The 124,184-nt window shown below is 35.2% G+C and overlaps 8 protein-coding genes and 4 long non-coding RNA genes across 21 annotated transcripts; 5 read left to right on the top strand and 7 right to left on the bottom strand.

Moving 5' to 3' along the window:
* Positions 1 to 3,001: 3,001 nt before the first annotated feature.
* On the top strand, positions 3,002 to 7,391 carry LOC123714359 (uncharacterized protein PF11_0213-like). The gene is made up of 4 exons (XM_045668589.1): positions 3,002 to 5,421; positions 5,662 to 5,901; positions 5,969 to 6,535; positions 6,819 to 7,391. Exons 1-4 carry the CDS (start codon positions 3,042 to 3,044, stop codon positions 7,031 to 7,033), a joined length of 3,402 nt encoding a protein of 1,133 aa, XP_045524545.1. The 5' UTR covers positions 3,002 to 3,041; the 3' UTR covers positions 7,034 to 7,391.
* Positions 7,392 to 27,922: 20,531 nt separating this feature from the next.
* On the bottom strand, positions 27,923 to 28,657 carry LOC123714386. Its single transcript, XM_045668623.1, has one exon. The coding sequence runs from the start codon at positions 28,655 to 28,657 to the stop codon at positions 27,923 to 27,925; it is 735 nt and encodes a 244-aa protein (XP_045524579.1).
* An 8,349-nt stretch (positions 28,658 to 37,006) lies between these two features.
* LOC123714628 (transmembrane protein 234 homolog) lies at positions 37,007 to 41,735 on the bottom strand. Of its 2 annotated transcripts, none has more exons than XM_045668981.1 (4): positions 39,965 to 40,843; positions 39,177 to 39,319; positions 38,597 to 38,759; positions 37,007 to 37,391 (listed from the first exon to the last, which is right to left on the bottom strand). In XM_045668981.1, the coding sequence occupies exons 1-4, from the start codon at positions 40,776 to 40,778 to the stop codon at positions 37,327 to 37,329; spliced, it is 1,185 nt and encodes a 394-aa protein (XP_045524937.1). In that variant the 5' UTR covers positions 40,779 to 40,843; the 3' UTR covers positions 37,007 to 37,326. The 2 variants fall into 2 exon arrangements, with proteins under 2 accessions (XP_045524937.1, XP_045524938.1); XM_045668982.1 differs by lacking the exon at positions 39,965 to 40,843 and adding an exon at positions 40,850 to 41,735 and having other exon boundaries at positions 37,015 to 37,391.
* Positions 41,736 to 41,767: 32 nt separating this feature from the next.
* LOC123714629 lies at positions 41,768 to 45,262 on the top strand. 2 transcript variants are annotated; one of them, XR_006754335.1, is made up of 3 exons: positions 41,780 to 42,328; positions 43,275 to 43,456; positions 44,580 to 45,262. It is a non-coding gene; the product is annotated as an uncharacterized LOC123714629 (long non-coding RNA). The 2 variants fall into 2 exon arrangements; XR_006754334.1 differs by lacking the exon at positions 44,580 to 45,262 and having other exon boundaries at positions 41,768 to 42,328; positions 43,275 to 43,612.
* LOC123714630 lies at positions 42,230 to 43,006 on the bottom strand. The gene is made up of 2 exons (XR_006754336.1): positions 42,578 to 43,006; positions 42,230 to 42,502 (listed from the first exon to the last, which is right to left on the bottom strand). It is a non-coding gene; the product is annotated as an uncharacterized LOC123714630 (long non-coding RNA).
* A 3,449-nt stretch (positions 45,263 to 48,711) lies between the features above and the next one.
* Positions 48,712 to 51,495, bottom strand: LOC123714627 (NF-X1-type zinc finger protein NFXL1). Its single transcript, XM_045668980.1, has one exon. It carries the CDS (start codon positions 51,276 to 51,278, stop codon positions 48,795 to 48,797), a length of 2,484 nt encoding a protein of 827 aa, XP_045524936.1. The 5' UTR covers positions 51,279 to 51,495; the 3' UTR covers positions 48,712 to 48,794.
* Positions 51,496 to 55,486: 3,991 nt separating this feature from the next.
* LOC123714726 (three-prime repair exonuclease 1-like) lies at positions 55,487 to 57,074 on the bottom strand. Of its 2 annotated transcripts, none has more exons than XM_045669157.1 (2): positions 56,688 to 57,074; positions 55,487 to 56,466 (listed from the first exon to the last, which is right to left on the bottom strand). In XM_045669157.1, the coding sequence occupies exon 2, from the start codon at positions 56,449 to 56,451 to the stop codon at positions 55,600 to 55,602; it is 852 nt and encodes a 283-aa protein (XP_045525113.1). In that variant the 5' UTR covers positions 56,452 to 56,466; positions 56,688 to 57,074; the 3' UTR covers positions 55,487 to 55,599. The 2 variants fall into 2 exon arrangements, with proteins under 2 accessions (XP_045525113.1, XP_045525114.1); XM_045669158.1 differs by having other exon boundaries at positions 56,770 to 57,074.
* A 754-nt stretch (positions 57,075 to 57,828) lies between these two features.
* LOC123714725 lies at positions 57,829 to 100,798 on the bottom strand. Of its 2 annotated transcripts, none has more exons than XM_045669155.1 (11): positions 100,591 to 100,798; positions 86,789 to 86,859; positions 86,289 to 86,523; positions 73,340 to 76,083; positions 73,130 to 73,263; positions 72,591 to 72,743; positions 72,363 to 72,519; positions 62,829 to 62,966; positions 61,739 to 62,298; positions 60,393 to 60,496; positions 57,829 to 59,481 (listed from the first exon to the last, which is right to left on the bottom strand). In XM_045669155.1, the coding sequence occupies exons 3-11, from the start codon at positions 86,455 to 86,457 to the stop codon at positions 58,946 to 58,948; spliced, it is 4,695 nt and encodes a 1,564-aa protein (XP_045525111.1). In that variant the 5' UTR covers positions 86,458 to 86,523; positions 86,789 to 86,859; positions 100,591 to 100,798; the 3' UTR covers positions 57,829 to 58,945. The 2 variants fall into 2 exon arrangements, with proteins under 2 accessions (XP_045525111.1, XP_045525112.1); XM_045669156.1 differs by having other exon boundaries at positions 100,643 to 100,798.
* LOC123714727 lies at positions 80,563 to 81,442 on the top strand. Its single transcript, XR_006754352.1, has 3 exons — positions 80,563 to 80,762; positions 80,842 to 81,005; positions 81,086 to 81,442. It is a non-coding gene; the product is annotated as an uncharacterized LOC123714727 (long non-coding RNA).
* A 1,638-nt stretch (positions 100,799 to 102,436) lies between the features above and the next one.
* On the top strand, positions 102,437 to 117,380 carry LOC123713961 (protein EFR3 homolog cmp44E). 6 transcript variants are annotated; one of them, XM_045667878.1, is made up of 20 exons: positions 102,437 to 102,889; positions 107,210 to 107,414; positions 107,886 to 108,036; positions 108,335 to 108,487; positions 110,044 to 110,142; positions 111,052 to 111,209; positions 111,660 to 111,738; positions 111,952 to 112,090; positions 112,265 to 112,335; positions 112,574 to 112,762; positions 112,847 to 113,019; positions 113,277 to 113,380; positions 113,866 to 113,986; positions 114,054 to 114,189; positions 114,436 to 114,549; positions 114,765 to 114,885; positions 115,068 to 115,159; positions 115,908 to 116,069; positions 116,292 to 116,439; positions 116,509 to 117,380. In XM_045667878.1, the coding sequence occupies exons 1-19, from the start codon at positions 102,805 to 102,807 to the stop codon at positions 116,436 to 116,438; spliced, it is 2,499 nt and encodes an 832-aa protein (XP_045523834.1). In that variant the 5' UTR covers positions 102,437 to 102,804; the 3' UTR covers position 116,439; positions 116,509 to 117,380. The 6 variants fall into 6 exon arrangements, with proteins under 6 accessions (XP_045523834.1, XP_045523833.1, XP_045523838.1 ...); XM_045667877.1 differs by having other exon boundaries at positions 112,562 to 112,762; XM_045667881.1 differs by lacking the exon at positions 102,437 to 102,889 and adding an exon at positions 103,638 to 103,771 and having other exon boundaries at positions 112,562 to 112,762.
* Positions 103,785 to 105,369, top strand: LOC123713962 (cyclin-L1). Its single transcript, XM_045667883.1, has one exon. It carries the CDS (start codon positions 104,047 to 104,049, stop codon positions 105,292 to 105,294), a length of 1,248 nt encoding a protein of 415 aa, XP_045523839.1. The 5' UTR covers positions 103,785 to 104,046; the 3' UTR covers positions 105,295 to 105,369.
* Positions 117,381 to 117,666: 286 nt separating the features above from the next.
* LOC123713964 lies at positions 117,667 to 119,038 on the bottom strand. The gene is made up of 3 exons (XR_006754251.1): positions 118,876 to 119,038; positions 118,597 to 118,716; positions 117,667 to 118,505 (listed from the first exon to the last, which is right to left on the bottom strand). It is a non-coding gene; the product is annotated as an uncharacterized LOC123713964 (long non-coding RNA).
* Between the last annotated feature and the right edge of the window lie 5,146 nt (positions 119,039 to 124,184).

Below are 124,184 nucleotides of genomic sequence, written 5' to 3'. Positions count from 1 at the left end.
AAAAAAACTTTAATTGAATAATTTTAGCGAGTTATTTGGCAACGACATTGGTGTCGTAACAGCGAAATACTTAATATCGATAAGAGATAATAATTGTAATTTTGTTTAGCCATAATTTTTCAAATAGCTTATGTACATTTAAAAGAACAAAAGCCGAATCATATTGACAAGCAGTGATGTATGGCCAAGTATTTCTGATTTCCCTAAACTAAATAGCCTTGGGTTAGTGACCAAATTCTAACGGAAGCAGTATAATGTTCACGCCTCAGGGGCGTAGTACAATAGTATACGATATGTTCATATTAAAAATATTGTGAATTGCTCACTTACCATCCACGAAAAGACAATTTTACTTTCGCTATAAATCCTATAATCAATGATAAGGGAAACTGCATAACTTCTTAGATAGTGACACCTGCTTTTAACTGTAAGATGAAGTGTTAGTGTGGTAGCGCTATCTAGTGGCGAGTGACGATAACTTCGTTTTGCGTCATCTAGCATTCTCGAATGCAGAGCTTATTGATTAAACCCTAATAAACTACTCACATAATCATCGACAATTTTTATTATTCTTTTTACTGATTAGATACCAGTTAATAGGAACATTTCACAAAAAAATTGATAATATTACTTTTTATTTGCCTTATCAAATCAATAAATACTCTTTAAAGATTCTGTCAATTACGTGACTTTCAAACGTTGATCAAAATAATAACAAAATCAATTAAAAATTGAAACATACCATATACTTTATATTGTTTTGCGTTCTAATATAGAAAAATGCATCCACATGGCAAAGCCAATACCAGCTGATTTCGATCTTCGGCATTTATCTAGAGACGTAAAACCAGAAGACAACTTCTTGGACAAAACACTTAATAATTTTAGTAAAGGCAATGGTAAGGACTTGGTTTTAGGAACCATAGGTGGGTGGATAACGGGAGTTGGAATCATAAAAGTTGGCAAAACAGCTGCCGTAGGCCTCGGTGGAAGTATATTGCTACTCCATTTTGCTACGGAATTAGGATATTTGTGTGTAAACTGGGACAAAGTAAGGGAAGCTATGAGTTATAGTCAAGAGTTGATGGATGCTGTTCTGCGGTTCGTGAGGAAAAATAGCTGTTTCTCTGTCGGATTCGTTGGCGGTTTCTTCTTTGGCGTAGGATCAACGTGAGGTGGTATCAATAAATTATGAATTGATGGACTTTTTAATTGTATTGCTACATACTTGATTATCTATATGTCGCTGTAATGTTCAACCTTGACGTTAAGTACTTATAACAAATACTATTTATTGGAAGTGCGCGATCTTAACAAGATGCACGTATCTACAAGCCTTCAGTACCTAACTTTACATTTTTCATATAACGCAAAAACTACTACCGCCTTAAACTAGTATATATGTCTCAATGAACCATATTCTACCGTCGTCGAAGTCACGAGCAGCACCTGCTACATGATACTTTATTAAAATAACATATACTAAAAGTCTGGTAAAGCTAGGCAAATGATATAGTCAAGTCAATAATGGGGCAAAACGACGCTGCAAGGCAAATGACCATCATCCTGTAATAGAAAGCTATTTCTAATAAAACAAAACCGATTTCTAGTATGATCCCTACCTTCGTTTGTTCTATGAAACGGGAATGTAATAAGCGAGGTCTGGTACCCTCTACCACAAAGAAGTCATGTTAAATTGGTAACTGATTCCACAACTTCATACAGCCTGGTGCATAAACGAAGTATCTACTGTAGATAGTATAAAGTTAAAAGACATTTTGTTTTACTACTTAAAATGACGATAAAAAATTTGACCATGCACATAGTAGTAGCTATTTATAATGTGCTAATTGATTAATCAATGTTATCCTATCTATAATCATATTGACTATCTACGAAGATCCTCGACAAATTAAAAAATACTTTTAGAAACTTGATAACATCAAATAATTAAGATTATATCTAAGTTATTTGATATACCTAAAGCATATATGATCATTATCTGTTGCAATAACGATCCGACTTAAGTGTCGAGTTGTGCCGAATGATCCCAAGGTTGCGACATCAGCTCTACAGATATTAAGAGACCTACATAGAAATTGCATACAAAAACGTTTTGCCGCAATTGCCTTTGGAAGTTACAGAGCACGGCGCAAAACTTGTTTGTTGTCGTGGTTTACTTACACCAGTATATACTAGACCAAATATATTACACTACTACTATATAATAAGATCAAACTTCATTAAAGTTCCTTAATTTAGCCAACTATGCTGCGCTATATGAAAATAAAGATAACACACCGTCATTATCTGTTCATCCGGACATAAAACCACTTCTGAAGGCAAGAAAATGTAGTAGTAGGTAGGAATCAAAGGATATTTATTTAAGGTAGATTTGACAATTGGCTTCTATAATAACAATTTTAATTAGTATATCTATAATTCAAAATAGAATGTATTTGCCAACGTTTTCTACTAGACAAACGGTTAGAAACGTTCGTTGATTAGTCTCTTAAAAACATAACATTTTTGTAGCGAACCAGTCCCGTAGACGATTTAAAGAGAAAATACTGTCACAGAGTAGACAAAATGATAGTTTTCTTTTAAAGCAGATACGCTTGTATGTTTAGTTTGCTTCAGTAACTTATCGTTTATTGAGTTGCAATCCTATTCCTTTTATTATTGATGAAACGAAAATTATTAGTGTAGGTTTAAGAACAAACTTAGCTTGTATATTACAAATGCATATAATTAGGACTAAAGTAGCTTAGTCCTTCCCCCATTGTGCAGGAAGATTACCTACTGGCATTTCGTGTCTTCAACTAAAGTAAATGTGGATATATATGGTTTTAACTGTAAGCTAAAGGGATAATAGTTTTGTATTTTAATGTCAGCGTTCATACACAAAGCAAAAGAATTAAATTATGGGAATAAAACCAAAACCCCAATAAATAAAGCAGTAAATGAACCAAGACAAATGAAATAAAAATCTGCCTTAATTTCCGGTTACAGCTAGACCCAGTAAACCCGTCCAGCCTGTGATGCCCACAACAGACGACAGAGCGCAACAGACAGCAGACTCCATGCCAAATGTATCTGCGCCATCTCTACCACCAATGTTATCAACAGTACAATCTGTACCATCCACTATTCCCATAGCTACTATCCAGCCAATGCCTAAATCTTCAGAACCACTGAAACCACCGGATGACACAACATCATTTCCTGAAAAACCAACCTTTGTACCACCCAAATCAATATCCCAGTCACCGAAGATATCACCATCATCAATTCCTAACCCGAGTCCAAGTGCGACCACAACCAAACCAGTACAATTAGGCTATGCCAACTATGGTTGCTACATGTATTCAGTGCCGGTGTATTCGGCATTTCAACCCGTTTCATATCCAGTTCTTGTTCAGCCAAACAATAATAATAAACCAGTAACTGATCAACCAACAGCGACAGAAGTTGTTTATCCCCAAACGAGAGACGGTACACTTTCAGCGGAAGGGAAAGTGGAAGAAAAGTTTCCAGAAACAATTCCTGGCGAAACAAAATCTCAAACTGACTTTGAAGAAAATTTTACTCCAAAAGTAATACCTGCAAAGATAGAAACAAAGATTCCTGAAGGTATTAAAAGTAAAATAGATAGTGTTAATGACAATTTAAATAGTCCTGGTCCAATTTCATCTCCGATGTTTAAAGATCCAAATAAAAAGCCCACATCAGAAAGGTTTAGTCTAAAAACCAGCATCCCAATCAGTAAGATAGATATGAAGTGTGTAACCAATACTTCTGACAGTTTGCAATCTTCTCAACTAAAGAAACCTTTCAACCCAGCTTTCCATAACTCAAAAGTAGAGGCACCAAAAATCGAAATACAAAGTAACGTGCTAATAAACGAAAAAAAGTTAAAAGATGTTCCAGGTTCGACTAATAGTATAAGTACCCTGATAACAGCCGCTGAAGTAATAAATCAGGCTGAAACTCAGTTTCGCAAGCCTGATGTGAAAACAGACGAGGAACAAAATAAAGATGTATGCAAAACAAGTATGCTACCTCCCAATATAATACCATCACGCACAATATTTAATCCGATAAATTTAGACTCAATAACTCCTAAATTTACATCACCATCGCAAGAGAGAACAAACGATCAAAAATCAAACCAACTTTTACTGATACAAAATAAAAATTCTTCAAATCAGAAAATGCTACTTGCCATTCAACAACAATCCCCTCAGTTGCCACTTCAAAGATCTGGAGTCGACCAAAAAAACTTACAAACTCCTTCACGACAATCTAGCCAAGCAAAAAAATGTAAAGAAGAATTGGATAATGAAAATGAAACATCGTCCAAAGTAGTTTCCTTGAAAAGGATGCACCAAGACGACTGTGATGAGAATGATTTTGAAAATCTAATAACGGAAAATCAAATTTATGGGAATAAGATAGTCGTGAAGGAGAAGTCGCAAGGAACCTTACAGGAGCAAGAAATTAAAAACAAAAACAAAGTAGACAAAGCGGTTCTACCAACTTCGAAAAACATAGTATTACAATCTAATTTTGTATATTTAAGCAATGTTCAGTTTCCGGCAAATGTTATGATGATTAAAAATAACAAAGTAAATAATGAGACCATAAAACCCTCAGTTAACGAAATTAAACCTAATGCAGATATAAGTAAAATTAATAACAATATCGAATCTGTGGATAATACTTCAATTACTAAGACGACGCAGGAAAATAAAGAGATTCCAATTCTTAGAAATAACAACTTAAATCAAAAATTACCAAGTAAAAACAGTAACACTGATATAGTCATACCAAATTCAAAAGTTATAATGAATCCACAAATAGTTTATCAAGTCCCAATGATAATAGAAAGAGATAATCAATTAAATCAAAACATAATCGGGCGAGATGGAACCAAATTTGTAGAAAGCAAAAACGAGGCCCAAAAAATTGAAAAGAACAGACCCAATGATAAAGTTTTCATAGCTTGTCAAATGGATTCTAAATTACAACCAAAACTATTAATAACGAATATAAGAGCTAAGTTAAATGCAACAGAAGAAGTAAGCTCACTCGATCTCTATGAAAAAAGAAAAAGATTGAGGAGATTAAAGCATTTAACTAACCGCGATAGTAAAGAACCTAAAAAAAATCTTATACCATCAGAAGAAGTTGAAAACCACATTATAACACCTGAAAAAATTATAGATGAAATCTCTAACGAATTTTATAACAAGAAATCAGATAGAGATGATATAGAAAGTGGGAGTGAGTATGAAGATGACAATATTATCAATTATGAAAACATTATTAAGGATTTCAGTTCAATAACCAAGAACAATTGTCACGATAAAAAACTATTTCTCGAAAATTTCCGATTAACAACGTTTCAAGATTACAAAGGTGAGGTAATTTTTAATAGTTTTGAAAAATACTTCTTTTTCTTGATAAGTTTAAATTTAGTTAAAATATCAATCAGCCTTTTGTGCCTGACACATGTTGTCAATTTTTGAGTAAGGTATAGCAGTTTTCTCACGTTCTATTCCTTCGAGGCCAACACCTCTTATCAAATCAGATATTTGTCACATTAAAAACTTAGGTATACTAATTAACATTTTAATGATTTCTGTCTTGTAATTTTAGAACGAGAAATGGATCGACAGGAGAGGTCTATTAAAAAAGATGCGATTGCGTCGGCATATATAACTGCCGGTCGAATAGACTGCCTTACGGCAGAAAATAATTGTTACGAGCGCAAAAGGGAGGAATCAAATGACCATACAGTCCCTAAATTTTTAGAAGAATCCGGTGTGATTCAACAAAGAAAACAAACTTTTCTATCGCGACTGAAGCTTACTCCAGTTACTAAAAAAACGAGAGACGGTACGACGCAAACATTACATCAGTATAAAAGGCTAGATTTGAGACTCTAATATTTATTTGATTTCAGGTTATGAGAAAATATGGCAAGAAGTTTTAAAAGAAAGAAAACGTCGGGAAAAGCCATCAGAAAATTCCCAAACGAAACAACGAAGACTTGAAGGTGATAATCTTAATTTAGGCACAAGCGACCAATTAAAACTTCTCCATGAAATAAAAAATCAAGTCAACGAAAACAATAATTTAATTAAAAAAAGGCTAGACTTTCACACCGAAACCGGCGACAGCATCAAAATATTGGCTGAGAAGAATTTCTCTGAACTGAATCGACTGTCCAAAATGGCCGATATAAGTGTGAAGATTTTTAGTCGACAAGATACAAGGAAACGTGATTTAACACCAGGCTTTGACAGTGAAAATATCCAAGTAACTAAACCGGTAGCCAATTATACACCAATCAAGGTACCAAATATATATAAAACTCGTGTCTCTGAAACCATAACTAACACGGAGGAAACAAAACCGCAAGAGATGATGGACGATGGAGAAAAATTCAGGGACGCCAGTTGTCAAGTCTCAAACAACTACTGGCCCGGCGTGGAAACTTTTATTAAAAGCTATAAAGAGTATGACGCAGGTAAATAAAAACATTTCGCATTACTTTCCTATTCTCTCTATTGCAAGCTTCATCAAAATAGGTTTAGAACTTTAACGTAGAGATGATGCGCAGTTAATTAAGAATAAACCGATTTTTATCATTTTCCCATTTTACATTACATTTATTCGGACATATCGTAAATCCTAAATGTCTGAAAATACTCATCTAAGCCAAAATGTTACTGATCATAAAATTACCATCGAGCATGACATTGTAACCCTTCCGCTAAAACTTAATTGAATATTGCAAATCCTAATAATAGCTCGCAAGAAAGAAATATTGGATCTCAATCGTAACAACACAACACTTCGTGTCGGGAGTGCGTACGTGACTAGGAACGCGTCCCGAGACTCCGACAGAGCCAAGGCTCTAGTCGCTGAAAGGAAACATTTGGCAAAAGAGGAGACCGCTGTAAGGAAGTCCATAAAGAAATTGTACAGCGCTTTAGAAACTATAAGAAGTCACATTAAATCTTAATCGCAGTAAGAATTGTAATTGCGTTGATTCATAATTTAGGCTTTTACCAAAGAGTTGAGACAGTTATACTTAAAATACCTATTACCAATATAGATTGTTAATATACACTAGCAAGTGGAAAAAAAAATCATATCAACTCATGGGCATCAGCTAAATATTGAGTATATTAAACTGATACCTTTTTAAGTTTACAATACTGTTATGATAACAAGTGTAATAAGAGGAAAAAAGGAATGCTATCCATATTTCAATACAAATTGTCATAAATAATATAAGAAATATAGAACTTATTAAAGTATATTTTTGCAAAGTAGAACTAACGCGATGTAAGAATAATTTTATTTATTATTTTTAAATATTTCGTACTTTATAAAAATATATATAAATCTAAGTTTTTATGTTGACTTTCTTATATTTTGCGATCTAGCAATTGTTTTATTTTTTATTAATTCTTGTTATTGAAACAAATGTCAGTGTTTATGTTAATTTTACATTTAAATATTGATTATGAAAAATTGTATTATCCTATAAAAGTAAAGATGTAAACAGTTTAGATAAAAGTAGTTAAACTACTCAAAGTAAGGATATATAATTGATCAAGGAACAGCAATATTAGAAGAAAAGGAATTATCTTTTTAAGATTGTATGGTATTATCATGATTGTTATATTTGCGATTTGATCATTTCAATATAATTATGGAAAATATCAAAACTGCTGATAGTTTTTTTTTTATTTCCATTGTGATTTCCTCGTGTTATTTATTCACCTTTAACAAACATTTATTATTTGTATAAAATACTTTTCATGTAAATTACTACTATAGAAATTAAAAACTTTGTCATACAAATTGTGTATTACTTATATCTTAATTAGTCACCAAACCCCGAGTTTCATTATCCTAGTAAAAACTACGAATCGTATTTTTTTCTATGGGCAGCTGATTAAAGATATTGTATCATTAAAACAAAACTTCTACAGCGTCGTATACTTTGGTTACTTTCAATATCGGAAACAAGATATACTTTCACCTTAATATAGTACAGAATTAACAGTAGTAGGGATTCCCGGCGACTGCCTCACATCAAAGTTCCCCAAAAACGTAAAAATCATGGTTGGCCAAACCTAAAAAAAAAAAAAATTGTACTCTACCCCCACTAAACAGGCCGTGTGGAGTCGAATGCACTCACTCCTCACTCTAACCGTTCCAGAGATAGCTTTCCCAAAACCCTTGCTAATTACTTACTAATCACCACCTTATCAGCTACGAATGCATCGTTATCTACTTTCCTACATTCACTAACCCGATCTATGGCTCTAAAAGAAAAATAGAATAAACTATGTCTAACCTAACCTAACCTACGGGTCTAAGCAAACAACAATAAATATACCTAACCTACATTAACACCATTATCTATAATAAAATTAGATGTAAGGGTTACATATTTAAATAAAACATTTTTATTCCAGGTCTTATTCTTTTATTTATATGTCCATTATATTTCTATACAAATTTACTAGCACCGTATCATTGTTCTCTGAGTCACACGTAAAATTTCTAAGGAAGTCTTCTAATCTCATCCCCCTGAACTTGTAATATATGTATACCAAACAGTACTCTCCGCACACCGCCGATAGGTAATCCTGAACCGTAAGGCTATTGTATCTCCACATGCAACAATTCCTCCCTAAAAATCCTTCTATTGCTTCAATAGGTTTACGTCCAAACGAATCAAAGTATTCCCCAACTCTTTCAACGTTTATATGAATAGCCACCCAATGAGACCCCGGCTGTGAATCAGGGTCAAGATTGCATATGATAAGTGCTGGCACCTGAGCATACATCGGCAATCGATTTGAAGGATATATGTTGCTCTGGAGGCTGGGATGTATTCTACGAAGACTCCTTTGCACTTCTAGTGTGTTCATACTTTAATATGCGTTTACTCCCCTACTCTTTCACTCTTTTACTGACTACATTTATTACTATCAATTCATATTTGTACCAATGTATTTAAACACACATAATATGATCTCAACATAAGTAATGAGTCTCTTTGTAAAAAAAAAGTAATGAAGGTAAATAAAAACCATGTCATATTCGATTACATTATATTTTATTATTCTTAATATCATAATAATTACATAAGTGATTGCTTAACTACTATAATCCACACATACATTTCTGTTCTTATCTATTTCTATAATATTTGAAAACTCTGCGTAAACTACACAGTTAATTGTTTCAGTCAATGCGCTCTCGAATCTTACTTCCATTCTTACACTACCATGGCGTACAAGATTCCACTGCACATTAGAGTTAGCCGACAAGTCAGGTGTTAAATCAAAAGCTAGTAAACAGTACCCATTTGAATATTGCTCCTTCGATATTCCATTACCTTCGTTAAGAAAATGTATACCGGTGCCTGAGTACAGGGTGTGGTATGCGCTAGTAAATACATCGTTTAGAAATGATGGTTGTAACGCTTTTGAAGGTATCTGTTGACCATCTATATATAGGCTAAATGAGCAAATACCAAAATTTTCAGAGGATTTTTACCATAACTACCGTTGAATGCTGTATTATTCACAAAACCTATAATACATCTCTTAGGAACCTGTCCTAAAAATATATTGTCCAGTGTTTTACCCTGCACACCAGATGGCATGGTCAGGACTTTCACTTCACCTCTTGTTATAGGATATTTAGCCGTAGTAGTGGCAAGAACCTTTTGATGAGCTATTAGTATTGATGGATTAATTTTTGCTCTGCGTATTATTAAAGTTGCATCTGTTATACAGACTTTGTACTTATTATCTGCATTCTGTGACATGAGGTTAAATGTTTCTCTCGATCTAACTAATTTTATAGATAATTCGATCCCGTTAATGAGGAATTTATTTTGATTGAATATATCCCCATGTAAATGCCCAACCATTTCAACATCCTTACCATCCTTTGAAAGTTGTTGTCTTTTGTAAAAGCCCTTGTTTGCCTCATTAGTTTCATTAATTTTACCAGCTGTATCCTCGTACCACAAACCACATGTCAAATGTGATTGTTTGGCGGATGATGAATAATTTAATAGAGTTTCTATGAAAGCACGATATGCATAAGTATTATTTGGGGGTGACACAAGTTTTTGGTTTAGGTAAACATCCAATTGGTTAAATAAAGAATGTAACCAATTATTGACTGGTGCCACTACATTAGCTGCATGCTGCTGCAACTGCAGAACCGTCTTGATTTTTAATTTGAGCCTTGAGATGGAGTAGTGTATGCGAAAGGTCTTTGTAATCATCTCCTGTACCAGGTACTTGGAATTCGATGGGTCCATCATCACTTAATGAAGAAATTGGTTTGTAATGTATCCAGTGTCCATATTCGATACTTTTTTGTGTGGAAGGAAGAGCAAACAGATCCAATTCAGATTTAACGCACTCACATGAATGATTATGATTAAATGACATTATGATTAGTTTGAAAATATATCCTTGGAAATATTAATATTTTTGTTCCTTGTTTTCTTTGAAGCGCCTTTCACTTTGAGGGGTGAAACTCGAATGAGCTCATTACAATATTTTCGTCTCTGTGTTAATAACACCCGATCCAGTCATAAGTTTATCAATTTTGGTATCAACTTTGCGTTTAAGGTTAGAACTAGCCTCTTTCAATCGATTTTTAATTGATTTGTAGGTGATTAGTACGTGTCGTAATGAAACAGTGATGTGTCCTGACAAGGACAGTTGTAAACGTTATCGTCATGAAACAATAATTTGTTCTGAAAAGAACAGTTGATTGCGTCATCGTTAGACCACGATATCGAACTGTTCTGAGAAGAACACGTTCGTACGCTTCGACGGTTGCGCGCAGAAAAGGACAACTTTTTGCCGCGCCTCGATTTTATCGTCTACGCACCCTTCGCATCTTGGTACCACATGTTACCACTAGTGGCCAGTGTAGGATAACTTTTGTATATAAATCTACAGTTTTTAAAAATTAAACACATTCCACATTCCATCTTCACCTCTTCTCAACGAATTATTAGGAAGTTTTATTTTAACCAAATAAGGACCAATCAACCTAAACCAAAACTCCCTAAAGTGGTGACCCCGAGAAGAACACCAAAAAATTGAAGTTGTCGAACACAGAAAATTCCGGTGCAGAGCGTCAAGTTTCATCACAACCGTCGAGCCAAGAAGTCTCCGGTAATTCACTGTCGCTCTGTGTGCCACCATTCTGGCGCGACCAGCCGCTCCTCTGGTTCTGCAGTTTTGAAGCAGCAACCGCCGATCTAAAACGAAGCCAGGCCCAACTCGCCCAGATGGTCATCGCACAGCTTGGAAAGCAAGATATCCAAAACATCGCTGATCTCATTTGCTCGCCGCCGGAAGCAGATTACTACAACGCCATTAAAGACCGTTTAATATCATCATTATACAAAGAATCTAACAGCGCACAAACGAAGAAGCTACTGTCGCAAGTTGAGCTTGGAGACCAGAAACCCAGCCAGCTGATGAGGCAAATGAAGCAGCTTAACAAGGACAAATTTCCCGAGAGCACCATCAAAATGATGTGGCTCGAGCATCTGCCGCCACACATTCGTTCCGTGCTAGCCGTCAGCGAAGCGTTTAAAATCAAAACGACGCTTGACGACCTGACCTTGCTCGCGGACAAAATGATGGAAGTCCACACGCCGTCGCAACACATCGCTGCCGTCGCAACGCCTTACGTACCTGTAGCATTGCCACCACCTCCAGAACAACCAACCATCGACACCCTCATCGGTGAAATAAGAAGGTTGTGTTTGGAAGTTGCCGAGCTACGAGCACAACCGCGCGACAACTACCGCAACAGTCGTTCTCGCCACCATTTACAATGACGCTCCCGGAACGCATCAACAAAGCGCAACGAAAACCGACGAGAGTCACAGATGGAAGATCGAAGCCGGAAAAAATCTCCAATGCCGTACTGCTATTACCATCATCGCTATGGTATGGACGCGAAGAAATGCGCACCACCATGCAGTTTCAAGCCCATAAACCAGTTAGTTTTCCAAAAGTAACGCTGGCCGCGGCGGGAACCGGCGTTACCGAATCATCACACCGCCTTTTCGTTACCGACAGGGTAACGAAACTTACCTTTTTGGTCGACACAGGAGCCAATATCTCCGTGCTACCAAAGACAAAAGGCTCACGTGAAAAACCACTGCCATTTCAACTCTACGCCGCCAACAACACGGTCATTCCAACATACGGAGAGAAGTCACTCCAACTTGATCTTAACCTACGAAGACCATGTACATGGAAATTCGTCGTAGCAGATGTGTCTAAGGCAATCCTGGGAGCAGATTTCTTGCAGTACCACCACCTCATTGTCGACGTAAAAAACCGAAGATTGATCGACGGGAAAACAAAGCTGGTAACAAACGCTCAACTCAGTACTGCAGACATACCTACAATTCGTAGTATAGACATTGAGCAAAATTACCACAGCATTCTAGCAGATTTCCCAGGCACAACCAGAATCACTTCAATGAAGCTTAGTCCCAAACATTCCGTTGAACACTTCATTGAAACAAATGGACCGCCCCTTCACTGCAAGCCACGCCCCATTGCACCGCATCGTTACCAAATGGTCAGGAAGGAATTTTAAAACATGATCGATCAAGGGTTATGTAGACCAAGCAAAAGCCCTTGGGCATCACCTCTTCACGTCGTGCCAAAGAACAATGGAGACCTACGCGTGTGTGGCGATTACCGAAGACTCAACGCCATAACCAAACCCGATCGGTATCCCATACCACGCATACGTGATTTCACATACCAACTCGCAGGGAAGAAAATTTTCTCCACACTCGACCTCAATCGATCAACTCCTCTATGCATCTTATATTGCTGACATACCCTATGCTATATCCTCGTCATCATTTCTTCCCATGCATCAACAACCTTACATTCCCATCAAATCAGTCTTTCTCCTAACTCTAATACGAGCGGACGTGCTAATATTCTATTTTCTATTTTCTTTGTAAATTGTAATCTGTGTTAATATACTTATGTGGAAATTATTATAATCTTTTTTTAAAAAGATCCCAAGAGATTTCCGCGTAACAAATTGGTGGCAGCGAAAAGGGATTTTTATAAATCTCGCTACCCTCCGAGTGGAAGTATCCGCGAAAAGCCAAATTTCTGAGATTTGAGTTCGAAAGTGTAGGGTTCACTGTGACGGGTCTTGTAGTGCTGTACCCAAAAGTGTGAAAGTGTTTTCAAGTGCAGTGCTTTGTGAAAAACGGCTAATTGCCAAAATATGTTTAGAATTGTAACATACTATACCACTGTGTTCCTGAGCCTGTAAGTGATTTAATTGTAATAAAATAAACTATATTACTGCTATCTGTCTCGAGTCGCGTCGAAAGGAAGTTCCAGTCTCGCCGTTGTTTATAATAAGATAAAACTGTATTAGTTACATCAAAACAACGGACTCTAATTGAGAATTTAATTTTTTTTTTAAAAACACTGCTACTTATCTTATTGTATACTATTTAAATTTCGTTAAAATGTCCACAAAAAAAGATGTCGAATTAAGGTCTGAAAGTAGTATGTCTGAAAAACTAGAGACAAGTGTGTTATTGAAGTTTATAAAACCTTTTGATGGATCCCGTGACAAGTTATGTTCATTTATAAACAACTGCGATAATGCTTTTAAGTTAGCTTCGCAAAGTCAAAAGCCTCTTTTATTAAATTATATACTATGCCAACTCGAAAACAAAGCCGAAACCGCCGCATCCATTAAAGACTTTGAAAGCTGGGAACAATTGAGTCAATTCCTACAATCCCAGTTTGGAGAGCGCAAACATTACGCACATTTATTGTTAGATCTACAAGATAGCCAACAACTTCCTAATGAATCTGTTAGCCAGTACCTTGAGAGTAGAATCTAGCCTCTATAAATTATTAACTGAAATCACACTAGCTAATAAGAAAAAAGTGGAGCTGTCTGGCAAAATATCCGCTATGGAAGAATTGGCGTTACACTGTTTCATAATGGGCCTTACCCCTAGAATCTCTAACTTTGTTAGGATGAAAAACCCACAAAGCCTTAATGAGGCCATTAACCAGGCAATTTCAGAGGAAAAAATGCAAATGTTACTAGAAACCAAAGCCTCTCAGACCAATAAACAAAATCCTAAACCCTATCCTGTGCGGGAAGGACGCCCTATACATAATTTGAACAAACAGCCGGCTCCCATATGTCGGTACTGTAAGTTTCCGGGACACGTAATCGAAAATTGCAAAAACGCGAATATAATAATAATCGCAGTCGTAATAACATCAACCGTGCTAGCGCCAGTAGTAGCAACAACAACTTCCAACGCCCCGCAACAAGTCGTACAACTCAATATCCTCACCAGAATAGGGTTCATCACCTGGCAGATGATGAAGGGCAAGACGAGACAGACGGTCATTTAAACGAATAAGGGACTCACAGCGGTGCCCTGTGAAACCCAAAGTCTTAAAACAAAATCGGTCTTGGCATAATCACGGCACCCACCATTCCTCTGTATCCACTGCATCTAGAGCCAAGCCTTATGCACTTGTTGTATCCTCCGTATCCCTTCGCGGAACGGGAACCACTGAATCGTTTCTAAATAAGAAATCCGCCGTATCCACTGTATCCTCTGTATCCACTGTATCCTCTGTATCCCCTCACGGAAAGGGAACCACCGAATCGTTTCTAAGTAAGAAACCCGCTGTATCCTCTGTATCCTCTGCAACGAATTCTTCCACTGTGTCTAATGAATCTCGAACTAGTAAAGTTCCAAAGCCAAAAGGGAAAAATCCTTCTGTGTCCTCCGCGTCCAACATGTCTGCTAAACATGTTACATTTAATACTAATATTCTGAAACCTACTAAATCCTCATGTGCAAAATCTGTTGACCAAATCCAAAATAAGAAACATACTCCGAGTCCTTGTCCTACTCCAATAATACCTTCAAAAGTAGGGTCACCTATAACGGAAAGAGATTATCCAGTCTATGACGTAACCACAAATTCACAGAAAAGATACTTACCTCATGTTAGTCTCAATACCCAAGTCAATCCACAACCGCTTATATTTCTCGTCGATACAGGTTCTTGCGTAAGTTTGATAAAAAAAAACTCGATCACGTCCATGCCAATTCTTGTAGGTGATATAATCCAACTCAAGGGAATAAATTCTAACAACGAAACCGTACCTACTTTAGGCCACTTTCAACTTCAATTATTTGTAGGCATTGACACAAACATCGCTTATCGATTTCATGTTGTAGAAGAAATAGATTTAGGTTATGACGGGATAATAGGTACCGATTTTCTCAATGACTTAGACGGCATTATAGATTACAATTCCGATATCCTAAAAGTCCGGAACTTCACTATCAAAATTGATTACAGTCGTCCAGTGTATAAGATATTTCCCCGTAGTGAGACAATAATCGAATGCACTGTCTCTAACCCGGAACAGAAAGTTGGAATAATCCTAGATCAACACCTTTCAGATTCTCTTTTAATAGCATTGTTTCTGTAAAGAATAATAATCGAGTTAATATATCTGTGGTAAATACATCAGAAGAGCTAATAACGTTAGATTCTGACATCAAAGTTAAAATTCAACCCCTCCATGCCAGTTCCTTCCGGGTAGATCCTAATATTACCTCTGCTAAATCATCAATTTCCCGTAGGAAAGAAGTACTGAACCGATTAAGAACTGACCATTTAAATGATGAAGAGAAAAACTACTTAACCGATATTTGTTCACAATACTTCGACATCTTTCATTTACCAGGTGACAAATTGACAACCACTGACCTCCTTAAGCACGAAATCAATACACACCCCGCTGAGCCAATAAATGTGAAATCTTACCGCTTCCCGGAGATCCATAAAAAAGAAGTGGACAAACAGATTTCTAAGATGCTCTCTCAAGACATCATCAAACCGTCAACTTCACCCTGGTTTTTCCCAATTCCCAATTTGGATCGTACCCAAGAAATTAGACTCTTCAGGGGAGACAAAATGGCGCATTGTAATAGACTATCGCAAACTCAATGACATAACGGTAGGTGAAAGTTACCCAATCCCACAAATAAATGAGATATTAGATCAGCTAGGACGGAGTAAATACTTCACTACCCTTGACCTTTGTTCTGGTTTTCACCAAATATCCATTACAGAAAAAGATACTCCTAAAACAGCTTTCACTGTCCCTCAAGGCCACTTTGAATTCAAACGTATGCCATTCGGGCTAAAGAATGCCTCTGCAACTTTCCAACGGCTTATGAATACTGCGTTAGCAGGATTACAGGGTATTCATTGTTATGTCTATTTAGACGATATCGTTATTTATTCCCACGACCTCAATTCCCACTGTGACAAACTGTCTAAGATCTTTCATAAATTACGTGAACATAATTTGAAACTACAACCGGATAAGTGCGAATTTCTACGTAGGGAGGTCGGATATTTGGGCCATGTAATCAGTGAAAACGGGGTTAGTCCTAACCCTGAAAAGGTAAAAGCTGTTTCCAAATTCCCGATACCGAAGTGTCCTAAGGATGTGAAATCATTTCTAGGACTTGTCTCATATTATCGCCGATTCATTCCAAATTTCTCAAAAATTGCTAAACCATTAACTACTCTGCTGAAGAAAGATGTTTTATTCTATTGGTCAATAGAACAACAAACAGCCTTTGATGATTTAAAAAACAAATTAATTTCCGCTCCTATCCTGATTTACCCAGACTTCACGAACCCATTTGTGCTAAAATGTGACGCGACGAATTATGCTATATCAGCAATACTATCCCAAGGCGAAATAGGTAAAGATCAACCTATTGCCTTTTTCTCTAGAACATTGAATAAAGCAGAGGTAAATTATTCAACAACGGAAAAGGAATGCCTTGCCGGAAGGAATGGTATTCGGAACAAAAACTTTTAGACCATATTTATACGGACACAGATTTACTATCGTCACCGACCATAGACCTCTGAAATGGCTTTTTAATTGCAAAGACCCTGGCTCCCGGTTAGTCAGATGGCGACTGAAGTTAGAAGAATTTGATTATAAAATCGAGTACAAGAAGGGTAAAATAAATAGCAACGCTGACGCACTCTCTCGATTCCCAGTAAACCCGATACAAAGTCCTAATCATGACCACATTCCTTCCACTACAGGACAAAGTCAGCCTTCCAGTCCAATTACCCTTGAGGATCTTGGCGAAATACCTCTAATACCCATTGACTCTGACAGCTTACCATCCGTAGACCTTCTTGATAATGAAGACCCATTAACTGACCTCTTGAACCCTGAAGATTCACCTCAAAATGACGATCCTCTAAATCCACAAACTACTCAGAATCCCGAAGAAATCCCATCTTCACCCATTCCTGCGTCATTCGCTCTCAATAACGAAAGTTATTCCAACTTTTTGAAAACAATATCTAATAAATCGTTTAGTAGTAATGCTAAAATACAAGAATATAATGACAACATTCTCAAAACTAGTTGTAAACATATTATTATACCCACCTCAATAGACCTCGATGAATCGAATCCATATATTGAACAAATTTTGAGTGAAATCCAAGATCCCTCTGAAATTCTACAAAGGGAGAGAACACTATATACTTGTCTTTCTTTTGAACTTAACGGAAAATATATCTACTTTCTTTTTACTAAAGTCTACCATTTTGATAGCTGTACTTACGAGGAAATCTTTAAAAGCCTTCTATATACTAGGTCTATACTATCCCTTTCAACTACATCTTCCATAGATCACGACATTCAAGTAGCCTATACCGACTTTCGTAATAGCTTTGATAAACACACCTGGTCCAGAATTTACAATATGTTCTCCTATATTTTTACAAATACCAACATAGAAATTAAGATATACCACGACCGCCTCATATACCCGTAGCGGGTCATCTTGGTACTGCACGCATGTTGAATAGAATAAAAGAAAAATATTATTGGAAAAACATGCGTTCAGATGTGGAAACCTATATAAAGAATTGTTCACTGTGTCAAAGTAATAAAGCCCTTAGACAGACGAATCGTGCACCCATGCAAATAACGACTACTTCTACAAGACCTTCTGAGCGTATTGGTATGGATCTAGTTGGCCCTCTGCCCGAGGCCGGTCTTCAATCTCTCAAATACATCCTTACCATGCAAGACGACCTTACCAAATTCTCTTTCGCGTATCCCATTGCTAACGCCACTTCTGAAGACACATTCGAATGCCTTGTCCATTTTATATCACTATTCGGTATACCTAGGATGATTTTGACGGATCAAGGCACCAACTTCACTGCAGAATTATTTAAGAAAACATGCGAATTCCTTAAAATAAAACAAATTTGGTCTTCACCTTATCACCCACAAACTCAAGGTGCTCTAGAAAGGAGTCATTCAACACTCAAAGAATATTTAAAATCCTATGTTAATGATAATCACACAACTTGGCATAAATATGTTTTTACTGCCATGCTATCATATAACACGTCTGTCCACGCATCTACTAACTTTACTCCCTATGAACTCCTCTTCGGCCATAAGGCTTATATCCCTGACTCCGTCTATGAACAACCACCCGATGTAACTTACCCTGAATATATAAGATTCCTTCATCATAGACTTAAATTATCTAGGAAAAGGGCAACCGAAAACATCATTAGATCTAAGGAAAGGTCTAAAGGTTATTACGATAACCATTCACGGCCAGTTAAATATCAAGTAGGCGACTACGTTTACCTTAAGAACCACGTGCGCCTACGAAAGGCTCTGTCACCCTTATGGAAGGGACCATACAAAGTAGTAAAGATTAATGGACGAAATAGTCTCACCTTGCTTATAAACCGACGCCATGATACTCATCATTACGACGAGGTTAAGCTCGCATCTAGGTCTAGTTCACCAGATCAGTAAACACTAAATCTAATTATTAACTCCTTAAATTATTATAAGCCCTTAACTCAATAAGCCTCTGATAAGTTAGTCTAATATCTTCTATTCCTCTTTCAGCAATTCCTCCATGACTCAACAATTCATCGAACAGATGGTTAATAGCCCCGGAATTTACTTCGATCCTATAGTCTCCCTGAATCAAATTGATAGTTATTTAAGTGTCGTAGTCCCTATAGATGTCTCATATATAAAACCTCACTTAATAAATTTACAACGTAGTATAAGTTATTCTAAATGAATTTGTGAAGAAAGTTTAGTGTTTAATCCTTTAGAATGTAAAAATCTATTTCAGCCTGTAATAATTCAATATGAGGATATGACTCGCTATAGCGAAGCTATACCAAATCTTGCCTCACATCACTCAACGAAAAGGAGTGCCTTAGTAGGTGTCATAGGTACTATCTCTAAGAAGTTATTCGGCACTATGGACGAAGAAGATGCCATACGCTATGATGGCGCAGTTAGAGAAATTCAATCAGATGAAAAGAAAATAGCTTCGTTTGTAAAGGAAAATATTATAGTTAAGACATCAGCCTTAAAGACATTCAATAAATCGATTAATATCGTAGAATCAAATCAACGCGAAATTTCAGATGCACTAAGTGCTCTCCGTACGGCCGTCGAAAATATTACGATTGAATCTCGTGAATTAAAAATTCACTCTCGTGTCCTAGAACTGGTATCAATGATAGGAAATAATCTCTTGACTATATCTTTCAAAATACAAGATCTGGTGGAATCAATTATGTTTAGTAAATCCAACGCACTACATCCCGGAATATTAACTCCTAAAGAACTCTATACAGAGTTGATCAATAATTATTGTTTTATTCCACCAACTAAAAAACTTCCAACCCTACTCAGTCTTGAAAATATTCATACTATCTTAAATATCTCTACAATATCGGGATACATGACAAAGAACGAGTTAGTTTTTGTCCTTCATATTCCATTACTGAATCCCATCGATTTCCTACTATATCATAACTTACCATATCCAACACCGCATAATGTGGAAAACCCTACCTCTTATTCTACTATTATACCATCCTCTAAGTACATTGGCCTGAGTAATGATAAATCTCTTTATTGTAGAGTAGATGAACTCCAAAAGTGTAAAATAATCAATAGAAATACTTATATCTGCGATGACGTCATATCACGCTCTTCTTCCATAACTCCTATCTGCGAAACAGATATAATTACTAAAGCACTTACCTCTATTCCCGAAACGTGTAAAACGAAATTCTTCCATGGTCATTTTGAAATTTGGCAACCCTTACAACAGAATAGATGGTTATTTGTATTGTCTGAAAAAGCTAAATTAAGCGTAATATACAATTTCACACAAACTGTAGAATTAGAAATAAGTGGAAGTAGAATTTTACACTTAACTGCTGGTAGTGTTGCATACTGTAAAGACTCCAAACTCATAGCAAAGGATTATCCAGTTATTATACTTAAGCCCTTAGAAATAAGACTAGCCATACTAAATGACTCTTGTTGTAATATAGATAGTTATTCAAATATAAGTACTCAATTACCCACTGTTCATCTGAAGAATGTCTTCAAAGATTTAGATAAGTTAGTAAATAAGCCAAATATTGTCCTATATGAAAACTCTTATAATATAATTTTAATTGTTGTGGTAATCTTAATTTTAAGTTACATTATATTTAAAATATGCAAATGTACTAGTGTTTACAGGAGATTCCCATTTAAGCAAAAGAATGCATCCGCTCTAGATCCTGTCTCTAATTCCGTTCCAGATGATGTTGAAAGACGAAGTCCTGCTCCCCCATCACTTCGCATAAGCAAAAATTAAATACCTTTTTCTAACTCTCGTAAACTATCCCCTTCAGGGTATAAGTTTACTCTTAGTCGGGGGGTTGTTACAACTCCTCTATGCATCTTATATTGCTGACATACCCTGTGCTATATCCTCGTCATCATTTCTTCCCATGCATCAACAACCTTACATTCCCATCAAATCAGTCTTTCTCCTAACTCTAATACGAGCGGACGTGCTAATATTCTATTTTCTATTTTCTTTGTAAATTGTAATCTGTGTTAATATACTTATGTGGAAATTATTATAATCTTTTTTAAAAAAGATCCCAAGAGATTTCCGCGTAACAGTACCAACAACTGCCAGTCAGCGAGCAAGATGTGGAGAAAACCGCCATCATCACACCTTTTGGTCTTTTCGAGTTTCCGCGCATGTGTCCTGGTCTAAAGAACGCCGGACAGACTTTCCAACGCTTTATTCACGAAGTACTGCGCGAACTCAACTTCGTATTCCCTTTCGTTGATGATCTACTCATAGCATCAATCGACGAGGAAGAGCACCGAAAACATCTACGCATCGTATTACAGCGACTAGAAGAATACGGCATCACCATCAACCCATCAAAATGTGTTTTCGGCCAGCCAACTGTGAAATTCCTCGGTCACCAAGTCACAGCGGAAGGAATACAGCCACCCCAAGAGAAGGTACAAGCTATTACAGATTTTCCAAAACCACAAACCGTAGAAGAACTACGACGTTTTCTCGGTATGATAAACTTTTACCGTGAAAATATCAAAGATGCCGCCACCATACAAGCGCCGTTAAATACCTACCTGCACAACGTCAAGAAGCGTGACAAAACTAAGATCGATTAGACCACTGAATCAACGCAAGCTTATGAAGCATGTAAAGAGAGCATAAAAAACGCCGCTTTACTTGCTCATCCGTCTCACCAGGCGACACTTGCTATATTCAGCGACGCTAGCGACAAAACAGCTGGTGCCGCACTCAATCAATTTATCAACAACTCATGGCAACCACTCGGCTATTTCTCGAAGAAATTCACCGACGCACAGACTCGCTACAGTACCTACGATCGAGAGCTACTCGCCATCTACATGGCTGTCAAACATTTCCGCAAAATGTTCGAGGGACGAGAAATAATAATATTCACCGACCACAAGCCGCTAACTTTCGCTTACACAAAAACAAATACAAACAGCGAATCACCGAGACGCACCCGACAGCTACTTTATATCAGCGAATTTACCACTGATATACGACACGTCAGTGGATCTCAAAATACAGCCGCACATGCATTATCACGTGTCGAAGCAATCACCTGTCCATCGCCAATCGACTACAATTTACTTGAAGAAGCTCAAGAACGCGATAGCGATACCATTAAAGCACTCACTCTACAGAGCAACTTATGTTTCAAGAAAGTCAACTTGCCCGTCTCAAACATCAAATTACACTGCGAAACTTCAACCTCACAGTTACGTCGGTATTCTTCTGGTAGGTACGGATACCTACCAGAAGAATACCCACGTACCGCATTCAACGCAGTACATAACGTTAGCCACCCTGGAATCAAGACTACGAGAAAATTAATTACGCAACGTTACTTTTGGCCCTCAATGAACGCAGACGTCGGCAAGTGGGCAAAAGTATGCCTACAGTGTCAGCGCGCCAAAATACAACGCCACACATCAAGTCGATTATCAATTTTTTCACCAACCGAACGATTCGAACACGTTCACATCGATATCGTTGGTCCGCTACCTACCGCGGCCAGCGGTCATCGATACCTCGTGACAATGATCGACAGAGCAACAAGATGGCCCGAAGCATACCCACTATGCGAAATAGCAGCTGAAGACGTCGCCAAAGCGGTATACGAAGGTTGGATTTCCCGTTTCGGTTGTCCTGTAACAATAACAACGGACCAAGGACGCCAATTTGAAAGCAGAGTATTTGCATCTCTTTCTCGCTTACTCGGGATCGAAAAAACGCGTACAACTTCATACCACGCACAGTGTAACGGTATCATCGAACGATGGCACCGTGTCCTTAAAGCCGCATTAAAAGCAAGACTACAGACCGCAAGAAGCTGGATCAACGAGCTACCAACCGTCCTACTCGCATTACGCGCCGCTATGCGAAGTGACACAGGCGTAAGCGCCGCCCAACTTACCTACGGATGCAACATACGCTTACCCGGTGATTTCTTATCAACGACCCACAATGACGTCATCATGGACTCTGGCTACATCGATCAGCTGCGCGACGCAATACGTAACTTGCAACCAATGCCGAGTCAACCACACAGCAACACAAAACCCATATTCGTACACCGCGACCTGCAATCATGTGAATACGTATTCGTACGCATAGACGCCGTAAAGAAGCCATTACAAGCACCTTACGACGGACCCTATCGCGTGCTGAAACGAGACAGCAAGATATTCACGCTGCAGTTACCTAACCGTGAAATGAATATCTCTATCGACAGACTCAAACCTACCTACACTATCGCCGAGCAAGATGTGCCTACTGATACAACTGGTACTCGTGACCTGCAACAAGCAAATCACATTAAGTGCGAGCGAACTACATGAACCATCAAATAGCCTGAAACATCAAAATGACAACACCCTGAAACATCAAGATGACAACAACCTGAAACAACAAGACACTGGGAACACCTCAATACCTACAAGAACAACTCGCCGAGGCCGCGTTATACGCCTGCCGGTACGCTTCGCTAGAGGGGGAATCCTGTAGGTGATTAGTACGTGTCGTCATGAAACAATAATTTGTTCTGAAAAGAACAGTTAATTGCGTTACCGTTAGGACAACTTTTTGCCGCGCCTCGATTTTATTGTCTACGCACCCTTCGCATCTTGGTACCACATGTTTACCACTAGTGGCCAGGTAGGATAATTTTTGTATATAAATCTACAGTTTTTAAAAATTAAACACATTCCACATTCCATCTTCACCTCTTCTCAACGAATTATTAGGAAGTTTTATTTTAACCAAACTAAACCAAACAATCTAAACCCAAAACTACCTAAAAAACCTCAGTTGGTGATTCTTGAATCAATGTTTTATCTTTACTATTAAGGTCAGATATATATTTGATTCTTTTCAGATTACCAATGTATGTTAGCGGTGTATTTATATCATTTAAAAACTTGGCGAATATTTCCCAACCGATTGGATCGGATCTCTTCGAGGGTCGTAAGATGTCATTCACTAAATCTATAATATTACTCCCTGGTATCTCTTGTCCACTAATGAAAACTGTTCCAATTTTATTCCATTGCAATTGATCTGTTTTATTTACTATTGTATCCATCAATAATTCACCCCTCCTCATATAAGTTTTAGGAATTAATTTTAATATTTCTTTTGGTTGTAACCCATATGCGATGTCTTCACCCGTTGGGGGTTGTTAAACATTTAGCATATTTTCATTTTCACTAGTAGTTATATTATTGATGTTACGGTTTTCGTTAGTATTATCATTTATTACCTTTTAGGGAGTTTTTACTTTAGGTTGTTTGGTTTAGTTTGGTTAAAATAAAACTTCCTAATAATTCGTTGAGAAGAGGTGAAGATGGAATGTGGAATGTGTTTAATTTTTAAAAACTGTAGATTTATATACAAAAATTATCCTACCTGGCCACTAGTGGTAAACATGTGGTACCAAGATGCGAAGGGTGCGTAGACAATAAAATCGAGGCGCGGCAAAAAGTTGTCCTAACGGTAACGCAATTAACTGTTCTTTTCAGAACAAATTATTGTTTCATGACGACACGTACTAATCACCTACAGGATTCCCCCTCTAGCGAAGCGTACCGGCAGGCGTATAACGCGGCCTCGGCGAGTTGTTCTTGTAGGTATTGAGGTGTTCCCAGTGTCTTGTTGTTTCAGGTTGTTGTCATCTTGATGTTTCAGGGTGTTGTCATTTTGATGTTTCAGGCTATTTGATGGTTCATGTAGTTCGCTCGCACTTAATGTGATTTGCTTGTTGCAGGTCACGAGTACCAGTTGTATCAGTAGGCACATCTTGCTCGGCGATAGTGTAGGTAGGTTTGAGTCTGTCGATAGAGATATTTATTTCACGGTTAGGTAACTGCAGCGTGAATATCTTGCTGTCTCGTTTCAGCACGCGATAGGGTCCGTCGTAAGGTGCTTGTAATGGCTTCTTTACGGCGTCTATGCGTACGAATACGTATTCACATGATTGCAGGTCGCGGTGTACGAATATGGGTTTTGTGTTGCTGTGTGGTTGACTCGGCATTGGTTGCAAGTTACGTATTGCGTCGCGCAGCTGATCGATGTAGCCAGAGTGCATGATGACGTCATTGTGGGTCGTTGATAAGAAATCACCGGGTAAGCGTATGTTGCATCCGTAGGTAAGTTGGGCGGCGCTTACGCCTGTGTCACTTCGCATAGCGGCGCGTAATGCGAGTAGGACGGTTGGTAGCTCGTTGATCCTGCTTCTTGCGGTCTGTAGTCTTGCTTTTAATGCGGCTTTAAGGACACGGTGCCATCGTTCGATGATACCGTTACACTGTGCGTGGTATGAAGTTGTACGCGTTTTTTCGATCCCGAGTAAGCGAGAAAGAGATGCAAATACTCTGCTTTCAAATTGGCGTCCTTGGTCCGTTGTTATTGTTACAGGACAACCGAAACGGGAAATCCAACCTTCGTATACCGCTTTCGCGACGTCTTCAGCTGCTATTTCGCATAGTGGGTATGCTTCGGGCCATCTTGTTGCTCTGTCGATCATTGTCACGAGGTATCGATGACCGCTGGCCGCGGTAGGTAGCGGACCAACGATATCGATGTGAACGTGTTCGAATCGTTCGGTTGGTGAAAAAATTGATAATCGACTTGATGTGTGGCGTTGTATTTTGGCGCGCTGACACTGTAGGCATACTTTTGCCCACTTGCCGACGTCTGCGTTCATTGAGGGCCAAAAGTAACGTTGCGTAATTAATTTTCTCGTAGTCTTGATTCCAGGGTGGCTAACGTTATGTACTGCGTTGAATGCGGTACGTGGGTATTCTTCTGGTAGGTATCCGTACCTACCAGAAGAATACCGACGTAACTGTGAGGTTGAAGTTTCGCAGTGTAATTTGATGTTTGAGACGGGCAAGTTGACTTTCTTGAAACATAAGTTGCTCTGTAGAGTGAGTGCTTTAATGGTATCGCTATCGCGTTCTTGAGCTTCTTCAAGTAAATTGTAGTCGATTGGCGATGGACAGGTGATTGCTTCGACACGTGATAATGCATGTGCGGCTGTATTTTGAGATCCACTGACGTGTCGTATATCAGTGGTAAATTCGCTGATATAAAGTAGCTGTCGGGTGCGTCTCGGTGATTCGCTGTTTGTATTTGTTTTTGTGTAAGCGAAAGTTAGCGGCTTGTGGTCGGTGAATATTATTATTTCTCGTCCCTCGAACATTTTGCGGAAATGTTTGACAGCCATGTAGATGGCGAGTAGCTCTCGATCGTAGGTACTGTAGCGAGTCTGTGCGTCGGTGAATTTCTTCGAGAAATAGCCGAGTGGTTGCCATGAGTTGTTGATAAATTGATTGAGTGCGGCACCAGCTGTTTTGTCGCTAGCGTCGCTGAATATAGCAAGTGTCGCCTGGTGAGACGGATGAGCAAGTAAAGCGGCGTTTTTTATGCTCTCTTTACATGCTTCATAAGCTTGCGTTGATTCAGTGGTCTAATCGATCTTAGTTTTGTCACGCTTCTTGACGTTGTGCAGGTAGGTATTTAACGGCGCTTGTATGGTGGCGGCATCTTTGATATTTTCACGGTAAAAGTTTATCATACCGAGAAAACGTCGTAGTTCTTCTACGGTTTGTGGTTTTGGAAAATCTGTAATAGCTTGTACCTTCTCTTGGGGTGGCTGTATTCCTTCCGCTGTGACTTGGTGACCGAGGAATTTCACAGTTGGCTGGCCGAAAACACATTTTGATGGGTTGATGGTGATGCCGTATTCTTCTAGTCGCTGTAATACGATGCGTAGATGTTTTCGGTGCTCTTCCTCGTCGATTGATGCTATGAGTAGATCATCAACGAAAGGGAATACGAAGTTGAGTTCGCGCAGTACTTCGTGAATAAAGCGTTGGAAAGTCTGTCCGGCGTTCTTTAGACCAGGACACATGCGCGGAAACTCGAAAAGACCAAAAGGTGTGATGATAGCGGTTTTCTCCACATCTTGCTCGCTGACTGGCAGTTGTTGGTACGCGCGATTGAGGTCGAGTGTGGAGAAAATTTTCTTCCCTGCGAGTTGGTATGTGAAATCACGTATGCGTGGTATGGGATACTGATCGGGCTTGGTTATGGCGTTGAGTCTTCGGTAATCGCCACACACGCGTAGGTCTCCATTCTTCTTTGGCACGACGTGAAGAGGTGATGCCCAAGGGCTTTTGCTTGGTCTGCATAACCCTTGATCGATCATGTTTTGGAATTCTTTCCTGACCATTTCATAACGATGCGGTGCAATGGGGCGTGGCTTGCAGTGAAGGGGCGGTCCATTTGTTTCAATGAAGTGTTCAACGGAATGTTTGGGACTAAGCTTCATTGAAGTGAGTCTGGTTGTGCCCGGGAAATCTGCTAGAATGCTGTGGTAATTTTGCTCAATGTCAATACTACGAACTGTAGGTATGTCTGCAGTACTGAGTTGAGCGTTTGTTACCAGTTTTGTTTTCCCGTCGATCAGTCTTCTGTTTTTTACGTCGACAATGAGGTGGTGGTACTGCAAGAAATCTGCTCCCAGGATTGCCTTAGACACATCTGCTACGACGAATTTCCATGTGTATGGTCTTCGGAGGTTAAGATCGAGTTGGAGTGACTTCTCTCCGTATGTTGGAATGACCGTGTTGTTGGCGGCGTAGAGTTGAAATGGCAGTGGTTTTTCGCGTGAGCCTTTTGCCTTTGGTAGCACGGAGATATTGGCTCCTGTGTCGACCAAAAAGGTAAGTTTCGTTACCCTGTCGGTAACGAAAAGGCGGTGTGATGATTCGGTAACGCCGGTTCCCGCCGCGGCCAGCGTTACTTTTAGTTTTCCGACTGATTTATGGGCTTGAAACTGCATGGTCGTGTGCATTTCTTCGCGTCCATACCGTAGCAATGATGGTAATAGCAGTACGGCATTGGAGATTTTTTCCGGCTTCGATCTTCCATCTGCGACTCTCGTCGGTTTTCGTTGCGCTTTGTTGATGCGTTCCGCGAGCGTGATTGTGAATGGTAGCGAGAACGACTGTTGCGGTAGTTGTCGCGCGGTTGTACTCGTAGCTCGGCAACTTCCAAAGACAATCTTCTTATTTCACCGATGAGGGTGTCGATGGTTGGTTGTTGTTCTGGAGTTGGTGGCGATGCTACAGGTGTGAAAGGCGTCGCGACGGCAGCGATGTATTGCGACGGCGTGTGGACTTCCATCATTTTGTCCGCGAGCAAGGTCAGGTCGTCAAGCGTCGTTTTGATTTTAAACGCTTCGCTGACGGCTAGCACGGAACGAATGTGTGGCGGCAGATGCTCGAGCCACATCATTTTGATGGTGCTCTCGGGAAATTTGTCCTTGTTAAGCTGCTTCATTTGCCTCATCAGCTGGCTGGGTTTCTGGTCTCCAAGCTCAACTTGCGACAGTAGCTTCTTCGTTTGTGCGCTGTTAGATTCTTCGTATAGCGATATTAAACGGTCTTTAATGGTGTTGTAGTAATCTGCTTCCGGCGGCGAGCAAATGAGATCAGCGATGTTTTGGATATCTTGCTTTTCAAGCTGTGCGATGACCATCTGGGCGAGCTGGGCCTGGCTTCGTTTTAGATCGGTTGCTGCTTCGAAACTGCAGAACCAGAGGAGCGGCTGGTCGCGCCAGAATGGTGGGATACGGAGCGACAGTGAGATACCGGAGACTTCTTGGCTCGACGGATGTGATGAAACTTGACGCTCTGCACCGGAATTTTCTGTGTTCGTCATCTTCAATTTTCTTGGTGTTCTTCTCGGGGTCACCACTTTAGGGTGTTTTTACTTTAGGTTGTTTGGTTTAGTTTGGTTAAAATAAAACTTCCTAATAATTCGTTGAGAAGAGGTGAAGATGGAATGTGGAATGTGTTTAATTTTTAAAAACTGTAGATTTATATACAAAAATTATCCTACCTGGCCACTAGTGGTAAACATGTGGTACCAAGATGCGAAGGGTGCGTAGACAATAAAATCGAGGCGCGGCAAAAAGTTGTCCTAACGGTAACGCAATTAACTGTTCAGAACAAATTATTGTTTCATGACGACACGTACTAATCACCTACAACCTTTTCAGTTATTGTTATTTCTTGAGGTTGACGTTCTTCCATGGAGTAATGTAAGTATCTTTGTAAAATTTGTAGATAAAGCGCCCATTTTTCGCGATCATTCAATTCAATTTACTTGATATAATTTTTTCCATTTCTAAATCCAATCTACTTTGCGGTGTTGCTTTATTTTCATTGTGATGTTTCAGTTTATCAATAAAGTCTTGCTCAACAAGAAGCATTTTTTTGTGTTCATTATGATTTATTAAAACAACTTACAAGGGTGCTTAGAATTGTACCCAAAATTATTGGAAGAAAGGACCCTCCTTTTTGTATTAATATATTTTTCCTGTATTCAAAACGTTTTCCTTTACTGATCAGATTACGTAAGAGATTTTTAACTTTTTTTAATTTTGTTTTTGTATTCTCTTTTAAAGGTTCTTTTCCTTGTCAAACATTGTGAATACATTCACATAGACAGTTAATTTCTTGATTATTACAAGACTTCAATAATATCCTACGATGTTTGGGTTTTAATTTATGTAAAGCTGATAACAATTCCTTATGCGTTGTTATTCGTTGATACATGGCTCATTACTGACTTAGAGTGGCTGTTTACAAAGATACTTATACCTTTTCATAGGAACATATATTGTACAAAAATTACTAGATTCAAATATTTTAGATTTTATGCGGCGAGCATCATCAGTATTTTGTTTCAAATCAATCATTAAATAACCATAAGCTTCTTTAGTAGCATCGGTATATGAATCTTCAATAAACTTGGTATCTTCCGGTGAAACTTGTCTAGCTCGAAATCGTATTTGTGTTTTGTCACGGGGATTTTTAAAATAAATAATATAACTTGAATTAAGTGAAATGTCGCGCTGCCCTCTTTTTGATGAAATAAGTTTTGGCTTATGTAAAAAACACTCAAATTTCTATGGTGACTACCTTTTGTAAATATATCTACAACTCGACCATCAGATTCCCTCATTAAGTCATCTATTATAATCAAATGTGGATTTTTACCATCAAACATATGCAATTCCGGTAGTCCTTGGTGGTAATTTACTCCGGGTATATTATATAGCGGCTGCATTTCATCATAATACCATGTTATTTCTAAAAAAATCTCATTACATATACTACTTTTATGCTTAATGAAATTTACAACAAAGTTAGATTTTCCACACCCACTAGGTCCTGCTACGATGGCAGCAAAGGGATGAATAAAATGAATCATTATTTTGACTTATGTCTTCTTCAGGGAAAGGAATAAAACTAAGTTGATATTTTAAAAACAATTTATTTATATGAAATATACAAAAAATGTAAGTGTTATATGACAATATTAATGTACACGTTTATAGATTATACATGTACAAAACAAATGTATTTTACATAAAAATTTACAATTTGTTATATTTACAATAATGATTAACTTAATTACATACTATTGATTTGGTAATGACCTATAGGTAACGTATCGATTTTGTTTCGTAAAATGTACCGCTTAGTGTCATTAAGATATAAACACACCTTATTTATTTCCTGTGTAAAAATTGTATGTTTTAATGATCTAAACCTATACATTTTACAATGCTGTACGTTTTTATTAAACAAACACGACTTATAATTATCCAACGTTAATTTTTTAGTGACACATTTGTTAACACCCTTCGCCTTAGTAATAATTTTATCATCTACCTGTAATGCATACATTTTTGATCGCAAACCCACAAATTCTGTAAAGATTTTACCACAATTTTCATCTTTAAAATAACCTAATTTTTTCTTAATTACTTGAGGAAAATTAAAAACATTGTTTGGATCATCATCTGATGTATCGAAATGTGTACAAATGTCTGGCTTTATATCATTATAAAAGTTACTAGTAAATATTTGATAAATGAGACTGTCAGTATCTGTATACAGTAGTTTCAGATTTGAAGTAAATTTCTCTTTCATGTAATTATAGTGGAAATCATACATCAGCGTTTTAGATATATCTAATATACAAAATCCGAGATAAATATGTTTATTATAAATTAATTTCATTTTGTTTAATTGAATTGCAACAAGACTATCAGAAAATATTGAAACACTGTGAAAATGTGGTTGAGCAATTAGATCCCCAGCTCCCAATACTCTGCCCCTATTTTCCCAGTGGGTTAACAGTTTAACGTTAACTCGTTTCTCAATATTTTCCATAGTCTTACCAAAAACAGCGTTGTTCATGAGTTTATAGAAATCTTTATCAAAATCGGAATTAGCTCGAGTTCTTAATTGTGTATTAAGGTCTATATATTTCTTTAACCATGGACTCTGCTTAAATTTTAATATTCTATAAACTTTTAATAATATTAAACCCATTTTCAAACATTGAATTAAATTTCGATAGTGAATAATATACTGGATTTATTTTTTAAGTTTGGAATCAATCTAATTTCCTTAGCGTCCCCAACTGGTATATTTTCTGGACAAAGAGGTAAATCTGAATGTTTATCATGTAAATCCACCGGATACTCCAGATCTACTTCTAAGATAAAACCTATATCCGATGAAAAACTAACATTAAACTCTGTATCAACACTAACCCACTCAAAACCACCTGTAGGTAGATATTGTGACATTGCCCAACCATATAGATTATTGGCATCGAAATACATTAAGAATGACTCTTTATCTTTCGCATTATAGTCAGATATGTAAACATTATTTGCTTTTGCATAGCGAGTGCTACATTGCGAAACACAATCACGAATTCCTGATTTAATAAAAGCAATCATATCTATATCAGAAAGTAATTCAATTTCTGTTTTAGTATGTTTTAACATAGCATCCCAACTTAATCCAGGTGCTGTATAGTAATGAGCCGGGTCTAAATCGTACGTTTTAATGCAAACACACCTAAAATTTTCAAAAATATATGCTAACAATAAAACATCAGTTTTTAAATAAAGATTTGAATAATCCAACATATTTTTACAATTGAAATGATTCCAAACATCTTTGGCATGGTTGTAATCTTCATTAGAAATAATGGAATCTGTAAGAGTACTGTAAAAGTGTGGAAGATCTGGAAGTTGATTGTAGTTTAAAGTATCAAAATCTTTAATGAATTCATATGGAAATACACCTTTTTTAGTCAGCCGTTTAAAGTCTTATGAATTGGGAAAGCATTTTGATAATTCATTAAAATTATTCTTTGTTAAATTTTTTGCTAAAGTATCTAAGCTGCTGGGTAAAAATTTTAGGGAATCCACAAAACGTAAAGTTACAGTTGTTAAGTTAAAGTTGATTTTAAGAACCTTTCAAAATGATATGTATTTTTCTTTATTTTGTGGGAGAACTTCTACCTGACCTTCATCCAAGTTTAAGGCATGTACGATAAAATGTGCATCATAATGACTTAAATCGGTAAGGTACTCTAAATTTTTCTGAACAAACTTTATGTATGACCCCAACAAATTCCCCAGTAAACCAATCGTAGTAAATCATTGAATTCCCACACAAAATTTTATCACAAATATAACAATGATTAGATTTGCTAACTATGTCTTGCTGTATTGGTGATATTTCATTAGCAACTTTTTGGAAACCAATTTTTTTAACAATTGTTGTCAAATTATCTTTCAGTGTTTCCATAAATTTTAAAGTACAGTGTTCACCAGTATATGGTACATATTTAGACAATTTATCATCGTATGAGAATTTAATGTAGTATCCAAAACTATACACATTATGTTTTTGTACATTTATTGTATGTGATTTTGAAGGATCGTTTGAACATGATGCTAAGGGACTTAAAAAAGCCTCAAAATCCGCATATATAACAAAAGGTAACATCAATTTACGTTGAAATTTATCAAAACTTAATTTACATTCAGAAACAATATCACCCCACCAATTTCTTTTATTTTTATCTATGCTTGGTATTTGTGTACAAATATGTCTGCAATCATTTATTTGATGGTTATTTAAACGTTCAGATGTTGAAAAATATTGTAAACAAAAGTCACATAGATATATAGCTTCCTTGGATTTCGAAACTTGACTACTTATTAATCGTGACATATTTTTTATATAACAATAATGACCGATTTTACCCTGTGTCAATATAGTAAATTTATATGAGTCTGCATTTTATTCTTTGTAAAATACAATGGCCCAACAATACAATGTTTTTTTCTTTGTTCATTATATTCTAACCCAAAAACATTAATGCTTATATTATTAAGACTTTCAATTTTGTGTATATCGTTTAATTTAACTAGAAATTTAATATTACCGAACTTTAATTTATGACTGAATTTGGTGTATGATGATACTCTATCCGAATTCTTATGAATTGGAAATAAAGCAGATAACAGTTCCCACTTAAAACATGCGTCATCAGTGTTTTTAACATTGATCACAGCTTTTTTTATTTTTATATCATGTGGTAACTCAATAAAGGATTTTCCTCTTAAAGGGTTAAATTGATTTAAGTTCATATCCAAATGTAAAAATTTTTTCAGACTCCACCCACTATCCTTTCTCTCGAATGAATTTATATAGTTTATTAGAGATTTCGTGAGAGTTGTATAAAATATATTTAAATCATCACCAATACAAACAATAAAATTCATTGATTGGAAATCAAAAGTGTTGTTAATGTTTTTTGTCTCCTGAACAAAGTCACCATATAAAATGAAATTTATTTTTAAAATTGTATGATCTTCTATAGATTTATTTATTATTGTAAATATTGTATCTTTGACTGATGCAAGAAATAACTCTGGTGTCTCAAACTGTAAACAATTTTGATTTTCTGAAGTTACTCTATAGGTTATTATTCTATTACAGAACACAGTCTCAATTATCTTAACATTTGGTTTTATTGAATGTTGTATTTTATTTACATTATTTGTGCATTGCTCCTTAGATGATTAGCGAAATATTTTTTGGAACCATTTCTATTACAAATACAGCAAAATTTCATGTTAAAATTATTACCTTCATTCGATGTTGATTGCTCTTGTGAAGACCATGAAAGATGCATGTTCGATCCAGATTTTATTCTTTTGATGTCAGCAGAGTTAATATCAACAGCTGCTTTCCTTTTGGTTCCACGACCCATTTGATCAACCCTATCGAATACAAATTTTATTATATTTAACTGTTAGAAATGCGAAATAAAAAAATCAAAAAAATAATCATATTATATATATAATATGATTATTAAATATACTCACAGTTTCCCATCGAATTCATCACATAGCACCATCATTCTTTGATCATAAAATGGGTGATTTAAATCATTTCTTTCTATTTCATCACAAACGTTGAAAAGTTCAATTGTATCAATGGATAAGCTTTCAAATTCATGATCCATTTCATCAAAAAAAACACTAACACATTCTTGAGACATTGTATATATGTATTCGTTTCACAACTGTTTTTTGCCTCACACTTTTAACCTTAATGCGCAACGGTCTTCAACAAAAAGCACAATGATTGACTTTGTACAATGTAACATAGTATTTATACTAGTGTAAAACTGAAACATTGCTTAATTATATAAACATATGGTATTAAAATCTGAAGCATGAAGAAACTAAATGAAACTAATTTTTAAAACTGTAACGTTTTACACTATCTTCCTCGGATATCCCCTTTGTTATGTTGTATACAATATCCTTTATCTGAACATCAATGTTGGAATCGTTTTTCATGTAATATTTAACACGAATATCTGCATTTTTCCAATGTGCCACTGGGATTTCTTTCAACTTTTTTAAACTATATAATTCCATTTTCACAAGTATGTCAGCGTCCATTCCATCATCTTTATCAGTCGATATATATGATATGCTTCCCTCCTTCCCTGCACGGCCAACACTTGAAGAAAGTTTAGTTTTTTTCTTCTTCCGGTCAGGTTCTTGAAGAAAAAAGTCATCTAAACGATTGGTCTTCTTATTTTTATTTTCTGTTATGTTTAAAACCTCTTCTTCATCATCAGATAAATTATAATAATTATATGGTCTGAAACATTTTTCCACATCCATCAGGTTGTATGAAGACTGAAATATAACATAAACAAATCAAAATGCGTTTCAAAAAATAAATAGGAATTATTAAAGAATTTACTGAAACCAAATTTAAAAAATATAAATAACTTACCTCCATTGTTGTTTATTACTTCAAACTTTCAACCACTTCACTTTTGTCGAACTTAGAGCACAATACTAAATCTTTCTACAAGTATCGGGTTATGTAGACTGGTAATGGATATCATTATCTAGTTACGATATTCAACTCGACTGCATGTTTGAACAAGTATCCATACCTATCAGTAAAATGTGGATAATAAATACAAAGGGCACTCTAAATACCCTTTGCAATCTTAATAGTCATTGCATTTTTAAAATATTTTTGAAATAGATAAGAACAGAAATGTGTGTATCTAAGAGTTTAGCAACCACACATACGTATAATTACTATAATATTAAGAACAATAAAATATATTTACGAATATGAAAATACAAACGAATAACCTTATCAGGTTTTTATTAACCTTCATTACTTTTGAAGTATATTTTAGGACAGGTTCCTATGAGATGTATTATAGGTTTTGTGAATAATACAGCATTCAACGGTAGTTATGGTAAAAATCCTTTCAACTTTGAAAATTTTGGTATTTGCTCATTTAGCCTATATATAGATGGTCAACAGATACCTTCAAAAGCGTTACAACCATCATTTCTAAACGATGTATTTACTAGCGCATACCACACCCTATACTCAGGCACCGGTATACATTTTTTTAACGAAGGTAATGGAATATCGAGGGAGCAATATTCAAATGGGTACTGTTTACTAGCTTTTGATTTAACACCTGACTTGTCGGCTAACTCTAATGTGCATTGGAATCTTGTACGCCATGGTAGTGTAAGAATGGAAGTTAGATTAGAGAACAATTAACTGTGTAGTTTACGCAGAGTTTTCAAATATTATAGAAATAGATAAGAACAGAAATGTATGTGTGGATTATAGTAGTTAAGCAATCACTTATGTAATTATTATGATATTAAGAATAATAAAATATAATGTAATCGAATATGACATGGTTTTTATTTACCTTCATTACTTTTTTTTACAAAGAGACTCATTACTTATGTTGAGATCATATTATGTGTGTTTAAATACATATACATATAAGTACAAATATGAATTGATAGTAATAAATGTAGTCAGTAAAAGAGTGAAAGAGTAGGGGAGTAAACGCATATTAAAGTATGAACACACTAGAAGTGCAAAGGAGTCTTCGTAGAATACATCCCAGCCTCCAGAGCAACATATATCCTTCAAATCGATTGCCGATGTATGCTCAGGTGCCAGCACTTATCATATGCAATCTTGACCCTGATTCACAGCCGGGGTCTCATTGGGTGGCTATTCATATAAACGTTGAAAGAGTTGGGGAATACTTTGATTCGTTTGGACGTAAACCTATTGAAGCAATAGAAGGATTTTTAGGGAGGAATTGTTGCATGTGGAGATACAATAGCCTTACGGTTCAGGATTACCTATCGGCGGTGTGCGGAGAGTACTGTTTGGTATACATATATTACAAGTTCAGGGGGATGAGATTAGAAGACTTCCTTAGAAATTTTACGTGTGACTCAGAGAACAATGATACGGTGCTAGTAAATTTGTATAGAAATATAATGGACATATAAATAAAAGAATAATACCTGGAATAAAAATGTTTTATTTAAATATGTAACCCTTACATCTAATTTTATTATAGATAATGGTGTTAATGTAGGTTAGGTATATTTATTGTTGTTTGCTTAGACCCGTAGGTTAGGTTAGGTTAGACATAGTTTATTCTATTTTTCTTTTAGAGCCATAGATCGGGTTAGTGAATGTAGGAAAGTAGATAACGATGCATTCGTAGCTGATAAGGTGGTGATTAGTAAGTAATTAGCAAGGGTTTTGGGAAAGCTATCTCTGGAACGGTTAGAGCTATCACTTCAGGAGTGAGTGCATTCGACTCCACACGGCCTGTTTAGTGGGGGTAGAGTACAATTTATTTTTTTTTTTTTAGGTTTGGCCAACCATGACTTTTACGTTTTTGGGGAACTTTTTTGGCAGTCGCCGGGAATCCCTACTACTATTAACTAACTAAACATTGTCCATGCAACAGAGGAATGTTCCACCAACGACCAGCACCACGCCGAGAATGGCTCCTGGAAACAAAGATATATATTCATTCACAGACAGACATCTGGACCTTATCATCTTTACATTCACAGAACCATCTAGAGACCAGGTTTAATATAGGAAACGGGTTATCCTAAGGCTACATTCAGTCGACTTTGATATCATGTGCAGAATCTGCTGAAATCTAAAGAAACTCTTGCAAAAATCGGACCTAATGACATTTACGTTATAAGGACGACCTCTGTTGCACAGCGTACGGCACAGATGTTTGTTTTGATCGACTCACCAAGCGAACAAATTGTGCGCGAATATTTCAGTTCACAGTTCGCACACAACTGTGCACTCGCATGTACTGTCACGAAAATATTACTTAAAATATGGATCGGAGGAATGAAAAAAAATATCAAGAGCAGTCAATGCCGGCTTTGCATGTGGAATTAGGTCGTCCGTTTTGTACCGGTGTGCATTTAATGTTCCAATTTCTACAAAAACTATCTGTGTACGATCCGTCGAAATGATTGCCGCCCAAAACATAATGGAGCCTCCGCTATGAGGTGTAATTTCTTAGTACACTTCCGCATAGCGTTCCCATGTCATCAGCACAGTACTCGCCGGCCAGTGTTTTCTTTCCGAAACGGGTCTTTTTTTACCGAACCGGGCCTCTGGACAGTTGAACAAGTCACAATGAAGGCCATAATTTTACCGGCCTTTATCGCTTTATCAGAAAGTGGTTTAATGTAAAATTTGAAAGACCCAAAGAGTTTTTAAATTTATTAGTAATGAGTTACGGCAATTCGCGACATTAGTTAAGCAATTTTACAAACGAACAATAATCATTATTTTTCTTTTATTGATTTCAAGAAATGCCCAATTTGAAATGGTTCAAGTTTTAAAATCTATTTCCTGTATTCATTGAAGTAGAGAAAAAAATTTACAGTGCCAGTTTTTATATGCAAAAGAGTTATCTATAATAAACATAATCAAGGTCGTTGTGATCAGCTATATTGATGTATAAGAGTTCAACCTAGCAGAAGAAAATTAAGTAACGGACAGCCGTTCCGAAGTTAAATACGTTATCTGCAAAAATATATTTTACAGATGAATTAAAAAATATCTGAGATCCTATTATTAATTTTTAAAAAAAAAACATGAAATTTCGACATTGTCTATGTTATTTATTTAATAGACCACTAATAACACTCCCCGCAAATACAAAGTTTAATTATCTTACGAGAATCAAGCGGTTCTTCAGACCCAATAGCAGCGGCAGTAATAGCAGTGAAGGCGAAGGCGAGGCTGTTCGCTGTTGGAACCGCTGTTGAGAGGGGCAATCGCTGTACAGCCATTAAGTAGACCAGGGAGCCCGCTTGGTTTATCAGCCATGGTAGTACATACTAACAAAATTGGAAGTATTACCTTAAGAGAGCGACAAACTTAAGTACCTCATGGAATCTTAACACCTAGACGCTTAAGCATCTTAGTTTGAGATTATTTTACTTTAAATAAGTTTCTGAATTCAGGATATAAATAAATAAATAAATTTTGAATTTGGTTTAGTTGCTTTCATATTACCCAAAAATAAAACAAAAAAGTAAATGTTACAGTCGAAAAGTGTGTGCGCAAGGACACAATCAACTATTCTGTAACTATTATACTATTATGATCCTAGGTTGGTCAAATTGGCAATTCTAATGCATAGAATTAAATGAAATTATCTATTTTACATTTGGCCCATGATATATACACTAAGAAAATAAGCACTAGAATAATAAATATATAGGTGGTAGGTAAAGTTTTAAAAATTAATTTACCTTCCAGTTACTTAGCAGGAATACCACTTCAGCATACAGCTGGCCCACCTTACTCTTAGCCTGCACCAAGCAAAGACCTTTGGTTCCCTGACGAATGAAAGGATTTGTGCAACCCCATAGCACTCCCGTCAGAAATAAAAGACCTGAAAACCACAATCGACTGCTTCTATATTATTATTAACTTTACAAATTACATAATAAGTTCCAAAACATAAAATTTCCATTTTCTTTTATACTTGAGCAATTTTTGTGTGATATTCAATAATCAAGTCAATAATATGACTCAATCTATATGTGAGTATGTAATAAAGAACACACAATAAAAATATGTATATGTTTATTGACTTTTTTACAATAAGTTAATATTTAATTAAATACTTATCATTTGTCTTGGAGTCCTTCCTTAATCAAGACTACATAGTACATATATATGTTTTTATAACATTCCTTTATAAAGTAAAATATAAAAATCAAATAAAAAATGCATTGAATAAATTATTTTTACATTATCACATATTTTCATTAACAAATTAAAGTAAGGACATAAGCTTCACTAAAAAGAATGTAGTATATAGATTTAAAAATCAGTTTATAAGGCTAAATCTAAAATATAAGAATTCAAATTACAAATTGTAAAAAACTTTGGTTTTAGTATGAAATTCTTATTACATATATATAAAATTCTTATAATTTATTGAAAATTGATAATTATTAGTATCCTAACGGAACACCAGGTGTCATAGGTTTTATTATTGAGAAGGGCACACAGTTATTATCTACCCACTCACTAAAATGTTTGCCCAACACTACAGCACATTCCAAAGCCATTATGCAGTCATTCTCAGCATGATGGGCTACCACATGTTGACGATTTAAGAGTCTTTCATGTATATTTTTTAACTTATACTTTTCTCTTGGCTGATTTCCTCGACTCCATGGAAGTCTGCGTTTGGCCTTAAGTATGTTACTTCTTGAAATTTCTTTATTAAAATTTTGTTGAACTGGAGTTGATTCATTTATGGTTTTCATCCACAAAGTGTTTTCTGAACATAATACAGTTTCACCTAATGTATCGGTTGATAAGCTGTCTAGTTTGGTAACTTCACTTATGGACGAGAGACCCACAACAGGCATTTTGTAACTATTATTCTCTTTCTGAAGAATATCATAAAATCCATGGTAACAGTCAGCACATAGTAAATCTTCAGCAAACATCTTGCCAAGTCTATCTATGTGGCGCTTGAGAATTGGAAAATCAAAACCAAGTCCATTTTGAGCAATAAGACACACTGGTTTTGTAAGCATATTAAGAAAGGTGTTTAATACGGTGAATACATTATGTTCAAATGCCGGCTCGTGTTCCAGTAACTCATTGCTCAGGCCTGTGATTTCTGTTGCGTTAGGCTGAATCATCCGCAGTGGATTGAGACAAAGTGTAACCTTATGTTGAACGCGAGGCACATTTCCTTGTTTAGTATCAAGGAAATGGTTACGTTTCACGGCAATTAAACTAATTTCGGTAATACGAGTTTTTCCAATTTCTTCTGTAGGTAGCCCAGTGGTCTCAAGATCTAGAAACACGTACGTCGCAACACGAGACATGGTAGGAAGTAACTAGAATGCCCGATTTGTGAAGACTAAATATAAGAATGCAACAAAACTGATAAGCTTACCCAAGCCATTCAACATCGCTTATCGCGCTTCAAAATAATCGGAATACTTCGGTGATCACAATATTATTATTCATATTTTGTATATTTACTATTAATTACTAACTATTAATTTTAAAAATAAAAAATTTTAGGGATATAAAGCAAACTAATTGAGATTTAAGACTTTCTTGTAAAATGTAATTACTAATTGGTTGTTTTGATTTTTAGTTGCAACCGCAACATGATTAATCGTATTTTTTTTTTTATAATAATTTTATGGCCTGGTAACGAGACCTTTAAGCCAAGTCTTATTTACGGTCACTAATTCACATGTTATTCTATCGTTTCACTTGTTTTCTTAAATCTTCCCCACGGTATTTTTGATGTATTTATATAATGCACTATAACACTTTTTGTTTTTGAGCAAATCACACAACTGGCGGCGGGAGGGATCACTAATTCCATTATTTCACTTGCCAATATTAGTCTATTAAAAATGAATATTTGGTTTTGGCATTTAAAAAAGATATGGTTGATATCTGCGATCTCGTTATTATTACAGAAAGAGCAAATATTGTTAGCTATAATATTAAGTTTAGCGAGGTGCGCGGGTGCAGTGTTATGCCCAAAGCGCAATCTGTTGATTGTGGTAACGAACTCACGACTCACGATACAGCTAGTATTCAACTCATCATACCAGGGTCTTATATGTAAATTTTCCTGTATACTACCATACCATTTTCCTTTCAATTTTTGATCTTCTTCCCATAATGTTGTCCATAAATTTTTTATCGAATTATTGATATAATAATAATAATCAGTCATAGGAACCTGTACCACATTTCTGACATTAAGAGTGTTAATCCCTTCATATGCAGCTTTGTCTGCTTTTTCGTTACCAGTAATACCTTTATGAGTAATACCTAATGAGGGTACCCACATAAAGGCAACAGTTATATCTTTTTTATGCAACCGCAAGACAGTATCTTTAATTAAATAAATAATATAATTAGTTTTAAAATTATTAATATTAGAATGCTTAAGGCTATTTAAAAGACTCAAAGAGTCTGTCAAAATTAGAAAATATTTACAATTATTTATAGAAATTATAGATTTTAAAGCGGCAAAAACTGCACATGCCTCTGCTGTAAATATGGAGCACTTTTTATCGAGAGCAAAGCTTTGAGCAACATCTTTTTGGGAATCATATACCGCACTTCTCACAAAATCATTGCCTTTACTGCCATCAGTGTAGATTGTATAATACTTGTTATTTTCTTCTATAAAAGCCAGTAAATCTGAATTATTTTCGATTGAATTTGATAAAATCGTAATAGGATGAGTGATACAACTGTATGAATGAGTGTAACACGACCAGTGTGAAAGTTTTTTGATGTTCGAATAATGAGATTGTATTTCTAAGAAGATCTGGCACAGAGTTGGAGATGTACCTCTCAGGAGATCATTTGGTGAAGTGAGTGGACCATCTATATTGATTGGGTGAGGTATTATCCTATTTATAATTTGGATATTATTTGATGATAATAGTTTCAGGCAGTATCTTTCTGCAAGCATAAGTCGTCTCAATATCAATGGCATAATATTTGTTTCGACTTCCATGGCCCTTATGGGAGTCGAACACATTGCTCCTGATATGATCCTCAAAGCTCTGTTCTGCAATATATCCAATTTATGTACATGAGTGCTATTTAAATAAGCTAAAGAACTATAATCAAAATGACTTCTTACAATAGATTTATATAATAATGAAAGTATTTTGGGATCTGCACCCCATGTAACACCTGCTAGACATCTTAAAATGTTAACACCATTTAATGCATTTCTAGATACATATTTAATATGTTCTTCAAATGACAATTTCTGGTCAATGATAATACCTAAAAATTTGTGTGAGGTGACTCTTTGAATGACATCACCATTATAGACAACATCCACTACTGGTGTGTCCTTTCCAAATAGCATTAAATTACTTTTGCCAGCATTTATTTTCAATTTTAATGTGTGTTGATAATAATTATTTAACTGTCTTAAGGCAGTGTTAACATTTTCAATGGCTACTGTTAAATTTACATCTGAACTATACAACACTAAATCATCTGCAAATTGAAGTATATTTACATTTTTAGTATTAACATATTTACATATCTCACAAGTATACAAATTATACAACAAGGGTAATAATGTGGCACCTTGTATAGTACCTTTTGATGCATATCCTATCATATAGTCCATATAAGATATTGTTATGCCTAACATATAGTATTCTGTTATTAAGGAAATCATAAATCCATTTACATAATTGTCCAGGTATACCAGAATTACTGAGTACCTTCACCAGTATGCCAGGATCCACACTGTCAAATGCACCTTGCACATCTAGAAATACACAAACTGTGTGTAATTTATTGTTTTTTGCATTTTTCAGATCCGATATGAGAGAAATGAAGCTATCAACACAACTTCTTCCTCTGCGAAATCCATATTGAATGTGTGGAATGACATTATTGGATTCTGCATACCAGTCAAGTCGAGATTTCACCATATTTTCAAATATTTTTCCAATACAGGATGATAACGAGATTGGACGATAAGAACTGATCTGTTCAGGTGACTTATCTGGTTTTAATATAGGTATTACACATTGAGTTTGCCATGAACTTGGTATGAGTTTTTTATGCCATAGATTATTAAGAACATTCAAAAATAGCTTTTGTACAGATTCAGATAGATGTTTTATTAATAAATATGGAAAATCATCTAAACCAGGACTAGTATTTCTTCTAGATTGTATACTCATTAAGAGTTCAGACCATGAAAAAGAATCCAATAAAAATTTAGATTGAGGATTTTCATTGTTAATATTAAAATAATTGTCTAATGAATTTGGGTCAAGTAAATTGTTACTATCTGATAACTTATCTAAAAGTGGCTCTACAAATTCATCCCTATATGATTTATTACCAATTCTGATACCCTTAAACTTTTTAATGAGATTCCAAATTTTACTGATGGGTGTAGTTCTGACGTTTCGTAGACATACATCCAAAAGCAATATGATGTGCATTGAAATCACCACTTACAAAAAGAGGCTTCGGTAATTCTCTTATAATATTGTGCAATCTATTCATTCTCATACTCCTACATGACGGAGGACAGTACACACAAAGAATAGACAGTGTAGTATTTTCTGTGTATATACTTATGGCTATAGTTTGAATATCTTCATAAAAAGTAGTATTTATAACATTGTGTTTCAAATATGGTTTAATTAATATTCCTACACCATTACGAGGATTTTTTGAATTTTTATTGTAGAAATTATAACCGGAAATATAAAAAGATTGATGGTCTTTTAACCATGTCTCATTTAAAACAAATATCAATATTATTTTCATTTAAGAATTTTGTAAGAAGATGTTTTTTATGATTTGCACCTTGAACATTAAATTGCGCAATACGTAGAGATGATGTTGTATATGGTTGTGTATCCATTATATTGACAAATTTTTAATAAGTATATCTTTAATAAATGTTGTAGTTATAGGCTCATTATCATTCTTATTACCTATTTGAACCAGTGTTTGTACCAGGGCCATAAGTACATCACTGTTTGCAATTATTTGTGATTTTATATCATTAATGCTTACAGCCTGTGAGACAGGCTTAATATTTACAGATTTATTTACATGTTGGGGTGCATTATTTACACTAATCACTTTTTTATTTACAGGGTTGGAGCATGGTGGAAGGGGAGGGAACTCATTGTTATCTTTTGTGCTGGCAATGCTTGCATATGTTATTTTATTTTTCTTTTCTAGGATTTTATTCATTTTTATTGGACACATTTTGGATATTGCTAAATGAGGTCCACTGCAATTTACACAGCAAATCTCATTTTGTTTATTGCAGTCTTTATAAGAATGTTCACCTGAACAAATAGAGCAACGCTGTTTGCCATTACAAATTTTAGCATAATGATTAAATTTCATACATTTGAAACATTGTTGGAGAGGAGGTATATATTCAAACACTCTGTAAAAAAATAAATCATATTGGACACTCTCAGGTAAAGTTTGCCAAAAATGTGATACTAACAGTTTGTGTTCCGACTAATTCATTGCCAATTTTTTTTCATAAATCTCCTAACTGCAATTATTTCATTTGTAGAAGTTAATTTCGTAAATAGTTCTTTATTTGATATACTTGCAGGCACAAATCTGATAATACCAGTTTTTTCAATTAGAGCTGCTGGAATGTATGCTTTCATATCATGTTTCTCAAGAAAATGTATATTGTGTATCAAGTTATTAGCTGTATTATGTTGTTTAAATATGACAACAATTTTATTTGCGCTAATTCGCCTTATTGCCACCACGCCTTTAATTTCGGAGAATATGTGGTTTAAATATATTGGGCTTTTATTTCCCAGCCTGTCCTGAATATTTTTGTTTTCAATAAAAACCTTAAATTCCATATTAATAGAATTTTCAGGATATAGTCTTTTATAATTAGGCTTGAGATATGGGATATACGAGTCTTTCTCACCGCCTCCGCCGCCAGCATCAGAAACATTTTGGGGATCTTCGAGCCGCCGTCGTGGTCTCTTTTTTGAGTTGGGCGGGTCAAGCCCGCCCCCCTCGTTTCCTTCCATTTTTATTATTTATACACTATGTTTATATTTAATTTGTCTATTAATACTGTTATTTACAAAGAAATAATCTTTATTTTAATTAAAGTATTATTTTAGAAAAAAAATAGTACCGCGCTTTTTCAATTTCCCGCCAAGAACCCTGATTAATCGTACATACGTCAATAATACGAGATACGTCTGTCATATGCACAGATCAAATATACACATAGGGTATGGGGCTGGCGATTGAGCCCAGCGATCAAGTATTGACGTTTAACTATAGCTATAATATTAAATAAAAAAGAAGCAGAAATTCACAGCAGAGATTGTGAATCCAATTTTTGCAACCGGATGTGAATTGAGTTTGGTGGGGGTTTTTTGTATGGATGTTCAAACAAAACACTGTTTGAAGCTGGGTAACAACGGACTTTGGTTAAAATTTAGAAATACGTCGCCCGTATTAGGAGTTTTAAGTGGGGGTGAAGAACCACTTCCACCCGCCAGAAACAGTTATTGAAAAAGTAAATAAAGAAAAACAAAATATATTTAATAAATAATAATCAAAATAACAATAGATATTAGTAGGTTTTTTGGACAGCTCCGGCGTTACAGGAAATGCTACCCTTGCATACCAAATCACAGGCATTTTATTCAAGCCTCCGCAGCTCCGGCTTTTTCTGGTCGCTGAGACCAGCCTTAGCCGCTACGGTTTGCATCTTACAGCAGGTGGGGGCTGCTCTCGCTCTGCGCCTACGTATTTAAAATAACACTTGGGGTAGAACAGAACTAGTAACACATCAGTTGAGGTTGACCGAATCGATGTTGTCATAAATGATGACCTAACTTAACCAAGATCTAGTTTAGATGTAGTATTAATGAATAAAAATGCTTTAAAACAATTACCTCGATTGTTAAATATAGCAAAAGCAGAAGCACATTCATGTAAACTTGAATGTTATGAGTTGAATATGTCAGTGTAATTTCTGTCAAAATATACATTCGAAATAGGGGTTTTCGTTGAAATACACGCTGTATTTCAGAACATGTGAAACGTATTGATAGCGCTTGAACTATTATAATAATTCATAGAAAAGAATAAAATGTACGTTTCGTTTAACGAACTTCAATACAATACACAAAATTATATTGATTTTTTTACACTTAGACGCAACTCCGACAGTCTAAATTACTTGGAATGGTTGCAAATGCATAAGTATTCTTCATTATGGGGAGCTTAAGTATGAGGAACTACTTAAGCTCCCCATAACAAATATATATTTTTAACAACCAATTAGTTAAGTTGGATATTTAGTCCTATAAATATAATAAGTTGGGCCCAACATTTCAGCGGCTTTTAAGTCTAGTGACCTAGATGCAATCTAATAGGTTGGGGGAAATGTTTCTTCGCATTTTTTAAGAAAATTCACAATATTTATAGTTTATTTACATTTAACTAAAGTATGTATCTAGATACCATTTTGTTCGATAACTTTTTGCCATCGATCGTAGGGACGTGATCCCATTGCTATAGAAATTCTAATCAAAATACCGCGACAATTGGTTTTGGCATTCCTCTCGTGATGTTAACCTGACACTACATAAAGAATTCTGAAGAGACCGAAACAGGTGGAAATCTGAAGGTGCAAGGTCAGGACTATATGATGGATGCATTAACACCTCCCAGCCAAGCTCTCTTAATTTTCGCTAAGATGTGTGAGGTCTAGCGTTATCATGATGAAAAACCATACCCCTTCTGTTGATTAATTCCGCCCGCTTAATCTCAACTTCTTGCTTTAATCTTATCAGTTGTTCGCAGTAGAGTTCAGAATCGATCGGTCCTACCTGCCTACCTCATAATGAATAATAATCCCACCACACACACACAACATCACCTTGTTGCGAGTTAACACGGGTTCCGCCACAGCCTGACCGGCTTTTGACCACGACCTTTTTCGCACGTTCTTGTCGTACGTGATCGACTTTTCATCACCAGATTCTTCAAAAATGGTTTGGTTTTATTACGTCGTAATAAAAAATCACAAATGAGTTCAGTGAGCTCGTGATGTACCCAAATATCGAGCTTTTTTGTGTACCCAGTTTTTTCAAATGCGCCAAAACTGTTTTGTGGTCAATTCCCAGGATTTCAGCTACGTTGTAACTACCGATATGCCGATGTTGCTCCACTTTATCAAAAATGGCATCCATTTAATCCGTAAAAGGGCGACCAGAGCAACGTGCAGATTTGACATAAAAAATGTCTGGATGGAAAACGCTTAAACCAAATTTGTGCTACTCTCACAGATACGAAGTCCATAAACATCGCAAGTTTTTTCGCAACTTGCGTTGCATTTTTAACCTTTTTTGTAGTGAAAATTTTAAAATGTCTCGAATTTCTTCATTAGATTCATCACACGAAAAATAAATAAAAATCACACATTTTCGTAAATTGAATTATCTTCTTTAAAATTTAAACTTTTAAATATACCAAAACCGATTAACCGATTAACCGATACGAAGTCTAAAAAAAGTATAGCCAAAGGGATTTTATTTCAAGTTCATACATACTATAACGCGAAAAGAATTTTTCTGCAACCTAATATTACTTTTGAACACAATCTAAATTTTCGTACGTCTATAATAACGAAATCATCCCGTCTCATTCTAATCATATAATTAATGTCTAAAATAAAATCTCATTAAACCACGGTTGGAGATTTGTATGCTTAGTGGTGAGTTCGTATCACGAATATCGTCAGGAACCTACGCGTAGTTCCATCGTAAATAGGGCGGGGATTTTAACGGGTTGTTGTTGGAATATACCAAAAAGCACACTACTTTCAAATGTCACAGATGTGAGCTGACGAATATATATTTTAATATAGCGCTATACACACCAACACGATTCCGCCCTGCTATAAAATAGTTATCTTTGTTTGCCGTAAATAAAAAGGAGTATTTTGCAGATATAATCAAACTATTTCACTTTCTTTCTAGATTAGTAGTAATCACACGGATTTAGCAAAGAACTGTTTGGCCATAGACATTACAGACGAGACTATATTAGTAGTTTGTAAAAAAAAAACCTACCTACTTATTGTGGTACTTTATACCTAAATTAAATGTATATTTTTCATGTAGGTAACTAACTTACAACCATTAATAAAACACCTCTAAAATGTCCATTTATTGTATTTTAGAGTACGCAAAACAAAGATGTTCTCTCTTAATACTACCAAATATAAAAATACCGTATTTTGATATCTATACCGTTACAAGCGCCAATTTACAGTCATTGGATTTCTTTGTAAAAATAGATTACACCTCTGAAAAATTTATAGTATATAGAACTCCTGACAAAATTACAATTACAATAGTTACAATAGGAACCCAGTATTTTTGTAAAAAATTTCGATTGTCTTCATTGATAATCATTTTCTTTTCTCTGTGTTTTTTCTTGTTTCTGCTCAGTTTCCATTCATATTCTGCAAGTTCTTTGCGATTTCTTTCCTCTTCTAACTCTTTCAATCGCTTTTCTTCTTTTTCTTTCTCACATTTAACTGCCAACCTCTTAGCTTCACAAGTACTGTCACAGTCAACTTTAATTTCAGATGATCGAACCAAATTACAAGATGCTTCTTTCTTCAAATTACCACAAGAACAGTATATTTTCGTTTTTTTCACACAGATTTGATTCTCTCCACAGCTATCTTTGTGACAGTATTTTTTACACCTATGTCCACATGGTAAATTTTTAGGACATTGTTGCTTGCAGCTTAATGTGTCTTCATTTGCCGTACATAGCTCTTGACAACGTAAATATATATCTGTAACAGCACAAAAGCATTTAATTCGTTCTAATACCTCACATGATGGACAAGGTCCAGGATGACAAGCACGGTTAGGACATTTATGAGTACATTCTTCTGGTCTAGGCACAGAACACTCCCTATCACATTGTCTACATGAGGAAGGCACATTTGGGTAATTAGAATCAGGGCTATATAAGTGACATAGTAGTAAACACTTATGATTGGTACAATCCAGGTCTTTGTTGCAGTACCGCCCACAGCAGCGGCGTGATGCTAAGTGGCAGGGCTGCAGTTCAGAATCATGTTCTCCAAAACATATAACTGTTACAGGAGCTTCACAAGGTGGGCAATCCAAAGCTACAACTTTTGTCTTCGGAGGCTGAACTTCCCAAGGTGTTGCTGGCTTTTCAACTTGTTTAAATACAACATTAACATATTCATGACATAGGGCCTTGCATTTATGATCACATTTCTCGTAAGATTTGTTACACACCGCTTTACAAGGAGGACAGTCACCGAAATGGCAGAAATGTTTGTTTTCTTCAATATGTCCACACTTATATTTAATTTTACATTTTCTATTACATTTAGGGGGCTTTACATATTTTTCTCTGCCACATGGAACAGTGATAAAAGTTTCTTTACAACGGCACATAATTTTTGATTCCCTTGGACAAGGATAACAAGGACCATGATGACAAATTGTTGTGCATTTGTGACGGCCGCATTGCAATGGTTTATCACAAAGTTTTTCACAAGGAGGACAGTTACCACTACAACATTTACGAGCACAAACATGCTTTCCACAAGGTCTAATACCTCTACATTTGGTATCACATCTAAAGTCTTTACTACATGGTAATGATCGTTCATGTGTAGAGCAATGGCATTTCTTTTCAACCATCACTTGACATGGTGGACATGGTCCCTTGTGACATTTTTCGGGACAAGTATGTTCACAACATTCTTGCCTTTTTCCACAGGTACTAAGACATGTTTCTATAGAATCAGGACATTGTACATGCTGTTGAATGGCTCCACAAGGGCAAGTCCTGAGGCCAGAATTTGGGCAAGGGCCACAGGACCCAGAGTGACATGTATCCAAACAATTATGAAATCCACATGAATATTTTTTATTGCAAACTTTCGAACACTGCCAAATTAGATCAGTACATGGTCGTTTTGCTGTTTCTGAGCCACAGAGACAAAGCTGTAGACTTGTGTAATGACAAGGCAAGCAATCACCTTCATGACAAATGTTTTCACACTTATGAGACCTACAAGGAAGTAATTTACTACATATTTCACCACAAGACCATTTAGGTGCACTACATCTAACTCTTTTCTGTTCATTTCCACAGTAACATATTCCATTTACTGTTTGAGGGCACGGAGGGCATGGACCAGGATGACACAGTAATAGGCATTTATGTTTACAATTGTCACCAAATGAAATTTTTCGCCCACATATTTCTCCACAAGTATGAGGCACTAACCAAGGGTGGTATGGTGGATCATCAGTTTTTCCACAAAAACAACGATACTTGTGTGGAATTTCCTCTTTACTGTATGTTGTCCTACATTTGGGACAACACCACTCAATATTTTTTCGCTTGACAATGACAATTGGAGCTTGGATTTCTTCGGAACGTAAGTTTATGCTATCATTAGCCCATTTTTGAATACAAGATAGATGAAAGTAAGAATGGCAGTGGTCACATGTCCAGATAGCGTCGGCTCTTTTAATAGATCCAATGCAAATTAAACAAGTAACAGACCGACCGCTTAGAGCTTCTTCTAGAAGATTTCTTGTCCTGTTAGTCATGTGCGTATCACCACCGCCTCGCCAGTAACTCTGGAAAACACCCTCCAGAACACTAGGTTCATATGGCTCTTCATCTTCAGATGATGAAAGATCTTTTATTTCCTTTAAGTGCTTGTGTATATTTTGCTGCAGCTTTGCAGCAGCATCCCGGTATCTCCGTGCCATGATTTTATATGAAGTATCGGAAATTAAAACGAATAGAAGTTATTCGTTCTTTGATTGCGGAAGATTGCTTTTTCATTGGATTGCGGTTTAATCAGCACTGAGTTTACACAGATTCACGTAAATTGACACACGTCGCGGAATTAGAACTTTAATAAGGTGACGTTTTGATTAATCATCAAATTTATTACCATATTTAATAATCCAATTTATTAAATTATTTACGATTATAGATTGGGATTAAGCAGAGTATATATAAATTATGAATGGTCATCATTATCATAGATATAGATCCCCTTGAGTTAAACTTTATCCCGTACGTAGTCTGTGGTTACCATAGAGTACATTATATATAGAATGTAGAGTCAACACCTAACATTGTAGAGCTCACAACTGGTTGTTATTCTATACAAATTATATTCTATATGATATATTTTATTAATTACTGTTCCTTTCCATAAATTCGTATTTTGTATTACAGATAGATGGATAGATGGTGTAAATTAAACGCCCAGATACTTAATAAATTAATATAATTCAAAAAAGGATGTGAATTGTACAATGATCCTAGGTCAATGTGGCGAGACTTTAATGACAGTCTGGTCTTTAGGGACTCAGATAAAAATGATGATTGGCTTCCGCAATCTAAAAGAGCACGAACTTTGACCTTTTGATGATCAACTGGATTCGATACTTCAATGATAGCAGTAGATAATAACACCTGATATGTATTGTGATTAGAATAGTTAACGATAATTTCACTTTCATCTTGTTCATCAATGAGAGCGAGGTGGCTTGAGGAGGATGATGGGCGACGGAGCAGACTATGTGACACTTGCTTTCGGGGTGACCTTGTCTCAAACAATTAACACACAATTTATGCTTCGTCACGTCCATCATTCGCTCGTCAACCCCCTTCGCTTTAAATGTTGGACAATCATATATCCTATGACGCTCATTGCAAATAATACACATAAATGTAATATTTGGTTTCTTGCTATAATTATTGCTGGTACTCGCAAACGATTTTACGACATTATTTTGATTTTGACCTTGCCTTTGAATATTATTATTAGTAGCTATAGAACGCACAGGGGCACTGGTTACCTTTGATACGCTAGTAACGTCAGACCGATTATTACGATTCAATGACTCGAGCACATTAGCACGGTCTATACATTTATAAAATTGTTCGAGGGTAGGTACGTCGCCTTCCAAATTGTTGCGATATTCCTTCCATTTTAACAACGTATTGATATCTAACTTAGATGATAATATAAATATTATTAGTACATCCCATTTGTCAGTGGGTTGTCCTAGGCTTGTTAAGGCGCGCAAATTTTTGGTCAAGTGGTCAACCAAAAATCGTAGAGATCGCTCTGATTCCCGTGGAAGCTGTATAATATTAAATAATGATGTTAAATGATGATTAATCAATATTCTTTTGTTGTCGTATCTTTTGGAAGTCATCTTCCACGCTTCAGCATAATTGTTGGTTGACACCTTCAAATTTGAAATAATCCTAGCCGCGTTGCCTTACAAATAAGATACGAGGTAATAGAATTTATGGATGTCTGATCTTTTTTTTTTTTTTTTTTTTTTATAAAATAGGGGGCAAACGGGCAGGAGGCTCACCTGATGTTAAGTGATACCGCCGCCCATGGACACTCTCAATGCCAGAGGGCTCGCGAGTGCGTTGCCGGCCTTTTAAGAATTTGTACGCTCTTTTCTTCTGCGATCATTCTTATGTATCAGATTTTCAAAAGTAACCCGAAACTCCAACCAACGGAAATATGCACCATCAAATTTATTATATATATAATATAGCTATTTGAATTTGAGGGAGTTTCAAGCCTAATTCGTGGGGGTGATTAGGATCATCTATGCAACATGACGCGTTGTGACCCGAATTGTGCCTTTTTTCGCATTCAAATTTTTTGGACTTCGACTAAAGTTGGCCTTTGCTATATTCATAATTATATCATGCTCAATTTTATCGCGTTCCTCAATTTTAGCCGAAATATTTTTATAATTTAAAACCTCTATTTCACTCTGCAAATCATCAACCTTCATAGACAAAGCTTCAAATTTAGTGTTTTAAAACTCCGATAATTGAACGTTGTTTAGTTCTATTAAACAGGCAATGCTATTTAAATAATTATGAAATTTTGTAATTTGTCCCTTGGCGGACGTTCTTCTAGTGATTAAATCACGTAAACTTTGTTTATTCATTTCTTCTGTCATAAAATATAACACTCACTCACAAACAACAACAAAACAATATAATTTAAACTTCTTTTTTGGTACTCAGTTAACTATATGATTGATTATTTTTATCTAATTAGATTGATTCTCTTTATTTAAATAGCAATGCAATTCCTGCGTAATTAAATTGAAATTGCTCATGTTCCTCGTTCTGGTGGTACTTGGCGCTCAGGGAACTCGGCTGCGCACGTTCAACGGTTCGCTCCCGGCCGGTGCAGGAGCCGCGGCCGGCCAATGTAATCCAACGGGATAAGGATGTACTTGCAAACGGCAAACGGCGAACGGCGATGATAAATATTAGCCTGGAATATTCGGCAAATACGCTAAATATTGTATGTATAAACGAATACGAAACCAACGTTACTTCGTATAATAATTTAACTTTATATCAATTGAGTGACCTTTTATTGCTTAATATACTTCTGTACCACAAATAATGGTTCGGTGGCCGTCGATACACAATCTTATACTAGAATAATAAGTCTTGAGTACATACCTCGTTACAATATCTTCTTACCAGGAAGAAAGGCACAATATTATCAGCCGTAAGGATTTGGAAAAATTCTATTAGTTTGGGAACAAAGAGAGGTTAGACTGATGCTAATACCTTGCATCACGATAGTTCTCAAAAACGCACTAAACACACTATAGAATTCTAAATAAATAAATAAATAAATAGTGGACGTAACTATTATCTCTATCGTATCTATTATAATTATAATTAACAAAAAGTATATATATAAATAAAAAGGTGTCTAACGTAACCCGAGTAAATCTTAGCAATGTCTCAACTAATAAATGTGACGATCGGCCGAGAAAAAATATTTGGGATCACCCTCATCAAAAATTATTAAATTGAAATTATGTATTTCGAATAACTTCCATTGACCTATTTTACGGAATAGTGAACATACAATTGAATTCCTTTGTTCACTTTTTTATACTATATACGGGTAGGTAAAAAAGATGATGCAATTTTGCACTAAATAACAAATTTACGTGCGTGCACTGTAAAGCTTGTCTAAAAACACCTCATTTACACAAATGACGAACGATTTTGAATATTATTGTGTGAGTTATTAGGTTTTTTAGGAATTAGTTAAGGAAGGACACTCATCTTAGCGGACGAACTCGTAACTGCTCGATGTGAAACTTAAGCTGATTCACTGCTCGAACTTTCTTTGTTTTTCTGCTTTCCAATACAACCCGTGATTTTAAAAATATCCACTGCAAGGCTCCATCCACAGGAATGATTCCTTCCTTCCTCATCAAATACGCTCAAAAAGTATCATCAATAATATTGTTTCAACACGCCGGTATACACTGCTAACGGCGTAATATTATGGTATACTATTGATTCATACATTAATTCATTTCACCATTGTTTTGACATATAGTATGATGTTATAGAACTGCTGGACAAAGTCCTCCCCATTGATTCCAAAAAGAACGGCAATTAGGAATCATTTTACCCAATATGGGAATAATTTTTCCAACGTAGCAACACTATAAAGTTAATACTGTTTTTATGCGTCCTCGCTTTGGAGATGAAAATAAATGACACCTGACAATCAAAGATCCTAACATACCGCCACATTCAAAAGTTTAAAACTTGTGTACCTACTTACTTTTATTATCTTTTCGTTGGCTCTGCAACTTACACGCATATGTAAATTTTGTCCAACATTGAGTTTTTCATTAATTCAATCGGTGAACTGGTTTGTGTTTTCAATTTTTATAGTTATATTTATTTATAGCATGACAAGCTTCGTATATTCACTTATACTATATTATTATTCATTATTTATATAGTAATTCTTCATTTGAAGACTGATTTAAAAATATGCCATCTTAGATGTGTGTATAGGATATAATAAAACGGTCATAATTAAGTACTTACTTTATATTTTTTTACAAACATATACTTAATACAAAAATTCGCCCAGGATTAAGTCAGTACATATTTAAAATAATAAAAATATATGTTATATATATATAAAAGTATATATAATTATTAAATATTGTAAATATAAACTTAATACTTAACTTTAAATGAACCTTAACTACGTATTAGAGGCTTAACTTCACTAATTAATTTACAATTTTTATCAGCCCACGGTAAAAAGCTCTGTTTGGTTGTAGTAACACATTCTAATAACATAATACAGTCTGCTTCTGCTCTGTGTGAAGTTAGTGGCTCTTTTTTTAATAATCTCTTGTATAAAGCAGTTAATTGACAAGACACTTTCTCTGTTGTTCTTGGTTTATTCGCAGGACATTCATTAATAGATAATTTATCAATTTTTTCCCATATTTCAGTGCTTGTGTTAAGCTGTGGCCAATCATCATCATCATCATCAGTTAGTAAATCATCAACTTTTAAGGAAGTTGTAATATTTGTTTCTCGATTATGAATTGTTTTTATCGTAATATTTTTACTGGCGCTTGAAGGAACTCTACTACAAATATACATACTATCTTTTGCAATCTTTCTAAAACCTGTCAGTGAATCTAAGCAAAGTAGATGAGATGGCAAATCCTGGCCTGCCTCACAAAATTCAGCTCTAAGTACTTTAAAATCAAACCTGTTGCCATTATGAGCAACCAAACACACAGGCTGGTTGAGTTCTAACAGAAAAGTATTTATTGTTTGAATTTTATCTTTAAAAATAGGTTGATTTTTTAAATTGTTATTTGTTAAACCTGTGATCCTCGAAGCTTCTTTTTGAATTTTCCTTTCTGGGTTAAAAAGTAAAGACAATTTATTCATTAGAGGTAAACATTCACTTGTCTCAATGTCCTTTCGAGCTACCGCAATAAAGGTCAATTCTGTAATTTTAGTTCTATTCTTTTCAAATTGGGGAAGTCCTGTAGTTTCTATATCAAAAAACACAAATGTTTCTATCATCATTGTATCTTATTTTATCTGAAAGAGAATCCAAAATATTTCTAATAATTACTGAAATACAGTATGTATTTTTTATTTAAAATAACTTAAAAAGTTGTACATATATGTCACTTGGGTAAAATTATGTACTATTAATCTAATGATCTTAAGTAATTATCTAGGTTTCATGGGGTCCACTTATTATTATTCCCATTATATTGTTAGTTTTTAAAGAACACTAAACTTAAAAACATACCTACCTCAAGTGAAAAGCGCCCTGTCTTATTGAACAATATTATTAAATTTGTGTAATTATATAGTTATATTATTAAATGCACTCACATATAAATCCTGCAATCACGACTGTTTTAGCAATAATAATAATAATAATGTTTTATAATTGAATTTTTATTATTAGTGATGAGCTCAGAAACAGATAGAAGTCGAACTCTAATAGGTAGGTATCGTAAATCGTTATCACTATAGCGGTAGGGATATATGTACGTGTCAGAATTCAGAAAAGTCAAATTTCAGGAGACTATGATTTTTGTGCGAACTACTATTACCACTGTAAAAATCTGTATATGACCTTCGAATTAGATTCATGGTAAGATTGAATGCTGCCACTTACAACTAATTACGACATCTTTTCGTTAAGTATAATGACTTTTTGACAGTTTGAACTTTGAAGTATCTATCTCAGAACCATGCGCTGACTCATTGACTGACGTATGTGATTATTCATGTTTGGTTAATGGTTGGTGCTACCACCATCAATACGCTACAGCGAGCGTCGGCGTCATATTCTCGTCATTCTCGGATTGGGACGAGCTAATAACATTAGCTAATGACAAATTAAAAGCTGCAGAGCGGCAGAAAATAGTTACATTAGTGTAGAATCACCTACACCAGGGAAGGTGGAGTATTTTTCTTCGCACTTCGCTCAGTCCGAGCTAAGGTTCCAAGGGCCTTCAGACAAACATTCCATTAAAAAAAAAAGTATTCGTCTTTGTTTCAAAGTAAACAACATATCAACAACAACCAACTACTCTTGGTCCATGCAATTGTTTTGCAAAATCTAATAGTTATCGTTATAACGTGACGTAACTTTTTCTTTATATTATACAAGTAATTATACATATTTTACAAACGACGTGAGCTTTAACGAACTAAAATTATACCAGAATTTTAAAACTATCGTAAAGTTATATAAGAATACTGTGATCTGCAGTTAAATTTAAGTATCACGTTATACAATTGTTTCAATTTTATATTAATATTTTTTAACATTATCACATTTTATTTAGATTTGCAATTGATTTTCTAATTGTTACGAATTTTGGTTTAATTCTAATCAAATATTAGTTTGCGGGACATCGAAGCGGAAATGAAAAACTGTGATTAGATCATTACTTATAGTTTCTTTATTTTACAGTTTAAATCGTAACCTTCCTATAAACTTAATCACCCTTTACACTGTTTTGACTATAACACTGATCTTTCTGTCAGATTGTGTTTACGAATTTTAGCTCTATCCACCTCTACCATGAGCTTGACACAATATTAAATCGTAAAATTTGCCTTCGCCAAATATGTATTAAAAATGCACTGTTAAACAAAATTCTCTTGTGAGTAGTAGAGGGCTCCAGCTGGGTTACCCTATGACCGATATGCGACCTTATTACATCTGAAGCTGCACGCCACTGTCGTGAGTGCGGGTGAATTATCGGTAGACCAGGTGCGCAGTAATATTTTTCATACATATATTTGAAAAAGATATATTTTACGTTAGCGATTAAAATGATGTTTGACCTAGTTTTAGTATGAGCAGTGAAATATGACTGATCAAGTCTTTAAAAGAGGCTAAATCTTCAAATGCTTATACTAAAAAGTATTCTTTGAAGCAATAACTATCAGAGATCTAAAGCAAATGTATGCACGTTATATTAGTTTCAAGCTGTTTGTTATTTATAATTAAATGGTAACACTTTTCTTAATAATATAAACCACCTGACAAAAATATTTGTATAAAACCTCGTTTAACATTTTTGTCAGGCAGTATTAGACAAGAGCGCAAATGAAAATAAAATGTAAGTTTCAATAATTCAAGGTTTTTTATTTTAATTTGCGCTTACATTCACGAATGGCACTTTAGTAATCTGTATTATTAATAAATAATTTTATAACTTCAATTTGAAAAAGGCACGGCCATTCTTCATATGTATAAACGCTTGGTGTAAATAATAATAAGCCTTCTTAAATTCAGTTATATTGATATTATTGTTTATTACTTAACTTACAGATCCTAAGATTAATAAAATTTACCTTCCAAAATACAAATATATTCTGTAGTTGTATTCTGAGTTTTATGCGTTGTCGAAAATGTACTTATACAAGAATTGTAAAAGCATTTTATTAGATTGAAATTTTGTTTAAAATGTACTCAAGATTAATGCCTTAAACTTATATATATATTTATGGTATAACAACCTAATAAACAACAAGAGAATGACACAAGTTATCGTACACGGGTATTCTCTTGCTTTTTAGTTTTGGACAGTTTAAACCAGCCGGCTTTCTTATCTTTCGGTATGGAAGTCGATCGGGCGACTCGATTTCGATCGTTTAGACTCAAAATTTCACTCGATTGACTTCTTCCATTACTCTTACGGGGTATCGTACTTTGGGACGTTTGTGATTCGTTTCCACGCTTCGGCCTATAAAGTGTTGTACTCGAACTCGTCAGCCGATTATTCTGATTCGGACGACGGTTTAATGTCGTTTGACTGTAAGACTTTTTTTGTAAAGTTGCCGGCCTGTCCTCCGATAAATTTTTCGTTGACGCGTACTTTTTTGGTGTGGTTTCCTTTTTTTTCCTCGGCTTTTGGGCGTAATGTACGTCATATTGGTCGTTGTAGTGTTTCGGTGTCCATGGCGCAAATATGGAGAATGTTTTAGTAGAGTTTCGCACTTGAATGTTGGATGACATGACGGATGATACGTCATCACGGGATCGGTTGCGTGTGACTCTGCCAGGGTCGGGTATGTCACCAACTGGAATTTAAAAAGATCATTGTATAAGCTTTTTGGTACTTTCGGTAAAACTACTCTTTAAGGGGCTTTTAAGTCGCGGGTTCGACCTGCGGTCGTGCACTTTCTGTCTATATTCGCATTTAATCGCTCAAACATTAAAGGAAATTTCGAATTATTCTCGATTTTAACGGATTGAACAGTGCTTATTTGAAGCTGTAGTGTGCTGATCGGTATTTGAGAAGCATTGTTCTTCTCGAACCTAATTCGCTGATTGAAATAACATTTATTGTTTTTTATGTTATTTTGTATTGTATGCTTATTTTAGTTTGTAACACTTATGTTTTTTTTAATAATAACCCTCTACTCCCCTGCCATCGTGTCCAGGGACTTTTTCGCTCTCACAATTTTTTTCCAAAAAAACAAGATACATTTAATTAATTCCAAAACACTAGTTCGCGAATGGCGGATAAGCGTCGCGAAATACGCCTCGGCTACATCGGTAATAGCGATTAATATTTTTTTCGCAGAACCGTTCCAGGCACGGTCTGTGCGTTATTAACATGTCCTGCAGGCCGTCACGGTCTAAAGTCATCTGCATTTGTTGCTCCAGCTGAGATGAGATGCCGTAGATTTAGTACTATGTATATGTAGTAAACTTTAATAAATAAGTAGGGAAAAATTTTGAGGAAACCGGCTTGGCTTAGACCCAAAACAATGACGGCATATCTCATGCACAGGAGGCTGATCGCCTACATGCCTATTAGATGACAAATGATTATGAAACAGAACCACTGCTTTTGTTTAGTTGTTGATTACAGTATAAGTTTATACAAGTTATATTGTATTTCTTCTGGTTTCCCAAATGCCATTATTATTGACAGTTAAAAACATGAAACAAAACAGATAATAATCTTTTAAATTAGGAATGTTACCAGTAGTCGCGTGTAAGTAGACAACGCTACGCTGAGACTGATGACTGGAGTCTCCTTCAGTGCTGCTCTCGCCAGAGTTTGCTACTGGTGTTCGACGACGGTGCCTGAAAAAATATATTATGTTTAATAGCTATCTATAGAAGGATACAGTATATCGCTTGCCTCGGGGAACAAAGTCGTAAAGCACTATTAGGGCTGTTTTAATGTTTTCTCATTTTTTACTTCCTTGGGTTATGTACTAGAACTGTATTTTTTCAGAAAAGAATAATACAATGATGTCTTCATTCTACGGAAATTATTTTGTGCACAATATTAGTAATACTTGTTTAACTAATTTTACTTTCCTGAAATAGATAGCAGCAACCATAAAGATAGTTTTAGTTTAAATTCTACCAAATAATCGTAAAAGTTAATGCGACTGTTTAAAAACAAATAACGAGCGGATATACTATATCTCTTTTCACCAAGGTCATAATATTTCCGCGAAAATGTGTTAAAAATTATTATGTTCTAAACATTTGTCAAAGTGTAAAATAAAAATTATTGTAATGTACATATGGTTTTTTTAAATTGTTTATACTAAATGCCTTTTCTAAAGAAAAATATATATAATATATGATAGATATATATTATAAATAGTACGAGAATGCATGATTGAAGTTGATGCAGTAATAAAAAGGATACGTAGGTTAAGCTGGATTTATAAAACATTAGTTCAATCTGTTATCACCTACTGTATCACAGTGTGGGGTGGTTGTGCGAAAACCAAAGTTCTAGCACTTGAAAGAGCTCAGAGAGCAATTATAAAAATAATGTTACTAAAAAATAAAAGATTTCCAACTGAAGAGTTGTACAAGTCTTGTAAACTACTGACCATACGCCAGCTCTATATTCTCCGTTGTGTCCTTAGGAGACACGCAACCTCTCCACATAAAACAGACACACCTCAAAAAAGGACCCAACATAATATAATAAGCTACACAATTTGCAAGACAACCTTTGCACGTAAGCAATACAACAATCGCTCAACTTATCTCTATAATGGTTTAAATAAAACCCTTAGCTTTCATAATCTTACATACCATAAATGTAAAATAACTTTAAACCATTGGCTCGGTACACTTAACTACAACAAAACAGAAGCATTGTTAAATCATCTAATATATTTTTTCCTATCCATCTTTTCTTCCTTGTCACAGGTCTCTGACTTACTAGGGAGGCCTCTATCTGAATTGTATTGTACATATATCTGAACAAATAAAGAATTTTGAATTTTTTGAAGTTGGTTAAATGTTAGCTACTCCTAATATAGTATATATTCTATTTCTCTTATTTACAATACTTACTTAAGGTCTCTGTTTATATCGGGTTTCCCAGTCCTCAGCTCTGAAGAACTACCCCTTTCTTCCCTTCCTTGCCTCAGTAAATCTCCTTTACTTCCTTTCAGGGTCTTATTACTGCTGTGGCTCCGTGATCTATCATAAGGGCTGATAGGTGGCTTAGATGCCATTTTCCTACTAAACTGACTGTCCACTTCAGAGTTACTCATTTCTGAAATATTTTGTAGATTCCTCTTATAGTAATCCTTCGTTCTGGGTGACACGCTATCTCTAAGCTTTTCATCTCTTTGTAAATTAGAAAGAGAGTAGCTTTTGCTTGGAATTTCATGGTCCACTTCATCTTGGCCAGTGCTTGAATTTGAAATAGTCTTCCGTAGAGTTCCATGAGACTTGATCGGATGGCTCTTAGTTTTAGTAACAGTTTGTTTGACGTTTGCATCAGATTCTGGGTCAGTGTCACCAAAGAAACGTAGATTCTTCGCTGGAGAGTTTAGCGGTTTGCTTGATTTGGGATAGGAACGTCGTGGTAACTCATCCTCTGTTGTTATGATGCTCTCTTTCTCTACCTGAAATTATTACAAAAGTATGATGGCAAAGTTTAATGATCAAACTCAATTTACTGCTTGGATTTAATTATCTTTATTATGTATCTATTTCTAAGTAGCAGAATAGTAGACGTAATTCCTTATTTCATGGGAGGTTTTAAGAAAAAAGGTGTGTCTGGAGCACTGGGATATATTGTCGAAAGGGCTGCTAGTGTATCTGGGGTGTCAGGGACCACAACATCACTTGAGAAAAGAAGTCTTGCTGCCCTCTTTATATCGACATTGTTAATTTTTTGTTAAGCATTTTGATTGGTTTTAATTTTTTAGTTAGCGATTTATTATCATTGCAGTACGCTTGCAAGAAACAATCACGAAAAGTCAACTACTGTTTTCTGTGATGTAAAGTGATATATGATTGCAATAACGAAGCTATGTACATCCGGGCATCTGGTATTAGAAAAAAAGATCCTTTGTACCGGATAAATCTTCTTACGTGCGGCTTCTTTGTTCTTCTTTTGCTATAAATATAATTTTAATAAATTTTAAAGTACCTTAATATGTTTATCCCTTTTCTTGCCGAGGCGGTCGATTGACTTGAACCAGCTGGAGGACTGTGTTGGTTGTCGACGAGGAGGTGACGGTGTAGGACTGGGAGTGGCTAGACGTCTTCTCTCACGGTAACGCTCCGCCTGGAACCACGATAAAATCTTATGAATTGTCGTTCTACGGCTAAGTAATGCAACAAAACTATTATCACTGTTAATAAGGTAATAAGTATGTTTTTCCAAATTTATTGTGATATTCAAAATTATTCGTATCTATTTGATTATTCAACTAAAAAAACATCGCACAGAGTAAGTATAGCACTGCTTTTTTAACCAATACAGGTTTCGTCAAAAAAGCTATCAATCATCACATTTGATTTAACATCTCTTGATAAAAAGCATCATGTTACATAGACCTGAGTTCATTGCCTTCAAATTTCGTAAATTGATGTTTATTTTGAACCCAAGCAGAAATCTTTCATTACACTGTTTAAGTGATAAAATTGTCTAAAATCATATTTTAGACAATATAATAATAAATATGATTCTAGATTAATTTATCGGACCTATACGAAACATATGAATACTAGCCTTTATTCGAGTACTATGAGTTACATTAAGTTTATGTTTATATTATAACTAAGGCCTCCTCCAAATTCTTCTACTTGTCTCTAATTTTCGCCACTTTTTACCAATCTTTCCCCGCTATCCTTCACCCAGGTTACTCCTGGATCTACCCACTAGGCCATTCCAAGTAAGGCCTATCGGAACATAATCAATTTATTGATAGTTATATATGTGGATTTGAATCTATGGCATCCAAAGGTAATCACTGCATCGGCTAATAAATGTATACAAGCTAGGTGTACAATGGCTTTTTCGTAGAAGAGTATTTTTTATTACCCTATATGACAAAACAAACGGAGAATACTTTCAAAAATAATAGTTGAGAGGTCAATGGACTATAGACAGTGACCATCAATCACGTCTTTCACACGATGTTTCATTAAAATAGTTTTTTTCCTCTAAATGGAATTCGTCTGCAAAAAACGGTTCTCTTCAACAGCTACTGCGCGTAATCTCTACAGAGGAAGTAATTTTGAATTACATTTAAATCTGTGTTAGCCTAGCTTGTTGTTATTGCGCCAATTTTTTTTATGTATAATAAATATTTTGACACTTTTAAAAACATTTAAAAAGTCCGTATTGCTATCTCAAAAATCGTCCTATGTCAGGTAAAAAAAGTTAATAGATTAATCAATAGTAATCAATAAAAAGATGCATCTCTATACCATTAGGGTTTATGGGAAATCTAGTTGAAAAAATGACAAAAATATGCTACTAATCTATATAAGATCATGAACTCCATAATAGACAACACAATGAAAGGGACCACCCGGGGAAATAAGAGCGGGCAGGCCAAAAAGAAGATGGGCTGATGATTTGATAGAAATAGCAGGAAAAGACTGGCAGACTATTAGTTAGAGATACCTGGAAAGGGTTGGAGGAGACCTTTACCCAAGAAGGGTCCATACTGACAACAGTTGATAATAATATCAAAATCGTTTTGACTAAGTCATGTATACTTTAAAGATTCGCTAAATTCTTGAAGAGCGCGATTTTGACGAAAAATATATTCTGGAAGATGCTTAGCGAATAGAAATGACCAACCAGAATTGGATGAAGGAAGACGAAATATGGCGTGCTCCGCTTCAGCGTGAATAAACATTGGTCAGATACAATTTTATTATATGTACAGCTTTGAGCCGGAACGAGTTGACGTTCACGACACAAGGCCGCGAGCCATATGGTGCGTGAATCGGCGTAAATAGATTTTACTTGGGTCTTTAGCTCTTTTGCTTTTATCATAAATAAAAGAACTCATTCATAAACAACATTGTTAAATAATTTGATTCCTTAGACGGCACAAACATGTAAGTAACTATTTAATAGTATATAACAACATAATAATAATTAATCAAGAATTGCTTTTTAATTTGGTTTATGAAGGTTAAAAGAGTATTAAGACTTGAATCCTTATTGAGTAGGAACAACGCTTTAAACCAATTTATGAAATATGTTATGTTGAATAAGTTACTAAATGCCCCGTATATTGTCAATTTCGCTTATCTTATTCTTACTGAATCAAAACGAATATCAATTCGATTAAAACATGGAATATATCTTTCGATGTCATCGGATATTTCTTTTTGTCGATTATATTTTCGACAACACTTTACGATCTTAATCCTGACCATATTGAGTTATGGCGTAGCGGGATAAGACGCAGTTTATGACGCAAATGAAATAAAACATTTTTATCAGTGCCTAATAATATTACCCTTTCGAGTCTTAGTTTGTAGTTTTCCTTGATTATTTGTATGTTAACAAGAAGGTAAGCTGTGTCTGGTACATGGGTTTGTTTATTGCGCGCATAGACAGCCAATAGAGCACATCCCAGCTTAAGTGCTACGGATATTGAGAGAACTACATCGATATTGCATACAAAAACGTCGGATATCGGTATTTCATGAAAATTTTCGAAAAAAAAAACAACGAAACGATCATATTGGTCAACAAAAGTCCCATGGGCCATGTGTTGGGGCTAGTGCTAGATTTTTCTTGTTCTTTCTTTCTTATTGTAAGTTTGAGATTACGGGCAAGGGAGATCAATTGCTCTAACACTAGACTAACTATGTTGTTGGATACAAGTTTATAAATTTACAATAATACTGTTTCCATTGCGGTTTTGATGCGCCAGTTTTAAGTATAATTGTAAATGGAATCATTATTCAGTGAAAATATTGTATAAATACGCTGTGGTGATCCTGGTGTTGAACTGGTTTAGGTTTTGTGTAATAGTTTGGGCGTATGGTTTTTGTTTGCCTTTAATATTTAGTCGAAATTAAGACAATCGTTGACCCCAGAACTGGTGCTTTCTTCGCTCAAATAATAAGGTCCGCAATACAACTGGGAAAGGCATGCATAAATGCTACACTGCCATAGGGACCACAAATAATTAATCATATCATTCAATTATGGAGCAATTTTTGAGCATATAGAAGTCTACCCTACCTAAAAGAAAAATACAGAATTAAGAAAAAAATTACGTCGCAGTCACGTTACGTGATTAAAAAGGAATAAGTACAATATTTTATTAAATTTAATTGAAAAATAAATAGACGAACAATGATCACCGCAAAACCTATCGTGTTATGTTTAAGATAAGAAAATAAAGCAATTAGGTTCAGAATGAATGTGTTTAACAAAGGATTATGGATCAAGAAATCTGACCTGCTATATTTAGTTCGCTAGGTGCAGTCTGAGTCATGCGTTTGCGCAATGTTTATTTCCAGCCTAGATGTTTGTTAGATCTAAATTTTACTGTTAAGTGAAAATATCTTGACAGGTGCACGAATTTGAATTTGAATTAATTTCAGATTTACAATGTATTAAAGGTATTTCTTAACTTTGCTGCTTGCTAATTTGATTTATCCTTTACCATATCCTTAGAATAATATATGCATAGATAGTAGAATAACAAAGGTTCCGAAAAGTATGTTAACTAAAGATTAGTTCTAGTCAAAAAATATGGAATGTTTCCAGGTAAGGTGTTATGATAATCAGTGTAGTCACTTTTAAAATTTAGAGCTAAGATATTTTCGTTTGTACGAAAATAGGAACTACAGTTCTTCGAATTACGGTTAAAGCAAAACAAATATTAGTAGGAAAATTGTGACAAATAATAACCGGTTCAAATCCTGATGAAGGATATGCAAATTCGGCCCAGGACCAGTTATATCCATTAAGTATTCTTTACTTTGTACGCTTCATTTTATTTATATGACCCGTTCCGACCGACAGTCAACCGACAGTCATCCGCCAGTTTGGCTGATGACGATAGCGATGGTACACCTAGCCTACTGTTGTCCGTGTGGAAAAAAGAACCGTAGTTGGGATTGTTTCTTGATTCGCCATAGATCCACAGAACTCCAAAATCATCGTTGCTCTGAAAACGCATCCAAAATGGCACTGCCAGCAAGTGGCAAAGCGACTCTCAGCCTCAACAGAATTAAACTCAAAATAATAATAGGAACGATGACTAAACATCTCTTTGTCCTTGGCTCGACAGACAGTCCCTAGCGCAGAGGAATCAGTCACCCACGTAGTCCTATAAAGCGTGGATGTGGCCTTCCATCGAGCAGAAACCCTCGGAATAGTGAGGTCGTTCAGTGTAGCCTGCGAAGTGCCGACAAAGCTTCTGGGATGAGATAGGCTGGCTTATTTAGTCAGGATTTACCGCACCAAATGTGCGTCAGAGTGCGGATTCTGAGTCCACACTACAGTAACCTTCTTGTTATGTTGGCAACCGGTCGGTTTCCTCACGATGTTTTCTGTTCGAGCGGATGTTAACTGCGCACATAGACAGAAAGTCGATTGGTGCGCAGCCGGGATCGAAGCCACTAGACCAATACTGCTCTATAGATGGTCTTGATACCCAATAAGAAACTATTAAATTAATTTTAGTGAATCAATAAAATGACGCGTATAATCAATACGATATATGAATTATACTTGTTCGCAAAACTCCTACTGCAATCTCTTTCTGCAGACAATAAACTATCTTAATAACTAGGAATACATATGTTGAAGGGGCCCGAAGAGTTCCCAAAATATAAGAGATGCACGCGAGCGATGCTCCCGCCTATAATATTATGTGTACAATTCCTTTGCTAATGCGATACAATAGACACTATTATTGTTTAGGGAATTGCTTCATGGTTTTAACTAATATCACTGTGGTTTTTATACATTTCAATCGGATTAATTTATCTTATGACATACATAAAACCAGTTAATTCGTTAAAATTCATACGTAAACGGAGATAACAGTATTCGTCAATTATCACATATTGTCAAGAACGTGATAATTATAGGTGTCCAAATTGTGATTGATTTCACAGTTATACAAATAGTATTTACCCAAATACTAAACATTTGTGCATAATCTTTTGCTTTCACGGAGTTAAACAGTCGTCAGTTAGTTAGTCAGTCTTTGTAGACCCGTAGAATATATCAACTGCAATCTAGTTTTAAGAGTTGTCAAACCATTTTTTCTGTATGACATTTGATATATGGACAGCGCTTAAAACGAGATTTTACACCATAGTATACGAAGTCACTTTCTACCGTCAGTGCGTTAAATTTTTCACGCAAAAGGATTTTTTTTATATAACAGGGGGCGACTGGGCCGGCTCACCTGATTTTAAGTGATACCGCCGCCAGCAGACTCACATAGCCAGAGGGCTCGCAAGTGCGTTGCCGACCTTGTTCTTGCAGGACCTCAAGTCGAATTGGTTCAGAAATACATCGTTGGACAGCTGGTTCCACATAGTGGTGGTGCGCGGCAAAAACTGCCTTAAGAAACGCTCACTTGTGGAATGACAGACGTCGAGGTGAAAGGGGTGGAATATCGTATCGTAGACACCACAATATTGATATAAGACCAGTAGCACCAGCAATTAATGCGTCATCAATGAGAGTAACAAGATGAACAAAAACTAACGGAATAATCACATCCTCCATCCTCTTATTAAAATGTTTCGACTAATTGTTTTTAAACTGTCGGTGTTGAGTCGGAAATAGACAACATAAAATTATATAAGTTGTTATAAATAATGCTATATTTAAACTTTTCCCACGAGTATATTTATATTTTGATGATTGACAACGAATTATGTCATACTGATGCCATACAATGCGCAGAGATGATGAGAACTTAAAGAAACTGATCGTGGTTGACAGGTAACACAGAAGGAAATCACGTGGCCTTTCACCAACCAGATAGGATAGGATCGTCCTTAATACAGTAAGCTGTAATAAGAGAGGCGCTGCACAGAAACCGGTGGTGACAGATGGTCCGTTCCAGATGTTTCCTTGCTGACCACGACGCTCAGACATGAGCTACTAAATGAAGAGAGTATTTCGAAAAAACTATATTCGGAAAATAATCTCGGAACACTTGCTCTTCCTAACCATTTTGTTCCTATAAAGAGAAGAACAGTGAATACATTTTCACTTCATGTAGTTTAAAGTTGCTTGAGAGAAGATTAGCTCTACATGAGGTCTGGATAACTTTTTGACAGTGCAAACAATAATATAGAATATATACGGACGACTTCGAAAAATAAAACTAATAGGATTCTATCTTTTATATTATACCAATATACCAAGTAACAATACATATATATATATATATATATAAGTAGGAATTATGTTTATAATATATTTTAGTGCATTTTGGTCTCAATTTTAAACAAGCAGCAAGATTTTGACGGAATTCTCTCCAATCAAGTCGATCTGGGGCTTCATTTACGAATCGAGATGTTTATTTTTAATAGATGTACTATATACCTAATACTCTATGTAAAAATGCGTTGTTAATGGCGCCTGAAAGACCTGATTAAATAAATTATGTACGTACATTAGCTACAGAATAAAATCACGGTTCAACACCCTAAGGTCAATGTCGGTTTGACAGTGATGTCATCGGTGTTTATATATAATCTGCGGTCCTGTATTATGGCTCATTAATTTTATCTGGCAATTTGTTATGGTCGTTTTTTGGCATGGTAATGAGGAATCGAAAATTTTAATATTGAGGAGATGCTTTGCATTTCTTTATTGTTAGCAAAATTATATATTTTTTAATATATTGTTAGTAAATTAATCCTTAATGGTATTTAATTTGAATTACTACCACAAGACGTAAAGTTAATTTACAACATTTTAAACTTTTGTTGAATAGTTTTTTTGTCAAAGGAGCCTATGGCCATCAAAGTCAGCTATAGCATTATGGTCTATGGGTAACCGTTTTCTTAGTCGATGCGTTGAAGGTCTTTGAAGGAGTACGCTTTTTAAATAGCTGAAGGTCATTTTAATTTTATCTATCTATCTGATTTCTATTCTATTTTTTTCTATTATTATAATATATAGTGTTAAGGAAATTTGTTATGTTTTAGAGATATTTGTCGAAATTTATTAAGGTAAAACCTTTTTCATTCTTCAAAGCGATTCATCATATTTTTTTAATTTCCAATATAAATTACGAGCGTCCGAAGTATTTATATGTTAACACGCGTGTAATGAGTTCCAAGTATCGATAAACCGTGATGTATCAGTCATCGACATACACGCACTGAATTATCGATGGATTGTCCGTACATCACTAGAATTTTAATTAGTACAGTCGTGAGCAAAAAAAAATGATTCAATTGTATTTAGAGTTAAATAGAAATATATTTGAAATATATGATTTGTATAATACTTTTACATTTATACCGTTTACGCATTGATTTAAATTGTCTCAGACCAAGAGATCATATTACATTACGACCTAGCTTTGGACTAACAAGTAATTTAAAACTAACCTAATTAGAATTGATCAATCCTCACTAGGCCCGTGGTGTCAAGAAGTTGAATAACCTTGACATTCACGCGATGGAGCCTTTATTCGTGGGCCGCAAAAATCTCTTTGATTATTGTGATGACGTCCTCAACATTAAAGTCGCAATGGAGGTCGTCATTGCGAATTGGCGAGGAAGTGGTACATCAGATTAAAAAGCGTTATTCACTACAATTAGGATTCTAAAGCCAGTTACACTAAAGTAGTTGTAATTGTATACAGGGTTGTTGTTAATATTATTTTTGAAAACTTCGATTTACTTGTATTGTGAAAAGTACCGGGGTCAATGGGATACTTTAAATAATAGAGGACAGGGCCGGGTTTAGAGGTCGAGAGGCCTCGGGGCCACATAGAAGCGGAGGCCCCAAATTATTTTCCAAATAAAATAAACAATTTTTTTCCGTCAAACCAAGTAGTCTTTTAGTATTTAACAAACATATAAAAATAAAAATACAGATCAATGAATTCTGTTAATATTTAAGAAAAATATAATCATGCTAGTCAAAATTTAAAACATTTTTTTTCGGTAGTCTCTATTGTGGGGGCCCCGTTTTTATGGAGGCCCCGGGGCTGTATCGTCATACTTATAAAACTCAGAAATCTTCAGTGAGCCAAACTTAAAGTATTGTCTCGTAGATAACTAATATTGTTCGCGACAGTACAATCAAGTTAAAACTTCACGTCCATTCTGTAAAATTGAAAATACTTAATGGTTTGTTTTGTTAATAAAACTATATATCTGAAACAATTTAACATATTACTTTAATTTATCATAGGGTATGGAAAATACTTTTTTATGAATATGAACTGAAGCATAATACTGTCCTTATGGAAGAATGTTTTAATTTTACGACAAAATAGGTTCGATGTGTTAGCAATTGAACGTTGAAAAGTTATTTGGTAATTTAACATTGTTTTTTTCTCTCGAAACACCCACTTATTAGGATTTAAAGCATTATAATAATTCTTTTATTGAATTGACTGGCTGGTCCGAAGATCCCAGTAGCTGTTTTTTCTTGTATGGAATCTCTCAGTTGACCTGAATGGCCTTCAGAGAGCTCAGCCCTCTGTTCGTGCTGTTTTCGAGCATTGCTCGGCTGGAATGGGATCCCCAGTCCCGATATCCTTAGGGGCCGGAATAATTTCATTAGCGCGTTTCAGAGAGGCGAAGTAAATATTCATTCGTCTATCGTATTAATTTATAAAGATCGGGATTTTTTGGAAAAATCATTTGCTATATTAATCGTAATGAGGGTTGCAGAAATGTGTGCTAAGAACCTTAAATTATAGGTTAAATATTTTCATTTCCTATCGTTAGATGAAACGCACGTTATCTCAGAATACCTTAGTTTGTGGCGTGTAATTATTGCTATGATGGGAGTGGTGCAGGGCAGATCTGAACTGCGACATTTAATGATTGCATAGGTCAGCACAGTCATTGTTCAGATAACGTGTGCTTTTATGTTTATAACGACTGTATTGAACCTTAAATCTTAGTACCTTTGAGGTTTTTAATCTTCACTCATACCTCACTCTAAGTTAATTTCAATTCGTAAAGTACGTACATACTACATACAGTGACAGTACGCGCTTATTAAAGGTAATACAGATGATATTAACATGTATTCTATTATAGATAAATATTCAAAATGGCATAATGGTAACTCACTTATATTACTCAGATCATACGTTATACAAAAATATTGTGCATTCTCTGTGTGTTCACATTTTTCGTGGTAACTTTTAGTTTTGTTTAAAATAACGTCGGTTGCGCTACCATTTTAAGTCTCGGCCTCAGATTACTGTAACTGTTTCATGATTATTTGTTAGTCTAATAGGCAAGTGGGTCATCAGCCTCCTATAACTGACGTACGCCGTCGTTTTGGGTCTAAGGCAAGCCGGTTTCCTCACGATGTTTTGCTTCACCGTTCGAATGTTAAATGCGCATATAGAAAGAAAGTGCATTGGTTCACAGCCGGAAATCGAATCTACGGTCTCAGTGATGAGAGTCGCATGTTGAAGCCACTAGGGCAACACTGCTGTTTTCGTTTTTTTAGTCTAAAATAAGTCCATACCAGTGCCGGAGAGTCCAAAGGCCCCGCAGTTCTGGATCGTGTTGTTCTTCTTTCACTCTCTCTATCCGTCCTTTGATGGTCACTCTCTCGTTCTGAAGACGTGTGCCGTCTTCTTTCTTCTTTGTATCTCCTTTCTTCTTTAAGTGTTCTGCCAAACCTAACGCAATATATAAGTTAAAGTAATGTTTGAATATTAGTAAAAGGTTTAAACATAAATTGTGTTTATACCTTTCTTCAACATCTGTGTTTTTAGAACTCTCCTCTCTTCTCTTCTCGTCACGCGGGTACCTATCTAGATCTTCCCGGGAATGCCTATATTTGCTATCTTCTCTATAGTCTTTTTTTCTTACTTCAGTGTCACTGGGTTCCGGATCTGTGTACCTAAAAGTTGTAATTATTATTTTTTTGTCATAAACATAGCTTTTTTTCTGTGGTATAAAATCTTTAATTTTTAAAACATTTATTTATGTAGTTTACTATAATAACTTTAACACATTTAAAGAAAACACTTTTTTAACGGATTGAAGTTATGTATTGTGTATTGTGTATTATAAACTTATAATTATTTTACATAATAAATTTTTTCCGACGTTTCGCGTGCTTTACAGGTCACTTTACTTTAAATTTAATTATGTCTTCAATTGCTCGATTCAATTTTAATAGTTAAAAGATCCTTTCGTTACTTTTCGTCACGATAGAAAAGTGGTAAAAAAGAGAAAAGTACTAAATTACTAATTTAAACTGTGCTAACAAACATAAGGCGGTACCTTCTATAGTCTGAATCATGTCTGGCAAGATGTTCAGGGCTCTTGAGCACCCGCGTGCGAGGTTTCTGGACTAATTCCTTTTCTTTCTCTTTCTTGCTCTTCTTTGAAGAGTCGCGAGAGAATAGCTGTTTTACCTATAATGCAATTAATATTGAGTTAAAGTATTATATTCAATTTAAGCTTAACAAAATTGTATCTAAAAATCTTAACCTTCTCAAGTCCCGAAAGTTTTTTCACCTTTGGCGGTTTCGCACTAGTTTTGTCATCGTGTTTAGGACTTTTATCGTATCTCGCTGGTTTTGGATCAAATTGCGAATCGTCATATTTTCCTTCCACCGCATACATTCTATCATTTTTATATTCTTTACGTTTTGCCAAATACTCGCTGTTCGCATATATCTGTTCTCCTGGGTAATTGTCTTCAGCAAATTGTCTCTCACTAGCTAAAAATAGCGATGTATTACGGACATCATCATCGCTCTCATTTCTCCTACGTCTGGATTTATGGATTTCACCACTAGAGTTTAGCCTAAAATCATTCTCAATACCAGAATCAACCAATCTGCTGTCGAAATCATATCGCCGCGGTGATAATTGTTCACGATAGTAATCTCTACTGTCGCCAGAATCGTGTCGTCTGACACTATTATAATTCGTAATATCCTTGTTTTTTACTCGACGCAATGAGTTATGAAAGCTTTCTTGTTTTGGATTATATCTTAGATTTGCATATTCATCTTCACGCTCTTGAGCTATTTCAGGATTAGATGAATAATGACCTTTTCTTTTTCCAAACCAATCGTCTTTAACTTTATATTTTTGACCAGAATGTAGATGTTCATGACTAGAATTGAATGGTTTTTTAACTTTGTATTTTTTTTCTTTATATTCATCTGGTGATACAAGTTTTCCAGGATTAGACTCTAAGCTTGGAGGCTCGTATTCAGGTTCTGGTGGAAAAACTTTCTTCTCGTCATTGAACCTTTTTGGCTTCTCCAAGCTGTCTATAAATTCACGTCTATCTAATTCTTGTTTAGTAGTTTTATGATAAGATCTTGATTCTGTATTGTACTTTACTTGACTGTCGGGGTCAAATTTATAATCGGTCACATTATTCTCAAACCCCTCTCTCTCTAAAGTATGACGATAGTACTTTACGGTGTCATTTACATACTTTTCCGTTTGTTTCATACGTTTCTCGGCTTCATAGATAGGATCTGGTTCGGTCAAGTAACGCAACACAGGTTCATCTGCGGGAAGTAATCGTCCTCGTTCTTGTTTACGGGCATTTAAACGAGACTCTAGTAACTGTCGCCTGTGACTTAACTCGTTGAAATCTAAATCTATTTTTGTATCCGTTTCGAAGGGTTTTTTTGGTTTGGTATCCATACCATCTGCTCTTCCTCTAAAAGTATTTATAGGGTCGCGTAATGGTCCTTTTTTGAAATCCTCGTTAGCGTAGGTAGGCTCATCGTCAAAACTCGTTAATTTATATTCACTGAATCGAGATATTATGGGTGACTTTTTAATATTAAATCCATCGATACTGTCAAAATTATTTTCTCTTTTATAATCATAATCAAGAATAGTATCTCCAAACTTATTATTGTACTTGTATCTATCTTCATATCCTAAGCCTTCATCCTCATCTGAAAAATTACCTAATTTTTCTCGTGGGGGAGAGTACGTCTTATACATCGTTTGTTTAGGAAAATTTAAACGTAAATCATCGTGGTCTTTGATGACCTTTGCATAAACGACACCTTTGTCGACCATTTTATTAACTGGGGTTGAAGCCCTCTCTGGACTTGCTGTTCTAACGAAAAGATTGGGATCTGGACTTGTGCTAGGTTTTGTATAAGAAAATGGCTGATTGATGTTACTTCCGTGAGTAGATGAAATTAAATGTGACTTTGGTGGAGGTGACTGTTGATCTTCTTTGAGAATTCTAACCATATGATCTACAGTATGCCCTCTAGTTAATGGGGGTTTTTTAGGTGGCTGTTGACTACTATGTATCATATCCTTAGTTCCATAAACGTTTTTCTCAATCTTTGTAATGCTGTCTTTTATGTTATCTTGAACATTAAGATTGTTTTTCTCTTTCCACAATTCTATATTGTTAGCAAGATTATTTTTTTTTACTTCTACTGAACGTTTCGGAGTTTCACTGATTGGGGGTGATGATTCTTTTTCTATTTCACCAGACTTTTCACGCTTTGTCCTTGACGGAGGTTTAGGTTCTTGATAGTCTTGAGCCTTATGCCTGGGTGGCTTCTCAATAGGATTTACTTTTGTAATATCTGTTATAGAGTGTTCCGATTCAGAGTTACAAGTTTCTGTTTCAGTGAGCTGTTTTTTCTGGAATACATCTAAAGGTGATACCTTTTTAAAGTAATCTTCTCTAGGAGAACTTTCAATTATTGGAGATAATTGAGTCTTTTTATTTCTTAGTGATTTAAGGAACTCTTCGGTTTCACTACCAGATCTTTTTCGTTGGGGTTTATTTTTTGTTAACGTTGTATTAGACTTTAAATCAGACACATCACTTTTACTTCTTTTCACAACAACTATTGGTTTTGTTTTGACAACAACAGGTGTATCCGGGCTTTTTGTTCTTTGACCTCGCCTGAATAGCGTAGAGAGTGAAGTACGTTCTTTTCTCTTTTTTGAAGTCACATCACTTGAGGATCGTCCTAGTAGTGTTTTGGCGATACCATCTGTAGATGTTGCGTCGTCACTATTTCTTCTTCCAGACCTGTCTTCTTTGTATTTCCTTCTGTGTGGTAATGAAAAGAACTTTTCTGGAGGATTATCTGCTGTACAAGTTACACTTTGAGCTTGCGCTATAACTTTATTGGCCTCTTCTATCAATTCCTTTTCAGATAAGTGGGTAAATGGCTCTTTTCGTATACTTGGAGATGCTTCTATAGAACTCCGCTCACGTGGTGTACCTGCAAGGAAATAAGATGGTAGTGTTACTACATTTATCACGAAATAGTTAAGTAGTAGTAATATACCAAGGTATCAAGAACGTTATGGCGTTATAACCATTGAAAAGATATGTTAAATTAGATGTTCAAAATATACGTTGGACAAGGTGCTGTTAAACACAAGACATTAAAAGCATTTGAAATTCATTAGATTGTTAATAACTAAACGGGTTAAAATTTTATTAAGTGAGATATTATTGAACAGGTTTTTTAGATTAGTCTGACGTTTACGGAATAAATGTTATTAGAGCTTCGAGCTCACAAATAGGAAACACGTCTTGATATTACGTAAAATCATTTACGTATACCTATGGTTATTAAAAAAAGCCTATATGGAATAAATAAATCTGAGTGAGAGATTTTATTAATTACAATATTTTAGAATACATAATGTATTATTTTTGGGATTAAGATCATGTCGGCAGAATATACAACAATGAACTAGGTAATTTATTTTGGGCCAGAACTGCAATATAAAAAATAGAGTCCAAGACATAGTTGATAGGATTTAGATATCAAATTAAACTGATTGTATGTACATGATGTTATTATGCTTAGGTCACTCCACGCATTAATCAAGACGTCAAAACAAGTGTTTTTGCGTTACTTCGAACGATGATACTTGGATTTAGCTTGAATTATACTTTTTGCGACATTATGCCTTTTTGATTGACTTTATCAAGGTCATTTAAGTCCTATGTCTAACGTCGATATTCGTAGCAAAAATATTTTACTAAGAGGTTCAGACATAAGACAAATTTGGAAACTGTTTCCTTGTTTGCACTTCACGGGTGTGAACGTAAATTTAAGAAATTTGCGTAAATTAGTAAAAAGAAATTCCGTGTCCGGTTGGGGACCAAATCAAATGGCATTTGTAAAACACATTTCACGGTAATGGAATCAATATTTGAGGTATAATGTCTGTTTACGAAACTGATTAGCTATAAGGTCCTCAAAATTGTTTAAATCAACAATTGCAAATCAAAAATTGATTTCTAACTTAGTTAAATATTAAGTTTTGTTTTAAATCGATTCTAATAATAACCTAGAATACCTAGAACTATCACATTTAGGTCAGCATCTTGCCATTTTTGAAATTTTGTAATAACTGTGCATAAGTAAACAATACAGATTTTTTACTTCAAATTACTAATATTATGATGTTTTAAAATAATTTTGCGTGGGAACAATAGTTAAATGGTAATAGTTATGTGTATCATTGAACTTTTGAAACTCCTGCGACTTACAAATATTATAATAAGTAGCAAACTCACGACTGTAACTTTAAGCCTGTATGCGTAACATAAAAAATGTCTCTTTCAGAATGTTTCAAATCCCGTGATGTGCCATTGGTATCACAATACATCGCAAAATGACAGTTTTAGAATAGTGTGCGCACAGCGTATATCTCCTGCGTAAATGGCCAGTCTCAATAGATATAACTTGTGTTGGAGTTTAAGAACATTCTTATTATATTGACTTGACTTGACCATCGGCCTGTCTATGCACGGCTTTTTTTATATTTGACATTAAATACTGCTTTTATAACCCGGGCTTATTAGTAAAATCATTCCTCTTCCAATTAAAAGACAGTTTCAATATCCTTAAAGGTAAATGAACTTTACAGATAAATGATTTCATATTTATTTTGGCGTTGTTCAACGATTGACTTAGTGAGTAATATGTGTAGGTGTTTTTAAAATATCATTTGAGTTAGTATCGAGACGCAGAAAACAAAAAATAAAAACTATAACCAGTCCAGTGGTTTTTCCTATAATTTAGTAGTAGGTCTTGGTATTTGTTCCTGGAGAAATAATTGCGATTGACTTGCCTACTAAAAACACAAACAGACTCTTTTGGTGTCTCTAATGTCGCCGTTAGTCTCGCGTATCGTGTCTTGTCCTGAGCCAGATGCAGCAACTCTTCCGGAGTAGCAATACCCGTCCTAACATTATGAACCCATAATATTTTTCTTTTACCAACACGCCGATAAAATAGTCAATATTAATGCATAATTTTTATCTCTGGTCGTTTTAATTTATATATCCCCATTAAGTGCTAATTCAAAATAAATTAGGTTTCGAAGGTATCAAATAAATTCACTTCGGCGAAGCTTCAAAGCGCCAAAAATGCTTAACGAAATCGCAATTTTATTATTCAAGATGGTCTAAACACTAAATTGAATATCATGACGTGAATTATTTTGCCGAAAATATCGACAGTTCTCCTCGTGTGTGTTGGAGACGAGAAGACAATTTGAATTGACACGGTGAATATGACAAACATAACAGTCTGCGGAAAAAAGGAAGTTAGTTTCTGTTCTTTTGAGGAAACTACTAAATGTATTTCAATTGCAAAAATTTCCGCATTTGTAGCATTAATAGCTAGATAAGCTTCGTTTTTTGTACCATTCACGGGATAGAGAATGAACTACATTCTGTTCATTCTTCATTCTTCATTCTCAACATTCTTAAAAACAAAAAAAATAGGAATAGGGTTGATATTTATTAACAACTGCGAACCGCAGACATACATTATTATGTGTCAATTAACCCTTTTCTAACATTCGGTCATCATAAATATTTTAGAGAGGTTTCTGAATGTCACCTTAAAATTATATAATATCATCACACCATAGACACACCATAGTCTGTGGTTCGCGTACATACTACAACAAACGGAAACAAAAGACGACATTTTTACAATTTAAATACATTTTAGTATAAAAAGTTGAGACCCTGATCTTAGGCTATCGCATCAATTAATAACAAAATTTAACAAGGCTATTTGACTAAAGATATTATTTTATTTAAAATATTGTAATCTTGACTCTATAAGTGACAAAATTGATTTTAAAGCAAAGTATCGTTACATGAAGATTGGTTAAGCCAAGTAAGTAAATACCTACGATCTATTTAACATATAACGTTATGAACGAATAAGCGATGTCCTTGCGAGAAATACACATCACTTGAACAAACATAGACGCGAGAAGTGATGACGTCAGAGCTACTGTTTTCTTTGTGGTCAATTCAAGATATGTTGCTTTAGTTCGAGCGATGAGCGAGCTGTTTATTGAGCGAATGAACTAACGAATGTTTTTATAACCAAAACTGGTTTTTATTCGTGTGTATAATCTGCGTAATTTTTGATTGGTCCAAAGAGTTTAATGCTTTACCTAATTCCACAAATTGTCCTAAATCGAAAGTATATGCCCGTCTGCAAATAAAAACGTAGTACTAAAGACCGCATATTTTCATAGGAATGTATTTCCAATAGGCATCCACCGCATAAGCAATTACTCGCCGTCACACGTGCTTCCTACATCTTCCTCATACAACGAGTACGCTGTTGTAGGTGCTAATTAGACTTCTGCTTAGTGGGCTGGGCCTTGACAGCTTCCGTTAACATCTCAAGTGACTCAAGCCTGTAAATTGTATAAGCTTTGTCAAAAGCGATAGCTAATATTTCGTTAACTCGTTTTCAATCATATAGTTTTTAAATATGAATTAATTTAATATGTATTGATATATAAACATGACATATTATTTAATAATATTTAAAAAGATTCTGATAAAATGATGTAATCAATTCGTGCCAGAGACAAGAAAAAATGTTGACTGATACACACACACATATATATATATATTGATCTGTTTTAAATCATTGTCTCAATTGTCAAACTTCTAAGACAAGGCATATCGAAATAATTTTGTAAATTTCAAATTGGTTAAAACTCGTGATGAAAAAGGTAATATATGTTGAGGACCTCATTTTAAAATCGTCTATAAATACATTTTAGTAATGAACAATGTCCACGATATAGCTTTTTTTATCTTAAAGTTAAAAATAGTAAATTCTCTTGAATCTTAAAGAGAATATTTCAATTAAGATGCTAGCAAGTTGATTGAAATGTATGCGCGTGCCCTTCAGCGGCGCTACTTATAGTCTAAGAGCCTGCATGACGAAGTAATTTTTCGTTATTTTCCTACATGTTCCCGAACAGTCAATATTTATCCAAACAAGCTTTCGAAACGCCCGAAAAGGGCAGTTTTCGTAACCTATGGACACCCATTTCAGTAGGAGCGTTGCCAGCCATCGAAGGAGGATCTATTAATTTTTTATTTCAGATTTAACTTTAATTATCGACTTGCAAAACTCTATATTTTATAGTTTAATTAACTCAGCAATATCTATAATATAATTATTCCGGAACTACTTGATTATAAACAAAAAACAAGAGAAACAGATCCAGGAATGTCTTCTACATGGTCCATTAAGATAAGCCCAGCTGTTTATAAAATCTCTTAGACTAAAGACGCCTACGCAGTTTTTGTACATCATTCTTATCTTTATGAGTGTAACGGTATGCAAAATAAGGACCTTCGATTTGATTGAATTGTGGTTAGCATTGGTAAGCTGTATTTAGTGAGATTAAGAGTTTGCCAAGTATAGATAATTCTTTAATTCATAATGCCTCTTAATAAGTTTACGCGAGGTTACATTTAGCACGACGCAGGAAAGAACTGGGTGGCGCAAAAATGGACCTTACCTCTCATGTTTTTTACTATTTTGTTGAATATTTGCCTGCAGTTATAATAATACGGTAATAGTTTTGGATTAGTCCAGCGAAGCCTCAGGTACGCCTTACTTCTAATTCGTTAGTAGCTAACGCACATAGTGTGGTATGTATCCGGAGATCATGTGTTCGTTTTCTAGGTAAACAATAATTGTCTTAGAAGTGTAGTGTCTACACAGTGTGTAGCTAGTGCAGGCTCATGAAAACGACAAATGGAAACAAGGTTCACATCAGCATAGTGTCTAAAAATAATCAATTCAAGAGTCTCAGAAATTTGTCGGATTAACCCATGTTGTTGTTACACGTAAGTACACTCGTGATTAAATTGCGTTTTAATATATACTATAAAATCAGTTACTTAAACAGCATGATTAAATCTTCTAGCCGCACAAATTCCAGTGATCTACTTAGATCCAAAATTATTCTGTGAGCTTATGTCATCGATACATTAGACTGAGCTACAGCCTACAAATGTAAAATTAATGATAAATAGATGGAGGCCAGAGCAAATGTTTAGCTAACGGAGAACATCTAGTTCAATTATTTGGAGATTACATTAGATTTTCATGATTTTGTTTGCACACGTTCTTTATATATTTGATTTAATTTAACATTATTTAGTTCCGGTTCCATTTTTAAGTAAATAAACTACAGCAATCAGACATGTAGATAGAATTAGAGGTAACATATTAATTTGTTTACATAAACTAAATATTTAGAATGAACTGTTTTGTTTTCACAAAGAGAAATAAAAATAGTTGTAACAGTTGTGGTGGAAAATAATTGGTTAGTAGAAAAAAGAAAATTGTGGATGAGCTCGTCAAATTTTCAATAAAATGTGCTACAAATTGAATGCACCCGAGCTTTCATCAGAGCTGACCATAAATGAATGACTCGAACAGGTCAATGCCAATCCTTTATTGGTGTGTTCGGCTTGTATCGTCATCGAAAACCTTTTTAGGTATGTCTGAGAAGCGTCAGATTGAAATCATCCGCCCCCACGCGTAAAAACGAATGGACCGCCGCAGGGTAACGCTCTTGGACCAATTTTATTAAACCACGATTCGAGCTCCGATAGCCGGATTTTATTGTTGTATTAAAAGTACATTAACGCGTATCGTTGTAAAATGATTCATGTCAAATTTATGCAAACATGCAAATATGTCCTGTTTTCGTTATAAATGTTTTTGAGTTATGATGATTGAAAACAGCACGTAACTAACCTAACTTATTCAAGATAAAATCGATACGATGTTTAAGACCAACAATCAACACACCATTTTTTGAATTAACCTAAACACTGTTTAAAAGTTTCAAAACAATTATGGCATTGAAACTTAGCAAAGCCTTATTATTTTATACCAGAGTCACGAATCTTCAGATGTAATAATATTCCCGTGTCGAAAGCAAAACAAATCACAATCGCACTCTCAACTAGCGTAATTTGATTTCTTTAATCTTTCTCTTCTATTATAGAAGTACCTACTTAACACACATTTCTCAACTACCGGTATCAGTCTGCCTGGAGCTATTGCTAAACGTATTTACTAAGATGTTGTAAATTGTGAGTTCCAATATTATGTAACATTCGTGCTGGACACTTTCGACTGCTTTTTGGTAGTAAATAACTTTTACTACCGCTTACAACTTGCCTGCTTGCGAAGACAATGACAGCATCTAGATGTGTGTTTCTGTGTTATTAATAGTAAGTAGCCATTTTCTTCACTATCGCTGTCGCATTAGTTATAATTATACCTTTCTGGGGTTTGCATCATTTCTGATGTATGCTTATATAAATATATCCGTATAGATGATATGTATTATTACATATTTTCAATTAAAAACTTACGTTTAGGTAATTTAGACTAGGTTTACTTCTGTGTGTCTCGTTTGTATTCTGATAAATAAACAACTGATTAAAGGAAGTATGTAAGTAAGTGAAAGATACACTTTATTTTCGATTGGACCGAATTAATTCTAAATAAAGTATATTATCTAAATAGGAATTGCGCCCCGGCTCGCCCATGAATATTGTAAATAAAAATATTACCGATGCAGCCGGGGCGTATTTCGCGAAGCGTAGCCTGCCATTCGCGAACTAGTAGAATTAATTAAATGTACATTGTTTTTATTTTTGGAATTTTTTGAGCAGCCTTTTTGCAAGCATTCTAATATTACAAATAATTTATATAAAACAAATGTTATGTTAATGCCTTACATTATGCTCTAAAACAAGGCAAGGCAATAGGCAAGCAAGCAAGAATGTAGCAAGATGCACAGATAAAAGGTGGAGTTTAAAGACAACTAATATTGAGGAGCCCGTGATGGGGTACTGAAGGAAGCTAGAATATCGAGTAACAAGAAAAAAGTATATAACAAATCTAAACTGTATATTCAACGTTTGTAAAGATTTGGAAATAAACGGGCTATCATTTATTTATTTATGTTACCTTAGTATCGCTCATAACATCGCGTAGCAAAGCTAGTGAACGCGAAAGCGCCATGTTTAAAAAACATACCATATTTGGCGATAACCTCATCTAATTCAATCTCAACGAAATAAACATTCGCAACACAGATCCGGTTCTGCTCAGCCTTTTAGGGGTCTCATGTCACATTGCCTAACTCATAAGTAACTTTTATATATAAATATTATATAAAATAGCTTAATTTAGATACTACTACTAATTTATCTACTTAACTCTATGCGACAGATTAAAACGTATATACAAACATACATATAGACTAAAACATCTTAATTTATACATTACATATAGTTTTAAATTATGCCCAAATGGTTCCAGATATTCATTGCCTCAGATGAGATAGTTATAGTAAAACGAAAATTCTCTTAAACGATGTATTCCAAACACACCCTTGACTCTTTCCCTTCATCCGCTACTGTCGAGATTTTGCATTGCAACACGTATATCGATAAACCGTGAAAAAATCTCATTTGGCAATGGCAGGCGCAGACTACAACATTCACTCAAGCGGAATTTTTATTACTCATTTTACCTCATGAAACTATAAACAAAATTAGTCAAGACAAAGGAAAAAAAGTATAAACACAAATCGTGCAATAAATTGGAACCGAATTTTTTTATGACCGCTGTAATCGTTGTATTGAACGTATCGAATAATCAAATCTAATTCTATAAAAAAAGGTGTTTTCTATGTTAGCCAATGAACTTTACACACATATGTGTGTTCATCATCCGAATTATGGCGGTAATATCATGGTCCCGTGCTTGTCTCCTTAATTTATATTACACAGTAGCCATTACGATCAACTATTGCACCTCTGTTTGATATTTAACAAACCAATTATTATTATAAAAGTAATCACAAAGAACGTTCAGTTTAGTTTGCGAAATTTATTGCCATGAAACATGCGTTAAATCACGGCTGTTCTAACATTAGTATCGTTTAGTGGATAAACGGAAACCAGCAGGTCTTAGACCCAAAAACATAGATTTATATGTCGCAGTCTGCTATAATATTTACCCTAAGCATAATCAACGGGTGTATTATTAAACAGTGGTCACTTATGGTTCTGAAAACTGGGCTCTTAGCACGAAGGACGAGCTTGCTCTCCATATTGTCGAGCGGAAGATATTTCGAAGAATTTTTATTTGCTTCAATGAAGACGACGTTAACATCGTCCAATTCATTAAATGCAACGGGCTCAAGTCGTTGGTATATGTGCATCAAATGGCTGACGACAGAACCTCAAGGCCCTTACTGAACACAACCTGATGGCAAAAGAACAAAACCCGGTAGAGCGAAGCTGCCTAGTGGGGGAGAGTTGTTAAGGATCTCGGCACAATAGGTGTTAGAAGTTGGACGCAAGAAGCACGATTTTTTTTATTTACCACCATCATCAATTATGATGATGATTCATACCTAAGCTTAATTGCTTTCTCTTAACTGAAATACTCTTTCGTCCCTTTCTGTCAAATCTGTTTTCGCCGTGTTTGAAAGTGACTACTGAATTGTTTATCTGAATAATCACACTGAGGATGTGCTAAGAATGTTTGCAGAGCTTCAACTCAGATTTTTCTTACGTCTTGGTGCTTAGTTTAATTGGCTATTATTAGGTATATACTTAACCGTAAATCGTATTTTACCTACACGCTTCTATACCGTGATACAGTTTTTCAAACTAGTTCGGAGGGAATACTGTCACCTTAGAACTATTTGCAATTTTTTATGGTATATACAATGTATTTGTATTGAAACAATAAAGATCCTCTCAGTTTTACTTAGCTCTTTGTTAGAATACCCGTTTTTCCTTTTAAAGCTGTAATTAATTTTTGATCAGAATTGCGGAAATTAACAATGAATAAATGAAGCTCTAATAATGGTTTTATGACAATCAGGATTTAACGAACTAGAAACTGAACGCTCGTGTCATAAATAAAGGTATAGATAGAGTGAAACAAATTGATATTATTGCATGACGACCTTGACTTGTTAAGTATTTTAGTATTTCTCCTTTATAACTTATTTAGGTAAGAGAAAACAGAACATATGAAAATAATACAATTTCTGTGGGTTATTATGAGATAATAATAATAACTCAATAGAAATATTTAAATATGATTCAATCTACCAATAACCGTAACAGGACTTCCTCCATTTAGCAATCGATGTTTTTGCCTGCTGATCGTGATTAATCTGACCCCGATAAATTCCCACGGTAGCCTCGTATATTGTAACTCTTCAATGAGATCGATCTGTATATAGAGCAGTCATAACAGACCCATTTGCCTAAATAATACGTAAGATTGAATATAATATAAAATAGCTACAATTAATTTTTGCACAGATAGTAAAAACCAGTATTTTATAAACTAAACGGAAGCACGAACTTTGCACAGTTAAATCAAATCAAGTTTATCTTATCCACAAATACATCGTTTTTTAAATTTTTTAATTAAAAATGAACTGTGTTACACGTAATACACATAACTGTCGATTTATAATCGCACTAGTGATTTGTAAAAAGCAACGATAATAGGAGGTACTATGTATTCATTTGTGTGGTATTTTTTATACTGTATTAGCAGAATGTCCAAAGATCTTCATTCATCTTCAATATCGGTAGATATCTCCGATCTACTTTTAAAATATTAGAGCTGAGCTACAGATACAAAGAGACAGTAAGAGTCATGCATAAACGATCTACAGTTGAGGGTAGACTTGGTTTAACTTGTAAGTAGTCAATGAACAGTGATGGTTTAGTCCTTTTAGTAGAGACCGGGTCTTGCCAGAAACACGTGATTTTTGATTTAATACCGTTATAAATTTTAAAACTACTTTGTACTAAGAAATCGTTAAAAAGAAATATTTATGTGACTGTGTTCCAAGAGTTGTTTTGAGAGATAAGCAACATGTTCTCCTAATTGTGGTTTGGAAATTAATATTTAATTTATATGTACAAACATTTGGTTGAAGCGCTCTTTATTATCAGATTAAATAGCTTCTCAAACAAGAATTAATACAGATAATATATCATTAACATCTTTCTGACAAGAGCATATTAGTCTGGTGATTTAGTCAGTCCCAACATCTCAACACTCACCAAATCTCTTAACGTGAACGTCTCTGTTAAAGGATACTGTTCGTTTATTAGGCTCCTTCGTTTCGGTATTACCGGTTTTTGGGTCGGAATTACCGGCTTTCGTTTCGGTTTCGGTAGCTAACTCATCGCCTTGCTGGGCGTCTGCCTTATGACTAATTTCATTGGACATTGAGTACAGAGGTACCTAGTTTATGGTACCTCGTTGTCTATTGTTCTCGTTGCATCAGTTTGTTATCTGTGAAAATAACTAGAGGATATCTTCTGTTTGTAATTACAGTCTAGGACCTGGCTAATAATTTTATGAACCAACCAGCAATACGCCGTTCAGTTAAAATAAATTATTTAGCTTCTCATTAAGAGGACGTTAAATATTTTAATTAATAAAATATAATGCGATAGTAAAACTAATACACATAGACCACATCATTATTATCACAACATGATATCAGTACAAACAAATGATTAGCCAGCTCGTAGCTTATATTTTTAATTCCCCTTACCTTACAGTATTGCGAAATATCGACATGACGCAGGCCGGCTTCGTCATTGCCTATGAAGGTTGCATTTTGACCTGTAACAATAAAGTTATTTTTAATATAAATTTTATACATTCCTGCAATATTTAGTTAATTGCATTAGAGGTATATTGTTGGTTTTGCAAAACAATGAAAATACTGTATGTTTTATTATTATTATGTAGATAAACACGGGAGCAGCTTAATAAGCTGATTCAATTGAATTGATGATTTCAAAGAGGATGCACTAGTATACTTTCCGAAAGCCTATTCCAGTCAGCCACTACTCGATTTGGGAGCAAGTTTTTTAGGGAATTGGGAAATAATACCCCTCAAATGTGTGTTTTCAGTTAAAATAAGGAGCTTATCAATTCCTGGAACATTATAGAGGCAACGAGATTACCGCTTAATCGCCTACTTACGAAAAAAAATACTATATAGAAAATAAATTCAAATGACATAGCCCTTATTATATGTTAAATTTTAAACTGTATCTAATGTTTTGTCATTTTTATTGTGGGATATATAATCATGTTGAATTCATCTTTGTTATATAAATCAAATATTTTTAATAACATGGTTGATTTTGGAGGGAACTAGTTTCGCAACTCAGGAGTTATGATGACACTCAGCATTCTTCGTTAAAATGTCATTAAACCAATTTAGACTTGGTAACGATCAAAAGTTAATAGGCTTTAATTTATTTGTGTAAAAGCTTGATTTAGTAAGCGTTGGCCAAATTGCCATCTCACGGAATAATAAATATCTGGACAAGTTTTTTGCGCAAGATTTCCTTAATATGAAGGCTTGTTTTACCATGCTTGGTATCTAAATTTTTTTTATTACTAGGAATTTAGGGTATAATTAACTGGGGTTAAGATTGCGAATTTGATCATTAATATCATTACCAGTTTATGACTACTTAATTTTTTTGTGTTTCTACTTTTCTGCTTTATATTCATACGCATTTATATTTTAATTAATATTATACATAGCAGAGATGGTTTCCAGGTCACGATTTTTTTAGAAAAATAGGGTTTGGGTTTCGAAACGCATCTGACTTTTTAATCCATCTGTACCTCTTTTTTTTCATATAGTACAGTGGGCTAAAGTGATGTTAAGTGATAAGCCCATGGTGAGTCTCAATTCCAGAGGGCCCGCGAGTGCATTGGCGGCCTTTTAAGAAGGAAGCAAGGTCCTGGGAAAGGCAGGATCCTCAACCTGTCTAACCACTGTGTCGCTACAATATGCAAATAGTATCAATACACGTATCTTGGTTTATTTCGGTGTTGGCGTAATGCTTATGTAATACAATAATATTGTATCATCGCGAAGGTCACGCTGACACTTTGAAAATTCACACATTACACAAGTATTTAAAATAGTTGTTTCCTTAAGCGATGTGTCGTAGGCAGCTGTGGGTTGAAGCAAGGCGCTGACCTTACTCATTTCTGCTTTCCTGGTACTTCGTTGCATTTTAATTCATAAAAGCCTTGTGGTATTGAAAATAATTAACATTTTGTTAAAATATGTCATAAGTATGTTCGAATTCTATCAGAACATTTTCAGTATGCGCCATTTGCCATTTAATTACGGTGATGGTAAAGATGTTGTGTTAGGGAAATCGGGTACAGAAGGTAGATCTTGACTTGCCTAAACATACATCTGTAAAGGAGACTTGGGAACTAAGGTTTTTTATTCAAATACAATGATGGATAATTACAATATTTTATCAGTGCACATGCTTCATACTGGATTTATCCAATTCTATTCTGGTAATTTATTACAGAAAACCAGATTCTTCACTACTGAAGATGATGATTCTTCACTTCTGGTTTTCTTCTTATAAAATATATACACAAAAAATTGGATGTAGAAAATGTGTAAAATAAGTAAATCTTGTATTCTCGGACAGTTATTGAGAAACAAAAAATATATGAGTGGTAAGAGAAACAGTTTTATGGTCAGGTTGTCTTCTGACATAAGCCTCCGATATCTTAGCCCATTCTTCCCTATTCTAGCCAACCTGCTCCACCTCTTCGGGAGACCACTTGACGTCCCCTCTTCCTTTTGCCTTTTCATGCATCCTAATATATCTTTTTTCTATTTCTTTCCATTTTGTTTTCTTAATGTTTTGTAGAACGTTGTTTACTTTTGTCTCCTACATATATAAAAGTATATAATTTAAAATCTTGGCTTAGTTTTAATTCCCTTTTTATAAGAAAAATATTTTATTTTGATGTCTTGCCATTTTTGCGTTCAGTTAAATTTCTCAATGGCCGCGTCATTTCATGAGGTTGTTATTGCTCGGCCCACGGAAACGACAACGGCGGATGACTCAAAATGGACTTACAAGGTAAGATGACCGAACACCTTGAGCCAAAGGTCAGTAAGAGCCCTTTCTGTAAATATGGTTTTGCTGTGGCCCCATCACCTGCGTTGATACGACATCCACCAAGCCAAAAGAAAAAGTTACTTTAAAATAAAAATAACTCCTACAATGTTATTAAAATCATATGCAGTCAAGGAGAGTTTCCACAAAACAACACACACACAATATTGTTCGTATAGGAAGCTCCTCAGTACCAGCACCTTCCACACCACGACGACCAGTCACTTTTCGAGCGGTTTGATCCCCTGGGTCTCTCTGCGTCTTCATCTACTTTTACTATGGCGTGAGATTCATCATCGGATTTCGCAGCAGAATACAGAATACGAAATCCTATCCGTTTTTCATGAAAAGAACGCATCAATTCTGCAAAATCTGGTAACGTACCTACTTGCGAGCCTTTTAGAAATGTGAGTGTTCATGGGCAATCAGTGAAAATCTGGCAAGCCGTTTGTTATATATAAGAGAAAAATTGTACGTAATACAAGTGAGAAACTAATGACAAATATAAGATTTGTTATAAAACAAGCCGTGGTCAAGGCGATCCTGTCACTTCTAACGAACTAATTAAATATCATTTACAATAACGAATGGCGAATTCACGGTGATTATGGGTTTTTGAATATATTATCCTTGAATTTGTTTCGACTAATTCGCACTAATATGACATCCCAATAACGTATATTCATAGAGAAACTATCATACTTAAAGTAAGCGTTAAATGGTGAGTTGACTACATAGCGGTTCTAATATAAATTTTGACAAGTTACAATAAATAATTCACCCCAAACAAACACCAAGCCATTTAGAATAGAGAAATAGAATACTCACTCGAAATACGTAAAGTTGATCACGATTTTGCAACTTTTGTCAAAAGTATTTTAAACAATCACAAAAAAATCAAATCTTATGGATAAAAGATAGTCGACAAAAGCTAAGCCCGACGTAATATGTTAAATAACAAAATATATATAATAATTAAGTTTGTGGCGATGTAATAAGAATAGGAATAATATGGTAAGGAATTGGCCAATCAGAGCGTGGGTTTATGTAACGCGGCGACCGGTTCGCAGTGTCCTTTGCAACGCTTCCTGGCTGATAAGGCAGAGGTGGCCAACTTATATGGTGAAGTATTTATTATAAAAAACTCTCAACTAGTTTTTACTAACATTGGGATACTAATATATCATAGTTAATTGAACCAGAAAGCTTCTTTTAGCAATGTGAGTGTAGCAATACGAGGAGTACAATTTCATTTGTTTATTACAAATTTCAACATAGAAAATGTCAATGCTAATTTTCAGTTTATCGTCTTGAAATCAAATATAGTCGACTATATATATATATAGTCTATATATATATATAGTTTATATATATAATTATTATATATATTTTGCTATTTAACATATTACGTCGGGCTTAGCTTTTGTCGACTATCTTTTCATACCATCTTTTTCTTTTTGAAAAGTGTTCAAAAATTATTCAAACAAAATTTCATTATAAAATATGAAAATAAAAACTAATCAAACTTAAATTGAATTCCTTTATACACACATGTGAATTTTGTAATATTTTAACCGACTTCAAAAAGACATATTTCCTTGAAAATTTGTCAATATTTTGGACCACGATTGACGAAACCTGATTTAGCACAATATAAGCGGTTTTAAAGGTTGAGATATCTTAAATGACAATTTTTTTCATTATTGAATACCAAATATCTTATTTTTAAAATACTTGTAACACTGACATTAATCTTAATACAACATACCAATTTATTTTATATTATTTACCTACTTTAAGTAATTTAGGGTGAGCAGTGACTCTCATTCCTTAGGTTGTAGTTTTGAACCCCGGCGGTGCACCAACTTTTCTGTCTATGTACCACACTCGCTCGTATGGTGAAAGAAACCCGCATGTCTAAGATGGCGAAGGCGTATGTCAGCCACAGAAGGCTGATCTTTAATGACCAAGTGGAGTGTTATGAAAAATAATTCCTTTTTATTTTATTGTTAATTATTTTATTGTTATTGTATTTGTGAAGTATGGTTTAGCCTATTACTACAAATTTATTATATATGTATTAAAAATTAACCTTTACCTAAGAAATCGGAAATAGGAATAAAATATAAAAGTTAACTGGGTAACCCTGAGTAACAATACGGTGACAATTTTTATCATAAAAGATAATATCTTTATAATACCTAATAATTGTAATTATTAATTCGTATTGTTTTTGCTTCTGTAACAATTTATACTCGATACTGAAGTTATAGAATTTTAATTCGAATTTAATTCTTTATAAAAAAAGGGAAATTCCGCATTTTTTAATAAGCATCCCACCTGACTCCCAACAAAAAGTAAAAGGCGCGACCTTGCTTCGCTCACTTGCTCTAAATAGCAACCAGTTTGTCACTTAAACTGTGTGATTACTGCGCTAATAATTCAATTATTAACTAAGATCAGTCGCCAAAAATATTCTTAAATTTATTTAGGTCTCAGGCTCAGTTTTGTAATCACGCACGTGATGATTATACTAAAACAAGTGTTTTTATGCGGAGTGTAACCTAGATTAGGATAAGTTAGGTCCTCCAGATTAAACCCATTGACTGAGTCACCGACATAATGTTTATGTTTCCCAATAAATACAAGTCAATCATTATTTTTTTATTACATTGACTAAATAAATAAACATAATCTAATTAAAACAAATTTAAAAGGTTTGGTCCCTGTGACAGTTTACTTTTAAGGCAACCGTCGCAGTATTGGGATTTATTCGACAGAGCGAGGAAAGCACTAGCTCTGGGGTCACCGAGTGTACCAGGTGCCAACTTAAATATTTTATTAGCGCCTGTGCGCTTGAATCCCAGGGTTTAGAGTCTATACTTATTATAGAAATTACAGGGAACAAACAGTAGTTTTTAATGAGTGTCATGTTAGACAGACATTTTTCAGCACTATTTATATCCTTAACCTTCTGTAGACAAAACGAGTTTAAGGATATTAAGCCCCGCCTGACTTGGCGCTAAGCATATTTCGTATACGTCGAAAACATTTTCTGAATGTTGCTTTGTTGAAATGTAATAAAATTTTGTCAAAAATGGTATAAGACATGTTTCCCCTCATTTTACTGGTAATATTTTTCTTTCTGAAGCTTTTGGAATCGAATTGAGACCACATTGCTTATCGGCAATGAAAAAGTGTGATACAGAATACAAAGGCTTTGTTATATACATTTAACAATAGTCACTCAAGATATCTATTAAAGGAAACCACGACGCGCGACCATTTAAAGATAAATATGCTAGAGCAAGGCTACTGTATATACAATTACCAACGTATGTGGAATATTCATACTCTGTGCTTGTAAGTACCTACTAGCTGCAATTAAGCTGTAATTCAATTGTTTAACGGCTCAATCTATAATGATATAAGTTATCCTGTAAAGCTAGCAAATCTTGAAAGTACTAGTCTAAATTTATGAATCGTTAAATAAAAATAAACCTTTGGCTTTAGTTGGTCTAATTGTAAACAGTATAACGCCCACGTCGCTTTGACCTTGGTGTCAGTTCTTCGTGACCGTTGGTTCAAGGTCATTGCACGCACGGTCTCATGTCATGTCACCTGCGAATTTTTAGACCTCTAGGACCTTTGCGGTTGACCTAAAATGTTAAGGCGAAAGCTTACTCATATAAAGTGTTTGTATATTTGGTTAAAATGAACAACTTTTCAAGAGTAGACAGGACTAAAACTCGAAGTAGTGACAAATATTAGTATGAAAAGTCTTATTTTTGATGCCTACATAGAGGAAGATAATTTAGAAGTTGGATAGACCAAATTAAAAGAACAGCATGGTAGAGTGGCACGGTGCATTCAGAAATAGTGAGATTTGGAGGAGGCTTTTGATAAAAATGTCGCACTCAGATACTTCAAAGAATGAGATAGAATATAAATGTGTTAAAATGTTAAAGTATTTAAAATAAAAGGAATCATTACTACACGTTTAAATTTATTCCGGCGTAAATCGAATCTAGGACATCCAAATGAATTGAATGCCTGAAATTAGTATTGTCTTTTGTTAACATGGCTTTTACACATTAATAAAACACTTTAAAACATAGCTTCAATCCGTTTAAAAAGTGTTTTCTAAATGAATTGTTTTTTGTCTATTTTCTTAAACATTTGGGCGATTATACAAAAATTAAACATTCAATTGGCCTTCATAAAGTTTAATAAAACCTAACATATGAATCCGTACCCGTATCTTTGAATCTATACATTTACATACAAAGCTAATTATCAAAAGACAATTACTAATTATTCATTGATGCAATCAGAATATGATCCTTATTGGCGTCACTCCAACGTAAATTATTGTTAGAAAGCTTCCCAATGTAATAACACTTTCTGAACCATTTTAGGCAATCGGATTGGGCGTGATGTTTGGAATAGTTTATTTATTCAACTATAAAACCAAGCGACTATGCGCGACTATGCTATACAATGCGCAGATGCTATAAGAAAATTCTTATTAGTTAATCCAAATGGATTTACTGATTATAGTTCCACAGAACGCAATCACGTGCTCGTTCACCAACCAGATGGACCGATCAAGACCTCGTCGAAACTATACACTGTTATAAGAGAGGCTGGACTGAATCCGATGGCAACAGATTGCCCACTCTAAAGGTTTCCTTGCTGACCACGACACTCAGATATGAGCTACCGACTGAAGAGAGAGACTAAGTTGTTATGGTTAATTTCGAGAGCTTTGTGGACAACCTGAAAAGAAAGTTCAAGATATGCTTTTACGCTGTTCGGAGTACAATTCCAGTATCCTAAAACTCCCAACATCACTTGCAATCCCAACTGCAATATTGAGATATCAGAGCAACAGAAAAAAAACCAAAATATAATGTTGTTTAAGAACTAGGACTAAAACGGTTTAATAATCTAATCTAGTAAACAATCTTAACATAAGAGAGTAGGGAGTGATTTCAGTTTGTGACAATGGATATTGACAATAATTATTTCAACGAAAATAATAAATTAAAATGCTTAAAATTGTAATGCAATGCATACATATTATTTTAATGAAAAAGGAATTATTTATTTAATCTGTTTATTCACACAGCGTGTACTGAATTTGAAACTTGTCTTTGTATTAAAAACGCAATGGAATACTTATTTACGCCACAGAATAAAGCAAAATCTTATTGATCAAATGTCACTGAGAGCTAATTTCAGCGGATCGACGCTTTTAAACACATTCAGGAAAAAAAGTAGTTACTTGAGTAGCAATCCGTGTTCAAATGTAGTCCAGGTTATATTTAAAATTGTTTTGGATGTCTGGAATTGCATGGAAGTATTGACTTATAAATAAGCTTAAACCAACGAAATCGTTTTGAGAATCAATTGTAATTTTAGCTGGCTTATTATTTTTTAATACTACTGTCACTTACAAATAAATTCAACAGATAATAGTTAAACTAAGCTATACATAGACCTTAGCTTTTATACCTGTCATGAAATGTTATCGAACATTTACTACGCGGATATAGATTAACCTTACAACCAAAAATAACCAACTTTGGTATGAATCACAAAATGTATGCAACACCTTACCACACACAGTACCTTTAAGGTATATGATGATATACATATAATAATATTTATTCTCAGCTTGTCTCCAGTTTCGACATAACTTGGAAACCAAATAAAATATTTTATTAGCAATAATTTACGCACAAATCGTGTGATAACAGTATTTATGTTTTCCATTATTGTTATAACGGCACACATTGATAAAGGACGCGATTTGCATTTCGTGCTGCAGTGGGCAGGAGTGACGTCATAGCCGGGGCATATTTGCACCTGTGAGAACACTGCACTTATACGGGTTGCATTCTAAAATTTCAATTACATTATAACTTCAAGACTTGTCTTGATCATTCATGATAATATTGAATATAACATCTCTAGTAACATCTCATACATCAAGGGCCAACTGGCAGGAAACTCACCTGTTGTACCGCCCATTCACACTCACATTGCCATAGGCTTCGCAAGTGGCTTTTAAGCATTGGTACGCTCTTTTCTTGAAAGACCCGAAGTCGAATTAGTTAGTTAGTTAGTCGAGTTAGTAATTACTTCTTCTAGATCCACATAGTCATAAAAACACTCAGTTGTGAAACGATGGACGTCGAGGTGATACGGGTGGGATTTCGTATTCTGCGCCAACATCCGAGGATGAAACTCAGCTGCAGGTATTAAACCGAACAACTCTTGATCACTCGGTAGAAGAAGCAGAATATGTCTTGGAATAGAGAATAAACTCGGAAAATAAAACCTTTAGCCTTTAAAAGCGAAACCATTAAACCTTCTAAATCTTAGATCCCCTAATCTTAGTGTTATGGGGTTCGGGTCATCGAAATTACCCTACGGAGACCATCAATTTCTCTTAGAGATTAAAGTGTTTGACTTCATTGTTCAAGCTAGATTAGATTGTATCATTACGTCGACGTTGTTAACGAACAAATGCGCCACACGACAAATACGGTGTGAAAAGTGTATTAAATTATTTGAGTCTCTGTGTGTCGGACCTGTCCCACGTAAGCCTGCTAAAGGACCGGGCCTTTTAGGAGTGACTCATGAATTTCCATTAAAGTACAAATAATAAATAATGTTAAGACCAAAGTTTAAAGTTTAGGAACAAGTACTTGTTTTTGATAGCGATGGATTAAATATTAATACACTTTGTTCTGTATAAAAAGAGGTAACACACATAATCTATGTATAATTTATGACTAACTGCGTAGTTTTCCTTATTACGTATATATGTAAAATCGATGTATATTTTGTATTGGGAAAATATATCGTGTGCAAGCGAAACAACAAATAAAAACTAAAGTTAAATGGCCTTTACGTCTCCATTATCTCACGACATGCCGTCATGTGGTTCTTGGTTCGAAACCCCATGTCCCACGGGATTTTAAACCACATTCATACAGCGTGTACCAATGATCAGTGATGTTAAGCAATACTTGCCGTAGCAAGAATCTTGATCTAGTCTTGCAATCTACGGCCATATTCAGATTCTTATATGTACCAATAACTATATAATTAATATTGAGAAATGCTCTACCTACACCTAAGTATATCACATATATACTGTGTAATAATACATTAGATTAATTAGATATTATGGTTGAAAGTCATCAGTAGGACACTTGGACTTGGACAATTTCCAGAAAAAAGGCTCTCCCGTCCGAACATATACATATTTATAATGATAGTCTATGTATTGGTCGTGTCCTGTGTTATAGTCGTTGGATATATCCAATACTGTATTATATAAATTATTATACGATATTATATTAATATTATTTAAGACGAAATAATATATTAAATATTATATTAATATTTTTTTATTATTTATTTATTTATTATTTATTTATTTATTATTTAATGCGTATTTTATATATACGCACTCGCGAGCCCTCTGGCATTGAGAGTGTCCATGGGCGGCGGTATCACTTAACATCAGGTGAGCCTCCTGCCCGTTTGGCCCCTATTTTATAAAAAAAAAAAAAACGTAAAGTTGTTTCACTTTAGAAGCACAAGTTTCCATTGTTTAAATATAATTAATAGTCGAAGCTAATTTAAATGAGTGAGATCGTGTTGACATTTCGGCCAAGGAGAGGTTTTACAAAAGAAACTGTACTGGCACGTAGTTGACATCAAGATGTACTGTTTAAGAGTTGCAAAATCGAAGCATTACACGCATATTGGTTTTGTTCTTTTGTTACCAAAATTCTTTGGAGCCGATGAATATTATTATGATTAATTGCTTCAAGATAGCATGGTGTACTGGTTACAAACAATATGGCAACAAAAGAGTGGCGAAGTGTTGATCTTGCTAAATTTTCCTCTCTTTGTATTCCTATTGAACTTTTTTGATACTCCTGTGACTAGGCTAATCTCTCTCCTACAACTTAATTACTAAAACAAACAATCACAACTTACGGTAATTTTGTGTATTACTGTATGGTTCAAGTTTCTAATTATATCTTAGGTTATTTGTAACGTCATATTTTCTTGCATTTGTTAAGGATATTGTTTTAGAAGTTATAAATAAATACAAATTGAATTATGGTACCACACCTTTATAAATAAATAATAATCTAATTATATTTTTGACATATTAAACGCTTTTACAATTTAAGTAATTATAAATCAATGATTTATACACAAGCTATTTTAGCTATATTTCAATTTAGTTACTAGGTTGATAAACTATGTTATCAGAATTTTGATTTTAATAAGAGCAATGCAATTTAAATAAGCCATTTTTTATTTATTTTTATTTAATTATTCAAACGAAACATAATTAATATAATAATATCTACAAAATTGTAAGTTGGATCCCAATACTTTAAATATTAACTTTTTAGTAAGAATGTAAACAAAATTATGGTAAATTCAAAAAGTTTGGTCCCTGTAGCGATTACCGATATGATGACAGTATTTCTTCTGAATTGCGATGCTTAATTTTTTCACCCTTGCCCTGTAAAACTCAATCAATATAGATGTTGACTAGTTCTTCACTACCACTACGCCTACAGTATTTTCGAAACAGATTTATAATTGCACATATTGACATATCTGAGATAAGCTAAGCACCTGTAACAAGGTACCGAAGGCCGTATTTCGAAAGATAAACTACATACCACCTGCCTGATTTGGCTCGGCATACTTCGGAGATCAAAATAATTGTCACTAACAAATTAAGATATCTATTTTGATTATTATAAGTTTCAAGTGTGTAAATTCATGTTACATTCCCATGGTAAAACGATTTTTTATAGCATAGGGGGACGAGACTACGGGACGCCCAAAAAGGACAGTCTTCGCAGGCCCTGGACACCCATTTTAGTGTATGAGGTTGATGGCATTTGAGAGAGGAGTATTCTTTTTTCAAATCGGTCTATTAGATTGACATGGACTAAATGCTGTTGTTAATACCCTTCAAAACTAGGATAAATATAGGTTATTTGGTAATGACGTTAGCTCAGTACACTGAATTTGACTTTAATTAAATTCGTAAAATTACGAAAGGAGAGATTTGACACTGAACTGTTGCCTAACTTCTCGGCCACACATCTGCCTCATCGAAGCGCTGATCTTTTGCATTAAAATTAAATATATATTATAACTATTTCTGACTATAAAAAATAATAGAGAAACAAGGCCAAGCTCTTTTACTGACACATGAAGTTTTTAAGTTCTTTGTCCTATTGCAGTTTAAGTGTTCAATTTCTGTCACGGCTTGTTCTCGTATGTAGGTGACATGTTCAGCTCGGTGTGCCAAATATTGCGTTCTGCGCTCGTTAACTAATAAGTTGTTGTGTTGTTTGGTTTGGCCTACACTACACATGTACAAGGATTCTATAACATATTTTTATAATTATCTATTGGTGCTCATTTTAACGAGTGTGATGTTTGAGAGTAAAAATAAAAGAACCTGGCAACAACATAATATTAAAAGGTGACTCGTAGAAGCCTTCGAGTAATGGTGGTCAGCGAGAATCTCCATTTATAATTTAATAACTATATCGTTTTATTTAAATAATGAGAAGCTTAGTTCTTTTTGAGTACTTTATATTTCTATTTACGCCTTAGAATAAAAACAAAATTGCTCGAATATAAAAACATAAGAATTATGTTTTATGTGGCAAGGTGTCAGCGAAGGCGTTGCGTGGGCCACGACCGCCTCATCAGCTCCTTATGACGTCATGAATGATTTATTTTATCATTAATATCCACCTACGAAGTTTTTTTCGGCCGGTGCTTATTGTAAATTTCGGAAATTGAAAAATCTGTTTTTTTTTTAATCTTCTATCATAAGATCTATTCATCGGCTATCTTCTTGCATATAGTTTTATTTATATAAACTGCTATTTATTTCATAACTTACATATGATAATATTTGTAGTTTGCATAGCAGAGTTATATATATTAAAGCAACAATGATTCAACTTAATATATATATGTATATACATATTAAATACACGCACGAACTGCGAAGAGGTCCTTTAAAAAATTATAATATATATTGCAGTACGAAATGTTAAGTGTGAGGCTACAGGTTATACAGATGCTGTGTACATACAGATGTGTACAGGACACCAGACTTTTGATACAAAAAAAGAGAATTTATTATAAAATCTTAATATTTGAAGTATTTTCTTTTCCAAAACGTTAAAAAAACTTAAGAAAAATAATGCCTAGAATTAGCGTAATCAAATTGACTCATTACGTAGGTTCAAGGTAATTATTATTTAAATGTTACATAATACATAACTTGATTCAAGTTTTACGTTTCCTTTTGATAAAAATCCCACAGACTCAAGGTTACATTTTGGACAGATATACGATAAATCATTTAATACGTAATGGCATAAGAAAAACAACAAAGGGAGGAAATGACTTTTTGCTACTGATATTTAAGAATATAATTTAGTCTTTAATAAATAGGAAATAGATGGTTTTGATTATATTACCTGTGTGTTAAAAGTGGTTTTATCGCGTAATTCATCGTATTCTGAACCTGCACAGGTACTATTAAGGCAGGAAGCCGTAGCATAGCTGATGCCAAAGGGTCTAGTTGGAAACAGCTCTAGGTTTCCCCGATTAGTTAAGCCTACAAGGCAAAGGGTAAATCCTTGCCCCACTATTTTATTATTATTTTTATACAATTAATTATATTATAATAATTATAATACTATGGTATCTGTTTTATTTAGTTAGTGTTTATGTGTCAAACACTCATAATCATAGTTATACGTCAGGATATAAAAAAACATTATTAGTTTTCGCTATTATTAAAAAGAATAGATTTCAACGCGCTTAAAGCTTCGAACACTTAACTGTCGTATAAAAATTGGACAGTTTATTAGCTTTAAATCTATTGAATTGATGTATGAACTTTGTTTAAAAGCCTTTAATAGACACTGCAAAGTTATTGGTACCACAATAGAAATACAATGTGAACAGACAATCGATAATAATTTATATATAAAAATATAATTTTTATCCTTTAGTAGTCCTATCCTATCTAGTATCTAAGTAATTCTTAATTATGATACTAGTATCCATATAACCATAAATTTAAATGCCATCTTTATTACAGACGTCATAATATTATTACTGACGTTCTAAAGAACGCAGTTACAAAACTAAACCACTAATATCTTTTACCGAGCAATCTAATGCAACATTGATTTATGTCCCTTTTACTTTTACTATTTAGCTAGCTAAATAGGTTGTATATATCTCTTAATCTATATACAGATAATAATTAAATTTAATCAGTTAAACAAAGACTAGAGCTACTTACAAAAATCGTATCCGCAGTGACAGCTCAAAGTCGAAATAAAAAAAACACTCACTTATCACAGACTAATCCAAACCAATCACAGGTAATAAAACCTGGCCACTAATGAGCCGGCGATTCGCGCTTTTTTATCACTATCACTGTTTGACATCTAAAGCGGGGCGACCATTCTCTTCGGTACGCCGAGGTCGACTGAAGTTTAAAATGGTAGTGAGTGTATTACGTGTAAAGGCTCCACTACGAATCATTTAAAGGAGGCCGCGTTCGCAAGGAAAACTGCTCGATGTTGACTTTTTTAAGAAACACAGCTTTTGTCGTGCAGCCAAATTATAACAGTGCTATTATCTGTCATCAAGTCTGGCTATGAAGGACGGAATTCAAATATTGTCACGAAATAAGTTAAATTATTTCCACGTTTACTTTGAAACTTAGATCTTAGATCAGTGAAATATTTGGTTTATAGTAGTAACTAAATATAAGTAAAACGAGGTTGTATACAATTTTTCAAAGTCAAATAAATTCTTTCAACTTTTTGGATCCATACAATTAACTGTGAAACAAGAAAAGAGATGGTTTGAGTAGTTATTTTTAGATTCCAATTAATATTCCCCTAATTGAAAAAGTCTAAATGAGTCTAATTGCACTCTTTACACTAAAGCAGTGTGATACAGCTTTATTATCTTATTTGTATATCAGCTCGAAAGAAACGGTTCTTAAAACTACATATACAACAAATGTATACCTATTACAACATATTTTTAGGGCTCTCTCAAGTTTCAGGCAGCTACGAGGCTCGCGTCAAGAGTATGAATGAAGTTATCCACCTGCAAGATAGCTGAGATTATGTGATACAAACCCTTTGAACCAGTTCCTTGAATACGTTATTTGAATAGATAAAGTAATAGAAGTGCTTCTGTTGGTAGCTGATAACGGCTGGTACGACGCTTTCGTCCTTTTCAGTCCTTTTTTCCAATGATTCTATATCGTCTCTGCATATATAAAAAGTAAAATTTTCTTGTCACCTTCGAAATTAAAAGAATCACATATTTTATCTAAAGATGTAATAAATTAATTCTAACAGCTTTGCAGGCCGTTATTGGAAATAAAAGGAAGCACGAACATTGTTTCTATAACTTTGGTTTAGTAAACTTCCCAATCCATGAAAACGGACGGCCGAACTCTCAAAAACTTAATAATTTTACCATAAAACTGTCACGCAATAGTGTAGCTTAGTTGATATTGGAATAAGCGTATAACTTCAAAAGTCCTAAGTTCCATCTAGGCCGGCGAAATTATAGGCCTTGATAAACCAAACAGCTGACCAATTTCAAAACATAAAAGTTTTCGCATAAATGCCCAAATCAAACTAGCACAATAGACTACTAAGCAAGCAGCATTCTAGAAGCTATGTTATACATAGCATAGCAAAAACATGAGAGATTTTTATACATTTTAAGTAATGCCATCTCGTAGATAATACACTAACTATTGTTATCAATTCTTCTCGTAATTTATAATAGCGGCATCTGCTTTCGCGATTTGTAGGTGCCTATTTTTAAATGTAAAGTAAAAAAAATATCAATAGACGACTTCCTGTAGCAAAATCAAAGTACTAATAGCTAATAATTGAGAATCGAAAATTAAACAATAATTATTTGATTAAACTTATTGTGAACACACGAGCCATTCGTTGTGAACGCTTTTACGTGCAAGATTGCGCATAAATTATCTTTGCGCATTATACTAAAAAATTAAAAAGAACACAACGAATCGAAATAGTAAACTTCCAAGTGAAACAAGCTATTTTATTTAGTCGGATTATAGTCAGTTGCTCGTCGACTATGATACATTCCGCTACTTCTTTTGCCTATTTTTGAAATGACGTGACATGTTTGACCTAATTCAAGATCTAAGTGCTTTATTTATAGCAGTTTTCAATTAAACGAGCTAAACAAGTACATCTATTGGCAATAATGTGGTTGATTGCGTTCAATTTTCGTCTCTAGTTCAATTTCACTGTGATATCTTGAATAAAATTTTATTTACACATTTTATCGAGGATAAAAAAAGCAATAATTATTTTTCTAATAAATAAAGAAGTGTTATCTATCCTTAATAAGAGTATATCCTAAATTACTTTATGAATCGGGACTGTTTTAATAATTTACGTAAAAACCTCAAAATTATTTCATTGAAATAAAAAATAAGAGCCAAAAAATGTCGTTCGTAAAATGTTGTTTTGATGCTGGCGAAGGTCATGACATTCTGGAATCATTTGTGCAAAAATGTACCGATCCTGGCTGTAAGTATGTTTTTTAACGTTAATTCCATAACTTAACATAATTTCCATATTAGATTTTTGTTTAATACAAAACATGATTGTAAACATGAAATGAGTGAGGTGGAGAAGAAATTGCATCCTACTTTAAATAAATTCAGAGAGAATTAGGCAAAATATTTTTCTAAACATATATTAATTGAAAATTTAAAAAAGCGAACAAATCCTTCATTTTATCATAATCAGTTCACCATAATCCATATCTAATAACATTAACTGGGTACATGTATTGATTATTAATTGTCGCTTGGCGCCAATAATTTAATATCCGTTTCCGTCAACAGTTCAAAAACTAAAAAATATCTTAATATAACATACATTTCGGGTTACCTTTATCTAGTGTTTAAATACAACTGTTTTTAATGGTACTTTACAATGGTACTTACCATAATAATGGTATTTATAATAATACATATGTTTTATTTATGTAATAAAAATAAAGGTTTTATTTTAGCAATTACGGAAACCAACGGTAACGTTGGAATTTATTTTATATTTATTTGTCAATTTTAGTAATGTCTTGAATTTTTTTTAAATATATTATGGCAATAGTTTTAACTTTATGCCAGTTTCAAGTTAAATGCCTTAAACTTCATAGTAAAATATAACTTAAATGATAATAGGTTAACCATCTTAAGTGTGACGCCGTTAGCGTTTTACCTAATCTATGGCAACTGTTTGTGTAGGTACTACATAGACAACTAATTGACTATGGAAAAATGCCTATCAGAAATTAGAATTGATTGTTGACTTCTGAATCATTAAAACTACGCCCTTATTTCTATAAAAAGCGTTAATGGCTAAATATATAATAACAAGACCAGGAGTTATTTAATATGGCTCAAGGTAAGTGATAACTTTATATAAAAAATCCCTTCCTTCGAAATGAAGTGAAAATACAGTTGACATATTATGTTCTTGTGGCGCCATCTTGCTCATTATAGAACGGGTCGTTCTGCGAGTCTCTTGTCAAACCGCGATTTTGCAACAAATATTAATTTTGGTTTTTACTCAATAGATTCATTCATTTTAAATTGTAAAGTAAAATTATTCAATGAAACGATAACTGTTTAGCGTTCAGTTAAAGTGTTGGTTACTGTAAGTTGTGGCTATTAACCAAAATGACCACTTCTACAACAGTGACTACTCAAAACCAAGCGAAGAATAATGGAACAGCCACAAAGCTTCCAAAGAACTATGGTAAAATAGTCTTAACGCTTCATAACTGTTTACTACCGGAAACTACGTTCAAGGAGACGCCATCACAAGCAGATGGGTTAGACATAGAAACTGAGATTGATCTCCGAGTCCTCGGTTGTGAAATGATTCAAACCGCTGGAATTTTGCTCAAACTGCCTCAAGTTGCCATGGCTACAGGCCAAATGTATCTTCAAAGATTCTATTATTCAAAATCTTTTGTAAGATATCCTATGGAAACAACTGCAATGGGAAGCATCTATTTAGCATCTAAGGTTGAGGAAAAGCCGTGTCGTATCCGTGACGTCATCAATGTATTTCATCACATCAAACAAGTAAGAGCTCAGAAAACAATCTCCCCGCTAATAGTAGACCTTAACTACATAGAACTCAAAAATCAAGTAATTAAAGCTGAACGACGCATTCTTAAGGAACTTGGTTTCTGTGTTCATGTAAAACATCCACACAAACTCATTGTAGTCTATCTGCAATTATTACAATATGAAAAGAATAAAGCACTTATGCAAATGGCTTGGAACTACATGAATGATGCTCTAAGAACTGATGTTTTTATGAGATTTCCCCCAGAAACTATAGCATGTGCTTGCATCTTTTTGACTGCACGCAAAATTGGATTACCACTCCCAAATAATCCTCATTGGTTCTTGTTATTCAAAGTAACTGAAGAAGAAATTCGAGAAATTTGTGTAAGAATCCTACAACTATACAAAAGGACTAAAGTTAATCCTGAAGAGTTGGAGAGCAAAGTAGATTCTCTTAGACGGGTATATCAAGCTAATAGGCAAATGCAAGTACAGAAGGAACGAGAAGCAAAGTTAGAGGAGAAGAAAAGTGAGCCTTCAACATCAACATCAACATCAAAGGAAACAAAGAGGGAAACTAAGAATGAAAAGTCTCCAAAGACACCACCATTATCCTCAAAATATCATACAAGTCATAAGAAGAGGGAAAGGAGGTCTCGCTCACCATACGAACGAAAACGGGAATACTCCAGTAAAAGGCACAAGTCTCGATCTCGTGAAAGAGAAATAGACAGGTCAAGGGAAAGAAGGTCTGATGATAAAAGGAGTCGGACTTCCTCAAGAAAGTATGATGACTATGAGCGGTCAAAATCAAGTAGGGATAGTAGGGAGGATAAGAGAAAGCATTGACTCAATATAATCAATAATTACAAAGTATATTAAATGTATAAATAAAGTAAGGTGGCATAAAATCATGGCTTTTTATTTATCTATATTCTATTCCATAAGAATTACATTTCCAACTGAATAACTTTAACTGAATAAATTTTTTTTACAAGATTTTGAACTAAATGTTAAGTTAAAAAAAGTCAAATCTATATGTAAATTGTTCCAAATCTAAATATTTTGAATAATTTTTTTATACCTATACAAGCCCATTTTAGCCTACATGTATGTACCTAAATGCCTAATGTCTACTATAGCATAATATCAATTGTATTTTATTGTGATAGGAACATTAGCATAATGAACCTGTGTGTATACAATGCAAGAGTGAACTTAGCCATATGGAAAACATCAGCAACACAATTCTCCTATTTAAAAAACCAGTAAAGGATTTTTTGTTTTATTGCAAAATATTTAATGTTATTAAGTCAAAATGCACATACACTCACCTATTTAAGAATAGCACAATACAAGGTAAATACTTAGTATAGGGTTTTAAAATAGGTCCCAAATATATTTAATGTAAAATTACAATTTTTATTAATTAAAATGCTAAGTTTCAATGTAAATAACTTTAAACTATTTTCTATTTTATCTACTCCTGCAACATTTTGTTTTAGCCCTATCTATTAGGCAAACTTAGCCTACTCATGCTGTCAAATATAAATGTCACGAGCAGCTTCTATTTTTAACTGATGTATTAAAGAGTTAAAAATAACTTTCACGTTTCTAGTTGTATTGCTATAGTGAGTTTAGAAGTTCTTGTGTGTTTTTATGAAAATTACTTCAATCAAAAACACCATATTCACTAGTCATTCTTGTACTATTATTCTCTTGGGTTACATATGGCATTATAGCAGGAATCCACTACTTTATTGTATTTAGATTACATTTTTTTTAAAAGCAATGAAAGAAGTTCAATAAATTTATGTAAAATTTTGTTATTTATTATACTTGCGATATACATGTCATTTTATCTTTTTGAGATGTTTTATAGCGCTCAATATAAATAAAATATTCTCAGGTGGTTCAGGAATAATAACAGAACTCAAAAGTGTGTATATGTAAGGTATAAGAAAATAGAGATTCAAGTTTTAAGTCATTGTCTATTAATAGTGTATTGATTGAATAATGAAAGGTTAAATCTAGCAGCAGTAAATATTGATAAAAATATGGTAATAATCCGTACAGACCCGCGGAAATATTTAACTATCATACTTAACTAAATAAACGTTATCTTAACCTTATCTTTTACGACACAATTCTGACATAGTATAGCAAGTCATACACATAGATTGTTATTTTAATCGTGTTTACAATGTAGATATAATATGTAATACCACATAGAAAAATAATTAATATTAATTTCAATTGTATATAGAAGTTAAATAGTGTTTTGTAAATTAAAATAGCATTTGTGTGACATAAGTGATTAAATAGGAAGTGATTATGCTGCCGATAAACAAAATTACGCATCGTCTTTGCTTTATGATGAGTAAGACTTTGTATATAACGTGTAAGTCTATCTAATGAATGAATTTTGAATGCTCCTTTCCGATCCTAACCATCATTTTTCCATCAACCTGATTCTCTTCTCACTCCCTTTATGAGGACTGTGGTCGCCTGCTACTGTTTTAAAAGAAAAATCTATATTTTCTTACTGCATAATATGGGTTCGGAATGGTATATTTATAATTAATATTTAGATTTTAATTATGATTCGTTTTCAGTTGATGAGTTTTAATTTTATTTCCAACGGGTTTGGTTCAAGGATTGGTTAATAAAATAAAAATAATGTCGAAGATGATGTATGAAGTAGTGGAATTTTTAACAATATTGTATGAAAATAAATTGTTTTGATATATTTGATCTCTTTCAGGTTGCTGTGGCTGTTGCTCCGCACTTCGGCCAAGATACAAACGTCTAGTTGACAATATATTTCCTGCGTTACCACAGGATGGCCTCGTCAAGTCAAATATGGAGAAGCTTACGTTTTATTCACTCTCCAGTCCGGAGAAACTGGATAGGATCGGGGACTACCTCTTTCAAAAGGCTTCGAGGGATATTTATCGGCGAAGACATGGGTATGGCTTATTTGTAAAACAAATAAAATCTTCAGAGAATCTTTAACTCGAGAAAAGTTTAGGTTATTACTTCCATTTTATGAATATTTATATGATAATATAAGGAAATGTTATTTATTAATCAAATCTCTCACTTTCCTTTTATAATCACTTTCAAAAACGATGATAGTTTGAGGGTATGTGCTCACTGTCAACCATAAATGTCTAACGCACACTAAACATTAAGTAGGGAGAGGGGAAAGCGTTTGTCCGAATACGGCTAGCGCCGCGGGTTAGAGTGAAAGAAAAAATCAAAATTAAATGTTTGATTCTAAATAGTTGAATCTTAAAGTTCTTTGAGTTGAGGAATTTGTTTAATGTCAACATAAGTTAAAACCCAAGTAAGATTTATACTTTTAAATTTATACCAATATGTAGAGATCCATCTGAATATCTCTATTATCTATATATCACTCGTGGGTATTTTTCCAGGTTCGTAATAATAGCCATGGAGGCAATGGACCAGCTCCTCTTAGCGTGCCATTCGCAGACGCTCAACCTTTTCGTAGAGAGCTTCCTCAAAATGGTGCAGAAGTTACTGGAGTCCACAGACCCCCAACTGCAGATTCTTGCGACGCAGAGTGTGAGTGAAATTAGTTTTTTTTATAACGTACATTATATTACGATCAATAGTCATCTACGCTATTGTGTCTTTGCCTTGGGACTTGATTCTACTGCCAATTATACAATCATTTAACAAAGTTAAACTGATATTGGAATCGTTCAGCGCTCAGACACTAAAACATTACATATAGTAATACTACGTATCGTTATATATTTACCGAAGAGCTTGGTGATTAAAAATAAAAGGCTAGCCCTCTAGAAGTGTGTTTCCGTGTCTCCTGCCCGTTCTATAAAGTATATGTTTATATCGTTTCCAGTTCGTCCGATTCGCGAATATAGAGGAGGATACGCCATCATACCACCGTCGGTATGACTTCTTCGTGTCCAAATTCTCGGCCATGTGCCACAGCAATCACACGGACAAACCCACGCGAGATAGTATTCGACTCGCCGGGATAAGGGGATTGCAGGTAAATGAACGAAGAACGAATGAAAGATTGATTGATTGTTAGCGAGATTTAAGGCTTTTCTAAATGTGCTATAAAAATTTATTCCTTAAGAAAATAATATCCTATTTTTACCCTGAACAACACTGTCTTAATAAATCTTCTTGTAACTGGCCCCTATTATAATTTAATTTGTTAAATATTTATCTAATTGGCGTTAGGTTATATGTATTTATTTATGTCAGTCATTCCTTTTACGCAAACGCTCTGCTTGCTACGGTGATACGGTCCCTGCATAAGTATCTCGTACCATTCACTAAACACGCTTGGTTAGGAATGAGACCTTTTGACCTGCCCTTTTACTGCTACCTCTATACGTTAAAAGCGTAAACCCGCTGAGTAGGAAGTCTATAAAAGAACATTTATCTTATAAAATAATTACTGACGTTATCTTAATAATTACGTATGAATAAATTGAGCGTGAAACCTTGTAAACTTAGTTTTACAGCCTTGAGATTATTTCGCCCGGCTTCTTATATTACGTGAATACTTTCGTTATGTAATCTTTGATATTATTTTATTAGATGTGACTTTGCTTAGAAGAACTGTATATATTTCTGCATATCAATGATTCAATGATATGTGGTAACTCGGCAACATGCTATGAGTACGACAGCACTTGGGAGACTCTTTACACTGGCCGTGCAGGTTTACTGAGCTAACTGAGCGCTTTTTAGGGCAGTTTTTGTCGCGCCCCAAAATGTACCAGCTCACCAAAGTAATTCCGAATCAATTCCACTTAGGGTCTTTCAAGTAGCGTACCAATTTTGAAAGGCACTCACGAGCCCTTTGGCGTCAGGAGTTTACATAGGCGGTATCACTTAACATCTGGTGAGCCTCGTGCGCGCTTGCGCCTTCACCTTGATGTACATTTTTATTATTATGACAATTAAAATGATTTCTTTTATTAGACGACAACAACATTATATTAAGAATATATTCAAGTGTCTGTTTCATACCTAATCCGATGTTTTGCTGGTAATTTTTTTGTAACATTTATGTTTACCTAAATTGTCATATATTTTATAGCATAGATATAGTATTATGTACGATGGGGTAACTTTGAATAAATATATAAATAAATAAAAAAAATAATTGAGCCGTGTCGGCTTAGATTAAGCGTGAGAAGCTCATAGCTTTGCCAATGGTTTTTCTATGTACGCTATTAGTACTCGCTCGTACGGTGAAGGGAAGCATCCCGGCATGTCACTCCAGAAATGAAATAATTATGTCCGACAGAGGACGGACTCGGTCTATAACATAAAAATTATGCTACACGGCTAAAGTTGTAGCGCCATTGGATAGTTAATAACAAATACAACTTTTCCATAGCCATACATTTTGTTACAGTACTAAGTCAATACGATAATGGCGAAAAAGGAGTATAATAACATTTTATTTATTAGTAATAACGTAATGCTAATAAAAGTCTTTTTCTTGAAGGAAATTTGTGGCGTATATAGTCCTCATAGGAAATAGGCTTAGTTACGATTGTATACATCACAGCAATAATATTTCAGGGGGTGATAAGGAAGACTGTGTCCGACGATCTGGTGGAGAATATTTGGGAGGCTCAACACATGGATAAGATCGTGCCATCGTTGTTGTATAACATGCAGGTAAACTGTGTAAGAGAGCTCGTTTTGTCAGTGAATTTATTAAGGATACCTACGGGTCGGGATCCTAATCTGCATATCATGGAGAGACTGCGTCTCCGGGTACCAAATAAAAACCTTAGCAAGTCTCAGCTTTTGGATGTACCGCGCACACTTCAACTTAGAGAAACGCCACTCACGCGAGCAATACATAATATAATAAATAGAATTTCTCTTGAGGTAGACTTATGTGTTTGTTCACAAGAGTTGCTTGCCATATTATAAGATCTAGGTATATGTTTTTTAAATGTAAGATAATCGTTTTAGTTAATATTGTGTCGGCCTATCGCAGAGGTTTTTGTGTCGTAGACCCTTTGCCATGTTTTTGCGTACCTGATATTGATTTCCTGTAAATTTCTAACTGTAGTGAAGTCGAGTGCTAAAAACAACACATGTTAATTTATACATTTATTAATTGCATTTAAATTACAACTCAAAATAAAATTTTGTATCTGTTATGTAAAATATAGGTAACATTAAATAAACATAAAATAAACTATAAATATAATAACATAAGCAATAAATCAATATTTTTAAAGGGAAGGATGAACCTGATGATATTATAAGATAGTATGATGTATGTAAATACAGCTACTATCAGTGTATGTGTTGAGATCGCTGACGTAGACCCCTTGCAGGTCGTCATAGACCCCTAGGGATAGATATAGACCACTTTGGGAATCGCTGGTCTATCGCATTAGTAGCTGTTAAGAAAAAATAATGATGAGGCGAAATAAATATAATATCTTTTTGTGAACTACAAATATTTCTCGATAAAAATGAACTTTAAAGGTATTTAAACAACTTATAAAAATAAAATATTGAACGCGAATTTATAATTTTGACACAAATTTCTGAATTGTAATCAATCAGGGCGCAGAGAAATACGAGACGGTGTCGTGTCTCGAGCCGGAGACGGACACGAGGGAAGGCATAGAGGAACCGCCCAAGCTGGCCGAGGCCTGTCTCCGGGAATTGGTTGGGCGAGCCTCCTACGGACACATCCGATCAGTCCTCCGACCCGTACTTACGTAAGTCCCATTAGTGGTGTCCGCGTGCTTTTGTTAAACAAATTAAGTTAGAATATATTTCAATGTATATTGTTAGCGGTAGTTGATTTAGTTCTTAGGGTAGGAAATTAAACACTTCAATGATGACTTAATTCACTATAATTTACTTTACTGATTTTACGTGAACTGTATAACCTCAAACTTGTGCAAAGAAAAAGGCCCGTGCGCATGTGTCACAACCTCTTTTATAATCACAACTCCCTTCTCCGACTCGACCATTCCACTTCGGGAAGATGGGTCGAGTCAATTCGTAACAACGTAAACAACCGAACGAATCAAATGAGTAACTATTGCACATGCGCACTTGTAGCAAGATTCTTAAGAATATGTTTTATAAAAATGTTTTGAAATTAATTAAATAAATATTAGAAGCTAACAGTATGTATTATTCGTTAATTTACGTATTTCCAGGCATTTCGATCGCCATGAGCTGTGGCTGCCGTGCGATTTCGCCGTTCACATATTCAAGATTATCATGTTCTCTATTCAGGTAATGAGATATCTCCATCTTCTAAATAACGCTTATTCGAGCAGTAAATTTAATAAGGAGACGTAGATATTTAAAAAAAAGTCGTCCAACAATGAGAGAGACAGGGAATAACATGAGGCCGGGATAACTTAAAATATTTTTGAAATTAATTTTCGATTAACATCTTAACGATTATATTGGACCAGTCATAGACCGTCGTGCGACACCTTACAGGCGCAGTACTCGTACAGCGTGGTGGAGGCCTTAATGCAGCACTTGGACGCCAGCGGAGGGGGGTCAGGCACACGCGTCCGCGCCGCTCGAGCCACAGTTCTTAGTAATATCGTTGCCATCGCCGCTGGTGATAGTGTTGGTGAGTTTGTTCATTAAAACTAGCGAGCCGGGCGATCTGCTCGATCTGTGAAGGTCTACCGAATGTGGACATACGAATTTGGCCGTCTCATACGAGGCGTTTGACTCGGAATCATATGATAAAAGTCTTTTCCTCCCTTTGATGGCTTTAAGTATCGATTCGGAAACATTCCAGGTCCTTCGGTGTTGGAAATAATCAACAATCTCCTGACAAATCTCCGTGCATCGGTAGCTCGAGATTCCGAAGTGAGTGTTTGTTGTTTTCATTCATACTATTTTTCTTGGCAATATGTCAAAAACTAGATTTTTAATTAATTAAAAAACAATTCAAAGCCTGGGGTAACGTATATGCGAACGTTATTTAGGTATATTTTTTTTTACTATTGGCTCTCAAATGGGGACAATGTTTTTCTTAATTGACCAGTGGATTACCAACTAACCCGATGATAACTAAAAGTCCTCCATGCAATAGTTGTCATTCCAGAAAGAGTCAGACGAGCGTCTCTACCAAGAGGCGTTGATCAACGCGTTGGGCGAGTTCGCGGACCACTTGCCCGACTTCCAGAAGATAGATATTATGATGTTCATCGTCAGCAAAATACCGAGCGGTCGCGGGAAGCCCACCAAGGCCGACTGTATGCTGCAAAGCATTCTGCTCAAGTCCCTGCTCAAGGTATTTATTCAAAGACTGCGAAACGGTACTTTCAATTGTCAAATAACCGACATTTTGAAACTATTTATTTTATATGTCAACAAGGTGGGAACGACGTACAAGACCACGGAGCTGAGTAAAGCCTTCCCCGCGGCGTTCCTCGAGGCCCTGCTGCGAGTGTCGAGCACCAGCGAGGCGCGCACCAGGGCGCTGCTGCAGAGGATCCTTCACACGCTGCTCGACAGACGGGCGAACGCCCCGCTGCTCATCGTGCCCACGTGAGTGTAATTATATGACGATGATTTTGTCAGAACTTTCCAGTGTTTTTAAATTAATTAAGTGATTTAACGTGTAAACGATAACAAAAATAATATTAAAAAAAACAACGCGCACGGGGTCACGCCCTATTCCCAGGTTACATGCGTGCACGCACACGTATACGCTAAACAAGCGAGACCAGGTTTTGTGGTTACGGGCGAGTGTCGTTCTCGATCCAATCCAATCCAATTTAAAAGTATATAATTATGAATTTCAGAGTGAATTATGAACAACTAGGCCTGACCGTGGAAAAATGCTCCCGTCCCGACTTGATCTTCATCAGCAAACACGGCTACGCTATCTTCAGCTCGCTGTATGAAGGTATAATAAATCTTCGAATATCTAATATTATAATTAATCTATTAAATGTAATGTGTTCGATAGTTATCGTAAATCTATATATTTTTATTATATTCGAAGAAAAATATCATCACTCCATCGATATGGACATCGTCATTAGCCGGCTTAGCCCAAAGGAGTGACGAGGGTGAAGAGCGAGCCCGGAAGACCCACGTACAGTATTTGCTTTAGAAGGATTGGCACAAATCAAATAGCGTCATTGTCACATGCTTCCCTGAACGCACTGTGCAAAGTCAAGATGGCCCTCGAGGGCCGAGGATTCGCTCGGTTCCGATTGGCATTCGTACTTTTCGGGAAATTCACTCGATCAGAACTTTTCGGGAAATTCACTCGATCAGAACTTTTCGGGAAATTCACTCGATCAGAACTTTTCGGGAAATTCACTCCATCAGAACTTTTCCTCGCATATGTTATTTTTTCTACATGTTATTCAAATAAATTTCCAGGCCTCCAGCTCGAATCGAACACGGCCGAGAACATATCGGCCATATACACCACTCTATCTCTGCTCGCCATCGAGCTGGCCTCCGAGGAAACCGTCTGCGACATGCTTCAACTCATTCTGGCGTGAGTTCAGTTGAATTATCAGTTAGTGTTGAAGAGTCGAGTGAGCGAAGAGTATAAATGTTTCCAGTATCCAGCAGTCGGCGATTTCGAACCCGGTGCTGTCTGCGGCTCAGCAGTGTCAGCTCCACGCCGTAGCCGTCGCGCTGGCGGCTTTGGTTCCGCACGTGCTGGTGCTGCCGCCGCTCGGCGATTACGTTAAGCAGGTATTCACTTTTCAGAACTCCATGTTACAAAGTAAGTGGCTCCACAATCTTGTTTAGGTCTGGGCCTCAGATTTCTGTATTTTTTGTCAATCTAATAGGCAAGTAGGTGAGCAGACTTTTGTGCCTGACGCACGCCGTCGACTTTTTGGGTCTAAGTCGAGTCTATCGGTTCATGACTCTTACATTGAATTTAGTTAGCGAAGCGCGAATAGAATTAATCTGAAACGTCTCCATACACCATTTCAGATAATAGAGGCTCGTCGCGAAGAAGCCGAGCACATGCTGCCGCCTCTCTCGGACGAGTACGACGTGCCGCCCAACAAATTGCCCAACAAGTTGCCCTACTTGATGATCGACCAGGTATTTCAGTCTGCGTGGATTTAGTATGCTTTAATCGTGAACAGATTTATTTAAGTATAGTATATATCCTCAGAACTCCTAAAGTTTTCTTATACAATCGGTTTGGGAGGTAATTTCGAGCATCAACTAGTATAAAAATTAAATCCTGGAGTAATATATCTTTATGTTTATATTTGGCTCTCGGCTCAACGTAAACTTCGCTGAACACCCGACAGATGGCGCTGGGCGAATGCCTGAAGGCGAGCGGCATCGAGCCCAGCCGCCTGCAGACCGCGTCCCCCTACACCGGCGGCGCCACCGTCGGCCTCGCGCACCGCCACAGCTGGGTGGAGGCCGGTGCGTACGATGACAGTTTAACCCGTAATGAATATAAACATTAGTATTTGAGAGGAAGCCGGAAACTGACCGGACGGAGCAATATTGAAATCTCATTACGTTTGCCCTCGTTCAAATAATGGAGTGGAAGAGAGAGAAATGCGTCACGCCCGCTCGTCATCATCCGTCCTAAACCCTTTCAGGAGCGACGCAGGGCCGGGACAGCCTGGCCGACATATCCGCGGGACCCGTCACCGAACTCGACAGCGCCAACAGCTCCCCCGGAGTGCAGAGGGTGAGTTGGAAAAGTTTTGGATTAAATGTTATTTAGCAGACTGGCAGGAGGCTCATCTCATATTAAGTGATATTGCTCACGGACACCGACACTGCCGGAAGGCTGGCGAGGGCGTCGCCGGCCTTTTAAGAGTTGATTCGGAAATATTTCAGTGGATAGCCGGCTTCACAAAACGCTCAGTCGAGGATCAAAATGGATTGATGGAATTCAATATTAAACTGTCGGTCAATCTGTTAAGTGTATACGTGTATTATATGCTTTAACGCAATATATATTACGGCAGCAAACCCAGTACGACGCGTTGGACGAGGAGTACAGGATGTTCATTGAGAAGTACAACTACAACCACCGGCCCTCCATGCCCCACTTCGGGACTTATGTAATCCATTGATCTGTTTGAGTAGAAACGTTGAAAACTGTAAAATTACACGTCCGTGTCTCTCTCGTATTGCTGAATATAAATTTGAAATTTCTTTCGTATCGAAATGTGCACATGGTAATACCCTCTTCCTTCAGCGGACGGACAATGAGTTCTGGCGCTGGGGCCACGAAGACGCCCACGCCGCCGGCGTCCGCGACACGCGGCCCAGCGCGGTACCCGAACGTATTTCCACTTTAGACTCGCTCTCGTTGACCGCGCATCCGTAGACGATTTCCCTCATTTAGTCATCATCTTAGAAACACTGTAGTAGTTTGGTTGGTCGCGACTTGTCCACTTTGTGTACATGAGACCCGTGAACTGCCGCAGCATCCCGCGCAGAGCGAGAGCGTGAGCCTGGAGGCGCTGCGTCGGGCGGCGAGCGGGCCGAGCGAGGCGGAGCGACGGGACGCGGAGAGGAGGAAGGTGTCCCTCAACAACACCTTCCGGACTGCGCCCTTCGACCATCTGCTGCACATCACGCAGCCCAAGGTCTGATCTCTTTCACTTCTTCGTTTTTGGGCCGAAACTAACTTGACGATAGATCTATTATTTAGTTTAAGTTTTGGAATTTGCATAACTCAAGCGGCTTCAGACTTAAAATGTTATTTTATTGAGATCAACTAAGAAATATCCATTTTAAAGTTATTTATATTTAATGTAATAAATTTTCGTAAGACAAAAAAACGTTAAGAATATACTGTTTTCCTTCAGTACGAGATCCAAGACAAGCTGGAAGAGATCTTCAACTCCATCTCCGAGGAGCCCCTCCTGCCCGTCGGAGCCGGCTCGCCCGCGGGCAAGACTCAGAACCAAGTACAGCCCTACACCAAGTATTTGACGGAGCTGTTTCTCTACTGAGGTCCGCGGAGTTAGCTATCGCTATATCTTCCCACTGGAGAATTTGGTTAATCAGTATTCATGTTTTTAGGTGGACGGTGTGATCGGCCTTTTCGTACGTTAAAAGGCCGCAGTGGACTTTTCTCGCAGTATCCAGAAGTTAATAATAAATGCAATGCAATATCTTAAAGCCGATTTAGTGAAATTGAGAGATTAAAACATACACACACACACACACGTACATTGTTTGAAAGGTTTCGTTTGTGAGAGCATCGTCACATATTCTTCCTCGAGGCCAGTCTTTCGGGGTCACTGGTCGGCATGCTTTTTAACTTAACCCGGCTCGAGGCGGGCGAGGTGGTCGACTAGGAATTTGGTAAATTATCTGAACCAGTGGGAGAATGGTTCCACGAAAACGATCAAAACACAGAACACTTGCACTTGAACATAAGAGTAGCGGCGCTCGAGAAGCGTCTTAGGACTTAACGGAAACGGTGAGATCTGGGGCGAAAGATCCTCCTTCTACACCGGTCTATAGTTTTGGGGACGATATTTTGCCTTCTCGGCCGTCTATCAAGATGCATCGTGATACTGAAATACGAAATGTAATAATTACAACATATGTAAACTTTAAATGCGTATACGATACGTTACGTATACGTTCATTCGATTGAGACGTTTATGAATCGGTATGAGGGTAGTCGCTAAATATGGGGTTTGAATTTGAGGAAACGCTTATATCATAATGCTATTATACTAATACTACTATAGGTATTGTAGTTGGTAATTAAAATTCATTCGTCGGTTAAAATATATAGACACAAATAATAAGTATATACATAATCAAAATTGAATGACGGAATACCTGGAGTGTCCCTCTGACGCCAATCGAGTTTCTTTGGAGCGGCTCACGCCCGATGCAAACCGGTATTCGATCCGTCCGAATTTCACGAAGACAAACTGTATCGGTACGGTTTTTTTTTTTTTTTTTTTTAATAATTTTATGGCCTGGTAACGAGACCTTTAAGCCAATCGGTACGGTATTATACATTCCATAGACAATTATCTGGTTTTTTGTCAAAGAACCTCGATACGCGTCTGCTTAACATATTTGTCTAAGTTCGAATGAATTCGTCAGATGTTAGTAGACAGTTTTTGCGAGTGGTTCATGATTACTCACGACTAGCCTTTTTACCTTTACCGTAAAAGGTAAGCTTTCGATATTATTTTTTATTGTTATTCGTACTTACACGTGTTATAAGGTTAATAAAGTATTGCGTAGAACGGATTTGTGTTATTTCTAACATTCCTTTAGAACGTGTTCGCTGATCGACGGCATGAGTGAAACGACGGAATAATGAGATATTTTATTTGTAACTAGTATATACAAAAATATATTAAAAATAAATAAATTTTCATTTAAAATTGTGACATTTGAAATAAATTTTTACAACTCTTATTTCTACGTAAGCATTTTACCGTTGCGCAGTCTTATTTTTTAAACCTTTTACAAAAATATATTCAGGAACCGGAAATGGACATTTATTCAGCTATGGAGGCGATTGCGATTCCTATAATACTTGCATTTTATTGTTTGTTGTAGGAATATCGACCGAGTTAATAAATGTTTAGAAAATCAAACCTTGTCTCTTTAACATAAGGTCTAATTATAAATAATACAATATTATGAACCCATACGTTAACTATTGAGTTAAAAGTAAACGTTTGCGTTTTTCTTTAAAAGTTTCACTTTAAATCGAATAAATGGCACTGTTATGGTTTATTATAAATTCGTTACCTAAGAACAATATATAAAAAATCTGTAAAATATTTAAATTAAAAGTAATTTAAAAAAAATATGTAGACCTAAATGTAATTTATAAACAATTAATAAGAATAAAAGCACAGATTGTGCAATCCTTTGTGCCTCGTTCTAAAGTATATAATTTTAAATAAATATCAATTTCTTTAACAATACATTTGTGTATATCACATGAGGTCTCAGGGAAATCGTATAACAGTGGTGCCGACCGCCTCGTCGCTACAGGCGTGCGCAAGCGCAGCTTCAAAATCTTGAGGGAAATAAACCTGTAAATATTATTTTAATATTTAGAATTAATCTCTTTTCACTTATAAACGTCACTCATTAAAAAAAAACAGTAAACAATATTTCGCTCACCTTATCGAGAACGGGAGACAGTTGGCCCCCCTCCACCAGATGGCGCAGGGTGTCGAGTCCGTCGCTCAACCGATGCCGGGACTCGAGCCAGTCACAATGCCAGCCGTGACCCGTGAACCACTGCACATTCAAAGTGTTATAGAGATTAACTTAATTCAACCTTATGTACTGAAAAATTTAGTGTTTATTTAGTTAGTTTATTTAGTCTGGTTTATAAATACAATTTTATCTAAACAGATAAAATTGTATTTATAATCCAGACACGAATCAATTTCTTACCCTGAGCACGCGAAGAGAATAGAAGGAGACCGTGAAGACCGCCCAGAGGGGAGACGGCAGCCGATCCGTCACCAGAGCCCGAGGGCGAAGCTCCAACGCCGCTCTCCGGGGTGCCGTAGCTCTATAATGTATATTTGATACTTTCAGAACCAAATATTAATCGAGACTTTTCTAGACATGGCTTCGATTATTAAGTTTTATTTTTAATAAATAAATATTAATTAATAAGCAAATAGGTAAATCGGGTACGTCTCAACCCGTTAACCGAGCGAGACGTATACGTCGACGTTAACGATAGCGTGCTCGGCTAGGACGTATGAATACGTCCTAAAAATATGTATTTTGCTGTGTTATATATATATATATATATATATATATATATATATATGTTATATATATATATATATAACACAGATTGAACCCGATTAATAATTGCAAAATTGGTGTTACTACCGTCGTCCAACATTATAACACAGTCAGTGCGCACGTCCGGCGCAGGCGACGTTCTGTTATACGACGTCCCGGATTTAGAGTTTAAAAAAAAGGATTTATTTAGAAATGTAGATTTCGAAAGACAATTGCTCGGTTTGAATCGTAAAGTGGGACTGACTTTAGCTGAAAGATAATGCTCATGGCAGTTGAATAGGAGAATGCCAGCTTGCTAAAATAGAAGTTGACATAGGGTGGTCTCTAAGGTTTTTTAATATATAACAAGCCCCTCGTTATGATATAAAGATCATTTTCATAAAGGGTTTTAATAGCGTCTTCATAGGTCTTCGCATCATCTTCGGTCAAGGTACCGAATATGTGTTTAAATACAGTGCCTATTCCGGAAAACCATGCGGTTCTTTTCGAAACGTAATTATCGGATACTAGATGTGTAACGGCATTAAAGTCACGTTGGAGATCTTTAAAGATTGCTTCTAAAGGTTGCAATAAGTTATGACATTGCGAAACACCAATTAATTCGCTTCTCTGACAATAAGACTGAATGTTATTGAACACTTTATTTATGTCCATTATATGATTTTTTATGGGAATGATCTCTACGGGAATTACAATATGAAATTGGTCGTTTATTATCTTTAGTGTGCCAACAGGGTCGAAGAAGATCCCAGGACCTTTCACTATATTTTTGACATACTGATTTTCAGTTTCAGCTAGGGTGACATTGCAGAGAATTGCGATGACCCCGGAAAATATGTGAGCGTGTTATAATACTATTAAAGGGATTAAAATAATGTTACTTATAAAAAGTAAAATACAACAATAAAATTTGATATAAACTTATCTTATAAAACTGGCAACTTAACTTTTTATCATTTTCATAAAGGGTTTTAATAGCGTCTTGTTTAACATGACGTCGATTTATTAAAAGGTGTAAAGTATTATTATCGTGGACTTTAACGATTTTATAGGGACCTTTCCAGATTGGCGAAAGGGCCTTGCGCAGCCTGACGTGATTTTTTAAATAAACATAGTCACCTACTTTATACTGTATAGACCGCGTGTGTTTATCATAGTAGGTTTTTGATCTTTCTTTGGAAGTTTTGATATTTTCCAAAGCTTTTTCTCGAGAAATTTTTAATCGGTGATGGAGCATTTTAATATACTCTGGATATGTAACGTCAGGGCGTGATTCAAATATTGAGTCAGGGATATATGGCTTGTGGCCGAAAACAAGTTCGTATGGAGTGAATTAAGTCGTTGTGTGGACACTACTATTATAGGTTAACATGGCGGTATATACGAACTTATGCCAGTTTGTCTGATTTTCGTTTACGTAAGATTTTAAATATTCCTTTAAAGTTGAATGGCTTCTTTCTAAAGCGCCTTGCGTTTGAGGGTGGTAGAGTGATGACCAAATTTGTTTTATCTTTAAAAATTCGCATGTGCGTTTAAATAATTCGGCAGTGAAATTAGTTCCTTGGTCTGTTAATATGGTTTTAGGGATACCAAATAGGGAAATAAAGTGAACTAAACCTTCGCAGGTTTCTTCTGCTGTAGCGTTTGATATTGGGTATGAAATGGAAAACTTAGTTAAATCATCTTGAAGAGTAAGTATGAATTTAAGTTTTTGAAATCCAGCTTCAGGCAAAGGGCCAACTATGTCAAGACTAATTCTTTCAAATGGGCGTGTAGCGGTAGTCGTGATTTGCATGGGTGATTGGTTGATCTTCCTCAGTGCTTTGTTTGATTGACATAATTTACAGTTTTGTATATAATTTTCTATATCTGTACGCATATTCTTCCAGTAATATCGTTCTTTGATTCTATTATACATCCTATTTGAGCCTAGATGTCCTGCAATCGGGATATCATGGTTTTTCTTAAGGATTTTAGTGATCTCGGAAGGAACAGGATATAGGATGGTATTATGGTGTATATTTACTGTTATGTTAGTATTATTAAATAAGTACATAAGCATGCCATATATTTTAACAAAGGAATGTTGTTCGAAGAGACTTTTAAAGTCAGATATGGCTATTTCTCCAATGTTCACGGAAAACAAGATATCGTCTCGGGCTGTTTTGAGAGTTTTGAATATAACTGGATATGTACAGTCGTCGAAATAGTAGACTTTGGTAAATAAAAGATACTATATCTTGTTTTTAATTTCGATTTTTTGAAACGAATGTAGTTCTCTTTCTGAATTTAGGATATTGGTAGAGTCGTGTAGTGTGGACAGAATGTCTTGGAGATATGGATTTGATTCATCGAAGTCGATTGATACAGGTATTAAGATGGCTTTAGAATTACTCTTAAGGAGACTTTCATTGTGTTCCTTTATATGGGTGTTGAAGTTTTCATTTTTGTTTGAGAAAGTTTTCAGGAAGTCATAGTTGTAGACAGTGTTAGAATTTGAAGCGCCTTGAAGAGGTGAAAAGCGTGAAGGGTTTTGCGTTGGTGAGTTGGTCTCATTCTCAGGGCTAGTAGCAGGAATCAACATTTCATCGTTTTCTAAAAGATCGATATTGGATAGGCTGTCACTATGAGCATTGGATGTCGAAGGGAGTTGGATACCTAGATCATCTATTGTTAGAGGACTAAAGGGAAGTGGATCATTCTCACTTGAAGACGGTATTACTCGTTGAGAATCAGTCTGATCTTTGATAATTGGATTGACGGGAAATCGAGACAGAGCGGCGGCGATTTTTCCCTTTTTATATTCAATGTTGTAGTCGAACTCCTCGAGTTTTAAACGCCATCTTACAAGCTTGGATCCAGGATCCTTACAATTAAATAACCATTTCATTGGTTTATGGTCTGTCAAAATTGTAAATTTGTATACATTGCCATACAGGTATGGTCTAAAGGTTTTAGTTCCCCATATGATAGCCAAGCATTCCTTTTCGGTAACGCTGTAGTTACTTTCGGCTTTAGATAGTGTTCTAGACGCAAAAGCGATGGGGCGGTCTTTTCCTATAGACCCTTGTGACAAGATAGCGGAGATTGCATAGTTAGATGCGTCGCATGTGAGATTGAATGGTTGGTTAAAATAAGGGTAAGCAAGTATAGGTGCGGAGATCAAGCTATTTTTAAGAGTTTCAAAGGCTAACTGTTGTTCATGTTGCCAAATGAACGGAACATCCTTCTTTAAGAGGTTTGTAAGGGGTTTAGCAATTTCAGACAGGTTAGGTATAAAACGACGATAGTAGGACACTAACCCCATGAAGGATTTAATGTCTTTAGGACATTTGGGTTGGGGAAAATCTTGGACGGCTCTGGTTTTTTCGGGATTCGGCTTGACACCTTCGTCAGTTATTATGTGACCGAGATAAGAAACTTCTTTGCGCAGAAATTCGCTTTTATCTGGCTGAAGTTTGAGGTTAAACTGTTTGAGTCTGTCAAAGACATTTGAGAGGTTTTTCATATGTTTTTGGAGATCAAATGAGTAGATTACGATATCATCTAAATAGACAAAGCATTGCAGCCCTTGCAGGCCTGATAGAGCGGAATTGATCAACCTCTGAAACGTGGAAGGGGCATTTTTGAGCCCAAACGGCATCCGCGCAAATTCGAAGTGTCCTTGTGGAATGGAAAAAGCAGTTTTGGGAGCGTCAGCTTCAGACATTTTAATTTGATGAAAGCCGGAAGCTAAGTCGAGTGTACTAAAATATTTACATTTACCCAATTGATCTAAAATTTCTGAAATATTAGGAATAGGGTAAGAATCTCCAATAGTGATATCATTTAATCGGCGATAGTCGATAACAATGCGCCATTTACGCTGACCAGAAGCATCGAGCTTTTTTGGAACTATCCAGATCGGAGATGACCATGGAGAAGTTGACGGTTTGATAATTCCTTCATTAAGCATTTTATTAATCTGATTGTTTACCTCGTGTTTATGCACTTCAGGAAATCGATATGATTTTGTATTAATGGGTACAGAGGAAGAAGTTGGTATCTGGTGCTCGAGCGCATTAGTACAAGTCAGATAATCTTCAGGGAGGTGGAATATATCCGAAAATTCAGCGCAAAGATTAAATAATGATTCTCGTTCTTCGTTATTAAGGTGAGTGACTCTTAAAAGGTCTAACACCGGCTCAGTTCTGTTAACGGTATTGTTGGGGATTGTATGAGATATATTGAATATTTGGTGATTTTCTTTGTTTTCCAAGGGCGTAAGTTTTAATTTTAAGTTTGAGTTTAACGTAATTGGAGATTCAGAGATATTTACAACAGAAATGTTTATTCTAGAATTAGGTTTCACCTTGACAAAGCAGTTAGCAATTAGAATTGAGTCGACGGGATTTTGATCTACCATCAAGCCTTCACCTATTTCTGGATTAAGTACCGAGCATTCTATGATGGTTTCAGTTCGGGGAGCAATAGTATATATTGGTTCATTAAAGTTTAAAGCAAGTTCAACTTGACTAATCGTAAGCGATTCATTCTTAAAATCAATGTTTGAGTAGTTGTCTGATAGGAAATCGTTTCCAATTATACCATCGTAAGGAAAATTTATGTTATCAATAATGTGAAATCGATACCTCAGAGAGTTGAATTCGATAGGTATACGTCCAAATGACCTCATTGGTTTATCTGCAGTTCCAATTCCTGAAAATGTTATAGTATGTTCGTCTATTTCAGGCATGTTTTGAATAGATGATTTCTTTATAAGGCTAATAGATGCACCACTGTCAACAAGGAGCTTAAGTAGTTTGGTAGATACAGAGGTTTGAACTTCCACAAAGGGTAAGTATTTTTCGGATGGATTTGAAGTAACGTACATAACGTCATTTTGTTATATATATTGTTTTTTATCTCAGGCGTGGTGTTTGGGGTATCGACCATGGATGTTG

Source organism: Pieris brassicae, chromosome 9 (genome assembly GCF_905147105.1).
Source record: "Pieris brassicae chromosome 9, ilPieBrab1.1, whole genome shotgun sequence".
NCBI lineage: Eukaryota > Metazoa > Arthropoda > Insecta > Lepidoptera > Pieridae > Pieris > Pieris brassicae.
The sequence above is the reverse complement of the archived record's forward strand: the minus strand, read 5'-3'. Positions and strand labels throughout refer to the sequence as shown.

Excerpts from the sequence above, each read along its gene's own strand:
- LOC123714386 (XM_045668623.1), bottom strand. The coding sequence starts at position 28,657 with ATGGTCATCGCACAGCTTGAAAAGCAAGATATCCAAAACATCGCTGAT.
- LOC123714359 (XM_045668589.1), top strand. The coding sequence starts at position 3,042 with ATGCCCACAACAGACGACAGAGCGCAACAGACAGCAGACTCCATGCCA. Across the intron at positions 5,902-5,968 it reads TACTAAAAAAACGAGAGACG|GTTATGAGAAAATATGGCAA; the intron begins GTACGACGCAAA and ends ATTTGATTTCAG. Across the intron at positions 6,536-6,818 it reads CTATAAAGAGTATGACGCAG|CTCGCAAGAAAGAAATATTG; the intron begins GTAAATAAAAAC and ends TCCTAATAATAG.
- LOC123714725 (XM_045669155.1), bottom strand. The coding sequence starts at position 86,457 with ATGTCCAATGAAATTAGTCATAAGGCAGACGCCCAGCAAGGCGATGAG. Across the intron at positions 62,967-72,362 it reads CTTTGGACTCTCCGGCACTG|GCGGAGCGTTACCGTGAGAG; the intron begins GTATGGACTTAT and ends TCGTGGTTCCAG. Across the intron at positions 60,497-61,738 it reads GATATAAACAGAGACCTTAA|GCACCGTCGTCGAACACCAG; the intron begins GTAAGTATTGTA and ends ATATTTTTTCAG.
- LOC123714627 (XM_045668980.1), bottom strand. The coding sequence starts at position 51,278 with ATGGCACGGAGATACCGGGATGCTGCTGCAAAGCTGCAGCAAAATATA.
- LOC123713962 (XM_045667883.1), top strand. The coding sequence starts at position 104,047 with ATGACCACTTCTACAACAGTGACTACTCAAAACCAAGCGAAGAATAAT.
- LOC123714726 (XM_045669157.1), bottom strand. The coding sequence starts at position 56,451 with ATGATGATAGAAACATTTGTGTTTTTTGATATAGAAACTACAGGACTT.
- LOC123714628 (XM_045668981.1), bottom strand. The coding sequence starts at position 40,778 with ATGTCTCGTGTTGCGACGTACGTGTTTCTAGATCTTGAGACCACTGGG. Across the intron at positions 39,320-39,964 it reads AGTGTTGGGCAAACATTTTA|GTCTTTTATTTCTGACGGGA; the intron begins GTGAGTGGGTAG and ends TGTGGTTTTCAG. Across the intron at positions 38,760-39,176 it reads TCCTGCTAAGTAACTGGAAG|TATGTACTACCATGGCTGAT; the intron begins GTAAATTAATTT and ends CAATTTTGTTAG.
- LOC123713961 (XM_045667877.1), top strand. The coding sequence starts at position 102,805 with ATGTCGTTCGTAAAATGTTGTTTTGATGCTGGCGAAGGTCATGACATT. Across the intron at positions 114,190-114,435 it reads TCGGCGATTACGTTAAGCAG|ATAATAGAGGCTCGTCGCGA; the intron begins GTATTCACTTTT and ends ACACCATTTCAG. Across the intron at positions 114,886-115,067 it reads CCACAGCTGGGTGGAGGCCG|GAGCGACGCAGGGCCGGGAC; the intron begins GTGCGTACGATG and ends AAACCCTTTCAG.